At 39.4% G+C, this 144,179-nt stretch overlaps 2 protein-coding genes and 1 long non-coding RNA gene across 5 annotated transcripts; 1 reads left to right on the top strand and 2 right to left on the bottom strand.

The window, feature by feature from the left end:
• Positions 1 to 42,588: 42,588 nt before the first annotated feature.
• Positions 42,589 to 48,646, bottom strand: LOC137162612 (uncharacterized). Its single transcript, XR_010922424.1, has 2 exons — positions 48,596 to 48,646; positions 42,589 to 42,682 (listed from the first exon to the last, which is right to left on the bottom strand). It is a non-coding gene; the product is annotated as an uncharacterized lncRNA (long non-coding RNA).
• Positions 48,647 to 59,414: 10,768 nt separating this feature from the next.
• Positions 59,415 to 74,607, top strand: TARP (TCR gamma alternate reading frame protein). The gene is made up of 4 exons (XM_067562454.1): positions 59,415 to 59,440; positions 71,217 to 71,522; positions 73,039 to 73,110; positions 73,922 to 74,607. Exons 2-4 carry the CDS (start codon positions 71,294 to 71,296, stop codon positions 74,053 to 74,055), a joined length of 435 nt encoding a protein of 144 aa, XP_067418555.1. The 5' UTR covers positions 59,415 to 59,440; positions 71,217 to 71,293; the 3' UTR covers positions 74,056 to 74,607.
• A 5,688-nt stretch (positions 74,608 to 80,295) lies between these two features.
• On the bottom strand, positions 80,296 to 129,373 carry STARD3NL (STARD3 N-terminal like). 3 transcript variants are annotated; one of them, XM_067562521.1, is made up of 9 exons: positions 129,034 to 129,048; positions 127,757 to 127,926; positions 112,891 to 113,185; positions 100,219 to 100,296; positions 98,041 to 98,118; positions 95,958 to 96,011; positions 95,756 to 95,873; positions 88,152 to 88,250; positions 80,296 to 82,156 (listed from the first exon to the last, which is right to left on the bottom strand). In XM_067562521.1, the coding sequence occupies exons 3-9, from the start codon at positions 113,113 to 113,115 to the stop codon at positions 82,104 to 82,106; spliced, it is 705 nt and encodes a 234-aa protein (XP_067418622.1). In that variant the 5' UTR covers positions 113,116 to 113,185; positions 127,757 to 127,926; positions 129,034 to 129,048; the 3' UTR covers positions 80,296 to 82,103. The 3 variants fall into 3 exon arrangements, with proteins under 3 accessions (XP_067418622.1, XP_067418621.1, XP_067418623.1); XM_067562520.1 differs by lacking the exons at positions 127,757 to 127,926; positions 129,034 to 129,048 and adding an exon at positions 129,232 to 129,373; XM_067562522.1 differs by lacking the exons at positions 95,958 to 96,011; positions 127,757 to 127,926; positions 129,034 to 129,048 and adding an exon at positions 129,232 to 129,373.
• Positions 129,374 to 144,179: the final 14,806 nt, after the last annotated feature.

Below are 144,179 nucleotides of genomic sequence, written 5' to 3'. Positions count from 1 at the left end.
TAGACAAAAATTCTTTGCAGTTAGCTGGGTTGGGTACCTTATTCTCTGGGTTGTATCGCACAGTGGCAAGCAGGGGACAGAGATTAGCTGAAGTAAAGTCTTTAGAACTTGCTCACTCCTTGTGATAACCGGTAAATAGAAAATACTGTTATAAAAATTATACCACTTATTGTCAGCTGTTTATGAAACAAACAGATAGAAATGGTTTTGTCAGGGAAGTCTATTACAGCCTGGTTCAGTATTTATGATGTCATACGCTTACACACACTCAGTGATGAAATGAGAACATTTTCATCCTTTCTAGTTCATACCTTTAATAAAAATATCTTTGGTCATGTTTTATCCAACTCTCTAGCAGGCAGCAATTTTTAAAAATGTCATAAGGTGCCAAAACATTGATTATTTTTTTGCATTTAATTTGATCAACTCTATTTCTAGAATGACAAAGTTAATACTGAGGCAGAACTGATCCAGCAGAAGTTTACTAATTTGCACTTTGCTAATCCACTCCAGGATCTGGACACAAGAAGCAACCTCACTTCTAATCTCACCAAAGATTTGATAGCTGAGTTCTGTTGAAAGATCCAGTATTAGTAATGCTCCATAACCAAGATTTTCGGAAGCAGTTGACTAAAGTTAAGCTCCTAAACTTGTATTTGGGCATTTGAGTGGCCTCATTTTCAGAAGTGCTAGGTATTATGCTTAACACTGCATTACATTTGTCAAATAAATGAACAAAGTCAATTCAGGATTATCATCCTTGCTAATTTCTTAATTGATATTTGTCATTGAGTGATACATGTTAATGTATTTTCTGTATTTTCCCAAAATGGCGTTCAGCAATAGTTCCCCCAAAGCTGTACGGGCTGCGTCTGCGATAGGACATAGATCACTCCTCGTATTGCTTTAAGGTGAATCATTGATGAAAAATATTTTCACAATGGTTCGGTTTCTTAGTGTGGGCAAGGTTTAAAGATTACTTTTCTAACTCTCCTTTTAAAGGTGCTAAACAAGGTTCTGAAATAGCATATGCAGTTAGTTTGGGGCAAAATTATCTCTTGTTAAAATATTCTAGAAATTTTTTAAAAGAGGCCTTTTTAAAAGGTGTCTGGAACTTTTATATCCCTTCCATTTCAGTACATCTAGACTGCAATAAAAATCCTGTGGCTTGGGTTGCAGAGCTAAAAACTGTAGACATGCACAGTGAGTATCAGAGTCTGTGCTTCAGCTCAAGCCCGAATGTCTACACTGAAATTTTTAGCCCCACAGCACCAGCCCCGATAGCCATAGTTAGATGACCTGGGCCAGATGTGGGTCTGTTATTGCAGCGTAGACATACTCTTCCTCTCATTATCATAGTGTCTTTTATATGCAATTTTTTATTAAATGAAGGGGAGATTTTCAAAGTCACAAATGACTGTGTATGTGCTTACCTACCATCTGTGCCTTTGAAAATATCCTCTAGTTTATTATATGCTAATGCTCAGATATCTGAATTGAAAGTGGTGTGGATGTTAAGGTTGTCTTATATCTGATCTCCTTGATATTTATTGATTATGCTGTCAAGAAATGCACCATTGCTTAAATTACTGAAGTGTTTTTGTGTGAGATAACAGAGGTTAGACAGATCACTGTCAAAACTGTGATAGTATCTGTGTATTCCATATTCTTCCCGGTAGACAATGCTTAATCATCCTCGCTGGGTGCCTAATTCCTGAGTTGTATGAATGCTTCTGAAGAAAATGTTTTCTGTTGAGGGACATTTCTGATTACCCCAAACGGCAAAAGCTAGCCAAAATTATTCTCATGAATATACCCAATTTAAGGGTTATATTCTACCCTCAATCCATTGTTACCACTAGGAAGTCCATTATGGAATGATGCCCCTGTACAGGCTTAATTTTATAACCAGAGCCTGTGGACCCTAATTTTAAAACTAATTTGTTCCTTTCCATGAATTATTAGACATCCCTATTCTAAACCAGGTTGTATCAGATTAATTTTAGCGGCAGATTTTCAGTGTAACTTTGATACCCTGGAAACTCAATGGCAGTTAGACACCTAGGTGTCATTTGCCCCTTTGAAAATCTCTCCCATGTTTTTCAAACTACTTACATGTACTGTCCTTATTTACTATTTAATTGTAAGGCTGGAAAGCAATTTAAATAGTAAATCAGCTTTCTTTTTAAAGCAACAAGTACTTGTTCATCAGCATAAAGATACTAGATATTTGTATAGTTTTACAAAGTAGCTTTTTACAAGCAGTTTCCATTGGTATAAAGGACTGCGCAAACACAGGACAAAGGAAAATCAGGTCCTTACTCTCTCAGAGTCATGCTATGCATATTTATATAAATCAGCTAGAACTGTCAGACTATTTTAAACCTTAATTCACAAACAGGTTTACCTTAGAGCATTACAGCTCTCAACTAAAGGTAATTTTGTTTAATGCTGCCCATAAAAACGAATACTCTATCATAGTTAATTGTAAACATATCAGATCAGGATCAGCATGTTACTTTCTGTGACTTTTCTATGCTATTAACAATGTAGATACAAGTTAGTTAGCATTATAGTTTACAATTGACAATTTTCCTAAGTCCTCTTATCGTATAGGATCATATATTCTTTGCATAGGCAAAACTCCCATATATTCACCAGGTGTTTTGACTGTGTAAGGAATGGAGTCAAATCCATGATATGTATAGACTATTTATTAAGCATGAAGACCTGAGATTTCTCACTTGATTTATTAGTGTATTAAAACTATAGATTTTAGTAAGATAAATATCAAATATTGGCTAAATAAGCTCCTTCTAAGAAAAAAATACATTAGATCATGTTGAAATTCAGACCCTGGAATAATTCAAAGTCAAATCAATAGGAATTGTGCTTGTTAATGCCAGGGCTGAATTTGACTCCAGAATTATGAGAGTCATGGCTTTTCCCTTTTCAGAACATGAGGTGAAATCCTGACTCCAGAGAACTCAATGGCAATGACTTCAATGATGCCAGGATTTTACCCAGGTTGTATAACTATACTTCTTAGCAGGGACAATATTATTCGCAAGTATACTGAACAAGGAAAAATTGCTTTTAATATCATATATAGTTAACAGGCCTGAATTTGCTCTCACTAGTCATTCCTCTTTTTAAACTGACTTCCCTCCATTTACTTGAATGGAGTTACTCCACATTTACAGCAGTGTAAGTGAGAGCAGAGTCTGGACCTACCCAAGTCCTTCAGAGTTCTTGCTTAGTGGAACAGAGGAGTAAAAAGATGTAGATACAGAACCAACCTAACTGCTGTCAATGAGTGTGACATAGAATATTGGTGCGTGTCATATTGTACCCATTAAAGTGTATCCTGTCATCTTTAAAGACGTTTACATTTAAATGGTTTAACTGGATTCTTCTGGAATATTCTAGAAAAAATCTGACACTGATGGTAATCTTAGTGCATAAGCCAGAGATTGAATTGAATGTGGAGACTGAACTATGCCCTCTCACCTCTAGACGTTGTCTTTCACGGACAAAATTGAAATGGCTTGGTGGGATGTTGTGAAGAAGCTTCCCCTGTCTCTGACTGTGCTGTATCTATCCTGTGAAGAGAGGAATTCAGTATACACTGATATCTATCTGGCAACTTTCAGAAGCACTTTGTCATTTTGTTTTAAAATAATATGAAAAACAGTTCACCAAAACTTAATGCAAAGTTCCACAGCCAAATAAAAACAAAAATATATGGCATACTTACTAAAAGAGAGTTCCAAAGATTGTATCTCACATTATATGGCAGAAGTAACTTGTGTTTTTCTAAAACAAATATCATTAAGAACAGAGTGATCAGTGCAGATCATCAGTTAAAAAAGTATAAAAGAGCAACTACTACTGATAATTATTTTGATTACAAGATTCTCAAGTAGTCTAGGGTTAGTTTAAATAGGTTTGCTGCCTTTTAAAATAGTTCCAGGTATTATTTTTTGACATTACCGACTAAATGTAATTTAAAATTCTTTATAGAAAAATATGTAAGTATCTGATTGAAGACCCGTTGGTTCCAAATGACCAAATCCAAATTTATGGCAGAAAGTGATGTGCAGTTGTGAACAAAGATTCTTCAGAGGACAGGTATCCACCTTAAAAAATGCCTCATCATGAGAGGGAATCTTGCTGGCACTTTTAGCAGAAATACCATGGATTTAATGGGCATGAAGAATAATTTACCATCTCATCCTTTAAGGTGACCTTTGCAAACAGATTTCAAATATAGTGTTAGGATAAGGAAAGAAATCTGGCATTGAAGTAAATAGGTTCTCCAGTAATGGTCCAAAATCACCCATCACAATTTACAACATCATTGCTTTCCCACTGGAATGCTATTGTAGAATGCTGAAGTGTTTTTAATATAGGTATTTTCCAATGCCATCAATTTGGCACCTTTCACAAGCACTACATTCACTTTAAAGAAAAAAATCAAGTAATGCTATGGCATCCTAGCCCTAGAAAACTCTAAGCCTTAGGTAAGTAGAATGCATTTCATGTTTTTGCCTCATTTTGTATGTCCACTCCTAGATTACTCCAAAATTCCAGTGCAATCTATTGGAGTTTGGGGTGTGAGAGGAATATGTGATCAAACATTTGCCATTTTATAAGGAAAAGCTCTTTTAAGAACAAGTCTAGTATATTATGTGATTCTATCAACTTCCGTTCACAATTGCCAATTGAAAAATATGAAGCTACATGGGCCTGATCCTCAGTGGAGCTACTTTGGTTTCCAGCACCTCAGGATCTGGCACATGAGTTTTTGCAAAGCACAGGAACACAGTGAGAACAATGATATCAAAGTCTTTGGCTCTGGTACAAAACTCATTGTTTCAGGTAAGTTCTATAGTAGCATGGAGAAAAAGATACTTATGATAATATTAAATAGAGAATGCATAGAACAATTTCTTCAAAAAGGATAACAGACAATGGAAAAGTGATATGCAATCTTCAGTGGAAGAATGAATGTGTTTAGTATCTAAATGTGAGGTTAATGTAGAGAATTCAGGGTAAAACAGATGTGTGATCATACTGACTAATAATAAATTGCATAGAATTTCTTTTGCTCACCCTGGGCCAAATCTGGGTTGTTCTCTTGTGTAGGGCGGGAGGGTCAATGCCCCAAATCAGGAGAACATCCACAGTTCCATCCAGTACAAGGGGAAAAGCCAAAGAGGCAACACTAGGGGACCCCTGTGCACCAAAGAACAGAGGGGATTGGGTGTAAGTGAGTGGTGAGGGCATGGCATGGTCAGTGGGTCTGTGACTAATGACATCAACTGGCTAAAATCCCTACTCAGTGGGTAGGCACCTGCATGGACATTACTAAACCTCCTGGGGCGTGGTGCTCTAGCTAGGTTAGGAGGGAAATTTCATATTCCCGTCCTTCATATCCTATAGAAAACCTCTTTACTCAGCTTAGTGCAGGTGACCAGGATTCAGTCTCTTGTATCACAAGTATGTATTAGTCAGGAGATGTAAGAAGTTGGGAGTGAAATCCTGGCCCCATAAATGGGAGTTTTGGCATTGACTTGGATGAAACCAGGATTTCATGCCAGGTGGAAGATCTGGGAGAAAGGTTGTGTACTGGAGCCGAGAGAGATGATATTTGTGAATATTTTATATGTACTTTGAGATTAGTATTGTAATTTTCTATTGTATAAAATTAATTCAAATTCATATTAAAACATAAATAGCATCACACAAGGGTGGAGGAGAGCAGGAATAAAAAGGCATGATCCAGCATCTATTCAAATCAATGCCAAAAGTCCCCATAACCTTAGTAAATGTCAGATCAAGCCTGTAACATACACTGTAAGCCCACTCTTGCAAGGTTCTGATCTGCCATTGACTTACATGGATGCTAGGGCTACTGAGTAGCTCAGGATCAGAATCCTTGTCAGTTCTTGACTAGTTTAGTCACTCTGCATGGTGGAGGGAGTTCCTTCCCTGACATATTGAAATACTGATGTCATAAGGCAAGGAATTTTTCAAATTATACAACAATTTAATTTAATGACAAAAACACAAACAATATGAACAAGTTTATAATCTGAATCAAATTCTCCTCTCATTACATCAGAGCATCTATATCTCTTGTGTGACAAAAATTTGACCTAACATATTTTGTAGACTGTCCATATTAGGGAAAAAATCTATGCAACATGTGAATAGAAGACAGTGGAACTAGGATTTGGCCCTTGCTGCATAATAGTCAAAATGGCCAGCTAGATTTAGATTGCTTAAATATGCATCTCATAATCTCTCTCTCCTTTGTCATTGAGACTCCAATAGGAACATGACCAATCCCCACGTCTACTTGCCTTGTTCAATTCCTTTTAGTTGTACTGCACAGGAAGGAAAAATTGTATTAAACAATATTTTAAAAACATTCAAAGTAGTGTTTGGCATCTAGGAAGATGTCATGAAATGTTTGGAGAAAAGGGGATACATGACATGGCATACTATAAGATGAATATTTTTGTACTACTTTTATTTATATTTTATGTTATAGTTATATATTTTTTAAAATACACCTCTTAAAGCACTCTATCAGTATATGGACAAAAACACTGAGCGTCCAGCAGAATTTAACTGAAATATCCTTCTCCATCAATCCACTAGGCAAGAGAAAACATGAATCCAACATTAAGTCTCAAAGATCAAACAGATCCTCTCTCTCAGTGAAATGAAAGATTTTGTTTTAAATAGAATTTAAAAGTTACATAATTAATATTAATCTACAGTATTTGAAAATATCAATGCTAGCTCACACTGAAAAATACATTACATTTCTTCCATTTATTCAGTTGAATTAATTGGCTCTCAGGTGTGCCTATTTATGCTGTTTGTTATGAGCTGATCCCTCGAGTAGAAATGTCTTGGGCGGTTTTTGTAGTAAGTTGCAACACTGTGGGAGCTGGCAAAATCTTTGGAACTGGCACAAAACTTGTCGTAACTAGTAAGTTTTTAGAAAAACTATTTAAAATATTTCATAATAGCAAGATCCATCAAATTATGTTTAATAATTTAGCTCACAATGCAAGAAATGTCCACCGGCAAAGAGTGTATTATGAGTGTAATAATTTATTAATAACAACAACGTAATCATGTCACGGCTACAAATAGAGGAATGTAATAACAAACCTTTTCTCTTTTGGGATTAAATCAGCGGTATTCAACCTTTTTTCATTTGTGGACCCCTAAAAATTTTTGAATGCAGGTACGGACCCCTCTGGAAATCTTAGACATAGTCTGCAAACCCGTAGGGGTCAGAATACAACATGTTGAAAACCACTGGTTAAAATAATACCAGCTGCTGAGCACCCTCAATGCTCGTTGGCTTCAGTGGGAATTGAGAAGTGTTCCTGGACCAAGCACATAAAGCAAAATGAAATTTACAAACATTTACATTTTTTAATCAATTCTAATTGCATTAAGTATTTTCTTTTAAAAAAGTAAATCAGCATTGTTTAGGTCTGATAGTTTACCTATAAATGGCATTGATATTGAAACACACACAAAAATAGTTAGCGGTACTTGACTCACAACATTAAGGAAATTAAGAGTCTGATCTTCCTAAGGTGTCTTATAGAAACCCCACTGAAGCCAACAGAAAGAATCCCATTGACCTGAATGGGTTTTAGATCACTTCAAATTTTTAATAAAAATGTTTTTGGTTGTGCTTTATCCAACTCTGTAGCAAGCAGTTGACTAAAGTTAGGCTCCTAAATTCTTATTTGGGCATTTGAGTGGCTTGATTTTCAGAAGTGCCAAGCATTATGCATAACACTGAGTTACATTTTTCAAATAAGGGAACATAGTCATTTCACAATGTATCGTCCTTGCTAATTTCTTAATTGATATTTGTCGTTGAGTGATACATGTTAATGTATTTTCTGTAATTTCCCAAAGTGGCGTTCGGCTCATTTCCATCATAAGATCAGTTCTGGCTCCTCTTCCACTCTTTATATCTTTCTATAATGAAAGAAAATGTTGGCTTAGAGCCTCAGCTAATGTAAACCTAAGTTGTATCGGCTGGGTCTGCAATAGAACAGAGGTCATTCCCTATATCATTTAAAGATGAATTATTGATGAAAAATATTTTCACGGTGGTTCAGTTTGTTAGTGTGAGCAAGACATAAAGATTACTTTTCTAACTCTTTTTCTTAAAGGTTCTTAAATAGCATATGCAGTTAGTTCAGGGCAAATTTATCTCTTGATAAAATACTCTAGAATTTTTTAAGTGAGGCCTTTTTAAAAGGTGTCTGGACGTTTTATTTCTCTTCCCTTTTGGTACGTCTATACTGCAATAAAAATTCTGTGGCACTAAGTCTCAGAGCTTGGGTCAATTGATTCAGACTCGTAGGACTTGAGCTACAGATCTAACAACTGAAGTGTGGACATTCAGGGTGGTGCTGGAGGCTAGGCTTTGAAACCCCCACCTATCACTGGGTTTCAGAGTCTGAGTCCAGCTCAAGCCTCAACATCTACACTGCAGATTTAGCCCCTCAGCCTCAGACCTGCAAGCCAGAATCTGGGGACCTGGGCCAGCCGTGGTCGTGCTGTGGGTCTGTTATTGCAGTGTAGACATACCCTTTCTCTTGTCATAGTGCCTTTTATAGGCAAGTTTTGGTTAAATAAAAGAGAGATTTTCTAAGTCCCAAATGTTTCTAAATGAACCAGAACATAAAGCTGTACTTAGGATTCATTCGAAACGTATATAATACATTTTGTGTTTGGAAGCCAAGTTTGTAGACACTCACAAAAGCCTGCTGTCAGTACAAGCAAATAAACTTCTACAATTCCATCCCCATAAAGCTGCAACTCATAAATGGACAATTCACTCCCATCCTCAGAATTTAATAGGCAGTAATAATGTGTTATAGACTCAAAATAGTTAAAACACATTTAGTAGCAGAATATCTTTCTCATGCTGAACTCAGAGTTAAGGGGGTGTGCTTGAGTGCGATTTGGAGGATTAATGCACGAAATGAAGATGCCTCTCTGTTAGTCCACTTTAAAATCCTTAGATTCTTTACTTATTTTGTCAAAAGAACAGCATACTATGTATTATGTAATAATGCATTTACTTAATTACAAAAAATATTCATTTCTCTCTCCAAAATTAATCCAGATACACAAGCAAAAATAGATGACAAGAAGATCCAGGTCCTGCCTCTTTCTACTGAACAAGATGAGAAAGTAACATACATGTGCCTCATTGAAGATTTTTACCCAAATGTTATTAAAGTGACTTGGGAAGACGAGAACAACAATACAGACAGAAATGCAATAAATGGGGAAATTTGGCCCCCTGACAATAATAAAACATCATACTCAGTGAGCAGCTGGCTTACCATAGATAAACTTCGCAGCAAGAACTATAAGTGCAAATATGAACATGAAAACAATAAGCACTCTATCCCTATTGAATCCCAAGGTATATTCTATATACTATATATGTATTTAGAGGATTCACTGTTTCTTTGCAATAAAATTACGTAAGCACAATGTATTATTGTTTCTACAGGGCTTAAGCTCCCAAATCCAATGTTAGTTTCCGTCTCTCTGTAATTTGGCTATCACTGAAGCTTGCTTTTCCATCATAAACTCAGTTTTGGCACCTTCCTCTCCCCTGGTTTAAATCTTTCTATAATGAAAGCATATGTTGACTGAGTTTCTTAGTTAGTGTAAATCAGCATAGTTCCACTGAAATAAATGGAGCTCTATGGATTTATACAACCTAAGGACTTGGCCTACAGAGTTTGGTTTTGAATGACTGCTACATATTACAACAAAAGTGAAAACACACCAAGTATATAACTTGTTAAAGCAGACTAAAATGATTACACAAACTAATATCATAAAGAGAATGGAAGGGAAACAAAGAGAAGTAATTTGGTTTTGGTTCTTATCTGAGATTTGGTTTAGATCTTTAAGAGCAAAATCTTTCTCTGTCCTTTTGATATAATAGGTATTTTTCCAACTTCTATTCACATATAGCTAGATTCTAAGCTCGTGTAAACAGGCATAGTTCAAGCTAATGGAGCCAGTCCAATTGACACTGACTCAGATTCTGGCCCATAGTCCTTACATTTCAGTTCTCAAAGTGCCATCTGATAAAAGTATATTTTAAGGTTATTTATTGATTGGCAGTATGTATCTTACCCTCAGGTCTCAGGGATCATGAGGCAATCAATAACAGAAGGTACAAATGTATCTGTTTCAAATACAACAGAAAAAAAAGACTTATTGACCATCCCACTCTTGCACATCCAAAATGCCTAAGAGATAGGCTTTAGACTGGACACTCATCAGGACTATGTCCTATTGTCTCTTGTACAGTATTAAACAACAATAGCATACCCTGAACGCCAACAATCTCAAGTTCCCTCAGGCCAGAGACTAAATCAGTCACCCATGCAAATGCCAAAGACTTCAGTGAGCTCTGTAAAGGCACAGAGATCTACACTGACCGATCTGATTGCAACATCAGCACCTAAATGTGGATATCAGGAAATCAGGCAAGTACTCACTTGCCTGGGTGTATGCATTTTCCCAGTTTTATCTCTACTGAAATTTGCCCATGAACTACATGCCGCTGAGCATTTACTCTGTGGATAGCACTTAGTTGCTCATTTGTTTAAAGATATTAACTTTTCATAGTTGAGTCACTGTTATTACATAACTTTTGTCATCCGTCTCTTTGAACTTCTATCAAGAAAAGTGTGCGTTGATTTTCAACAAGAATCCCATTTGACAATTAACGTCTTCTTTGTATCTTTGTACACTTCTATCCTTTCAGATACCCATGGAAAGTTTTCAACCACAGAACCTTGTATCAACAACCCTGAGAACGGAACAACACTTTCCACAGGTAGTTGTGTCCAATTTTCATTTTCTCTACAATATAGTTAAGAATTAAGCACCATTTCACATGGTTAAGACATAAGTGAAAATAGTCTCTCTTCCTAAATAGTCCACGCATAATAAATCTAGCTGTCGAACACTGCTGTAAGTTAACCTCTGCAGTGGGTCCAGTACCTAATATCTATAGGCAGCTCCGGTTAAACACTGTAGAGGTTCTGCTCAAAAACATATTTTGGGGATATTCATTGTGCTTTATTAACATGCCACCTATGTCATTCTTCTTTAGCCCACACCTGCCACTGTTCTTTAATCGAACGTTGAACATGTTAAATTATAGAAAGCATTCAAAGCCAAAAATATCAAATGCTTCCTAAACGTGCTGAATGCTTGACAACCTATTTAACTTCAGTATAATTTGTGGGTGATCAGCATTTAGAACAAACTTAGGCACCCAGGTCTGAAAATTTTGCCCTAAAAGCATAGCAACATCCTACTATTAGCTGTCAGTGCCGGAAGCACAAGCATCCTGCTTACTCCTTAGCAGACACCCAGGACACCAGAACTGAAAGCGCCTCTTTGATCCTATCAGCTCTGCTGGATGGGAAGGTCTGTTCGGAATGTAGACCTATTTAGAGGACACGATCAGACATTGATTTATGCATAGTCTGTAGATGGCATAATTAATGTAATCAAATACCCTACATACCTGATGCTATCCTGCACATGGTTTTATATTTATTTTTTTCAGGCTGTAGAATATGTATCATTAACCTTTTTTTTTTGAAAATTTAATTTTGTGTAGATATTACAGAGAGATTAACGCACAGGACCGCATATTTAATATACATTGTCCTTCTCCTGAAAAGCACCATGTACTATGTCATCGTACTCTTCTTCATATACAGAATGAGAAGTCCAATCAAACGCCACGGAAAGAAACCTTAAACTTCTTCTTACACCTTGCAACGTCAGCAATTGTATCTGAAATTTATTATGCTTTGTAATAAGCCTGTTCACATGAAACACCTCGCTCTAAATATTAAGATATGCATTTCAATCTGATTTTGTTGGTTATTTCTCTAATAAGCACAGATGGTTTCTTTTTATTGCAAGCTAGCAGTTCTACATGTGACCATTTTTTCTATTTTATAATTTAATTCGTAATTGTGGAACTTTAAGGGCTGCGGCTTCACTCCGTGATTTCAAAGGGAGTTATGCATCACAAAGCAGTGCAGGATCAGTCTCCTAGACTCTTATCCTGAAAAAGCATTGTGCACACAAACAACTTTTCAGATGTGGATAGGCCAACTGTATTCTGTGAAGTCAATGAGAAAACTCATCCCGTAAGTATTTGCGGGGGTGGTGTTCTATTCTGTAACTAAAAATGATTTGTCTTTTCATTTCTACTAATTTTAATTATTTGCTTTATAAAACAAAAGCAGGTTTCTGAAATATAACTAATTTTTTTTTAAATTGAAAGATTAGTGTATTTTAAATAAAATTCAGCATTGCAGAATACGGTATGTTGTCCAGTTTATTCATTTAAAGGAAATCAATTTTAGGAACTGCCAGGGACGATGCGCTAGTGGCTAGCTACCCATCTGTTTCATCCCTCACATTCAACCATCCACGTTATTTATATGGCTTTTATCACCCTAGTATCTGAACTCCTCAAAACTCTAATAGTCCCTTCCATCCCACCCTGTCTCTGTCCCCCTCTCCCATATCTACCCCTCCCCTTCTACTCCTACCCTCCCCACATCCTCCAGCTTCTGCCTTATCTGCTTCCAATCTAATCCTTCCTCACCATACACACCCACATGCCTCCCCTTCCTCTCCCCCTATTCCTATCCACCACCTCCTACCTCCTGTCCATTTCCTCCTCTGCTGTTCCCCCACCCCCAAGCCCTGTTTCCTATCTCCAACTGTTTTCCACAGCTTCTGGCAACCATCCCCCCTCTCACTCTGCTTCTCCTCACACTCTGGCTCCTGCACCCCTCTTCTCTCTCTCCTTGTATTCTTTTCCCCTCCCCGCACTTCCTCTGTGTTTCCCCACTCCCCCTCCCCCCCACACACACTCTTCACCCCTCTATGTTCTAAGTCAGGCTGTTTCCTTCTCCTACCTTGGATGCCGCATGGGGGTGAGGCACTGAGCACACAGAGGAGAGTAGGTCCCTGCTCTCACATCTGGTGCTAAAGTGGCCTGCAGCAGCAACAGTGTTGCCCACCTCAAAACTCGAGGTTTTGGCAAACACATGCAAAAAAGTAGCCCCAAAATTGCTGACCTCAGCATTTCTTCACTGATTGGGCTACTTTTCAAAGTCCTGAGAAGCATAAAAAAACAACCTTTATTTGGCAGAAGGTGACTGGGTGAATGCTGGGTGATTAACATGGTCCCTGTCTCTGCTGCCATGGGTGGCCTTTGTGAATGAGTAATCACCATGCTGCATGTACAGCTGGGTGGGGTGGCAGCCAATGGAGAAACAGGACAGGGAATATTCCCAGAAGCAGCCCACGTGTGAGCAGGCAGTGGCTGTTGCCATGATGCCTCTGCGGAGTGCGCAGGAGCAACAGTTGTCAGGGCCTGTTGCATCCAGCGGGGGGTGACACCTTTCCCCCCCACCAGGAGCTATTGCCTCTGCTGCTGTGGGTGGCATGAATTCTCAGTGTGCAGAACAAGGAGCCATGGAGGTGGACTTCCCATAGCCACCATCATGATAATTGGTATGATTTAATCCTGGTGTAATTATACATAATTCGCAGCACACTCATGGTAAAAAATAGGTCATTTCACCCTATGGTCACGGTAACGTTGTGGGTCATGCGGCCCTGCCTTAATGGTTTGTTAGTTCGCTTTCATCTCGTTCTCTTTGAAGCCGGACTAGGTGAAAGCGAACTCACAAGCTGTGAGTGTGCAGCAGCTGATCAAAATGACCTAACAACATGTGACATTGTGTGGCAGCCGAGGTGATATAAGGAGCAAAGTTCATGGGTCCAGATCATGTTGACAACCGTGACTTAATTGTATCCTTAGCCATCATGCTTGTTCGCTTTCAATAAGTGGGAGGAGGTGGAGAAGGCAGGTGATGGGGGAACCAGGAAATAAAGAGCCAGGCAGGCACTGGAGAGAGGGCAGTGTGGGATGGGAATGCTGCAGCCAAAGGGACTGGGAAGAGCAGCCTGCATTTGTTCACTCCTGGAGGGTTACTGCTGGGCGGAGACCATATTACCAGATCTCTCTTAGTTTCTCCATCGACTGATCCTAGGTTCTGTGGGACTATCCTTTGACTCTTTCAGAACCCTTGTTTTCCCCAGGCCTCCCATTTGAGCAGACCCCAAACCAAGTGCCATTGTGACCGAGCTCATGGGGTCACGTAGCTGTGGTTCATCTGTCCCTCCATCTCCATAGCCCACTTTAGCCACTTGAAATGTTGGGAATTGTGTACTAGAGCTCTGGGGGTGAGGAGGGGAAGAGTATTACTGCTGGGATGCGGAGGGGGGCGGGGAAGTGTGGAAGGACTGGGCAGCAATTACAGAGAAAGCCCAGCTCAGTCCCAGCTGAAGACCCTGGTTGGAGCATGCTCAGTAGCTTTGTGGGGATGCTACATGGGCCGACTTACAACAGGCCATAGGACCTGGAAGGGCGCTGGTGTGTGCTCGTTGCAGATGAAGTTTTCAGGGACTTGAGCTGTCAAATTTCCATTGACACATTGAAACTGAGATTTTTCATAGGCTAATTACTTTGGCCAAATTGGGCCTTTTTTCACAGGAATAGTAAACAACACATTCCTGACACAAAGGCCAATGCCTAGTCAACTTTCAAGTTCCTAGTGCTAGCATGGGAATGCTAGAGATGCTCAAAGAATTATTTAATATGGGCAAAAAATATATTATTTTGTAATGTAGTTCTTGCAAATGGCTGAACCACAGTTGACTTTTTAAAAAAATAAAATTAGCCTCGGGCAGAAACTTGGTATGGAACATTTCAACCAGAACATTTAATGTTTGACAATGTTATAAGCAACTGAAAAGAGGGTCTTATAATGGGAAGTTTCAGGCAACCTTAATTTACAGGCCTCCATAACTAAAGTGTGCCCCCTATATTATCATGTTTGTCTCTATCACACACCTTGAAATCCAAGTCCTACTAGTATCGTTCTCTTAAGACTTCATCCAACTACAACAAACCCATTTTATTTAATTGTGAAAACCTATGTTAATGCATATTTAGGGTTGTACATTTAAACTAGAAAAAGTCAGCAATAAGATAAGGAGAGAGAATCATTCTTCTGTTTCCCTTCTCTTCACACTTCCAGGGTCCTAAAAGTGGGAAGATTTTCACTAGTCCTTATAAACTATCTCAGAAACCTCTGTTACCCTATAGCCTTCCATGTCTATTTTATATTGCTATCTATCACTCATCACTGTGGTGTCTGAGGGGTGATGCATTACGGTGACCCCCGATGGCATGAGCCAGACTTACCCACACTGCTACAACTGCAATGGTATTAAACAGCTTCCCTTCCTGCTGTTGCAAGTGCTTTGGAGAATAGGATTCAAGTTCAAAATGATTTGGACAAACTGGAGAAATGGTCTGAAACAAATAATATGAAATTTAATAAGGACAAATGCAAAGTATTCCATTTAGGAAGGCACAATCAGTTGCACTCATACAAAATGGTCAATGATTACCTGGGAAGGATTACTATGGAAAGGGATCTGGGGGTTATAGTGGATCACAAGCTAAATACGAGTCAACAGTGTAACTCTGTTGCAAAAGAAGTTAACATCGTTCTGGGATGTACTAGCAAGACCCAAGAAATAATTTTTCTATTCTACTCTGTGCTCACAAGATCTCAGCTGGAGTATTGTGTCCAAGTCTTGGCCATGCATTTCTGGAAAGAGGTGGACAAATCAGAGAAAGTGCAGGTATTCTCATGTGTCTGCATAATGGGAGAAGGAGAAGGGTCTTATGGCTAAAGTACAGCATTTGGCCTTAGGAGATCTGGAGTCGATGCCTGGCTCTCTTTCACACACTTCTTGCATGACCAAGTCAATTAACCTCCATTGGTTTCAGTTTCTCCTGCTGTGAATAATACCTGCCTTACATAGACATTGAAGCTTACTGTATTAAAGTACATTGAAATTCTTGGATGGAAAGTGCTACAACAGAGTAAGTTATTTTGTGTGATGACGACAGAATGGCTAAAGCTCCGTTTTCTTTTTTCCATATTGGCAAAACCAAATCATATTATAACCACTCTGTTATATAATGTACAACTGGGACTTCATATATTTGCTAGGCAGAGGGGTAAAAATGGACGTATTTTATAAAACTTTCCACTGTTGCACTAACATCAGTACAACCCCACCCATGAGAGCGACAGCGACAGTGCTAGTGCAAGGATGTGATGGTGATCACTTAACCCCTCTCAGAGCATGTCTAGAAGACACCAAGGTAAACTGCCAGTGAATGCTACTGCCCTCAGTACATAGCCCAGTGCTCACTAGTGAAGATTCACAACACTATTGCAATGATTGGAGATATTCCCCCAAAAGACTTGGGTAGACAAGCCCTTTGACAATTACCTATATCTTTTGGAGGAGTCTCTCTCTCTGTTTCTTTGCAATTTTTCATACCCGCTGTCAGTTATTTCCCAGAATTATTCTGCAGAAGGATGAGGGGCAGGTGTATCTGTGTGTGAGAGAGAGAGAGATCAAATACTCTGGTAAGTTCCCTTTACAACTGGTAGACAACTCCACACCTTCTATCTGAACTGAGGTGGGCTTTCTCAGATGTTATCTCTGTTCTGTTTTAAAACGACTGTGTAGGCAGAGGAAATATTTTTCCTCACCCCAGCAGACATATAAAAGAGGCTAGTAAATTGGTTAATACACGAACTACAACAAACCCCACATAGAGTTGGATAGCAGAAGAAATCTATCTTGGATATAGGTTCCCAACAGCAGTCCATGGAGCTCTTTCTGCTGGTCTGTAGAGAGATGGCTGATCACATAATGCTGGTTCCTCTGCATTTCCATCTGTCAAATTGCATTAAGATAGCTAAAAATGAATTAAATACTGTCCTGCTATTCCTTTTCCATGTAAGAAATTCATACAGTTTCCACAGGATTGTGATGTGATTGCAGGTGGAAGAGGAGGTGGTCAATGCTACTGGGAATGGCAAAAGGTTGTAGTCCAGGACACAATCTCTCATTAAATATAAAATAGTTGAGAACAGCCTGCTCCAAGTGTCTATTTAAACCATTGACATCAAATAGAAGCCTTCATCTCGTTTCCATTTTAAGGAGTAAGGATTAGAGAGCAGAAAAGTTGCAAGGATGTGCAAATAGCATCACTAAGAAGAGAATTTACACATCAGCTTTATGGTGGCACAAAAATGTGCAATTCATTAAATTCTCCAGTCAAGAAACCAGAAATACTTCATTAGATGCATTTTCTAATCCACTGGCTGAAGTGCTGGATAATTTGAGCAACGACACAGGAGCATAAATGAAGGTTATTGTAAAACAAATCAATGTGATACCTCAACATGGATCAAGTACTTTGGCACAGGAACAAAACTAGTTGTTTCTGGTAAGTATTTTTTTCTTGATTGTTTTACTTTTGGTAAATGGAATCAAAGGACAAAAAAAAATTGTACCAAATAAATGAAAAGGAATTTGCACATAAGCCATGTAATTCTCTTGATCTGTACACGGAACTCCCAAGGACCCCAGTAGATTGATTGAGGGCACTATATGGCCCTAATGAGTAAAATGAGTATAAGGGTTAATATCTGGAATATTTACTAAAGAGCTGTGAAGGAGCAGGAAGGAGGGAAATGGAGAGCTTTAATTTAAAATATTGGGTCAAGTCCATCTCTCGTGCAATCCCACTGAAAGAGTCCAAATGTCATCAAATGTTAAGTTTACAGGTTTCAATTTAGCCAGTGTGATATTATTTAAAAGTTTGTCATTGTTAGGATACATCAGTTTATGGTGATTAATTAAGGAAAATGAATGAGGTGAAAAGGCTTTAGGTTCTCACTAAGTGGCTTTACTGATCTCTTCCTTTTGTGTATAATATTCTTTATAATATTAAAGCCACAGAAACAGTCCAATCAATACAAGTGTGAGCTTAGAATGTTGAGTACATATAAAATATTTATAATACATTGTCTGGGAAATGTGTTGTATTTTCTAATCAATACATTCAGAGCATGTCAAAATATAAAGATAAGCCAAGTCTTTAGAAACCAGTCCAGCGCTTTAACCACAAGATCTTCCTTCCCCATCCAGGCACATATGAGATATTAGGACTAAATCCTGCTCATCCACTGAAATTAATGGAACTACCTGATGACCGGGAGTTCACCTCAATCAATTTGCCATGCAGTGATGTATGTCAAGGAGCAGAAAACATTTTTGGTAGCAAAAGAGACACAACAATTCACAAAATACATGAACTCAGTTTAATACTCACACAATAATGTGATTTATACCAAGTCTTGTTTAGATTGTGGACTTTGTATTTAAAATATGAACTTCAGAATTTTAGTTCAGTGAAATCCATACCTTGACAATTCATTAGTTTTTGTAGAGGAATGCAATGCTGTGAGTCTGGAATTAAGCACTATGGCACAGGCACCAAATTGGTGGTTTCAAGTAAGTTTCTCAGGATGTTTTCAAAGCATACATTTACTCTCTGCATTTTACTATGTTCTCTCAGGACATATATATATTCATAAATATACAGGGTGAAATCCTGATTCCATGGAATTCAATGGCAAAACTCCACATGACTCTAATGGGACTATGATTTCATGCATACTAGTCTCTCTAATTCAGAAAGAATCAGTTACATTTCTATGAGAACAATAAAAAGTGTTTGAAGATCTTGTTTAGCTTTATAACACTGTGAGATGATTATGCAAATCTATTTGAAAGTGGAACCAACTCTATTGTTGGCACTAAGTGTGAAATGTAGAACTTATGTTTTTTATACAATGCAGTGTAGTTGGTCCCGAGGTTTATGTTGAGCTTCTTCAAAGCTGATTAATTTACAGGGGAGCTGAGGATGCTCAGCTGTTCCAGGATCTGGCCCTTAGGTAACATTGATGAGTACATTGATAGTAGCAATAACAATGCTATTGTGTTTTCTTTCTTAATAAGGACTCCAGTTCATGAGGCACTTAAGCATGTTTCCATTCCTGTTCAGCAAAATATTTGAGCATGTGCTTAACTTTAAGGCCAGATCAAGGCCAAAATGCACTGAAATCTTGTTGATTCCATGAAGTAATGGGGAATAAAGAGATTTACTTATTTTTTATGTAAAGACCAGGTATGTGATAGAGTAATCCTTTTAACAAGATATGATAATGGAGCCAATAATGTGATTCTCAATTTTAATTTTAAAGATATTTTCAACTGTTCAAATGTTTTAACCATGTTTGCATATAAGGGGATTCAGAGTATTCTGTGTCTTTAAGCATATTCTTCCCTGTAGACACTGCTAAGTCATCCTCACTGGGTGCCTAATTCCTGAGTTGTACAAATATTTCTGCAGAGCAAATGTTTTCTGTGGGTAATATTGCTTAGCCTCATGAATATAGTCATTTTAAAAGCTATATTCTATTCTCAATCTATTGTTACCATTGGGAGATCCATTATGTAATGATGGCAGTGTACAAGCTTATCTTTATAACCACAACCTGGGCACCATAATTGAAAAAGTAATTTGTTCCTTGTCACAAAATATTTAACACTCTTAATCTAACCCACGTTCTATCAGGGTGAGATTTTTTCAATGGAATTTACACGCCTAATACCCATTGAAACTCAGTGATAGATGCCAAAGTGTCTTTTGTGCCTTTGAAAAGTCTCCCCCACCAGTTTCACATTATTTTACAAGTACTCGCCTTATTTACTATTTTAGTGTAATGTCTGAAAGCAATTTAAATAGGAAATCAGATTTACTTTAAAGTTACATGTACCGGTTCATCAACAAGACCTAGAGCTGTAGAGCTTTTTGCAAAGGATTTTCTTACTGTGATATTTCTAGTGGCTATACCGTCAAAGTATTTGGCTCTGATACAAAGCTCATTGTAACAAACAACTTATGTGGTAATTACAGTAATACATAGATACATACATAGATAAAGATTCTTATTGTGATCATATAAAATCTTTTTATAACAGCTCAGGTCAACAATTGTAAATTCGATTTTGTGAATTACTGTGCATTTATTGTGAGATGCTGAACCACTGTCAGTTCCTGTAGAATTCAATGGGAGTTAAGGGATGTCAGCACCTCCTAGGATCTGATCCCAGATACACCAACTTTTCAATCTGAGAGCAAACCTGGAATTTTTATTGATACATTTAAAGTAGATTTCTATTCCAGTTAAAGGATATTTCTAAAGATCAGCTGTTTAATGTCATTTTTCAGGTGATCTATTGCCATAAGCATGCTGGTCTTTGGTCCAGTTACAAAACTTAATGTTAGCTTTGATATCACTCAAATTCTTCAACTAAAATTCATAAATATGCATAAAATTAAACTGTGAAATAAGTACTAGCATCATGCATCTCATTAAAAAAAAGAAGGAACCTGTGTAGTGGTCAGCAGCGCTGTGAGTTGGTATTTTAGATCCAGGGACGAGCAAACGTATTTGTGCCCCTACCTTATTTTCCCCCCTCATTTTTCCATCTCTACAGCTTTGCCCCCATGGCTTGGAGACTTGGGAGGCTGCCTTGCTCATTCCGCTCAGGTTACGACATTGGCGGTCGGGATCGTCATAGCTAAATTCCTGCAGTAACACCGATGTAAGGGAAAGAATTTGGCCCTTGGGATTGTTCTTATGAGTGAAGTACTTTGGCACTGGGGCAAACTGGCACTGGGGGCAAACTTTGGCACTGGGGGCAAACAATATCAAACTTGGTATTGTTTAACGTTACTTAGCGCTTGAATCGTCTTCACCCTCCACTTGTGAAGCCATTTATGCTCATGCCAAGTCGATGGGAAATGCTACCCTGATTAAGTAGCATTTTACACCAGCATTTTATACCCATTTTACATCAGTGACTGAAGAAACACAGGAGAAAGGAAAATCGGGTCCTAACTCTCTCATAATCATGCTATGCAGATTTCTAAAAATCAACTAGTACTGTCAATCTATTTTAAACTTTACATCACAGCCAACTTTATCTTAGTGCACTATAGCTCTCAACCAAAAGTAAATTTTCATAATGCTACCTTATTAAAATGAATATGCTATCATAAATAATTCTTAATAGATCAGATCAGGATCAGCGTGTTTTGTTAAGTGAGTATTCTATAGTATTAAGAATGTAGATACAATTTAATTAGCATTGTTGTTTATAGTTGACAATTTTCATAAGTCCTCCTACCTGTACAGGGTCCTGCATTCTTTGCACTGGCAAAATTCCCATATATTTAACGGGTATTTTGACTGTGTAAGGAAAGGAGAAGCAAGTCCCTGATATTATAGACTATTTTGTTACAGCATGAAGACCCCGAGATTGCTCCCTAGATTTATTAGTATATTAAAACTATAGGCTGTAATAAAATGTTTTAGTAACAAAATATCCTCTCCAAGATATATATCAAAAATTGTCTTAGTAAATTCTTCCAAGAAAAAATACCAAAGACCATGGAGAAATTCAGACCTTGTAACAAGTAATTCCACACAGGAAACTATTATTTAATTGGAAATTAAGGGTCTGATCTTCCTCAAGTGTCTTATGCAAACCCTACTGAAACCAATAGAAAGAATCCCAATGACCTGAATGGGTTTTAGATCCTTTCTAAAGTGAGGCCACAAATGTAAATATGATTTTGCTCATGCATCTGCACATCCACTCCTGCAAACACACTTACTGAAAATATATGTACAAAATTCAGCATTTATATTGGATAGACACCCACCTAACCCAGCACATCTACAAAAAACTCCAATCTGTATTCTGTCTACAAAAGTCAACATATTACTGTGACTCCATTTTCTAAAAACCAGGATCTGAACATCTCAGAGAAATGCCAGAAATAATCATTAGTTTTTGCAAAGAACAGCATCACTGGGCAGGAAGCTATGTAAAGATCTTTTGAATATATACAAGACATGAGTGAGTAAATCATTTGGGAAACCTACTGTTCAGATCAATCCTGTATTCCTGGGCGTTTTTGGTGCACATGGGATGTAAGATTGAGCCCCGAATATTGAACTAAGAAGTGCTGAGTAATGAGGATCTAAATTGGAAAAAATAGAAAAATCCACCCCCTTTTCTTGATGACAATCTCCAAAATGAGGACAAAATTTTTAATGACAAGATTGTTCTTGGTTAAGAAGTCTTACATCTTGGCTGTCTTTCTTTGCTTCTAATCTCAAAGTATTTTAATTACTTTCTGACACAACTTTAAGTACAGGCTTGCAGTTGGATTAGTTCCAAATAGTTTCAGAAAACTCTAGAATAGCCGGACAGTACAAAAGGTAAACTGAAATAATTTTAGCAAAGGAACCTTCACAAGCTTCGACATCAGTGGGACTACTCACAGTGCATAAAGTTAAGCACATGTGCAAGACCTGCATGGGATCAGGGCCTTAGTATTTATTAGTATCTTTAATTTCAGTTGACTAAAGACAATGACTGAAGTTATCAAAGGAGATTGAATTTCAAAGAGATTTGGACACCTAAATCCCTTGCCGACTTAAAAATTCCAACTCATGTTTGTGTTAAATTGACTTTAATATTTCACCTGCAATTAAGTGTTGGAAAAAATAAAGAATACACAGGATACATGATGCCCATTTGGGGACCTTCAGCATTACTAAAATACCAACAACCTTACATTTCTTCTTTGTCATGCACGTTTATAACTTGAGAATATTGCCTCTTTCTGTACACAGCCATTCTTTGCAATTAGCTGGGTTGGGTACCTTATTCTCTGGGTTGTATCACACAATAATTCAGGAGATCCAGCAGAAGTTTAATAATTTGCACTTTGCTAATCTACTCCAGGATTTGGACACAAGAAGCAACCTCACCTCTATTTCTCACCAAAGATTTGATAGCTGAGTTCTGTTGAAAGATCCAGTATTAGTAATGCTTCAGAACTAAGATTTCAGAAGCGGTTGACCAAAGTTAAGCTCCTAAACTCATATTTAGGCATCTGAGTGGCTTCATTTTCAGAAGTGCTGAGCATTATAATTAACACCACATTACATTTGTCAAATAACTGAACAAAGTCGATTCAGGATTATCATCCTTGCTAATTTCTTAATTGATATTTGTCGTCGAGTGATACATGTTAATGTATTTTCCATATTTTCCCAAAATGGCATTCAGCAACAGTTCCCCCAAAGCTGTACGGGCTGTATCTGCGATAGAACATAGGTCACTCCTCATATTGTTTTAAGGTGAATCATTGATGAAAAATATTTTCACAATGGTTCGGTTTCTTAGTGTGGGCAAGGTTTAAAGATTACTTTTCTAGCTCTCTTTTTAAAGGTGCAAAACAAGCTTCTTAAATAGCATATGCAGTTAGTTTGGGGCAAAATTATCTCATGATAAAGTATTCTAGAAATTTTTTAAAAGAGGCCTTTTTAAAAGGTGTCAGGAACCTTTATTTCCCTTCCATTTCAGTACATCTACACTGCAATAAAAATCCTGTGGCATGTAGTCTCAGAGCCTGGGTCAATTGACTAGGACTCGTAGGGCTTGGGTTGTGGAGCTGAAAATGGCAGTATAGACGTTCAGGCTTGTGCTGGAGCCTGAGCCCTGAAACCCACCATGCTCGCTGGGTTTTAGAGCCTGCACTCCAGTTCAAGCCCCAATGTGTACACTGCCATTTTTAACCCTGCACCTGCGCCCCGCTAGCCACCATAAGGCCAGCTGTGGGTCTGTTATTGCAGCATAGACAGACTCCTCCTTTCATTATCATTGTGTCTTTTATATGCAAGTTTTGGTTAAATAAAGGGGGGATTTTCAAAGTCACAAATGCCTGTGTACGTGCTTACCTACCATCTGTGCCTTTGAAAATCTCCCCTTGCATTATTAAATGCTAATTGGTCAAATATCTGAACTGAGAGTGGTGTGGATACTAAGGTTGCCTTATATGTCATTTATTTGATATTTAATGATTATAGAGTCAATAAAGGCACCCTTATTTAAATTACTGAAGTGTTTTTGTGTGAGATAACATCAGAGTTTAGAGTGATCATTCTCAAGACTGTGAAAGCATCTGTGTATTCCATAAATTAAAGGTTAACATTTTTGGAAAGTTTGAGCTAAATCCATGCAACTGATTTTGACTTTTGAGTATGTGATAAAGCAAACGAGAGTATCATTCATTTTTTAGCTCTCTTAAAATGTGAAAATATTTTGTCTATACTTCATTTCTGACTATTCTAGAGGTTCCTGGAATTGACTGGAAATGAACCAGAACATAAAGCTGTACTTAGGTTTAGTTCAAAAAGCATTTAATATGTTTTGAGTTTGATTTCCTAGTTATTAGAAACACTCAGAGAATCTTCAGTTTCACAAAACTTTCAATTCAAGCACATAAACATCTGCAAGTCACATATCTAACTCCCTAAAGCTAGAACTCATAAATGGACAATTAATTCCTCCTCAATAGGCAATTTAATAGGCAGTAACATATTAGACTTAAAATAGTTAAAATACATTTGGCAGCGATATATCTTTCTCATGATGAACTCAGAGTTAGGGTCATATGCTTGAACGTTATTAGGAGGAATAGAATGTATGAAATGAAGTTGCTTCTGTGTTAGTCCACTTTGAAATCTGTCAATTCTTTACTTATTTATTCAAAAGAACAGCATATGTACATTGCAATTCTGAATGTCCTTAATTACAAAACAATATTTATTTTTCTCTCCAAAATGAATCCAGACACAGAAGCAAAACTAGATCCCAGCAAGATGCAGATCCTGCCTCTTCCTGTGGCGCGAGATGGGAAAGTAACATACATATGCCTCATTGAGGATTTTTACCCAAATGTTATTAAGGTGACGTGGGAAGCTGATGGGAAGAATGAACAGACAGATGCAATACATGGGAAAGTTTGGCCCCCTGATGACAATCAACAATCATACTCAGTGAGCACCTGGCTGACCATAGATCAACTTAGCAGCAAGAAATATAATTGCAAATATGAGCATGAAATGAAGGTACATGCTATATCCTTAAAACTAATTCTCTATATATTTAGAGGATTCACTGTTTCTTTACAATACAATTACATAAGCACAATGTATGATTGTTCCTGAAAGGGTCTGAGCTTCTTAGTCCGATGTTAGTTTTCATCTCTCCACTGACGCTTGCTTTTCCACCCAAAGCTCAGTTTTGGCTCCTGTCTCTGGTATAAATCTTTCTATAATGAAAGAAATTGTTGTCTGAGATGCTCAGCTAGTGCAAATCTGCAGTTCCACTGAAGTCAGTGGAGCACTGTAGATTTACATCACCCAAGGACCTAGCCTACAGTCTTCGGTTTCTAATGTGTGATATTTATGGCAACAAAAGTAACTACACACATAGTATCTAATTTAAGACAGATCAGAATAACTACAAACTAAAACAAAAAAGCCAATGCAAAAGAAAAAGAAAATACATTTAGAGAAGGAATTTCTGTTTGGTTCTTAGCCGAGATCTGGTTTACATCTTTAAAAACAGAATCATTCTCCATTCTTTTGATCTGATATGTATTTTTCCAACTTCTATTCACATGTAGCTAGATTATCAGCTGGTGTAAACTGGCGTAGTTCTATTCACGTTAATGGAAACAGACCAATTGATACTGGCTCAGATTCTGGCTCATAGTCCTAACATTTCAGTTCTCTAAGTGCCATCTGATAAAAGCATATTTTAAGGTTATTTTTGATTTGCAGTATGTATCTTACCCTAGGGTCTCAGTCAGCATAGAGGCAATTAAGAACAACAGATACAACTGTATCTGTTTCAAATGCAACCAAAAAAAGGCTTAATGACCATCCCTCTCTTGAACATCCAAAATGCCTAAGAGATGGGCCTTAGTAGAGAATATTCCTGATGAGCCTACAGTCTATCTCTTGAACAGCTATTAAACAATAGCATGCCCTGAATGCCAACAATCTCAGGCTCTCTCAGGCCAGTGACAAAATCAGGCGGCCAAATTTTTATCTGCCAAGTTTACATACATGTTGCAAAGGGGCAAACACAACTGAGCAATTTGATGGGAGAAAATGCAACCGGCTCTATGTGAACAGACGTTTCTGTGCACAGAAGGGCTAACACCCAGATCCTACAATCAGATCTGCTAGTACAGATAGTGGTGCCCATGCAAGTGTCAAAGACTTCAATGAGCTCCATAAAGGCACAGAAGTGTGCACTGACTCATCTGATTGTAACATCAGCACCTAAATGTGGTAGAAGGCATACAACTACTAACTTGAATGGGTATATGCATTTTTCCCAGTTTTATCTTCACTGAATTTTGCCCATGAATTACGTGCTCCTGAGCATTTATTCTGTGGATAGAATTTAGGTGCTCATTCCTTTAAAAATATTAACCTTTCATAGTTGAGTCACTGTAGTTACATAACTTTTATCATGTTCCTCTTTGAACTTTTACCAAGCAAAGTGTGTGTCAATTTTCAACAAGAATCCCATTTGACAATTAAAGCCCTCTTTGAATGTTATGCTTTTGTCTTTTCAGCCACCTCAAACTTGTATCAACAATCCTGAGAATGTCCCCACACTTTCCACAGGTAATTGTGTCCAATATTCATTTTCTCTACAATACCATTAAGAATTAAGCACCATTTCATATGGTTAAGACATAAGTGAAAATAGTCTCTCTTTCTACAAAGTCCACACATAATTAGTCTAGATGTGGAGCACTGTTGTAAATTAACCTTTGCAGTGGGTCTTAATGTCCATGGACAGCTCAGGTTAAACACGGTAGAGATTCTCCTCAAATATATGTATTTTGGGGGTATTCATTGTATTTTATTAACATGCCACCTGTGTCTTTGTTTTTTAGCCCACATGTGCCACTTGTTACCAGATTTGCTTGTCACCTTGGGATATGCTCATTTATTAGGATTACTTTCCTGGAAGGGGTGTGTGTGAGTCTACTAATGTACTGCTTGTGTTACTTGTGTGTTCATATGGCTACAAGGCCCCTCCCAATGGAGCTATCCTGCAGGACCTAAGGTTTTCAGGGTTGGGTTCCTCCAGCCCCAGATTCAAATAAACCCCCCACAGATACACACACACACATTCCAGATTAACCGAGTGCGTCTGGCAGACCGGGCTATCAGCACTGTCAGATGGTCCCTTATGTGTCCCTGAACTCAGCAGGCTGGGTGACACAGCACTTTCAGCGGCCACCCTTATATGCCCCTTTGCACCGCACCAGAATAGAGCATACTTCTGAGCAGGCTGGGTCTAAACAGCACTTTCAGCTGCCGCCCTTATATGGACTCCACAGGCTAGACAGAGCAGCACTTCTCAGTGGCCCCTCACCAATCTAAAATTGTTCTAGTAATAACCCCCTTGATGAGCAACCCTCTTGGATTTTTGGGCAGTCTAGGCGTCTTTGGCTTAGGTAAAAGAAGCATTGCTGCAGAGCAAGATAGGGAAGCCAAGAACAAAAAGAGTAAATGAAGTTTGGAGAGAGAGTCTGGCAACCAGCGTGATTATAAGAGTTAGTTTATTGCCAGGTATATAAAACTTATGATACTAATAGTAATACTATGCAAGGAAAGAAAAACAATCAAACGCTCACAATACTACACAATTCAGTTGGGGTATTGGAGAAAGCTATCCCAGCTTTGATTACAAAAGTAGAAAGTTATGCCTGGACTAAAAGAGAGACAGAGAGAGAGAGATAGCGTGTTGAGGGTAGATGGGGGTCTCACCACTCGATGCGGCTCAAAGGTTCCCAGGAGACAGGCTGTTCAGCTTAGGGTCTGGAGCACTTGAAACAGGCAAAGCCCCCAACACAATCAGTTAGGAAAAGGGGAGGTCCCAGTGGAGCTGATGCAGCATTTGGATCCAGGCCTCAGAACAGAGGTTTGAACTTGGGTAGGGGTTTTGTAGGGAAGAAACAGTGGTTCAAGAGAGAACACTAGGTTTGTTTATGGGTAAACAATGACTCAAGGTGGTATACCAGAGTGGTTTTCTTTATGCTGGACAATAGGAGCTGATCATATCTGGCTATGGGCAGTGTTCCCTGAGGGAGCTCACAATGCAATCAGGCAGATTCAATGTTTTGTATATCAATAACTAGAATGGTCTGATAACTGCGGAGCTGGTTGTGTGCAGGTGTGGGTTCATTAACATCAGGAGCAGAGATTTCCCATCGTGCAGTGTGTCCCTGCTTTGCCAATCCCAGAGTTCAGTGTGGTTCCTGCTTTGGAGCTTGGTTCTCCATTCGGTATGCTAATTCTTGTTCCATCTTCGATGTAGATGTGGTTTCTGTTCTCCATTTGATGTGCTAATCAGGATGCCTCCTTTTTACATCTTTGATGTAGATGAGGCTAGGGGAGTTGCTTTAATCCTATCACCCTTTATTGGAAGGATTTAGGTGTGTCCCCCACTGCCTTTTTATCGCTTTTGGTTTCTGGTTCAAGTAGAAGCTGGGGGGAGGGCGGGAATTCAGGTGAGCCAGAGAAAGTCGGGGTTTTGTGCCCTGATTCCCCAGGAATACAGAGCTGACAGGTAACACACTGTTCTTTAATCTAACATTTAACATGCTACATTATATATAGCATTCAAGGCCATAATTTTCAAATGGTTCCTAAAGGTGCAGAATGCTTGATGACCTAATTGATTTCAGTATAATTTGTGGGTGATCAGCATTTCTGAAAATCAGACCACTTTTATTTACTTGTTCAAATACAGATTTTAAAACAAACTTAGGCACCCAGGCCTGAAGATTTTGGCCTGAAATCATAGCAACCCCCTATTATCACCTGTCAGTGCCAGAAGCACAAACATCCTGCTTAGTCCTTAGCAGACACCAAGGACACCAGCAGTGAAAGCGCCTCTTTGCTTCTATTAGCTCTGCTGGATGGGAAGGTATGTTCGGAATGTAGACCTGTTTAGAGGACACGATCAGATACTCATTTATGCATAGTCTGTAGATGGCATAATTAATGTAATCAAATACCCTACATACCTTATGCTATCCTGCACATGGTTTTATATTTATTTTTTGTCAGGCTGTAGAATATGTATCATTAACTTTTTTTTTTTTTTTTGTATTTTAATTTTGTGTAGATATTACAGAGAGATTAATGCATAGGACCGCATATTTAATATACATTGTCCTTCTTCTGAAAAGCACCATGTACTATGTCATCGTACTCTTCTTCACGTACCGAATGAGAAGTCCAATCAAACGCCACGGAAAGAAACCTTAAACTTTTTCTTACACCTTGTAACGTCAGCATTTGTATCTGAAATTTATTATGCTTTGCCATAAGCCTGTTCACATGAAACACCTCACTCTAAATATTAAGATATGCATTTCAATTTGATTTTGTTTGTTATTTCGCTAATTAGCACAGATGGTTTCTTTTTCTTGCAAGCTAGCAGTTCTACATGTGACCATTTTTTCTATTTTATTATTTGAATTCATAACTGTGGAACTTTAAGGGCCGAGGCTTCACTCCTTGATTCCAATGGGAGTTTTGCATCACAAAGCAGTGCAGGATCAGTCTCCTACATTCTTATCCTGCAGAAGCACTGTACACAAAAACAACTTTTCAGATGTGAATAGGCCAACTGCATTCTGTGAAGTCAATGATAAAACTCATCCCGTAAGGATTTGCAGGTGTGGTGTTCTATTCTGTAACTAAAAATGATTTGTCATTTCATTTCTACTAATTTCAATTATTTGCTTTATAAAACAAAAGCAAGTTTCTGAAATATAACTAATTTTTTTTTTAAATTGAAAGATTAGTGTATTTTAAATAAAATTCAGCATTGCAGAATATGTTGTCCAGTTTATTCAGTTAAAGGAAATCATTTTTAGGAACTGCCAGAAATGATGCTCTAGTGGTAGAGACCAATCCGTTTCATCTCCCGCATTCAACCATCCAAGTTATTTATTTGACTTATTTATCACCCTAGTATCTGAACGCCTCACAGACTCTAATGCATTTATCCATACACCACTGCTGTGAGGAAAGGAAGTACTATTATCCCATATAACAGATCGGGAACAGAGATCCATAGAGACTAAGTGACTTGTCCAAGCCACATGGAAAGTCTGTTAAAGAAGAGAATTAAACCCAAGTCTCTCAAGACCAAGGCAAGCACTAAGCACTAGACCACGCGTCCTCCCTTCACCCCAACCCTGTCTCTGTCCCCCTCTCCCATATCCACTCCTCCCCTTCTGCTCCTACCTTCCCCACATCCTCCAGCTTCTGTCCTATCTGCTTCCAATCTAATCCTTCCCCACTATAGGTACCCGCATGCCTCCTCTTCCTCTCCCTCTATTCCTGTCCACCACCTGTTACCTCCTGTCCATTTCCTCCTCTGCTGTTCACCCACCCCCAAGCCCTGTTTCCTGTTCCAACGGCTTTCCACAGCTCCTGGCAACCATCCCCCCTCTCACTCTGCTTCTCCTCACACTCTGGCTCCTGCACCCCTCTTCCCTCTCTCCTTTTGTTTCCCCCCTTCCCTCCTCCCACGCCCACCCTCTTCACCCCTCTGTGTTCTAAGTCAGGCTGCTTCCTTCGCCTTCTCTTTGCCTCTGTGTGGGGAGGAATAATGAGGTGCACTGAGCACACAGAGGAGAGTAGGTCCCTGTTCTCACATCTGGTGCTGAAGTGGCCTGCAGCGGCAACAGTGTTGCCCACCTCAAAACTCGAGGTTTTGGCAAACACATGCAAAAAGTAGCCCCAAAATTGCTGACCTGGTGACACTGCTCCTTCCACACTTCCCCCCACCAGCAGTAATATCCTTCCCCTCCTCACCCCCAGAGCTCTAGTTCTCAATTCCCAACATTTCAAGTGGCTAAAGTGGGCTATGGAGATGGAGGGGCAGATGAACCACAGCTACATGACCCCATGAGCTAGGTCACAATGGCACTTGGTTTGGGGATTCTTTCCTGTGTGCCCAGCCAAACTAGGCCCTGCATCCCATCTCAGCCCCCAGACAACATGTGGAACGATAAATTATCTTCCTTTTCCCCCTCTGTGAAAGATCACCAATAAAATAGTACTGCTTTACAATTCATTACTGCTAATTTATTGATAAGAAGAAAATAAAGGGAGGTGGAGGGTGGTGGTGGGGGAACTGTATCGGTGGGGGATGGGTAGGGGATGTGAAGTGAAAGCACAGCACAGATAAGCAACACACGTTACTATTGTGTCTCGTTGCAAGAGCAGTTTTTCAATACTTCTCTGAGGCGCAGCACTCCACGGTTGGCTCTCAGCATTGCAGTGGCATCTGGCTGCTCAAAATTTGCAGCCAGCCTATCTGCCTGCATAACCCAACCCAATGGGAACTTCTCCCCCTTTGACCCACGTACATTATGGAGCACACAGCAGGCAGAGATAACTATTGGGATCTTTCTTTCACTGATGTCTAACCTAGTGAGCAACTTTGCTGGCATGCCTTTAAACATCCAAGTTCACATTCTGCCCTTGCTGAGCCTATGATTGTAACGCTCCTTCTTGCTGTCCATGTACCCGGTGTGCAGCTTGATTATCCAGGGGAGCAAGCAGTAGCTAGGATCCCCCAGGATCACTACTGGCATTTCAACATCACCAATATTTATTTTTTAGTCAGGGAAGAAAGTGCCCGCCTGCATCTTTTTGCAAAGATCTGAGTTCCTAAAGATGTGCACATCATGCACCTTTCCAGACCATACCACATTGAGGTCGATGGAGCATCCCCTGTGATCCACAAGAGCCTGCAACACCATTGAGAAGGATCCCTTTTGATTTATGTACTCTGTGGCAAGGTGGTCCGGTGCTAAGGTAGGGATGTGCGTGCCATCATTCGCCCCGCACAGTTAGGAAACCCAATTGTGGAAAAGCCTTCCACTATGTCTTCCATGTTTCCCAAAGTCACTACCCTTCTTAGCAGAAGTCTATTAATGGCCAGGCACACTTGTATTATGGTTGCTCCCATGGCGGATTTACCAACTCCAAACTGATTCCCAGCTGACCGGTAGCAGTCTGGCATTCCTAGTTTCCAGAGAGCGATGGCCACTTCTCCACTGTCAGAGCCGGTCTCAAGAGAGTATTCGTGTGTTTCAGGGCTGGGGAGAGCTCTCTGCAAAGTTCCAAGAAAGTGGCCTTTCGCATACAAAAGTTCTACAGTCACTGCTCATCATCCCACACCTTCATAACTATGCAATTCCACCAGTCACTGCTTGTTTCCCGGGACCAGAAGTGGTGCTCCACTCACTGCAGATTGTGTGTGACAGCCTGCAGCAAATGGAAATTGATTTGTTCTATGTCTTGTAGTAAGGCGGCCTCAATAACATCGCAATTGTCAACATTGCAGTTCCTGTCTCACCCCTGAAAGTACTATAGAATAAGTCATGAGGTGTTCGTGATGCTCACAATAATAGTGTCGAGCTGAACGGGCCCCATTCCTCTCAAGCAATGGCGTGCACATGGCAGAGAGTGAAGGGTTTGAAAAAATGGCACAAAAAGGCAATCATCTGTTTGGATTGGGAAAAGAAGGGAGCGGGGAGAGACGACATTGCATCATGGGAGGAAGAAAATCTTCCCAAACGTCCTGTGGGTAGCTGCACTGTGGGATAGCTACCCAAGGTGCACTGCTTTTATTGCCGATGTAGGCGCGGATGGTGGGGAGGCAATCCTCTGATACTATGATCATGGTGTGATCACGCTCCTCCGAATTCTGCAGCTCGGCTGCTGAAGGTCAATTTCAATTAAATCGAGTTCACTCTGCAGTGTAGACATACCCTCAGTCTCTTTGAAAGTTAATGTGATTGGACTCCTAATTCATTTAGGTGCTTTGGTTTATTTTGCCCTTTTTGTTGATGATAAACTGTACTAGCTATTGTGATAAAGTATGACCAAGTGGCTATGAAAGAGTCACGGAGGGCAGATATATAAGCCTCAGATTGGTCAGAGCCCTGTTCCCAGACACCTGGGAAGGGGTAATCTTAGGTTAATGAAACCACCTAGGGCTAATTAAGGGCCGGCCTAAGACCTTATTAAAAGCTCTTGCTCCAGTCAGAGGGCTGGGTGAGTTTGGAGCTGTGAGAACAAGAAGCCAGAAGCTGAAGGAAACAGAGTGAAAAACCAGAAGCAGGAGTGGACTAGGGGTAGAACCATGATAAGGAAAAGTTGCCACTACCTGGAGGGTGGCTGTTAAAGCCTGGGAAGGGCAACGTGGGGAAGCAGCCCAGGGAAAAGACTATAGCAGTGAGGCAAGCCAGCAGTGGGAGGCTGCTGCCATCAGGGTCCCTGGGCTGGTGTCTGAAGCAGAGGGCGGGCTTGGACATCCTGCACCTGCTGCAGCTGGGATGGCCAAAGCTCACCCTCCAGAGAAGGGGTGAAGGCCCCACAGGCCCCAGTCGGAGCTATAGGCTACAGTGAGGGCTGATCACTGAAAGAAGCGCTGGACCCAGGGGCGCCGGGCAGATGCCCCATCAAGTGCCACACCACAACTGGTGTCAGGGGAGGGATCTCAACGGTGCAGCGACCAGCCTGCCTGCCTTTCTACGTGGAGGACGTGGTCAAAGCCTTAATACAGGCCACAGGGGCCCAGCAAGAAGCTACCAGGGTCCAGGCGGCCGCCCAACAGGAAGCAGTGCGTGTACAGCTGGAGACGAACCAACTGCTAATCAGTCAGGTCGCTCAGGACTGAGCTATTCTATAGGAGGTAGTGGCCCATCTGAAGGCCCTGACCACAGGGGCCCAGACCCATGATAGGTCACATGCCCTGAGGACCACAAGCTACCTCCAGAAGATGACTGCGGGAGATGACATAGAGGCGTATCTCCTGGCATTTGAGCAGATGGCTGTACAAGAGGCCTGGCCCCAAGACCAGTGAGCCAGTATCCTTGCTCCTTTCTTAAGCAGAATGGCCCAGAAGGTGTATGATGACATGGCTGCTGAAGCAGCTGCTGACTCCACTCAGATGAAGGCTGAGATTTTGGCCAAATCTGGAATAACGACAGCCATGAGGGCCCAGAAATTCCATGACTGGTGGTACCAGGAAGCCAAACCCCCACGATCTCAGCTGTTCAACCTGATCAACCTCATGCAGAAGGAGCTGCAGCCAGAGACCCATAACATGGAAAAGATACTAGAACTCCTAGTAATGGACCGGTACATGAGGGGGCTGTCCCCGGACCTGCGAGCTTGGGTAGGCCAAAACGGCCCCTCATCTTATGATGAATTGGTTGTGCTGGTGGAAAGGCAACCCATGGCCAGGGAACTCTCACGACCCCCCCAGGATGAACCCTGTTGCTTCCCGAGACCAATCCCGACTCCAAGGGCCCGGCCACCTGAGAACACTAGCCAAACCTGGCAGTGTAACAAGGATGCTGAGGAGCAGCCAGACGCCACGAGGGGACTGGGGGACCTGGGCGGGGAAGGCTGAAGGAGCCGGCCAAGCATCCCAAAAGTTAGGGACCCACCTAGAGTGAGGTATAGGTGCTATACATGTGGGGAGCTAGGACCCATCGCTGCCCAATATCCTAACATGGAGGAACCCAGCTGTGTAGTCTGGGAGAGTATACAGGCCCATGTGTCCTGATCCACTTGGTGGGGGTTGCATTGACCCCCCACGGGTACACCCGACCAGTCAGGCTGAATGGGGTGGAGACAGTCACCCTGGTTGACTGGGGGAGTGTGGTCATTCTGGTCTCCGGGAAACTAGTAAAACAACACCAGCTAGCTCAGGCCCAAGCGCACCGGGATCATGTGCATGCATGGGTCCATTAGTTACTACCCAGCCATCCAGATCCAGATTGAACACTAGCAAGGTGGCAGCTGGGGTGGTCCCAAGGCTCTCCTACCCTGTCTTGATAGGCCGAGACTTCCCTGGGTTCGGAAGCCTCCTCCCACCGAAGGAAGGGAAGGACCCCAGAACCACCATAACCACTGCCACAGGTAACCAGACCCCTGTTTTTGCAGAATTTGCCCCAGAGTTGTTTTCTACCTCTGGGAAATCCCAGAAAACCAGACGACAGAGGAGGGCAGACAAGGCCTTAGGGACCAAGATCTTGGCCCAGCACCAGCGAGCCATCCTCATGGGAAGAGAGGCTAGGGCCAAGGAGAGGGAACCTGCTCAAGGTCAGGGTGAGCCAGGAGGCTGAAGGAGGCTAGTCCCAGCCTCAGCGACACCAAGCTCGGGGAAGGAGGTGAAGCGGGCCCCCTAGGCTTGGCAGGGTTGGCCCCGAGATATTCAGCAGAGACCAGTCGAACGATCCCCGATATGACAATGCCAGGAAGGCAGTCATTGAAGTGAATAGGGTATCAGTAGAAGGAAGAACCAAGGGCCCAGGTTCCTACTTCATAATAAGGGGGGACCTACTATACAGAGTAGAGCAGGTACAAGGGCAAGACAGATCCTGGTTTCTCAGAAGCACCAGAGAACATTATTAAAGCTGGTACAAAGACACCTCTTCAGGAGACCACCTAGGGGTGAAGAAAACTCTGGATCGGGTCCTACAACATTTCCTTTGGCTGGGAATACATGCTGAGGTCCGGCACTACTGCGCCTCTTGCCCATAGTGTCAATTACACAGCCCCCAACCCCACCTGAGGGCACCCCCTCATGCTGCTGCCTATCATAGAGGTCGCATTTGAGCAGATAGCTATGGACCTAGTGGGCCCCCTAGAGAAGTTAGCCAGGGGCCATCGACACACACTTGTCGTCTTGGACTATGCCACTAGATACCCAGAGGCTGTGCCCCTCTGGAGCGCAACATCCAAGGTGATAGCAAAAGAGATGCTCCCAATATTTGCGTGGGTGGGCATACCCAAGGAAATCGTAACAGACCAAGAAACCCCTTTAATGTCGAACCTGACGAAGGACTTATATACACTGCTCCACGTCCGGTCCATATGATCCTCAGTCTACCACCCCCAGAACAACGACCTGGTAGAACGCTTCAATAAAACTCTAAAGAGTATGATAAGGAAGGTGGTAAGCCAGGATGGGAAGGACTGGGATGACCTCCTCCCTACCTAATGTTTGCCTTACGGGAGGTCCCCCAGGCATCCACAGGGTTCTGCACATTTGAGCTGTTATATGACTGCCACTCCCGTGGCATACTAGACATCGCTAAAGAGGAATGGGAGGAGCAGCCCAACACGGAGAAGAATGTAGATGAGCATGTGATGCAGATGAGGGACCGGATCACTTGGGTTATTGCTATAGTACGGGAGCACCTAGAGCAAGCAAAACGGCCCAACAGTTCTATTATAACCGCCAGGTGAAGATCCAGAAATTCCAACCCGGAAACTGAGTAATGGTACTCGTGCCACGACTGAGAGAAAACTCTTGGCCAAGTGGCAAGGGTCTTATGATATCATAGAAGTCATATTAGAGGTGGATTACAAGGTACGGCAGCCAGGGTGCCAAAAGCCAGAGTGAATTTACCATATCAATCTGCTGAAGCCCTGGCAAGATAGGGAGGCTTGTGTAACCTCTTTAGAACTGCCGCCCCAGAGAGATGGCCCTTGTGAATATGTGCAAGTGTCCAACGAATTGACCGCAGAACAACAGGCTGAGGTCATCTGGCTGGTTGAATGCAACCGAGATGTGTTCTCCAGCAAACCAGGCTGAACCACAGAAGCCTACCATCATATCACCACGAACCCTGGGGCCAAGGTGACAATAAAACCCTACCTCATACCAGAGCCAAAGGGGAGGAGATCAGGGCAGAGGTCAGTAGGATGCTAGACCTGGGAGTTATTGAAGAGTCACATAGCCAATGGTCCAGCCCGACTGTGCTGGTACCCAAATCAGATAGCACCAAACCAGAGGTTTTGCAATGACTTTTGAAAGTTAAACAAGGTGTCCCAGTTCGATGCATCCATACCCTATACCGTGGATAGGACTGGCAGAAGTCAGATATCTGGGGTATGTCATGGGCAATAGGACTGGCAGAAGTCAGATATCTGGGGTATGTCATGGGGAGGGGCGTAGTGAAGTCTCAGTTAAACATGCTGGAAGCAATACAGCACCAGCATGGCCAATCCAGAAAAAACAGGTCAGAATGTTTCTGGGCATCGTGGGGTACTATAGGGGGTTCATTCCTGATTTTGCCACTAGAGCAAACCCCCTGACAGACCTGATAAAAGCCCGGGGCCCAGATATAGTGAAATGGACAGAAGCAGCTGAGGAAGCCTTTGCAGATCTCAGAACTGCCTTCTGCAGCAACCCATCCTGATAGCTCCGGAGTTCGAGAAAGAATTCATCCTGCAAACTGATGCCTCTGATGTTGGGCTGGGGGCAGTTTTATCCCAGATGGTGGGAGAGGAGGAACACCTCATCCTATACCTAAGCCGCAAGCTTCTCCCCAGGGAACAAAATATGCAGTGTTAGAAAAGGAGTGCCTTGCCATGAAATGGGCAATGGAAAGCCTCTGCTACTACTTACTGGGGCGGCAATTCACCCTCGTCACAGACCATGCCCCCCTCCAATAGATGCATCGAAATAAAGAATAGAATGCATGGGTGACCAGATGGTTCCTAGAGTTACAACCATTCCACTTTCGGATACAACACAGGGCTGGCAGCAAACACAGCAACGCAGATGGTCTATCTCGAGCACACTGTTTTGCGACCCAAGTAGCCTTACCCCGTGATTTTGAGCGGAGGGGGAGGGGGGGGAAATATGTGATAAGGTATGGCCAAGTGGCTATGAGAGAGTCACTGAGGGCAGATATGTAAGCCTCAGATTGGTCAGAGCCTTGTTCCCAACCAGCTGGGAAGAGGTAACCTTAGGTTAATGAGACCACCTGGGGCTAATGAAGGGCCGGCCTAAGACCTACTAAAAGCTCTTGCTTCAGTCAGAGTACTGGGAGAGTTTGGAGCTGTAAGAATGAAGACCCAGGAGCTGAAGGAAGCAGAGTAAAAACCAGAAGCACAAGTAGACTAGGGTTCAGAACCACGGTAGGGGAAAGTTGCCACTACCAGGAGGGTGGCTACTAAAGCCCAGGAAGGGCAACGTGGGGAAGCATCCCAGGGAAAACACTGTAGCAGTTAGGCAAGCCAGCAGTGGGAAGCTGCGGCCATCATGGTCCCTGGGCTGGTGTCCAAAGTAGAGGGTGGGCTTGGATACCCCCCACCGGCTGCAGCTGGGATGGCCAAAGCTCCCCGCCAGAGAAGGGGTGAAGACCCCACAGGCCCCAGCCAGGGCTATAGGCTACGGTGAGGGCTGACCGCTAAGAAAAGCACTGGACCCAGAGACGCCAGGCAATCGCCCCATCAAGTGCCACACCACACTATATACAGACACACTTCAGCAGATAGAATTCTCTAGGTGTCACTGGCTAAGATTTCTATATCTCACTTCAAAAGGGAGACCAGGCTGCATGAAACACAGTCCCCTCAGATTTTATCTTTCCCCCCGACCCACTTACTGAGATCAGCAACATATTCAGAGTGTCTGAAAGAGAACTGTCTTCTCCTATATCATTAGGTGTTTTTGTAAGATTAGGAACCAGATTGTGATTGAAATAATTACAGTCTAGAGAGTCTTCACCTGATTTGGGGAACTTACTACTTCCTACAGAACAAATTCTTCTTGAGAGTCTGGTTCATCCATTGTTTCTGAATCCAGTTGCTCTTTCCATTTAGGATGGTGTGTTTTTCTTGGGTATCCTCATGTGTCTGCATTATGGGAAAAGGAGGAAGGTCTTGTGATTAAAGTACAGGATTGGGCCTCAGGAGATGTGCAGTCAATGCCTGGCTCTCTTTCACACACTTCTTGCATGACCAAGTCAATTAACCTCCCTGGGTTTCAGTTTCTCCTGCTGTGATCAATACCTGCCTCACATAGGCATTCAATGTTAATGCATTAAACTACATACAAATTCTTGGATGGAAAACACTACAACAATCTAAGTTATTATGCATGATGACTACAGAATGGCTAAAACTCTGTTTTCCTTTCTCCATACTGGCAAGACCAAATCATATTACAACTTCTGTGTTATATGATGTATGAGTAGGATTTTGTATATTTACTAGGTAGAGGGGTGATAATGGACTTGTTTTCTGAAACCTCACACAGTTGCACTAACATCAGTACAACCCCACCCATGACAACAACAGCAGCAGTGCTAGTGCTGGCATTTTTATGATGGTGTCACTTAACCCTACTCAGAGCATGTTTAGAAGATATTGAGATAAAATGCTGCTGAATGAGATTGCCCTCACCACACCCGTTCTCCCAGTGCTCTCTAGAGAAGATTCACCACCACTATTGCAATGATGGAAGACAAGGCCTTCGACATAACAACCTGTATCTTTTGGAGGAGCCTCTCTATATATGTTCCTTTTCAACTATTCTTACCCACTGTCAGTTATTTCCCAGAATTATTCTGCAGAGGGGTGAGGGGCAGGTGTGTCTGTTGAGAGAGAAAGAGAGAGATCAAATACTCTGGTTAGTTCCCTGACAATTGCAAATTGTCATCTACTCCTTTTGTCTGAACTGAGGTGGGCTTCCTCAGATGTTATCTCTGTTCTGCTTTAAAACGACTGCATATGCAGAGGAAAATATTTTTCTCCTCCCCAGCAGCCATATAAAAAGAGGCCAGTAAATTGGTTAACACACAAACTACAACAATCCCAACATACAGTTGGTTAGCAAAAGAAATCTATCTCGGATATAGGTTCCCAACAGCAGTCCAGGGAGCTCTTTGTGCTGGTCTGTAGAGAGCTGGTTGATCACATAATGCTGGTTCTTCTACATTTCCATCTATCAAATTGCGTTAAGATAGCTAAAAATGAATTAAATACTGTCCTGCTATTACTTTTCCATGTAAGGAATTCCTAGAGCTTACACAGGAATGTGATGTGATTGCAGGTGAAAGAGGAGGTGGTCAATGCTACTGAGACTGGGAGGAGGTTGTAGTCCAGGACACAATCTCTCATTAAGTATAAAATAGTTGACAACAGCCTGATCCAAGGGTCTATTTAAACCATTGACATCAAATAGAAGCCTTCATACAATTTTAAGGAGTAAGGATTAGAGAACAGAAAAGCTGCAAGGATGTGCAAATAGCATCACTGAGAAGAGAATTTACACATCAGCTTTACGTTGTCACAAAAATGTGCAATTTATTAAATTCTCCAGTCAAGAAACAAGAAATACTTCATTAGATGCATTTTCTCATCCACTGGTTGAAGTGCTTGATAATTTGAGCAACGACACAGCAGCATAAATAAAGGTTATTGTAAAACGACAAGTCAGCGTGATACGTCAGGATGGATCAAGTACTTTGGCACAGGAACACAACTAGTTGTTTCTGGTAAGTATTTTTTTCTTGATTCTTTTCCTTTTGGTAAATGGAATCAAAGGACAAAAATAAATGAATATAAGAAAAGGAATTTGCACATAAGCCATGTAATTCTCTTGATCTGTACATGGAACTCCCAAGGACCCCAGTGGATTGATTGAGGACATTATATGGTCCTAATGAGTAAAATGAGTACAAGAGTTAATATCTGGAATATTTACTGAAGAGCTGTGAAGGAGCAAGAAAGAGGGAAATGGAGAGCTTTAAATTTAAAATATTGGGTCAAGTCCATCTCTCGTGCAATCCCACTGAAAGACTCCAAATGCCAGCAAATGTTAAGTTTACAAGTTTCAATTTAGCAGGTGTGAGATTACTAAAAAGTTTGTCATTGTTAGGCGTACATCAGTTGATGGTGATTAACGAAGGAAAATTGCCTGAGGTGAAACAGGCTTCAGGTTCTCATTAAGTGGCTTTACTGATCTTTTCCTTTTTTGTTTAATATTCTTTATAGTATTAAAGCCACAGAAACAGTGCAATCAATACAAGTGTGAGCTAACATTCTTGAGTACATATAAAATAATAATAATACATTGCCTAGAAAATGTGTTGTATTTTCTAATCAATACATTAAGAGCATGTTAAAATGTAAAGTGAAGCCAATTACCTAGAAACCAGTCCAGTGCTTTAACCACAAGATCATCCTTCCCCATCCTGGCATATTTGAGACTAAATTGACATTGAGGACTAAATCCTGCTCATCCACTGAAATTAATGGAACTACCTGATGATCGAGAATTCACCCCAATCAATTTGCCATGCAGTGATGTATGTCAAGGAGCAGAAAACATTTTTGGTAGCAAAAGAGACACAACAATTCAAAAAATGAATGAACTCAGTTTAATACTCACACAATAACGTGACTTATACCAAGTCTTGTTTAGATTGTGGATTTTGCATTTAAAATATGAACTTCAGAATTTTAGTTCAGTGAAATCCATACCTTGACAATTCATTAGTTTTTGTAGAGGAATACAATGGTGTGAGTCTGGAATTAAGTACTTTGGCACAGGCACTAAATTGGTGGTTTCAAGTAAGTGTCTCCGGATGTTTTCAAAGCATACATTTACTCTCTGCATTTTACTATGTTCTCTCAGGACATATCTATATTCATAAATATACAGGGTGAAATCCTGATTCCACGGAAGTCAATGGCAAAACTCCACATGACTCCAATGGGACTATGATTTCACGCATACTAGTCTCTCTAATTCAGAAAGAATCAGTTACATTTCTATGAGAACAATGTAAAGTGTCTTGTTTAGTCTTATTTAGCTTTATAACACTGTGAGATGATTATGCAAATCTATTTGAAAGTGGAAGTAACTCTATTGTTGGCACTAAGTGTGAAATGTTTCTTAAACAATTCAGTGTACTTGGTCCCGAGGTTTATGCTGAGCTTCTTCAAAGCTAATTAATTTACAGGGGATTTGAGGATGCTTAGCACTTGCAGGATCTGGCCCATAGTTAGCATTGATGAGTACGTTGATAGTAACAATAACAATGCTATTGTGTTTTCTTTCTTAATAAAGAAGAGCAAATGTTTTCTGTGGGTAATAATGCTTAGCCTCATGAATATACCCATTTTAAAACCTATATTCCACCCTCAATCTATTGTTACTATTGGGAGATCCATTATATAATGATGGCAGTGTACAAGCTTATCTTCATAACCACAACCTGTGCACCACAATCTAAAAAGTAATTTGTTCCTTGCCACAAAATATTTAACACTCTTATTCGTACCCACGTTACATCCAGGTGAGATTTTTTCCAATGGCATTTACATGCCTAATACCCATTGAAACTCAGTGATAGATGCATAAGCAATTTAAATAGCAAAACAGATTTATTTTAAAGTAACATATACCAGTTCATCAACAAAAATATCTAGATCTGTAGAGCTTTTTGCAAAGGATTTGCTCACTGTGATACTTCTAGTGGCTATTACATCAAAGTATTTGGCTCTGGTACAATGCTCATTGTAACAAGTAAGTTATGTGGTAATTACAGTAATACAAAGATAAAGATGCTTCTTTGTCATGCACGTTTATAACCTGAGAATGTTGCTTTTTCTATAGACAAGAATTCTTTGCTGTTAACTGAGTTGGGTACCTTATTCTCTGGGTTGTATCCCACAGTGACGAGCTGGGGACAGACATTAGCTGCAGTAAAAGAGTTCAGAACCTGCTTACTCCTTGTGATAACCTGTAAATAGAATATACTGTTTTAAAAATTATACCACTTATTGTCAGCAGTATGAAACAAATGATTTTGTCAGATAAGTCTATTATGGCCTGGTTCAGTGTTTATGATGTCATATGCTTACACACACTCAGTGATGAAATGAGGATATTTTCATCCTTTCTAGTTCAAACTTTTCATAAAAATATAATTGGTCATGTTTTATCCAACTCTCTAGCAGGAGGCAATTTAAAAAACTTTCATAAAGTGCCAAATCATTGACTATTTTTTGGCAATTATTTTGATCAGCTCTATTTCTAGAATGACAAAATTAATACTCAGGAGAATTATTTGAAAATAATTCAGAAGATCCAGCAAAAGCCTACTAATTTGCACTTTGCTGATCTACTGCAGGATTTGGACACGAGCAGCAACCTCACCTCTATTTCTCACCAAAGATTTGATAGCTGAGTTCTGTTGAGAAAGCCAGTATTAGTAATGCTTCAGAACCAAGATTTTCAGAAGCAGTTGACCAAAGTTAAGCTCCTAAACTCGTATTTAGGCATTTGAGTGGCTTGATTTCAAGAAGTGCTAGGTATTATGCTTAACACCGCATTACATTTATCAAATAAAGGAACAAAGTCAATTCGGGATTATCATCCTTGCTATTTTCTTAATTGATATTTGTCGTTGAGTGATACATGTTAATGTATTTTATATATCTTCCCAAAATGGCGCTCAGCAATAGTTCCCCCAAAGCTGCGTCTTTGATAGAACATAGGTCACTGCACGTATTGCTTTAAGGTGAATCATCGATGAAAAATATTTTCAAAATGGTTCAGTTTCTTAGTGTGGGCAAGGTTTAAAGATTACTTTTTTAACTCTCTTTTAAAGGTGCTAAACAAGGATCTTAAATAGCATATGCAGTTAGTTTGGGGCAAAACGATCTCCTGCTAAAGAGGCCTTTTTAAAAGGTGTCTGGAACTTTTATTTCCCTTCCATTTCAGTACGTCTACGCTGCAATAAAAATCCTGTGGCATGTAGTCTCAGAGCCTCGTCAATTGACTAGAACTCGTAGGGCTTGGGTTGCGGAGCTAAAAACTGCTTGGGTTGCAGAGCTGAGAACTGGGTTTCAGAGCCTATGCTCCAGCTCAAGCCCAAATGTCTACACTGCAATGTTTAGCCCTGCAGCCCCAGCCCTGCTAGCCATCATTAGGTGACCAGGGCCAGCTGTGGGTCTGATATTGCAGCATAGACAGACTCTTTCTTTCATTATCATAGTGTCTTTTATATGCAAGTTTTGGTTAAATGAAGGGCAGATTTTCAAAGTCACATATGGCTGTGTATGTGCTTACCTACCATCTGTGCCTTTGAAAATCTCCCCTGGTTTATTATATGCTAACTGGTCAGGTATCTGAATTGCGAGTGGTGTGGATGTTAAGGTTGCCTTATATGTGATCTCCTTGGCATTTCTTGATTATATTGTCAAGAAATGCACCCTTACCTAAATTACTGAAGTGCTTTTGTGTGAGATAATGTCAGAGTTCAGACAGATCATTCTCAAGACTGTGAAAGCATCTGTGTATTCCATATTCTCCCTGGTAGACACTGCTTAATCATCCTCATTGGGTGCCTAATCCCTGAGTTGTACAAATAATGGTGGTTCTCATATCGTACCCATTAGAGTGCATTCTGTCATCTTTAAAGACATTTACATTAAAATAGTATAACTGAATTCTTCTGGAATATTCTAGAAAAAACCTGATCCTGATGGCAATCAATGCAGAAGCCAAGGATTGAATTGAATGTGGAGTCTGAGCTATGCCCTCTGACCTCTAGACGTTGTCCTTCATGGACAGAATTGAAGTGGTTTGGTGGGATGTTGTGAAGAAGCTTCCCCTGTCTCTAACCGTGTTGTATCTATTCTGTGATGAGAGGAATTCAGTATACATTGATATCTAACTGGCAATTTTCACAAGCACTTGGTCATTTTATTTTAAAATAATATGAAAAATAATTCACCAAAATTTAATCCAAAGTTTCATAGCAAAATTAAAAACAAAAAAATTTGGCATCCTTATTAAAAGAGAGTTCCAAAGATTGTATCTCACATTATATGGCAGAAGTAACTTATGTTTTTCTAATACAAATTGCATTAAGAACAGAGTGATCAGTGCAGATCATTAGTTATATAGTATAAAAGAACAATTACTACCGATAATTATTTTGATTACAAGATTCTCAAGTAGTCTAGGGTTAGTTTAAATTGGTTTGCTGCCTTTTGAAATAGTTCCAGGTATTATTTTTTGACATAACCGACCATATATAATTTAAAATTCTTTATAGAAAAATATGTAAGTATCTGATCCAAGATCCGTTGGCCCTAAATGACCAAATTCAAATTTATGGCAGAAAGTGATGTGCAGTTGTGAACAAAGATTCTTTAGAGGACAGGTATCCACCTTAAAAAAACCTCATCATGAGAGGGAATCTTGCTGGCAGTTTTAGCAGACGTACCATGGATTTAATGGGCATGAAGAATAATTTACCATCTCATCCTTTAAGGTGACCTTTGCAAACAGGGTTCAAATATACTGTTAAGATAAGGAAAGAAATCTGGCATTGAAGAAAATAGATTCCCCAGAAATGATTACCCATCACAATTTACAACAGCATTGCTAAGCACTGGACCACTACTGTAGAATGCTGAAGTATTTTTAATATAGGTATTTTCTAGTTCTGTCAATGTGGCACCTTTCACAAGCACTAATACACTTTTAAACCGAATTGTGTGCATTTTTTAAAGAAAAAGAGAAATGTCAAGTGATGCTGTGGCATCCTAGCCCTAGAAAACTCTAAGCCTTAAGTATGTAGAATGCATTTCATGTTTTTGCCTTATTTTTTATGTCCACTCCTAGAGTACTCCAAACATCTAGTGCAATCTATTAGAGTTTGGAGTGTGAGAGGAATATGCGATCAAGCATTTGCTATTTTGTAAGGAAAAGTCATTTTAAGAACAAGGATCTGACCCATAAGTTTTTGCAAAGCACAGGAACACAGTGAGAACATTTATATCAAAGTCTTTGGCTCTGGTACAAAACTCATTGTTTCAGGTAAGTTCCATAGTAGCATGGAGAAAAAGTTACTTATGATAATATTAAACAGAGAAAGCAGAGCACAATTTCTTCAACAGACAGTGGAAAAGTGATATGCAATCTTCAGTGGAAGAATGAATGTGTTTAGTATCTAAATGTGAGGTTAATGTAGAGAATTCAGGGTTAAACAGATGTGTGATTATACTGATTAATAATTAATGACATAATGACATGCATCTGACAAAGTGGGTTGCAGCCCACAAAAGCTTATACCCGCAGAAATATGTTATTCTTTAAGGTGCTACAGGACTCTTGGTTTTTTTGGTTTTTTTTAAATTAATGAAATAGAATTTCTTTTGCTCACCCTGGGCCAAATCTGGGTTGTTCTCTTATGTGGGGGGGAGTGATCAATGTCCCAAATCAGGAGAACATCCACAGTTCCATCCAGTGCAAGGGGACAAGCCAAAGGGGCAACACTAGAGGACCCCTGGTGCACCAAAGAACAGAGGGGGTTGGGTGTAGGTGTGTGGTGAAGGGATGGCATGGCCAGCAGGTCTGTGACTAGTGACATAAACTGGCTAAAATCCCTACTCAGTGGGTAGGCAACTGCATGGGCATTACTAAACCTCCTGGGGTGTGGTACTCTAGCTAGGTTAGGGCAGAAATTTCATATTCCCATCCTTCGTATCCTATAGAAAACCTCTTTACCCAGCTTAGTGCAGGTGACCAGGATTCAGTCTCTTGTATCACAAGTATGTATTAGTCAGGAGATGTAAGAACATGGGCGTGAAATCTTGGCCCCATCAACGGGAGTTTTGGCATTGACTTGGGTGAAGCCAGGATTTCATGCCAGGTGTACGATCTGGGAGAAAGGTTGTGCATGGGAACCAAGAGAGACGATATTTGTGAATATTGTATATGTACTTTGAGATTAGTATTGTAATTTTCTATTATATAAAATCAATTCAAATTCATATTGAAACATAAATACCATGACACAAGGGTGGAGAAGAGCAGGAATAAAAAGGCATGATCCAGCATCCATTCAAATCAATCCCAAAAGCCCCCATAACTTTAGTAAACATCAGATCAAGCCCATAACATACACCGTAACCCAATCTTTCAAGGTTCTGATCTGCCATTGACTTACATGAAGGCTGGGGCTACTCAGTAGCTCAGGATCAGATTCCTTGTCAATTCTTGACTAGTTTAGTCACTCTGCATGGTGGAGGGGGTTCCTTCCCTGACAGATTGAAATACTGTTGCCATAAGGCAAGGAATTTTTCAAATTATACAATGATTTAATGAGTGATTGTTCTTAATGACAATAACACAAGCAATATGAACAAGTTTATAACCTGAATCAAATTCTTCTCTCATTACATCAGAGCATCTATATCTCTTGCATGACAAAAATTTGACCTAACATATTTTGTAGACTGTCCATATTAGCGAGAGAATCTATGCAACACATGAATAAAAAGCGGAACTAGGATTTGGCCCTTGCTGCATAATAGTCCAAAGGGCCAGCTAGATTTAGGTTGCTAAAATATGCATCTCAAAATCACTCTGTCCTTTGTGATTGAGACTTCAATAGGAACATGACCAATCCCCACATCTACTTGCCTTGTTCGAGTCCTTTTAGTTGTACTGCACAGGAAAGAAAAATTGTATTAAACAATATTATATTTTTAAAAACACTCAAAATAGTGTTTGTCATCTAGGAAAATGTCATGAAATGTTTGGAGAAAAGGGGATAGGTGACATGGAGTGCCATAGAATGCGTATTTTTTGTAATACTGTTATATATATTGTATATTATAGTTATATATTTTGGAAATGCATCCGTTAAACCACTCTGTCAGTATATGGACAAAAAAAAACTAAGCGTCCAACAGTATTTAACTGAAATATCCTTCTCCATCAATGCAGTAGGCAAGAGAAAACAGGAGTCCAACATTATGTCTCAAAGATCAAACAGATCCTCTCTGTCAGTGAAATGAAAGATTTTGTTTTAAACAGAATTTAAAAGTTACATAATTAATATTAATCCACAGTATTTGAAAATATCAATGTTAGCTCACACTGAAAAATACATTGAAATTTCCTCCATTTATTTGGTTGAATTAATTGGCTCCCAGTTGTGCTTATTGAAGCTATTTGAGAGCTAATCCCTCTTGAGTAGAAATGTCTCGGGAAGTTTTTGTAGTAAGTTGCAGCACTGTGGGAGCTGGGAAAATCTTTGGAACTGGCACAAAACTTGTCGTAACTAGTAAGTTTTTAGAAAAACTATTTAAAATGTTTTATAATAGCAAGATCCAATATAATAGCAAGAAAAGTTCACTGGCAAAGAGTGTATTACGAGTATAATAATTTATTAATAACAACAATGTAATAATAAGTCAGGGCTATGAACAGAGGAATGTAGTAACAATCCTTTTCTCTTTTGGGTCTAAATGAGTGGTATTCAACCTTTTTTCATTTGTGGATCCCCTAAAAAATTTTGAATGCAGATGCGAATCCCTTTGGAAATCTTAGACATACTCTGCATTCCCCTAGGCGTCCAAAGACGACAGGTTGAAAACCACTGGTTTAAATAATTCCGGGAGCTGAGCAGCCTCAATGTCGTCGGCTTCAATGGGAATTGAGAAGTGTTGCTGTGCCAAGCACATAAAGCAAAATGAAATTTACAAACATAACATTTATATTTTTAATCAATTCTAATTGCATTAAGTATTTTGTTTTCAAATAGTGAATCAGCATTGTTTAGGTCTGATAGTTTACTTATAAATGGCATGCATATTGAAACATACACAAAAATAGTTAGCGGTACATGACTTACAACATTATGCTGCAATCTTGGCTCTCGAAAACCTCCCATTGAACTTAACAGGATTTTCATTTGAACAAGGAATGCAGTCAAAAGGCCCAGAGTCAATGACCTTCTTAAAAAAAAGAGAAATGATAGATAAAATAAAAATATATTTATCATTAAGAATATTCTTTTAAAACGTATCTTAATTGTTAGAAAATTCCATTTAAATCAATTAGACAAGCAAGGTGTTTTGAAAGGATAGGTTGGACCAAACTAACAAGTTCTTCCAAACCGGAAAGGATTATTGAGTTGTAAATTAAGAGTTTGATCTTCCTAAGGTGTCTTGTACAAACCCCATTGAAGCTAACAGAAAGAATTCCATTGCCCTGAATGGGTTTTAAATCACTTCAAATTTTTAATAAAAATGTTTTTGGTCGTGCTTTATCCAACTCTGTACCAAGCAGTTGACTAAAGCTAGACTCCTAAATTCTTATTTCGGCATTTGAGTGGCTTGATTTTCAGAAGTGTCAAGCATTATGCATAACACTGAGTTACATTTGTCAAATAAAGGAATGTAGTCATTTCACAATGTATCATCCTTGCTAATTTCTTAATTGATATTTGTCATTGAGTGATACATGTTAATGTGTTTTCTGTAATTTCCCAAAATGGTGTTTGGCTCGTTTCCATCACAAGATCAATTTTGGCTCCTCTCCCCCTGTTTATATATATCTATAATGAAAAAAAATATTGCTTTAGAGTCTCAGCTAATGTAAACCTAGGTTGTATCAGCTGGATCTGCAATAGAACAGGGGTTGTTTCCTATATCATTTATAGATCAATCCTTGATGAAAAATATTTTCACAATGGTTCAGTTTCTTAGTGTGGGCAAGACATAAAGATTACTTTTCTAACTCTCCCTTTCAATGTTACTAACCAAGGTTCTTAAATAGCATATGCAGTTAGTTCGGGGCAAATTTATCTCCTGATAAAATAGTCTAGAATTTTTTAAGTAAGGCCTTTTTAAAAGGTGTCTGGACGTTTTATTTTCCTTCCCTTTTGGTATATCTACAGTGCAATAAAAATCCTGTGGCACTAAGTCTCAGAGCCTGGGTCAATTGATTCAGACTCATAGGACTTGAGCTACAGAGCTAACAACTGAACTGTGGACATTCAGGGTTGTGCTGGAGGCTAGGCTTTGAAACCCCCACTTCTCACTGGGTTTCAGAGCCTGAGTCCAGCTCAAGCCTGAACATCTACACCGCAGTTTTTAGCCCCACAGCCTCAAACCTGCAAGCCAGAATCAGGGGACCTGGGCCACCCGTGGTCGTGCTGTGGGTCTGTTATTGCAGTGTAGTCATACCCTGCCTCTTGTTATCATAGTGCCTTTTATAGGCAAGTTTTGGTTAAATAAAAGAGATATTTTCTAAGTCCCAAATGTTTTTAAATGAACCAGAACATAAAGCTGTACTTAGGATTCATTCAAAAAGTATATAATACATTTTGTGTTTGGAAACCAAGTTAGTAGACACTCACAAAAGCCTGCTGTCAGTCAGTAAACAATATGTCCCTAAAGCTAGAACTCAAAACAGTTAACTCAAAATAGTTAAAACACATTTGGTAGCAGAATATCTTTCTCATGCTGAACTCAGAGTTGAGGGGGTGTCCTTGAGAGCGATTTGGAGGATTAATGCACGATTAATGAAGATGCATCTCTGTTAGTCCACTTTAAAATCCTTAGATTCTTTACTTATTTTGTCAAAAGAACAGCATACTATGTATTATGTAATAATGCATTTACTTAATTACAAAAAATATTTATTTCTCTCCCCAAAATTAATCCAGATACACCAGCAAAACTAGATCCCAAGAAGATCCAGGTCCTGCCTCCTTCTACTGAAAAAGATGGGAAAGTAACATACATATGCCTTATTGAGGATTTTTACCCAAATGTTATTAAGGTGACTTGGAAAGATGACAAGAACAATATAGAGAAAAATGCAATAAATGGAGAAATTTGGCCCTCTGACGATAAAACAACATCATACTCAGTGAGCAGCTGGCTTACCATAGATAAACTTCGCAGCAAGAACTATAAGTGCACATATCAACATGAAAGCAAAGAGGACTTTGTCTCTATCGAATCCCAAGGTATATTCTATATATTATATATGTATTTAGAGGATTCACTGTTTCTTTGCAATAAAATTACTTAAGCACAATGCATTATTGTTTCTACAGGGCTTAAGCTCCCAAATCCAATGTTAGCCTAATTACAGAGAGACGGAAACTATCACTGAAGCTTGCTTTTCCATTGCAAGCTCAGTTTTGGCTCCTTCCTCTCCCCCGGTTTAAATCTTTCTATAATGAAAGCATATGTTGACTGAGTTTCTTAGTTAGTGTAAATCAGCATAGGTCCACTGAAGTCAATGGAGCTCTATGGATTTATACAACTCAAGGACTTGTCCTACAGAGTTTGGTTTTGAATGAGTTCTATATATTACAACAAAAGTGAAAACACACCAAGTATCTAACTTGTTAAAGCAGACTAAAATGATTACACAAACTAATATCATAAAGAGAATGGAAGGGAAAGAAAGAGAAGTAATTTATTTTTGGTTCTTATCTGAGATCTAGTTTAGATCTTTAAGAACAAAATCTTTCTCTGTCCTTTTGATATAATAGGTATTTTTCCAACTTCTATTCACATATAGCTACATTCTAAACTCGTGTAAATGGGCATAGTTCAAGTTAATGGAGCCAGTCCAGTTGACACTGGCTCAGATTTTGGCCCATAGTCCTTACATTTCAGTTCTCAAAGTGCCATCTGATAAAAGCATATTTTAAGGTTATTATTGATTTGCAGTATGTATCTTACCCTCAGGTCTCAGGGAGCATGAGGCAATCAATAAGAGAAGGTACAAATGTATCTGTTTCAAATACAACAGAAAAAAAAGACTTATTGACCATCCCTCTCTTGCACATCCAAAATGCCTAAGAGATGGGCTTTAGACTGGACACTCATCAGGACTATGTCCTATTGTCCCTTGTACAGTATTAAACAACAATAGCATGCCCTGAACACCAATAATCTCAAGTTCCCTCAGGCCAGAGACTAAATCAGACAGCCAGGTTTTTATCTGCCGACTATACACACACATTGCAAAGAAGAAAAACACAACTGAGAACTTTGATGGGACAAAATACATCTGGTTGTACGTGAATAAAAGTTGGCATGCACAGAAGGGCTAATGCCCAGATCCTGCAATCAGATCTGCTAGTATAGACACTGATATGCAGGCAAATTCCAAAGACTTCAGTGAGCTCTGTAAAGGCACAGAGATCTACACTGACCGATCTGATTGCAACAATAGCACCTAAATGTGGTTATCAGGCAATCAGGCAAGTACTCATTGCCTGGGTGTATGCATTTTCCCAGTTTTATCTCTACTGAAATTTGCCCATGAACTACATGCCGCTGAGCATTTACTCTGTAGATACAACTTAGGTGCTCATTTGTTTAAAGATACTAACTTTTCATAGTTGAGTCACTGTTATTACATAACATTTATCATCCGTCTTTTTGAACTTCTATCAAGAAAAGTGTGCGTTAATTTTCAACCAGAATCCCATTTGACAATTAAAGTCTTCTTTGCATGTTACACTTCTATGCTTTCAGATACCCCTGAAGGTCCAACATTCAGGACCCTCAAGGACCCTGAAGGTCCAACCCCAGAACCTTGTATCAACAACCCTGAAAACAGAACAACACTTACCACAGGTGATTGTGTCCAATTTTCATTTTCTCTACAATATAGTTAAGAATTAAGCACCTTTTCACATGGTTAAGACATAAGTGAAAATAGTCTCTCTTTCTAGCATAGTAAATCTAGCTGTGGAACGCTGCTGTAAGTTAACCTCTGCAGTGGGTCCAGTACCTAATACCTATAGGCAACTCCGGTTAAACACTGTAGAGGTTCTGCTCAAATACATGTTTTGGGGGTATTCATTGTGCTTTATTAACATGTCACCTGTGTCATTGTTCTTTAGCCCACACCTGCCACTCTTCTTTAATCTAATACTGAACATGTTAAATTACAGAAAGCATTCAAGGCCAAAATTTTCAAATAGTCCCTAAAGGTGTTGAATGCTTGACGACCCAATTAACTTCAGTATAATTTGTTGGTGATCAGCAGTTCTGAAAATCAGACTTTTATTTAGCTACTCCAATACAGATTTTAGAACAAATGTAGGCACCCAAGACAGAAAATTTTGGCCTAAAATCATAGCAATACCTATTATTAGCTGTCAGTGCCAGAAGCACAAGCATCCTGCTTACTCCTTAGCAGACACCAAGGACACCAGCACTGAAAGGGCCTCTTTGCTTCTATCAGCTCTGCTGGATGGGAAGGTCTGTTCGGAATGTAGACCTGTTTAGAGGACACAATCAGACACTGATTTATACATAGTCTGTAGATGGCATAATTAATGTAATCAAATACCCTATATACCTTATGCTATCCTGCACATGGTTTTATATTTATTTTTTGTCAGGCTGTAGAATATGTACCATTAACCTTTTTTTTTTTTTTTTGTATTTTAATTTTGTGTAGATATTACAGAGAGATTAATGCATAGGACCGCATATTTAATATACATTGTCCTTCTCCTAAAAAGCACCATGTACTATGTCATCGTACTCTTCTTCACGTACCGAATGAGAAGTCCAATCAAACGCCACGGAAAGAAACCTTAAACTTCTTCTTACACTTTGTAATGTCAGCATTTGTATCTGAAATTTATTATGCTTTGCCATAAGCCTGTTCACATGAAACACCTCGCTCTAAATATTAAAATATGCATTTCAATTTGATTTTGTTTGTTATTTTTCTAATTAGCACATATGGTTTCTTTTTCTTGCAAGCTAGCAGTTCTACATCTGACCATTTTTTCTATTTTATTATTTGAATTCGTAATTGTGGAACTTTAAAGGCTGAGGCTTCACTCTTTTATTTCAATGGGATTTTGCATCACAAAGCAATGTAAGATCAGTCTCCTAGTCTTATCCTGCAAAAGCACTGTGCACAAAAACAATTTTTCAGATGTGAATAGGCCAACTGCATTCTGTGAAGTCAGTAAGAAAACTCACCCAGTAAGTATTTGCAGGGGTGGTCTATTCTGTAACTAAAAATGATTTGTCATTTCATTTCTACTAATTTCAATTATTTGCTTTATAAAACAAAAGCAAGTTTCTGAAATATAACTAATTTTTTTTTTTAAATTGAAAGATTAGTGTATTTTAAATAAAATTCAGCATTGCAGAAAATGTTGTCCAGTTTATTCATTTAAAGGAAATCAATTTTAGGAACTGCCAAGGAAGATGCTCTAGTGGTAGAGACCAATCCGTTTCATCCCCTGCATTCAACCATCCAAGTTATTTATTTGACTTATTTATCACCCTAATATCTGAATGTCTCACAAACCCTAATGCATTTATCCATACACCACTGCTGTGAGGAAAGGAAGTGCTATTATCCCATACAACAGATCGGGAACAGAGGTCCATAGAGACTAAGTGACTTGTCCAAGCCACATGGAAAGTCTGTTGAAGAAGAGAATTAAACTCAGGTCTCTCAAGTCCAAGGTGAGCACTAAGCACTAGACCATGAGTCCTCCCTTCACCCCAACCCTGTCTCTGTCCCCCTCTCCCATATCCACCCCTCCCCTTATGCTCCTATCCTCCCCACATCCTCCAGCTTCTGTCCTATCCGCTTCCAATCTAATCCTTCCCCACTATAGGTACCCGCATGCCTCCTCTTCCTCTCCCTCTATTCCTGTCCACCACCTCTTACCTCCTGTCCATTTCCTCCTCTGCTGTTCCCCCACCTGTAAGCCCTGTTTCTTGTCTCCAACAGCTTTCCACAGATCCTGGCAACCATCCCCCCTCTCACTCTGCTTCTCCTCACACTCTGGCTCCTGCACCCCTCTTCCCTCTCTCCTTGTGTTCTTCCCTCCCTCCCTCCTCCCCCAACACACTCTTCACCCCTCTGCATTAAAACTCAGGCTGCTTCCTTCTCCTTCTCCTACCCTGGATGCTGCATGGGGATGAGGCACTGAGCACATAGAGGAGAGTAGGTCCCTGCTCTCACATCTGGTGCTAAAGTGGCCTGCAGCAGCAACAGTGTTGTCCACCTCAAAACTCGAGGTTTTGGCAAACACATGCAAAAAAGTAGTTCCGAAATTGCTGACCTCAGCATTTCTTCACTGATTGGGCTACTTTTCAAAGTCCTGAGAAGCATAAAAAAACAACCTTTATTTGGCAGCAGGTGACTCTTTGGGTGAACGCTGGGTGATTAAGATGGTCTCTGTCTCTGCTGCCATGGGTGGCCTTTGTGAATGAGTAATCACCATGCTGCATGTACAGCTGGGTGGGGTGGCAGCCAATGGAGAAACAGGGCAGGGAATATTCCCAGAAGTAGCCCACATATGAGCAAGCAGTGGCTGTTGCTATGATGCCTCTGCGGAGTGCACAGGAGCAACAGTTGTCAGGGCCAGTTGCATCCTGCAAGTGGTGGCACCTTTCCCAGTCTCTCACCAGGAGCTATTGCCTCTGCTGCTGTGGGTGGCATGAAGTCTCAGTGGGCAGAGCAAGGAGCCGTGGAGGTGGACTTCCCATAGCCACCATAATTGGTATGATTTAATCCTGGTGTAATTATGCATAATTCACAGCACACTCATGGTAAAAAATAGGTCATTTCACCCTGTGGTCATGGCAACTTTGTGGAACATGTGGCCCTGCCTTAATGGTTTGTTAGTTTGCTTTGATCTCATTCTCTTTGAAGCTGGACTAGGTGAAAGTGAACTCATGAGCAAATTAGTCTGAGGCAGAAAATTGGCATGGAACATTTCAACCAGAACATTTTAAGATTGGCAATGTTATAAGCAACTGAAAAGAGGGTCTTTTAATGGGAAGTTTCAGGCAACCTTAATTTATAGGCATCCATAACTAAAGTGTGCCCCTTATAATTATCATGTTTGTCTCTATCACACACCTTGAATGCAAGTCCTACTCCTATCTCTCTCTTCAGACTTCACCCAACTACAACAAACCCATTTTTATTAAATGTGAAAACCTATGTTAATGTAAATTTAGGGTTGTACATTTAAACTAGAAAAAGTCAGAAATAAGAGAAGGAGAGAGGATCATTCTTCTGTTTCCCTTCTATTCCCTCTTCCTGGGTCCTAGAAGTGGAAAGATTTTGGCTTGTCCTTATAAATTATCTCAGAAACCTCTGAGTACCCTATAGCCTTCCATGTCTATTTTGTATTGCTATTTATCACTCATTACTGTAGTGTCTAAGGGGTGATGTATAAGAGTGACCCCAGATGGTATGAGTCAGACTTGTTACCAGATTTGCCCGTCACCATGGGGTGTGCTCATTTATTAGGATTACCTTTCTGGAAGGGGGTGTGATTCTAGGGGTGTGATTCTACTAATGTACTGCTTGTGTTATTGTGTGTTCATATGGCTACAAGGCCCCTCCCAATGGAGCTATCCTGCAGGACCTAAGGTTTTCAGGGCTGGGTTCCTCCAGCACTAGATTCAGATAAACACCCACACACACACACACTCTCTCTCTCTCTCCAGATTAATGGAGTGCGTCTGAGTGGACTGGGCTATCAGCACTGTCAGCTGAGCCCTTTTGTGTCCCTGAACTCGGCAGGCTGGGTGACACCACACTTTCAGTGGCCATCCTTATATGCCCCTTTGCAACACACCAGAATAGAGCACACTTCTTGAGCAGGCTGGGTCTAAACAGCACTTTTTGGCTGCCTCCTCTTATTTGCCCCTGGACTCAATCAGGCTGAGTCAAACAGCACTTTCAGCCACCACCCTTTTTTGCCCCTGGACTCCGTTGGCTAGGCAGAGCAGCACTTCTCAGCTGTCCCCTTCATATGCCCCTTTACACCACAATTGTTCTAGCAGTAACCCCCTTGATGAGCAAACCCCATAGGATTTTTGGGCACTCCAGAGATCTTTGGCTTAGGTAAAAGAAGCATTGCTGCAGAGCAAGATAGGGACCAAGAACACAAAGGAGTGGAATAAAGTTTGGAGAGAGAGAGAGTGGCAACCAGCTTGATTATAAGAGTTAGTTTATTGCCAGGTATATAAAACTTATGATACTAATAGTGATACCATGCAAGGAGAGAAAAACAATCAAACACTCACAATACTACATAATTACAGTTGGGTTATTGAAGAAAGCTATCCCAGGTTTGCTTACAAAAGTAGAAAGTTATACCTGGACTAGGAGAGAGAGAGAGAGAGAGAGAGTTGGGGGAAGGGGAACTGGGGGGGGGGGTCTCACCACTCCATGCAGCTCAGAGGTTCCTAGGAGACAGGCTGGTGAGCTTAGAGTCTGGAGTGCTTGAGTCAGGCAGAGTCCCCAGCACGATCAGTCAGGACGAGAGGAAGTTCCAGTGGAACTGATGCAGCATTTTGGATCCAAGCATGAGAACAGGGGTTTGAACTTTGATAGGGGTTTTTGTAGACACCAGGCTTGTTTATGGATAAACAATGTCTGGACAAAAAGAGCTGATCATTCCTGGCTATGGACAATGTTCCTTGAGAGAGCTCACAATGCAACCAGGATACGGTGTTTTGCATATCAATAACTAGAATGGTCTGATAACTGAGGAGCTGGGTGTGCACAGGTGAGAGTTTATTTACATCAAGAGCAGTGCGTCCCTGCTTTGGCAATCCCAGAGTTCAGTGTGGTCCCTGCTTTACCAAGCCCAGACTTCAGTGCATGTTCCATCTTCGATGTAGATGAGGCTTCTGTTCTCCAGTGATGTGCTAATTGAGATGCCTCTGTTTTACATCTTTGATGTAGATGAGGCATGGGGAGTTATATCACTCTTGATGGGAGGCTTTTAGTTGTGTCCACTGCCTTTTCATATTGAGATGTCTTTGGTTTCTGGTTCAAGCAGGGGCTCCGGGGGGGGGGGGGGGGGGGGGGGGGGGGGATTCAGGTGAGCCAGAGAGAGAGTAGGGGTTTTGCGCCCTGGTTCCCCAAGAACACAGAACTGCTAGGTAACAGACTTAATAAGCTAAATATGAGACAACAGTGTAACTCTGTTGCAAAAGAAGTGAACATCATTCTGGGATGTATTAGCAAGAACCAAGAAATAATTCTTCTGTTCTACTCCGTGCTCACAAGACCTCAGCGGGAGTATTGTGTCCAGGCCTAGGCCACGCATTTCCTGAAAGATGTGGAAAAATCAGAGAAAATGCAGGTATTCTCATGTGTCTGCATAATGGGAGAAGGAGGTGGGTCTTATGGCTAAAGTACAACATTGGGTCTCAGGAGATTTGGTGTCCATGCCTGGCTCTCTTTCACACACTTCTTGCATTACCAAGTCAATTAACCTCCATTGGTTTCAGTTTCTCCTGCTGTGAATAATACTTGCCTCACATAGGCATTGAAGCTTAATGCATTAAAGGACATTGAAATTCTTGGATGGAAAGTGCTACAACAGTGTAAGTTATTATGCGTGATGACGACAGAATGGCTACAGTATGGCTAAAACTTCATTTTCCTTTCTCAATACAGGCAACCCCATCCATGAGAGCAACAGCAACAGTGCTAATGCAAGAATTTTTGTGATGGTGTCACTTAACCCTGCTCAAAGCATGTCTAGAAGACATTGAGGTAAAAATACCGGTGAATACTATAGCCCTCGCTGCATCGCCCAGTACTCACTAGTGAAGATTCATCAACACTATTGCAATGATGGGAGATATTCCACAAAACGTCTTGGGTAGACAAGCCCTTTGACAACTACCTGTATCTTTTGGAGGAGCCTCTCTCTCTCTGTTTCTTTGCAATTTTTCATACCCACTGTCAGTTATTTCCCAGAATTATTCTGCAGAAGGGTGAGGGGCAGGTGTATGTGTGTGTGAGAGAGAAAGAGATCAGATACTCGGGTTAGTTCCCTTACAATTGGTAGATTGTCAGCCACACCTTCTGACTGAACTGAGGTGGGCTTCCTCAGATGTTATCTCTGTTCTGTTTTAAAATGACTGTGTATGCAGAGGAAAACATTATTCCTCGCCCTAGCAGCCATATAAAAAGAAGCCAGTAAATTGGTTAATACACAAACAAAAACAATCCCCACATACAAATGGGTAGCAAAAAAATCTATCTAGGATATAGGTTCCCAACAGCAGTCCAGGGAGCTCTTTGTGCTGGTCTGTAGAGAGATGGCTGATCACATAATGCTGGTTCCTCCCCATATCCATCTATGAAATTGCATTAAGACAGCTAAAAATGAATTAAATACTGTCCTGCTATTACTTTGCCATGTAAGGAATTCCTAGAGCTCGCACAGGAATGTGATGTGATTGCAGGTGGAGAAGTAGGAGGTGGTCAACGCTACTGGGAATGGGAGGAGGTTGTAGCCCATGACACAATCTCATTTAATATGAAAATACTTGAGAGCAGCCTGATCCAAGGGTCTATTTAAACCACTGACATCAAATAGAAGCCTTCATCTAGTTTGCATTTTAAGGAGAAAGGATTAGGTAACAGAAAAGTTGCAAGGATGTGCAAATAGTATCACTGGGAAGAGAATTTACGTATCAGCTTTATGGTGGCACAAAAATGTGCAATTCATTGAATTCTCCAGTCAAGAAACCAGAAATACTTCATTAGAAGCTTTTTCTCATCCACTGGTTGAAGTGCTTGATAATTTGAGCAACGACACAGCAGCATAAGTGAAGTACCACAGATTATTATAAAACGACAAGTCAACGTGATACGTCAGCACTGATCAAGTACTTTGGCACAGGAACAAAACTAGTTGTTTCTGGTAAGTATTTTTTTCTTGATTTTCTTTTGGTAAATGGAATCAAAGGACAAAAATATTGTACCGAATAAATGAATATAAGAAAAGGAATTTGCACATATGCCATGTAATTCTCTTGATCTGTACACGGAACTCCCAAGGACACTAGTGGATTGATTGAGGGCACTATATGGCCCTAATGAGTAAAATGAGTACAAGAGTTAATATCTGGAATATTTACTGAAGAGCTGTGAAGGAGCAGGAAGGAGGGAAATAGAGAGCTTTAAATTTAAAATATTGGGTCAAGTCCATCTCTCGTGCAATCCCACTGAAAGAGTCCAAATGCCAGCAAATGTTAAGTTTACAGGTTTCAATTTAGCAGGTGTGAGATTATTTAAAAGATTGTCATTGTTAGGAATACATCAGTTGATGGTGATTAATGAAAGAAAGGTGCCTGAGGTGAAACAGTCTTTAGGCTCTCACTATGTGGCTTTATTGATCTTTTCCTTTTTTGTTTAATATTCTTTATAGTATTAAAGCCACAGAAACAGTCCAATCAATACAAGTGTGAGCTAACATTGTTGAGTACATATAAAATAATAATAATACATTGCCTAGAAAATGTGTTGTATTTTCTAATCAATACATTAAGAGCATGTTAAAATGTAAAGTGAAGCCAATTACCTAGAAACCAGTCCAGTGCTTTAACCACAAGACCATCTTTCCCCATCCAGCACATTTGAGATCATAGGACTATATCCTGCTCATCCACTGAAATTAATGGAACTACTTGATGACTGGGAATTCACCCCAGTCACTTTGCCATGCAGTGATGTATGTCAAGGAGCAGAAAACATTTTTTATAGGAAAAAAGGCACAAGAATACATAAAATGCATGAACTCAGTTTTATACTCTCACAATAACATGGCCTACAGTAAATTTTGTGTAGATTGTGGATTTTGTATTTAAAACATGAACGTCAGAATTTTAGTCTGATGAAATCCATACCTTGACAATTCATTCATTTTTGTAGAGGATTACAATGCTGTGTGTCCGATATAAAGTACTTTGGCACAGGCACCAAACTGGTGGTTTCAGGTAAGTTTGTCAAGATATTTTCAAAGCATATATTTACAATCTGCATTTTACTATGTTTGTTATCCAAATCAAAAACAAGCTATTCATAAGTATGTAGGATGAAATCTTGATTTCATTTAAGTCAATGGCAAAATTCCAACTGACTTCAGTGGGGCCAGGATTTCAACCATTCTAGTCTCTCTAGTTCAGAAAGAACACTTTATATTTCAATTAGAACAATGTAAAGTATTTGGAGATCTTGTTTAGCATTGTAACACTATGTGATGATAATGCAATAATATTCAGAAGTGGAACCAAGCTATTTGTTAGCAACATGTGTAACATGTAGACCTTATGTTTTTTTTAAACAATACAGTGTATTTGGCCCTGAGGTCTATGATGTTCTGAGCTTCTTCAAAGCTGATTAATTTACAGGGGAGTTGAGGATGCTCAGCAGTTGCAGGATCTGGCCCTTAGGTAGCATTAAGGAGTACGTTGATAGTAACAATAACAATGCTATTGTGTTTTCTTTCCTTATAAAGACTCCAGTTCCGGAGGCACTTAAGCAAGTTTCCATTCCAGTTCAGCAAAATATTTGAGTATGTACTTAACTTTAAGGACAAATCAAGGCCAAAATGCACTGAAATCTTGTTGATTCCATAAAGTAATGGAGAATAAAGAGATTTAATTATTTTCTACGTAAAGATCAGGTATATGATAGAGTGATCCTTTTAACAAAATATGATAATGGAGCCAATAATGTGATTCTCAAATTAAATTTTTAAGATATTTTCAATTATTCAAATGTTTTAGCCATGTTTGCATATAAGGGGATTCAGAGTATTCTGTGTCTTTAATCATATTCTTCCCTGTAGACACTGCTAAGTCATCCTCACTGGGTGCCTAATCCCTGAGTTGTACAAATATTTCTGAAGAGCAAATATTGTCTGTGGGTAATATTCCTTAGCCTCATGTATATACCCATTTTAAAGGCTATAGACTACTCTCAATCTGTTGTCACCATTTGGAGATCCATTATGTAATGATGGCAGTATACACGCTTATCTTTATAATCACAACCTGTGCACCATAATTTAAAAAGTAATTTGTTCCTTGCCACAAAATATTTAACACTCTTAATCTTACCCACGTTCTATCAGGGTGAGATTTTTTCAATGGAATTTACATGCCTAATACCTACTGAAACTCAGCAACAGATGTCAAAGGGTCTTTTGTGCCTTTGAAAAATCTCCCCCACCAGTTTCACATTATTTTACAAGTACTCTCCTTATCTATTCTTACTGAAAGCAATTTAAATAGCAAATCAGATTTATTTTAAAGTGATATGTACCAGTTCATCAACAAAAAGATCTAGATCTGTAGAGCTTTTCGCAAAGGATTTACTCACTGTGATATTTCTAGTGGCTATAGCATCAAAATATTTGGATCTGGAACAAAGCTCATTGTAACAAGTAAGTAATGTGTTAATTACAGTAATACAAAGATAAAGATGCTTCTTTGTCATGCACATTTATAACTTGAGAATGTTGCCTATTTCTATAGACAATAATTATGTACAGTTAGTTGGGTTGGGTACATTATTCTCTGGGTTGTATCCCACAGTGACAAGCGGGGGACAGAGATCAGCTGCAGTAAAAGTGTTTAGAATCTACTCACTCCTTGTGATAACCAGTAAATGGAAAATACTGTTATAAAAATTATACCACTTATTGTCAGCTATTTATGAAACAAACAGATAGAATTGATTTTGTCAGGGAAGTCTATTATGGTCTGGTTCAGTGTTTATGATGTCATATGCTTACACACACTCAGTGATGAAATGAGAATATTTTCATCCTTTCTAGTTCAAACTTTTAATAAAAATATCATTGGTCATGTTTTATCCAACTCTCTAGCAGGCAGCAATTTTTAAAAATGTCATAAAGTGCCAAAACATTGATTATATTTTTGCAATTAATTTGATCAGCTCTCTTTCTAGAATGACAAAATTAATACTGAGGCAGAATTATTTACAAATAATTCAGGAGATCCAGCAGAAGCCTACTAATTTGCACTTTGCTAATCCACTCCAGAATTTGGACACGAGCAGCAACCTCACCTCTATTTCTCACCAAAGATTTGATAGCAGAGTTCTGTTGAGAGAGCCAGTATTAGTAATGCTTCAGAAGTAAGATTTTCAGAAGCAGTTGACCAAAGCTAAGCTCCTAAACTTGTATTTGGGCATTTGAGTGGCCTCATTTTCAGAAGTGCTAGGTATTATGCTTAACACTGCATTACATTTGTCAAATAAATGAACAAAGTCAATTCAGGATTATCATCCTTGCTAATTTCTTAATTGATATTTGTCATTGAGTGATACATGTTAATGTATTTTCCATATTTTCCCAAAATGGCATTCATCAACAGTTCCCCCAAAGCTGTACGGGCTGCGTCTGCGATAGAACATAGGTCACTGCACGTATTGCTTTAAGGTGAATCATTGATGAAAAATATTTTCACAATGGTTCAGTTTCTTAGTGTGAGCAAGGTTTAAAGATTACTTTTCTAACTCTCCTTTTAAAGGAGCTAAACAAGGTTCTTAAATAGCATATGCAGTTACACTGGGGAAAAATTATTTGTTAAAGTATTCAAGAAATTTTTTAAAAGAGGCCTTTTAAAAAGGTGTCTGGAACTTTTATATCCCTTCCATTTCAGTACGTCTACACTGCAATAAAAATCCTGTGGCACTAAGTCTCAGAGCCTGGGTCAATTGACTAGGACTCGTAGGGCTTGGGTTGCAGAGCTAAGAACTGTAGACATGCACAGTGAGTTTCAGAGCCTGTGCTTCAGGTCAAGTCTGAATGTCTACTCAGAAACTTTTAGGCCCGCAGCAGAAGCCCTGATAGCCACAGTTAGATGACCGGGACCAGCTGTGGGTTTGTTATTGCAGCATAGACATACTCTTCCTCTCATTATCATAATGTCTTTTATATGCAATTTTTGGTTAAATGAAGGGGAGATTACCAAAGTCACATATGGCTGTGTACATGCTTACCTACCATCTGTGCCTTTGAAAATCTCCCCTGGTTTATTAAATACTAACTGCTCAGATATCTGAATTGAGAGTGGTGTGGATGTTAAGGTTGATTTATACATGATCTCCTTGATATTTATTGATCAGAGTTTAGACAGATCATTCTCAAAACTGTGAAAGTATCTCTGTATTCCATATTCTTCCCAGTAGACAATGCTTATTCATCCTCGATGGGTGCACAATCCCTGAGTTGTATACATATTTCTGAAGAAAATGTTTTCTGTTGAGGGACATTTCTGATTACCCCAAATGGCAAAAGCTAGCCAAAATTATTCTCATGAATATAACCAATTTAAGGGTTATATTCTACCCTCCATCCATTGTTACCACTAGGAAGTCCATTATGGAATGATGCCCCTGTACAGGCTTAATTTTATAACCAGAGCCTGTGGACACTAATTTTAAAACTAATTTGTTCCTTTCTATGAATTATTAGACATCCCTATTCTAAACCATGTTGTATCAGATTAATTTTAGCGGCAGATATCCAGTGTAACTTTGATACCCTGGAAACTCAATGGCAGTTAGACACCTAAGTGTCATTTGCCCCTTTGAAAATCTCTCCCATGTTTTTCAAACTCTGTTACATGTACTGTCCTTATTTACTATTTAATTGTAAGGCTGGAAAGCAATTTAAATAGTAAATCAGGTTTGTTTTTTTTAAAGCAACAAGTACTTGTTCATCAGCATAAAGATACTAGATATTTGTATAGTTTTACAAAGTAGCTTTTTACAAGCAGTTTCCATTGGTATAAAGGACTGTGCAAACACAGGGCAAAGGAAAATCAGGTCCTTACTCTCTCAGAGTCATGCTATGCATATTTATATAAATCAGCTAGAACTGTCAGACTATTTTAAACCTTAATTCACAAACAGGTTTACCTTAGGGCATTACAGCTCTAAACTAAAGGTAAATTGGTGTAATGCTAATTAATTGTAAATATATCAGATCAGGATCAGTATGTTACTTTCTGTGACTATTCTATATGGCAATGTAGATACCCTATAAAAATGAATACTCTATCATAGTTAATTGTAAACATATCAGATCAAGATCAGCATGTTGCTTTCTGTGACTATTCTATGGTATTAACAATGTAGATACAAGTTAGTTAGTACTAACACTAAATTCACAAGCACTAAATTCACTTTAAAGAAAAAATTCAAGTAATGCTATGGCATCCTGGCCCTAGAAAACTCTAAGCCTTAAGTAAGTAAAATGCATTTCATGTTTTTGCCTCATTTTGTATGTCCACTCCTAGATTACTCCAAACTTCCAGTGCAATCTATTGGAGTTTGGGGTGTGAGAGGAATACATGATCAAGCATTTGCCATTTTGTAAGGAAAAGCTCTTTTAAGAACAAGTCTAGTATATTATGTAATTCTATCAACTTCTGTTCACAATTGCCCATCAAAAAATGTGAAGCTACATGGGCCCGATCCACAGTGGAGCTACATTGATTTCCAGCACCTCGGTATCTGGCCCATGAGTTTTTGCAAAGCACAGGAACACAGTGAGAACAATTATATCAAAGTCTTTGGGTCTGGTACAAAACTCATTGTTTCAGGTAAGTTCTATAGTAGCATGGAGAAAAAGTTACTTATGATAATATTAAACAGAGAAAGCAGAGCACAATTTTTTCAACAGACAGTGGAAAAGTGATATGCAATCTTCAGTGGAAGAATGAATGTGTTTAGTATCTAAATGTGAGGTTAATGTAGAGAATTCAGGGTAACACAGATGTGTGATTATACTGACTAATAATTAATGACATAATGGACATGCATCTGACGAAGTGGGTTGCAGTCCACGAAAGCTTATGCCCGCAGAAATTTGTTATTTTTAACATGCTACAGGACTCTTTTTTTTAAATTAATAAAATATAATTTCTTTTGCTCACCCTGGGCCAAATCTGGGTTGTTCTCTTATGTGGGGGGGGGAGTATTCAATGTCCCAAATCAGGAGAACATCCACAGTTCCATACAAAGCAAGGGGACAAGCCAAAGAGGCAACACTAGAGGACCCTGGTGCACCAAAGAACAGAGGGGATTGGGTGTGGATGAGTGATGAAGGGATGGTATGGCCAGCGGGTCTGTGACTAGTGACATCAACTGGCTAAAATCCCTACTCAGTGGGTAGGCAACTGCATGGACATTATTAAACCTCCTGGGGTGTGGTGCTCTAGGTAGGTTAGGGGGGAAATTTCATATTCCCGTCCTTCATATTCTATAGAAAACCTCTTTACTCAGCTTAGTGCAGGTGACCAGGATTCAGTCTCTTGTATCACAAGTATGTATTAATCAGGAGATGTAAGAAGTTGGGAGTAAAATCCTGGCCCCATCAATGGGAGTTTTGGCATTGACTTGGATGAAGCCAGGATTTCATGCCAGGTGGACAATATGGGAGAAAGGTTGTGTGCTGGAACCAAGAGACGATATTTGTGAATATCTTATATGTACTTTGAGATTAGTATTGTAATTTTCTATTATATAAAATCAATTCAAATTCATATTACAACACAAAGAGCATCGCACAAGAGTGGAGAGGAGTAGGAATAAAAAGGCACGATCCAGCATCTATGTTAACGAGATAATCTATGTAACACATTAATAGAAAGTGGTACTAGGATTTGGTCCCTGAAGCACAAAAGTCAAAAGGGCCAGCTAGATTTAGGTTGATAAAATATGCATCTCAAAATCTCTTTCTCCTTTGTCATTGAGACAATAGGAACATGCCCAATACGCAAGTCTAGCTGACTTTTTCGATTCTTTTTAGTTGTACTGCACAGGAAAGCAAAATTGTATTAAATAATATTACATTTCAAAAAATTCAGGAAACCATTCAAAATAGTGTTTGGCATATAGGAAGATGTCATGAAATGTTTGGAGAGAAAGGGATAGGTGACATGACATACTATAAGATGAGTATTTTTTGTAATACTTTTGTTTATATTATAATTATATATTTTAAAAACACACCTGTTAAACTATTTTATCTGTATATGGACAAAAACACTGAGCGTCCAGCAGAATTTAACTGAAATATCCTTCTCTACCAATGCAGTAGGCAAGAGAAAACAGGAGTCCAACATTATGTCTCAAAGATCAAACAGATCCTTTCTGTCAGTGAAATGAAAGATTTTGTTTTAAACATAATTTAAAAGTTAATTAATATTCTCCAGTACTGTGGATTAATATCAATGTTAGTTCACACTGAAAAATACAGTGAATTTTCCTCCATTTATTTGGTTGAATTAATTGGCTCTCAGTTGTGCTTATTTAAGCTATTTGTTAAGAGCTGATCCTCTTGAGTAGAAATGTCTTGGGAAGTTTTTGTAGTAGGTTCCAACACTGTGGGAGCTGGCAAAATCTTTGGAACTGGCACAAAACTTGTCGTAACTAGTAAGTTTTTAGAAAAACTATTTAAAATGTTTTGTAATGGCAAAATCCATCAAATTCAGTTTAATAATTTATATCACAATGCATGAAATGTTCACTTGCAAAGAGTATATTACGAGTGTAATAATTTATTAACAACAACAATGTAATCATAAGTCACGGCTACAAATAGAGGAATGTAGTAGCAAGCCTTTTCTCTTTTGGGTCTAAATCAGTGGTATTCAACCATTTTTCATTTGCGGACCCCTACAAAATTTTGAATGCAGGTGCGAATCCCTTTGGAAAACAGACATACTCTGCAGACCCCTAGGGGTCCAAAGACAATAGGTTGAAAACCACTGGTTTAAATAATTCCGGGTACTGAGCACCCTCAATGCTCATTGGCTTCAATGGGAATTGAGAAGTATGGCTGGACCAAGCACATAGAGCAAAATGAAATTTACAAACATAACATTCACATTTTTTTAATCAACTCCAATTGCATAAAGAATTTTGTTTTCAAAATCAGCATTAGTAAATCAGCATTATTTAGATCTGATAGTTTACTTGTAAATGGCATGCATATTGAAACTGACACAAAAATAGTTAGCAATACATGACGTACAACATTATGCTGCAATCCATACTATAGAAAACCTCTCATTGATGTTAACAGGAATTTCATTTGAGCAAGGAATGCAGCCAAAAGGCCCAGAGTCAACTACTTTCTTTAAAAAAAAAGAGAAGCGATAGATAAAATAAAAAATATCTATCATCAAGAATATTCTTTTATAACATTCCTTAATTGTTCAAAAATTCCACTTAAATAAATTAGACAAGCAAGGTATTTTGAAAAGATAAGTTGGACCTAAATAACAAGTTCTTCCAAACTGGAAACTATTATTGACTTGGAAATTGAGAGTATGATCTTCCTAAAGTTTCTTATCCAAACCTCATTAAAGCCAATAGAAAGAATTCCATTGACTTGAATAGGTTTTAGATCCATTCTAAAGTGAGGCCACAAATTTAAATATGAGTTTGCTCATGCATCTGCACATTAACTTCGCCAAACACGCTGCATATATATGTACAAAATTCAGAATTTATATTGAATAGACACCCATATAACCATGTGCAAATACAGAAATCCCCAATCTGTACAAATGCTTGCAAAAGTCATCATGGAAATATAACTCCACTTTTTAAAACATCTAAGAGAAATGCCAGAAATAATTATTAGTTTTTGCAAAGCACAATATCACTGGGCAGGAAGCTATGTAAACATTTTTTAAATATGTACAAGACTTGAGTGAGTAAATCATTTGGGAAACCTACTGTTCAGATCAATCCTGTACTTCTGGGTGTTTTTAGTGCACATGGAATAGAAGATTGAGCCCCAAATGTTCAACTAAAGTGGTGGAGAATGAGGATCTAAATTGGAAAGAATAGAAAAATCAACCCCCTTTTCTTGATGACAATCTTCAAAATGAGGGAAAATTCCTTAATGAAGGGATTGTTCTTCGTTAAGAAGTCTTACATTTCGGCTGTTTTTATTTGCTTCTGAACTCAAAATATTTTAAATACTTTTGGACACAACTTTAAGTACAGACTTGCAGTTTGATTCAGTTCCAAATAGTTTCAGAAAACTCTACAATAGCCAGAGAATACAAAAGTAAACTGAAATCATTTTAGCAAAGGAACCTTCACGAGCTTTGACATCAGTGGGACTATTCACAGTACATAATATCAAGCACACATGCAAGACTGCATGGGATCAGGTCCTTGGTATTTATGAATCTATTTAGTCTCAGTTAACTAAAGATAATGGCTGACATTATCAAAGGAGTCTGAATTTCAAAGGGAACTGAGCACCTAAATTTAAAAATTCCAACCAATATGTGCAATATAGGCCAACTATTTAGTTAAATTACTCTAATTTTTCATCTGCAAAATTACATGATGGAACAAATAAAGAATACACAGGACACATGGTGCTCATTTGGGGACCTTCGACATTACTGAAATATCAACAACCTTCCGTTTCTTCTTTGTCCTGCACATTTATAACATGAGAATGTTGCCTCTTTCTGTAGAAAATAATTATTTGGCAACTAGCTGGAATGGGAACCTTATTCTCAGGGTTGTACCTCACAGTGACAAACAGGAGACAGAGATTAGTTGCAGCAACCGTTTGGAAATTACTCACTTCTTATAACAACTAGTACATAGAATATACCCTTTTAAAAATTGTATCACTTATTGTCACCAGCATGAAAGAAACAGATAGATAATGGTTTTAGTAGAGAAATCTCTTTTGGCCTGATTCAGTTTTTATTATTTCATATACTTACACAAAGTCAGTGATGAAACAAGGATATTTTTATCCTTTCTAGTTCAAATTTTTAATGAAAAATATTTTTGGTTGTGTTTTATGCAACTCTGTATGTAGCAAGCAGCAATTTTAAAAAAATTAATGAAGTGACAAAAATTCATTTATTTTTTTGGCAATTATTTTCATCAACTCTATTTCTAGAGTGACAAAATTAATACCGAGACAGAATTATTTTAAAATAATTCAGGAGATGCAGCAAAAGTTCACTAATTTGCACTTTGCTAATCCACTCCAAGATTTGGACACAAGCAGCAACCTCACCTCTATTTCTCACCAAAGATTTGATAGCTGAGTTCTGTTGAGAGCGCCAGTATCAGTAATGCTTCAGAACCAAGATTTTCAGAAGTGGTTGACTAAAGTTAGGCCCCTAAATTCTTATTTGGACATTTGTGTGGCTTGATTTTCAGAATTGCCAAGCATTATGAATAACACTGAGTTACATTTGTCAACTAAATGAATATAGTCATTTCACAATGTTTCATGCTTGCTAATTTCTTAATTGATATTTGTCATTGAGTGATACATGTTAATGTGTTTTCTGTAATTTCCCAAAATGGTGTTCAACTCATTTCCATCACAAGATGAGTTTTGGCTCCTCTCCTCCAGTTTACATCTTTCTATAATGAAAGAAAACGTTGGCTTAGAGCCTCAGCTTGTGTAAACCAAAAAGTTGTGTCAGCTGGCTCTGCAGTAGAACAAAGGTCATTCCCTGTATTGTTTAAAGCTGAATCTATGATGAAAAATATTTTCACAATAGTTCAGTTTCTTAATGTGGACAAGATTTAAAGATTCCTTTCCCAACTCTCTTTTTTAAAGGTACTAACCAAGGTTCTTAAATAGCATATGCAGTTAGTTCAGGGCAAATTTATCTCCTAATAAAATAGTCTAGAAATTTTGTGAGTGCTTTTTAAAAGATGTCTGGAACATTTCCCTTTCAGGAATGTCTATACTGGAACGTAGTATGGAACAGAACTTCAGGTACAAACGGAAGTACGGAAACCTTCCCTTTTGGAATGTCTACACTGGAATAAAAATCCTGTGGCACTAGGTCTCAGAGCCTGCGTCTATTGACTAGGACTCATAGGGCTTGTGTTGCAGAACTAAAAACGGCAGTGTAGACGTTCAGGCGCCTGCTGAAGGGTGGGCTTTGAGACCCCCACACCCTCCACTGGGTTTCAGAGTCTGAGTCCACCTGAAGCCTGAACATCTACACTACCGTTTTCAGCCCTGCAGCCTCAGCCCTGCAAGCCTGAATCAGGGGACCTGGGCCAGCCGTGGTCGTGCTGTGGGGCTTTAATTGCAGTGTAGACATACCCTGCCTCTTGTTACCACAGTGCCTTTTATAGGCAAGTTTTGGTTAAATAAAGGGGAGATTTTCTATGTCCCAAATGCTTTTAAATGAACCAGAAAGTAAATGGGTACTTAGGATTCATTCAAAAAGTATATAATACATTTTGTGTTTGGAAGTCAAGTTTGTAGACACTCACAAAAGCCTGCTGTCAGTACAAGCAAATAAACTTCTACAGTTCCAATGCCCTAAACCTGCAACTCATAAATGGACAATTCACTCCCATTCTCAGAATTTAATAGGCAGTAATAATATGTTATAGACTCAAAATAGTTAAAATAGATATTCTGCTGTCAAATGTTTCTCATGCTGAACTCAGAGTTAAGGGGGTGTCCTTGAGTGCACTTTGGAGGATTAATGCACGAAATGAAGATGCCTCTCTGTTAGTCCACTTTAAAATCCTTGGATTCTTTATGTATTTTGTCAAAAGAACAGCATACTATGTATTATGTAATAATGCATTTACTTAATTACAAAAAATATTCATTTCTCTCTCCAAAATTAATCCAGATACACAAGCAAAATTAGATCCCAAGAAGATCCAGGTCCTGCCTCTTTCTACTGAACAAGATGGGAAAGTAACATACATGTGCCTCATTGAAGATTTTTACCCAAATGTTATTAAGGTGACTTGGGAAGACGACAAGAACAAAATAGAGAAAAATGCAATAAATGGGGAAATTTGGCCCTCTGATGATAAAACAACATCATACTCAGTGAGCAGCTGGCTTACCATAGATAAACTTCGCAGCAAGAACTATAAGTGCAAATATCAACATGAAATCAATGAGAGCTCTGTCCCTATCGAATCCCAAGGTATATTCTACATACTATATACTATATATGTATTTAGAGGATTCACTGTTTCTTTGCAATATAATTACGTAAGCACAGTGTATTATTGTTTCTACAGGGCTTAAGCTCCCAAATCCAATGTTAGCCAAATTACAGAGAGACAGAAACTATCACTGAAGCTTGCGTTTCCATCGTAAGCTCAGTTTTGGCTCCTTCCTCTCCCCCGGTTTAAATCTTTCTATAATGAAAGCATATGTTGGCTGAGTTCCTCAGTTAGTGTAAATCAGCATAGTTCCACTGAAGTCAATGGAGCTCAATGGATTTATACAACCCAAGGACTTGGCCTACAGAGTTTGGTTTTGAATGACTGCTACATATTACAACAAAAGTGAAAACACACCAAGTATCTAACTTGTTAAAGCAGACTAAAATGATTACACAAACTAATATCATAAAGAGAATGGAAGGGAAAGAAAGAAGTAATTTCTGTTTGGTTCTTATCTGAGATCTGGTTTAGATCTTTAAGTACAAAATCTCTCTCTGTCCTTTTGATCTAATAGGTATTTTTCCAACTTCTATTCACATATAGCTAGATTCTAAGCTCGTGTAAACAGGCATAGTTCAAGTTAATGGAGCCAGTCCAGTTGACACTGACTCAGATTCTGGCCCATAGTCCTTACATTTCAGTTCTCAAAGTGCCATCTGATAAAAGCATATTTTAAAGTTATTTATTGATTTGCAGTATGTATCTTACCCCAGATCTCAGTGAGCATGGAGGCAATCAATAAAAGAAGGTACATATACAACATGTTTCATATACAACAGAAAAAAAAGGGGCTTATTGACCATCCCTCTCTTGAACATCCAAAATGCTTAAGAGGTGGGCCTTGGACTGGGCGCTCATCAGGAGTATTTTCTACTGTCTCTTGTACAGTATTAAACAACAATATCATGCCCTGAACGCCAACAATCTCAAGCGCTCTCAGACCAGTGACTAAATCAGGCAGCCAGGTTTTCATCTGCCGACTATACATACACATTGCAGAGGCAAAAGACAACTGAGAACTTTGATGGGACAAAATACATATGGTTGTACGTTAATAGAAGTTTGCATGCACAGAAGGGCTAATGCGTAGATCCTGCAATCAGATCTGCTAATACAGACACTGAGTTCTGTGTCAGTGAGCTCTGTAAAGGCACAGAGGTCTATAACTGACTGATCTGATTGCAACATCAGCACCTAAATGTGTTTATCAGGCAATCAAGTACTCACTTGCCTGGGTACATGCATTTTTCCCAGTCTTATCTCTTCTGGATTTTTACCATGAATTTTGTACTACTGAGCATTTATTCTGTGGATAAAATTGAGGTGCTCATTTTAAAACAATATTAACTTTTCATAGTTGAGCCACTGTAGTTATAGCTTTCATTATCTTTCTCTTTGAACTTCTATCAAGCAAAGTGTGTGTTAATTTTCAACAAGAATCCCATTTGACAATTAAAGCCCTCTTTGTATGTTACACTTCTATCTTTTCAGACACCTCTGTAGAATCTCAAATCACAGGAGGGTCTATCAACAACCCTGAGAATTGCGTGACACTTTTCACAGGTAATTGTGTCCAATTTTCATTTTCTCTAAAATATCGTTAAGAATTAAGCACCATTTCATATGGTTAAGACATAAGTAAAAAATATTCTCTCTTTCTAAATAGTCCACACAATTATTCTAGGTGTGGAATGCTGCTGTAAATTAACCTCTGCAGTGAGTCCACTACCTAATACCCATAGGCAGCTCCAGTTAAACATTGTAGAGGTTCTGCTTAAATACATATTTTGGGGATATTCATTGTGCTTTATTAACATGCCACCTGGGTCATTGCTCTTTAGCCTACACCTGCCACTCTTCTTTAATTGAACGATGAACATGTAAAATTATAAAAAGCATTCAAGGCCAAAATATTCAAAAGGTTCCTAAAGATGATGAATTCTTGAAGACCCAATTAACTTCAGTATAATTTGTTGATAACCAGCATTTCTGAAAATCAGACTTTTATCTCCAATACAGATTTTAGAACAAACGTAGGCACCCAAGTCTGAAAATTTTGGCCTAAAATCATAGCAATACCTATTATTAGCTGTCAGTGCCAGAAGCACAAGCATCCTGTTTACTCCTTAGCAGACACCAGGGACACCAGCACTTTGCTTCTATAAGCTCTGTTGCTCAGACACAGCTCTGTTGTGTGCTTAGAGGACACAATCAGACACTGATTTATGCATAGTCCGATTAGGTGGTGTAATTACTGCAATAAAATACCATATAGACCTCATGCTATCGAACACATGGTTTTATATTTGAGATTGTAGAACATGCACCATTAACCAAATTTTTGTTTTGTTTTGTTATTGTTTATATATTACAGAGAGATTCGTGCACAGGACTGCATATTTAATATACATTGTCCTTCTCCTGAAAAGCACCATGTACTATGTCATCGTACTCTTCTTCATGTACAGAATGAAAAGTCCAATCAAGTGCCGTGGAAAGAAACCTTAAACTTCTTCTTACACCTTGAAACGTCAGCATTTGTGTCTGAAATTTAATGTGCTTTGCCATAATCCTGTTTACATGAAACACCTCACTTTAAATATTAAGATATGCATTTCAATTTGATTGTGTTGGTTATTTCTCTAATTAGCACAGATGGCTTATTTTTCTTGCGAGCTAACAGTTCTACATATGACCATTTTTTCTATTTTATTATTTGAATTTGTAACTGTGGAACTTTAAGGGCTGAGGCTTCACTCCTTGATTTCAATGGGAATTTTGCATCACAAAACAGTGCAGGATTAGTGTTCTAGATTCTTATCCTGCAAAAGAACTTATGCACACAAATAACTTTTTGGACGTGCACAGGCCCACTGCATTAAGTAAGGTCACTGGGAAAATTCATCCCGTAAATATTTTTAGGAGTGGAATCCTAATCTATAATCATAAATGATTTGTAATTTAATTTATATAAATTTCATTTATTTGCTTTATAAACCAAGAAAAGTCTTCTGAAATATGACAATTTTTTAAAAAATTGAAGGATAAATGTATTTTGAATAAAAATTTAGCATTATAAAATATTCTGTCCAGTTTATTTATTTAAAAGCAATCTAAACGGAGACTAAGTTTTTCAAGGCAGACATACAACCCACACAATTCTGAAAGAGAATAGTAATGCTAAACACCTAGAGCTGCCTCACACATTGCAAACTTCCATGTTATGTCTTTTAACAACATACAAGTTATAAAGAATGAAACACAATCTTAACTGGATACCCTCTTCAATATATGCCTACAGAATTTCAAAATTCTCTTTAATGCCTACTGTAAACTCAAATCGTTCATTTTAACCAATAAATAAAAGCAAGAGTTCTCAGGCATCACTCTGAATTCTTCCACATCTTCAGTCTCTGCAAGTCCTTATTTTGGGTATTCTATATAAAATCAAATATTAATGTTCTAAAAACTTTGTCTAAACCTTGATAAATTATTAGCAAAAGTATAAGCAAATTGGGCCCTGAAGGCTTGCAATATCTATATAAGAAAAATCTACTCATATTAGTTTATTTTACACATGTACACAATTAAGCAGCATATCTCTTACTTTAATCACTTGTGCAGCTATGTTCTTAGTATTCCCACATCCTGTATAAAGATTAATTTATAAACTAGATATGGTCTGCCTACTTACATTTACTTCTCAGGAGATTAAAACATTTTAAAGCAAACTTAACCAACAAAAACAGATTTAATAAAAAATGTTTTCTACTGAATAGGGAAGCTGGAAAAACACTGTCACTAAAATAAATTCTGCTGTCAAAGGATTACACATTTGCAGGAAAACAAAGTACTTTGCACCAGATGCTGCCATTCTCACTCATTTTGGAGTAATTTATCCAATTAAAACAACAGGATTGTTCCTAGATTAGGATATAATGTACTGTTAAACATAAGGGTGGAGAGTCTGGTCCTTATTTAGTAGGCAGTGTGTTAGCCTTGAGATTTTTAAACAATACTGGCATATAAATTGGCTAGCTTGGTCTGCTTAAGTGAAAATAAATACTATGAAGCTATCTTTGGACCAAATACTTTATATAACATTACAATGGATTCTAGTACACATTTATATTTTGGAGAAAAACAAAATGAAACTCCCTTACTGTTGCAGGCCAGAACACAAGAAAAAAGACAAAGCACAATCCACTAACGTTAATAAGCCAAGTTTGCTCTGCTGAGGCTAGATCCTCAGCTGACGTAAATTAACATAGCATAAATTATCAGCTGAGATTCTGGCCAAAGTTTGAAAGAAAAATATTTGTTCAATGTTGTATTAAAGCACTCTACTACTTACTGTTCAGACTTATTTTGTACTATGATTTGATTTTGTTTGCACAACACCCTGAACACAATAGCAAAAAAAGGAGACACTTTTAAAAATGAATTAGCTTGCAATAATTAGATTTGTAGTGCTGATTCGGCCCCCATCCCCCATTTGTTTCTATGAGAGCTGTGTGCATAGCCATGAGCAGATATGGCTTTATGTATTTAAGCTTCTTGTGCAAAGGCCTTTGGCTACACCAAGGCCTGAATGCAATCATCATTTAGAAACTACTGAGGTTTATCGAGTTTGTAGTAGTAAATTTCACAGCTGCAATGGCTCATGAGCACCTAAGGTGCTGTTGCATTTTACATGCTGAACATGGGAGCTAGGGGTTGTTTTAAGTATTATTTTGGAGGCTTGAGTTATTTTGTTTGCCGGAAGATGTGGTTATTTAGTGGAAAAATTCTATAAACTAAGCCAGTCACCAATTTTTCAGAGAACGTAGGTTGTGATTGGCGTGTGAGATAAAATGAGGACAGTTAAACCACAGCCAGTCCTGTGTCCCACCACATATGCATTTACAAGACACAGCTAATGTAAATACAAAGTAATACAAAGACATGCCTGAGTCACATGTAGAAAGTGCACTGAAACCTCATTGTTTACCACCATGGTATTTACAGAAATAGTGCAGTTAATTCTACAGTGTATTAGATTTACATAGAATCATAGGGCAGGAAGGGACCTCAGAAGGTCATCAAGTCCAGTCCCTTGCACTTATGGCAGGACCAAGTATTCTCTAAACCATCCCTGACAGGTCTTTGTCTAACTTGCTCTTAAAAATCTCCAATGATGGAGATTCTACAACCTCCCTAGCCAATTTATTCCAGTGCTTAACTACCATGACAGCTAGGAAGTTTTTCCAAATGTCCGATCTAAACCACGTTTGCTGCATTTTAAGCCCATTGCTTCTTATCCTCAGAGGTTAACTAGAACAATTTTTCACCCTCCTCCTTTTAACAACCTTTTATATACTTGAAAATGTTTGTCTCCCCCCCCCCCCCCCCTTTCAGTCTTCTCTTCTCTACTCCACACTAAACAAACCCAATTTTTTCAATCTTCCCTCATAGGTCACATTTTCTAGACATTTAATCATTTTTGTTGCTCTTCTCCGCACTTCCTCTGATTTGTCCACATCTTTCCTGAAGTGTGGAGCCCAGAAATGGATACACTCCAACTGAGGCCTAATCGGCATGGAGTAGAGCAGAAGCATTACATCTCATGTCTTGCTTACAACACTCCTGCTAATACATCCCAGAATGATGTTTGCTTTTTTTGCAACAGTGTTACACTGTTGACTCATATTTAGCTTGTGATCCACTGTGACCTGCAGATCATTTTCTGCAGTACTCTTTCCTAGGAAGTCATTTCCCATTTTGTATGTGTGCAACTGATTGTTCCTTCTTAAGTGGAGTACTTTGCATTTGTCCATACGGAATTTCATCATATTGACTTCAGACCATTTCTCCAGTTTGTCCAGATTATTTTAAATTTTAATCCTATCCTCCAAAGCACTTGCAAGCCCTCCCATCTTGGTATTCTCTGTTAACTTTATAAGTGTACTCTCTATGCCATTATCTAAATCATTGACAGGAGATATTGAACAGAACTGGACCCAGAACTGATCCCTGTGGGATCCCACTTGATATGCCCTTCCAACTTGACTGTGAACCACTGATAACTACTCTCTCGGAATAGCTTTTGAACAGTTATGCACCTACCTTATAGTGGCTCCATCTTGGTTGAATTTCCCTATTTTGTTTACAAGGTCATGCGAGACAGTATCAAAAGCCTTACTAAAGTCAAGATACATATTTACCACTTCCCCTCTACCCACAAGCCTTATTACCCTGTCAAAGAAAGCTATCCGGTTGGTTTGGCATGATTTGTTCTTGACAAATCCATGCTGTTACTTATCACCTTATTATCTTCTAGGTGTTTGCAAATTGATTGCTTAATTATTTGCTCCATTATCTTTCCATGTACTTAAGTTAAGTTGACTGATCTGTAATTCCCTGGGTTGTCTTTATTTCCCTTTTTATAGATTGGCACCATATTTGCCCTTTTTCAGTCCTCTGGAATTTCTCCCATCTTCCACGACTTTTCAAAGACAATCCCTAATGGTTCAGACATCTCCTCAAGTATTCTAGGATGTATTTAATCAGGTCCTGGTGACTTGAAAATAACTTGTCTAAGTAATTTTAATTTTTAACTTTAACACAGGATATCACTGCAAGACTAGAGGGACTTCAGGAAAGCTACATGCACTGATGTTCCTCCTTCCTACCATGAAGGTATACATGAAGTTAACTTTTGTCTAGTGAGGTTAATACAGGAGTTAGCCATCTTCTCAATTGTGCAGGCAAGCGTCCTATTAGTTGGCCATACTCGGTTTCCCCCATCCCCACGACTGAATACGTATTTTCTACCAGTTATGATCTCATAGGTCATACAGTGCTAGAATGACAATCCACATTCAAGAAGGCCAACAGTTACTAAGAAATATGAATAATGTACATGTTCCACCTACTGCACATTGATTACAGAACAGCAACTGTTGATAAAAATGATAGAAAAATGACAAGGCAGCCAATCTCAAGGAAGCATGTGGTGCTTCTAGAGATAAACACCAGTCACTTCTGCCATCAAAGCACAAGTAAGAGTCTTGCACAGAAAGCCTGAATAATGTAATGTTCACTACCAAAATATCCTGATACATATTATGGCAACTACCATGGATTTTTTCCCCTCAAGTAAATGCCTATGCAACTCTGGATGAAAGATAATCTGCTAATGCCTGTCATAGAGCTCTGAAAAATGCTACTGTTCTGCTTTGTTTTCTAGTTGGTAATGTGGTCTAGATTTTGAAGCTCTTTCTATCATATCACAGGTTGCCGGCTACTCATTAATCCCTGAGTAAAGCATGGGCATCCACATAATATGGTATAGGAGCATGGCTATTATGCACCTGTGTGTTAAAATTAAAGAAATGGTACAAGATTTTGAACTAACTAGTAATTTGGGGGTATCCAGTTTGTGACATCTTAAGTGCAAGTGCTCAGTAAATTCTGAAAATTAGGGCCCCTTTACGGTATCCCCAGTTGAGCACCCAAAAAACAGACTCCCAAAATTACAGCCGTATGTTTAAAGTTTCTTGTTTTCTGTGGCTAACGCTATTTAAAAAGGAGACTATCAAAACTGAATCAATTTTCTGTCATGGCTAAAGTGAAGTACAATATCATTTAGGATTTTTTTAAACGTTTCTTTAGAATTCTTGGCTTATTCTAGTAGCCAAAGAACAAATACTTGAGTATCTTCTTTGCAGCAGGTACAGTCAAAAACAATGTGGTCTATAATGCTTTGGTATTAATGTTAACATTTCCACCAGCGGGTTTAGATTTATGCTTTAGTGTGAAAACCACCTTCTCAGTTATTTTCTTACTGTAACCATTTGCAGCGGGAAGGCAGCATTAACAAAGACTTCTGCATTGTTATTCAGCTTTACAGACGAAATGAAGGAAAATGGACTTCTGAAAATATGCAAAAAAAAACATAGTAAATTCCTTTCTAATATTCTCAGTTCTTTATACTATATGGAAAACATTACTTGTGAAGCAGATTGTCAGCAGTATTTAACGACTGGCTTGTAATTTGACCACCATGAAGGATGGTTCAGAACTGTGAATACTTCTGATACGTTAGGCCTTACTTTCATTTTAAAGTAGATTATAATTTCCTCCCACAATACACACCATTATTATAGAAGCTCATTTCCTTTTCCTGAAACTTCTCACCAAAACAGAGTTGTTTACTGTTTGCATTGAAAACTTTGTCCAAAACATTTATTAGAATAAATTCCATATTCATCTCCTGCTTGAACAAACAGGATTCTATTGTAGCATAGGCTATATTTATAAATTACACTGTACTTACACTTAGGGTTTGTCTACATTGAGCAGCTCAGTCAGTGCAGCAGTCATCAATGCAGTGGCATCAATTGAGCGGATCTGGTGAAGGCACACTCAATCAATTGCCAACCGCTTCTCCCGTCGACTCCAGGACGCCACCAGAACAAGAAGCTATGTTGACAAGAGAGCGTTGACAGTGCAGCTCTGTCAATGCAAGGTAAGTTGAATTCAGTTATGTTACTTGCATAAAATAACTTGCGTACCCTGCATCAATGGAGCCGCACAGTGCAGTCCAGGCCCTAGTCTGTCATAATAGGCAGGAATAAATTATTTTTTCATGTCTGTCCCATAAATACAAAAATGAAAGTCAACATAGCTCATTTGTTGCCCAGTGAGAGACAAGGAGGTTGGAAAGGCAGGTCTTCATACAATGTGAAGGGACAAACAAACATGTAATGATATTTCACATTGTTTTTATTTACATTTTTCTTTATTTTACAAAGAGTGCATAAGTCCATTAAAAAAATGCATGGAGTTTAAAAAAAAAGAAAATGTAAAAATTAACTGGACAATTTTTTAACAAAGTAAAATAATTTTATCTGGTGAATTCAAACAATCATTAAATATACTTCCATCTTACAGAAATGTTACTTAAATATATTACCGGGCCTACTGATTAGTTACACAAGCACAACACTTTCCAGCAGCTACTTAGGTGTTAGAAGATCAACTTCAAGAATCATTGAATACATTATGGATGAGTAATTTTTCATAATAGCCATAAGGCAATCTAATATATATATATATGTGTGTGTGTGTGTGTGAGCAGAACAAGTTTGTGAGGTATTACAGTACATGGGAATCACTCTCCTTGCTCTCTAATAAATAAATTCTTTTGTTAGCAGTTCCACTAGTAAGTCAACTGCAGACATTGTCATTACAGTTTCAATATAAGCGATTCTCTAGTGGCCTTTGATTCAGATTTTCTCTCTGTAAGAGATAAAACAAGTCAAGATGAATAAATACAGTTTGATCCAAGACAATGGACATTAACACAGAGAGGCTCAAAAATAGAGAGCAATATCCTTTTACTATTCATATAAAAATCAGAAATGGGCTATGAAAAAAAAAAAAGATACAGTTGAGAACTTAAGCCTCTTAACAGGATTAATTCCCCACCAATTTTAATAATATAATCAGTTCTAGTACAGTGAACACATCTGAGGGCAAGACTACTATGAAATAATATAAACAACTTTGTTTTTTCAATGGTTAATAAAATTGTTATGTAAGAAAATAATTTGCACTAAGTATTAAGAAAGCAGAACATACAAATCAGAAGGAATACACCAAGTAGCCAAAGAGAACCCTTTCCTGACACTGATATTTTCTCCTGTCCTTCTTCATTCTGTTGTTTAAAGCACAATATTTAACCTGCTGAATCCTCCAAGGTTCTACACTTAGATCATGTCTACACTACGGATGCTACAATAGTACGGATACAGCACCACAGTTATGCCAATGTAGCACCAGAGCAAGATACTAACTACAGCAATGGAAGGGGTTTCTCCTGTTTCTGTAGGAACAACTTCCCCAAGTCATAGTAGCATTCTTTTATTGACCTAGATGTATCTACATTGGAGGGAGTAGGAGATGGAGGCAGGGGCTGTGTGAGATGCCATAGCTAGTGCTCAAGGGTGTGGACTTTTTCACAGCAACTATGTTGACCCAACTTTTAAGTGTAGGCCAAACCTAAGAGAAAGGTCCCAAGTAACTTCTGCTCCTTTTTCTCATCTTCCTCTCTCCACAGAAAACTCTCCTCTCTTCCAAACAAGATCCTCTAACCACTTGTCCTCCCCCATCCTCTAAAGTGAGAAACAGGAAGAATGTCAGGAGGCCGACAGTGGCATGCACATTGCTGGCTCATTTCCTTTCACGGAGCACAATCTCAGACCCCTACCTGAGTACCCAATGTGCCTTGACCTCATCTGTTGCTGGTTCCAGGAAGAGAAAAATTGGGATAGTCAGAACTCATTGTAGGTGGGTCCTAATTCTCCCTTTCAGTAGCCAGATATTTTTGCCTGACTGTGCTCCCTAGCAGCCAGCTCAGTCATTAGAAACAGGCTAGTTCCAATGGTGTTAACTGTTTGGATTGTGGCTAATTCCTAGGTGTTTAATCAGAAGGAAATAAATATTTCTTTTACACTTTCTATGCAAGAGACATTTTCCCTAAAGGAGGACTTGCCTGTTATCTCTCATCTTTGCTATATAATTGGTTTTTCACTATCCTGTTTTTCTTCAGATTCTTCATCAGATCCTAAACGGGAAAAGAGTAAAATTATTAGTTTGGTAAGAAAAGCTCAGGGGTCCTTATTAAAAATCAGTTCAAATTGTGAAGATAATTTCTCCTAAAATGTCTTATTTTAGATTATTTAGCCCTTTACCAGCCTTTTTCTCTCTAAAAGCATTTTATAAACATCAGTTCATTAATAATCCAAACACCACAATGGTACTGCAGTCAATACTGAAATAATGGTATTCATTTATAAGACATGCTAAGACTTGAACTAATTAGCATCATCATAGCACAGTTGTGACCACCACTGGTAAATTATTAACCCCATTTTACAGATAGAAACACAAACAGGTTAAATCACATACTCAAGACCACAGAAGGCATTAGTATAAGAATTAGAATTCTGGAGATCTTCGCATCTAGGTCATGAGCTCAAACCATTGCACTACATACGTCTATAATTAGTAAACTGTTTACAGTGGTGGTGAGTCCTTTCTACATTCCCACCTACAAACTCAACCTATTGTGCCGTATTGGAGAGACTGTCCCTTCAGAATCTAGTGCCCACTCAACAGGGCAAGTCCATTTGACTGAACCTTATTCTGTCTCATGGTGCCATAACACATACACTTAGGGTGAATGAGCCTATAGAAGATTTTTCCAGAGGCTAAGAATTTGTTCTGTAATCCATGCCCAGCTAAGTGATAAGCTACAATTCTAAATTCATTCATTAATAAGGAGATTTTCTGACTTTAAATTACTTATCCCAGTCCTCTAGAAGACATTTATTTAACTTTAAGGTTATTTCTAGACTAGTAACCAGAAAATAAAATGTTGCTATCTAGATTAATTTTAGCAGCCAGTGTTGGAATTCAGAGGCCCAATTAAATTTATATCTAACATCTGCAACACGTAAGCTACTGTGAGGAGGAATCTAATCTAGAATGCAAACCAGATTTTTTGTTACATAAGGGCCTTGTTTGGACAAGTGAGAAAAGAGGAATCAAGACCAATGTAAGATGCTAAAATTCACTGGAAGTTTGGAGGCCACCCTCTCTGTCTATCCATCTCATCTCAAATATGTCCCGCTACCGGTCTCCCATGAGCAACCTTCTCCCGCCTCTTCATCTGGACCTCATCTCTTTGCCTTTACTGCAAATATACTGGCATGTCCCAGATGAAATAGCTCACTCAGCTGGACCCAACTCTGTGCCTTCCACACAGCACTTCCTCTCACTAATTGACAGATTAGTTACTCTGAACAGCTCAGTCACTTCACTAAGGCACAATACCATATTAGCAGAACAGGTGGATCTACCAGTGCTGTGTGGGTACTAAACAAGCCAGACAAGGACTACAAAAAGAAGTTCTGTAGCTATGTTTCACATTATGTATTCCTTTGTCCTCACCACAACTGGCACTGAACACTGCCTGTGGCTAGTGAGAAAGTTCTCTCAGTCCCTGAACCACTCCATCTTTGAATATGTATCTTGGACAGTTATTTTTCTTGTGAGAATCTCATTTGACTGTAACTGTTTATGATGAAAAATGCCTGGGAAACTTACTCTGGATCTGTGCCACAATCTTAAAGCCAAATTGTGGACCTGAGACAACAGTAATGTTGTATTTTTCACATGAAATCTGTGGTAAAAAGTAAAAGCCGCAGAGCTTGGAAGGGTATTTTTTTAAAAAACCAAACTACTGTAAATCATAAAAATTCTTTGTCGTGGCTTAACTGTCTCTATTATTTTGAGGCTATAATTTAAAAGTAACTGTAAAAATCTAACTGCTGCCTAGGTCAGATAGCACCTGCTCTCACCACAATGGTGACTCAGCAAGCATTAACTGCTTACTGAAGATAAAGGAGCTGCAAATACAATAAACTGAAACTGAGCTGTTCCTCTTAAAGGGATACAGTTTTACATTTCCAAAAGGACTAATTTAAAAATATTCCATGTTCCAATAGAGCACCCTCTAAGGGCTTGTCTACACAGTGCAGCAGAGGGGTGTAAACTGCAGAGTGCTCCAAAGTGTTGCACTCTAACTGCCCCGTGTAGACCCTGCTGACTCGCTCTAAAAAGTTCCTAATGCATGTTGACATAGTCCCATACAAAACAGTACTACATTAACATGCATTAGGAATCTTTTAGAGCGAGTCAGCAGGGTCTACATGGGGCAGTTAAAGTGCAACACCTTGGAGCACTCCTCAGTTTATATCTATCCGCTGCACATGGCTGTACATCCTGAAATTTAAAAAAAAGTGTAAAGGGTTTTTCTGCTCTCCTGTCGGCGTATGAGTCTTTTTAGCACAGAAGAAATTGATGAGCAAGGGGAACATTGAAAGTAACTATATGTAAAGCTATCAGACATACAAAGGAAATTAAGCGATAGAGAAAATTTTTACCAACTTTTAGTTACAATAATTACTGGTTTTACTTTTATCAGTGGCAGGAATTTTCAAACGTGTGATCTGCAAGTTAAAGAGTGTCCCTTAAACATCTATGCTATGTTTATTGCACAGCTTCCCCAAAGGGCTGTAAACTATTTTGTGACATTCTAGACCACCACCTAGACGGGTGGTTCTCAAACCTTTTGGCTCGAGGGCCACAAATATAATACTTACAACCCTGAAGGGCCACCTGTCTCCGCCACTGCAGCCAAACGGAAGGAGTTCAGCAAAGAGGATCTCCCATTCCCCTGGATGCACCAGGGAAACCATGCGCTCCACCTGGGTTCCTATGCAGCGGCTGCCTTCTGCAGCCAGGGGGGGATGGGAGATCAGTGCTCCCCTCCCTCTGCTCCAGCAGGGACCCCAGCATGTAGATCCACGAGGAGTGCTTTGCCATGCTGCCTACTACAGTCAAGGGGAAGGGAGCACTGATCTCCCATTCCCTTGGCTGCAGCAAGGAGCCTGCACCAGCAACGTGCTCTACCTGGGTACTTAGGCAGCAGCTCCCTTCTGCAGCCTCTCTGAAAGATCCAACAGGCCATGGGTTGGGAACCGCTGACCTAGACACATACTGAAAAGTTCTGAGTTACCTTTCATTCACTGTATCCAAATGTTGCCCTTCATTCTCTTTTTAGTCTCTCTCCTCGTGGACAATGAAAAATATGGTGATCAATTTATATATCCATTGATACTGCCTATATTATTCCTGACTTTAAATTTATTAGCTGAGCTTGCAAAGACCTTACACTCAACTTGATGGCATTTCTCCGTTCATAACTCAGTATCTTTCATTTCTAAAATTTCAAGGAATGTTCTAGGCATCAATGGCCAGACCCCTATTGATTTGGGGGAAAATTGGAAAACCATAATGGGGAAAATGAGGGACCTCTACAATAGTCTACAGATCAAACAACTGGTTGCTGGCATCCAACAATGTCTTCCAGCATGACAATACCGTATCTAATCTCTGCTTGTCTTTCCAATACAGTAACATATTGACACCCTGAATGGTATATCTTCCACAAAAATAATAATGGTATGGAGGGGAATGGGATGCATGCAGGTGTATACACTGCCCCTTGTATGAAGGGGACAATGGAGGTTCACACAAAGCCCATGAAGGAACCTAGCATAGAAGAGGGGAAGAATGGTGGGCACACAATTTTGGAAGAGGGAAATTGGAGGGACCATGGTATAGGATGCACACAGAACTGTGGGAGGAATGGAAGAATGCAAGGATCCCCTGGTGTGGGCAATAAACTTGATCAATACAACGTAAAGAAGCAGTAAGGATCATTTCTAGAATGAGCAGAGTCTTCACCAGACCTTTTAAAATCCCCGTCTCAAAGGTTGGTATCAAACCCCAATTCTCTTCTTGGCTGCAGTAGACTGGACAGCACATCACTAATTTTTTTTTAAAAATAAAAACTCTGTTTTTGTACCACTAATTTGGATTAGATCTAGCTGCTTACTTCTGCAAATATTCCTCAAAAATCTACTGGAAACCAGATTAGACCAGTGGATATTTATTATAATTTTCTAAAATATTTCCTGATTTAAAGTTACCTGTAAGATTTATTTTTACTCTGTGCATCTTTCAATGACTCTACCATTGCACAGAGTCTACAGATTCATGCAAGAAATAATTATAGGTTTCAAAATAAGGTTACAAGGATAACAATGCAATACTTCAGATACTCAACCTTATACCTCAGCATTATAACCTATTAGATAGCTATCGTCATCTCTCAGATACAACAACAGGTGACTCAGTACATGAGTACAGGAGCAATGAACTGTTTTATTCTGTGCTCTACATTGTCCTAATACCGATCATCACCACTAGATGGAACTATATGACCGCTATCTTTATTATACTATGATGCCAACAGTTTAGTGTTATAATGTACTAACTTCAGCAGTTAATACCCCTTCTTGATAAAGTTTTTCATTATAACAAGATCATCCTTGATTATCTTGCACTCTTGCTCCTGTGTGATACTTCTACATTAACCGGCACATAATATGACAAGATCATCCTTGATTATCTTGCACTCTTGCTCCTGTGTGATACTTCTACATTAACCGGCACATAATATGCAAAACAACTCTCTGCCAATAGTAGCTTCATGGACATAAAATACTGTACTTATCACAAATACAAAGTTATTAAAAATGGATATTTCATCTACCCGTGTTTCTCCTTTGTACAGAGATTGCCAGTGTGTCCTATAGGTTGTTGCTCATTATTACAAGCACCTCTACCCCTCAGCTGATTATTAAGCTTTTGTTGCTGTCTAACCCCTGTACAATCCTCTCTTAGCCCAGTGGAAGATTACCTAACTGATAACACTTCCCCAAAGCACCTGAGACCTGAAGCATTCTATGTAGCTTTCCTTAGTACAGGAACACAGCTATCAACAACTGCAAAGCTTTTCTTCTCTTTATTGCTCTTTGAACAGCACAAACCAAAGTTTGATTTGCAAAATTTCTGGATTTAATTTTAATGGCTTGGAATAGATCCAAAGAACATCATAGGTCCCATGGAATAAGCATGGAAGAGGCCTGCCACCGAAAGGACCTGGCTCACTCCAGTCACTGCAGGTGACCACTGCAATGCTCTGATCCTGCTGCAGCAGCAAACAGCAGCAGAAGGGGTGAGATGGGATTGCTTCCAGAAAGTGTTTTGCTAGGTGCCAAAAGCCTTTCAGCCAGCTACGTGAAATAGTTAACAAGACCAGCAGTCCAGATTCCTGACGGATAAGCTCCTCACATAAAGTTAAGTGTGATGATTGTTTGTTTTACCCGCAACCGTGACAGGACAGAAAACTGTGAAGAGTCCCTAATGGAACTGTAAGGGTAGGAATTCAACCTGTGAAAACTGATGCCACAGTGTGTCCTCATAAAAACACACCTCACAAGATCTCAGGAAGATATTTATAATATTTTGCAGATGTTAATATTTGATTTGATTTCAGATTTTAAGATGTATGAACAGATAGCACGACTGCGTGAAGTTCTTGTCTGAAAAATGGCATTGTGGGGTTCCATGTTTGTTTCGCAAAGAATTCAGCTGTAGTTCATTCTACAAGTAAACAGATGACATTCTATCTGCACTCCCTGCCAACTCATCCATGGATTGGATAGTAAAGCTGTTTCTTTCTGGTTTGTGTCTAGTCACCGCTTACACTGACCCAACTGAGGTGCATTGTAGGTGTAGTTAACGTGCAACTGAAGTTTGCCTCAACAGAACTCAGCATGCTTACATTTTATACATCTATAACACTTAGTTCTGTTTAGATTTTCTGATGACATGAGAGCAAGAAACGCCTTGATCTCAAGTTCTGATCTGTTTTAAATATGTTGGCTTTTCCATTTAATTGACTGTCATCTTGTTTTTGCATTATGTATAATACGACTCAGACCTTCCTGTTTTCTGGTACTAAAACTATAAAATTACTGTGTCACTGCCCTTTAGATTAGATATACTCTCCATGGGAAAAATCTGCAGGAAAACTAACACCAACAGAAAATTATTCTCTGCATACACATTCTGAACAAAATTACCTGCTGCAGATTCAGGAGGAGAATAAAACTGCCCATCAGAGAGGAGTCCAGGCTGAAGAAGAGCCGCTCGCTCAGACGCACCTTGGACCAGCAAGAGCCCTAAAAAAAGCAATAATTAGAAATGTGCATCACTGTCACCTCTATCAGTCGGAATGTAAGGTACTATATTATAAAAAGTTTGTTTCCCCGGGGTCTGTGTAAGTTGTGTTACTGCAAGACACTATTTCAATACAAAGGAGCTCATAAAAGACGGTTACTTACCTTGTAACTGTTGTTCTTCGAGATGTGTTGCTCATGTCCATTCCATTGTAGGTGCACGGTTACCGGAAAACTTTTCCCCTTAGCAAATCTCATAGGACTGGCTACGACACTCCCTGGAGTCCTGCACACATGGCGTGGTATATGAGGGGCTGCTAGCCCTACGCCCCCCCAGTTCCTTCTTGCTGTCAACTCCGACAGTGGGCGGCTCAGCCTTTCAGCTTCCATGCTGTCAGGTGGACGGACTCCAGGTCCGGGTGCAGAAGGTGCCCCTGGTCCTGAGAAAGTAGATCGTACCACCTTGGTGGCTCCAGAGGAGGGGCAACCGATGTGGAGGCCCTGGTCTTCTTCTGACCAAGTCCCTTGGGTACTGTGACCGGAGCTGATGTGTGCCCCCTCCCATCCCAGGTCCGAAGCATCTGACACTAGTCTCATTGTGGGGCCCCTGTCCGTAAAGGGCATTCCTGCCATCACCATTCAGGGGTTCTAACCACCACTCTAGGAAGGCCAGGACCCGTGGGGGCACCATGACAATCCTGTCCACTGGGTGCCTGCTCAGGGCGTAAGCCAAGGCCAGCCATAGCTGAAGCAGTCTGAGCTTCAGGCAGGAGTGGCGGAGCACATAGGTGCGCACTGCCATATGGCATAGTAGCTGTAGGCAGACTCGTACAGTTGTAAGGGGGAAGGTCCGGAGATTCCTGATCAGGCCAGACATGGTCTCGAACCAGGCCTGTGGCACGAATACTCTGGCTTGCATCAAGTCAAGAACGGCCTAGTAAACTCTATCTTTTGCACAGGCATCAGAGTAAACTTCTGCTCATTTACTAGCAGGCTCAGCTGGTGATAGGTGGCTCACACAAGGTCCAGACTGGCTTGGGCCTGAGCCCTCCACCTGCCTCTGATTAATCAGTCGTCCAGATATGGGTAGATCTATACCCCTCAACGCCGGAGATATGCAGCCACCATTGCCATGCACTTTGTGAACACCATCAGGACTGATGATAGGCCAAACAGGAGGGCTGTAAACTGGTAGTGGGAACCCCCCACCATGAACCTGAGGAGCTTTCTGTGACCTGGAAAGACTGATATGTGAAAATATGCATCCTTCAAATTGAGGGCAGCATACCTGTCTCCTGGATCCAGGGAGGGGATAATAGAGACCATCCGGAATTTTTGCCTTCTGCCTCGCAGGTCCAGGATGGGTCTGAGTCCTCCTTTGGCCTTCGGGATGAGGAAATATCGGGAGTAGAAACCTCATCCTCTCATATCAAGCAAGACCTCATATCAAGGAGTTGCTTGTGAGAGGGGTCCCTGAAGAGGGACGGTGATGGGAAGGTGCAGGAAGGAGAGGAAAATTGGAGGGTATAGCCCGTTCCAATGGTGCCCAGGACCCAGCGGTCTGATGTTATATGGGCCAGGATGGGAGGAAAGGAGCGAGATAGTTTAGGAAAGGTGGGGATGCAGGATCCAGGTGCGAGGCTGGAATGCTGTCCTCGTGTGCACCAAATTGAGTGCCACTGACTGCCTGAGCATCAGGAAGTAGGCGGCTGAGCAGTTGAGGAAGAAAGCGGGCCCTGCCTATGCCACCTAACGTTCCCCTCTCTCTCTCCTCTTGTAGGTCCCAAAGTGCTGTGCTGGGAACCTGGGCTGCTGCTGGCTCTGCTGGGGCTGAAACTGCCTCCTGGAAGCTTGCGGCATGTAAAGACCTAATTAGTGCAGAGTTGCCCGTGAGTCTTTAAGCTCATGGAGCTTTGCATCCGTCTGCTCTGAGAAGAGTGCAGCCCTGTCGAACGGTAGGTCCTGGATGGACTGCTGCACCTCCTGGGAAAGACCGGATGACTGGAGCCACGAGCAACGGCACATGAACATCCCCGAGGCCATTGCTCTTGCCCCTGAGGCGGCAGCGTCTCAGGCGGCCGCTCTGGCCCTCCTCCAAAACCATGGAGAAGCTTTGCGCCTAATCCAGAGGTATGGCCTCCCCAAAATGCTTGAGGGAGTCCCATGAGTTATAATTATACCTCCCTAACAACACCTGTTGGTTGGTGATGTGGAACTGGAGGCTGGCAATAGAATAAATTTTTCTCCCAAACAAGTCCAGTTTCTTGCTGTCCTTGTTTTTGGGAATTGAGCCAGGCTGACCCTGTCTGTCCCTTTCATTTACCACCTCCACCATTGGGTAGCTTGGTGCACGGTGAGTGAACAAGTATTTGAACCCTTTTTCTCCACCCTCTTTGAGGTTGGGGGCAGGGAGGATGGAGTTTGCCAGACGCCCTGGGCCAACTTTTAGGACCCCTTCATGCACAGGTCATTTGTCTGCTCCTGCATCTTTTCTGCCTCTAGTCCAAGGTTGGAGGCCACCCCTTTTAGGAGCTCCTGACTCGCCCGGAAGTCGTACAGGGGAGCCAATGGGCCTGCCACCAGTGCCTCATCCAGGGAGAAAGAGGAGGACTAATCCGGTGCTGGAGGGGCGGCACTTCTGCTGAGTGTGCAGGGAGCCTCCACAGATGTACCTTCCATAGGGTCCGACTCCTCCCCTGACTGAGCTGGCGGTGCTGGGGCCCCCGATTGCTTCCCTGACGAGACAAGGAAGTAGGGTCCTGAGGTCACCTCTACCCCCTAGGAGCTCCAGTACTGCCCCTGGGGTGGTCATTGGTCCTGAGGCCACCCTAGAGGGGCTGGGCAGAGACCTCGCTCTTGCCCCTCAGGTTGGGGAGGTTGGGTGCGGGGAGCCACTGGGTCCTTCTCCTCCTCCACACCCTCCCCACCCCGGTGACCAGCATCGCCTGGAGCTCGACCGACTCTCCATCTCATGGTACCGAGGGGAGGAGGATGGTGAGGGTATCTGTGCCTCCTATCCCAGCGCTCCCTTGACCGACGTCTCGGGGATGGGGAGTATGATTCCAGTGACTGGTGGCATTGCTGCGTGGACCAACTCGGTGAGGAAGACCGCCCGCGGTAAGATGAGGAAAGGAGCAGCGTCTGGACGACCAGGAGCCTCTCGATACCAAAGTCCACGAGGTTCTTCCCTGGGTGAGTGCCACGATGCCAGTGACCGAGTTCTGCGCCGCCCATGCGTGGGCAAACTCATCGGTGCCGGTGACCGAGAATGGTGCCAGGCTCCAGACAGGGAGCGTCTGCTCAATACAGAGCAGGACCTGTGTCGACTCACTGATGCCGCTGCCTTTGGAGCCGGTGATCATGAGTGACGCTTTGGGCTGTCTGGGCTCCTCCGGTACTGGTGCTCCATCCCCAGAGACCGCGTCGGTGCCGGGGCATGCACCCCAGGGGATCAGCCTCTCAGTGGGAACCGATCTCCTCCATGGCAACCCATTTTGTGGAGAGGTGTGTTGCAGGTCTGGTGAGGTGTGCAGCTACTGGGTGGGACCCACTGGAGGCTTTTTCCTTGATGTGGGCGCCCTACCCCTTGCCCTTTCCATCCAGGCCAAGGTGCGTGGGACGAGCAGGGCCAAAAGGTCAGCCACCGCCTGAAGCACTTCCAGCACTGACAGCACCACAAAGTGAAGTGGTCCCCTTCCGCACTCCAGAGTCGGGGGGAGCTCTGCGGAGGGGCTCACTGCCCCGGGTGAAACCTGCCAATGCGGGGGGTTGCTCGGCCCACTGGCTCTGAGCTATCCCAGTGCTCGCGTCCTTAGCCTTCTTTTGCGCGGGGGAGTGGTCAGCTGCCAGACACTGTTTTCTGTGCTTCTTCCTTTGCGGTGAAGAGAAAGCCTGGTGCCATGATGGAGTCGGTGCCAGCAGAGCACTCTGCACCAACCTGGTGCTCAGTGCTGAAAGAGAGCAGGACGGCTCTGACGCCAGTCTCAGGGCCGCCTCCATTAACAAGGTCTTCAGACGGATATCTCAGTCCTCTTGAGTCCTCGGTCTGAGCGCTTTACAGATGCGGCACTTGTCCTTCCAATGAGACTCCCCCAAAGCACTTTAAACAGCCTTCATGGGGGTCACTAATTGGGAAGGCCTTCCCACAGGATTTACAAGGCTTAAAGCCCGGTAGTCGGGGCATACCCCGATGCCAGGAGGAGGTCCCTAATGGGACTACCTCATCTACTACAACAACTGTAACTAACAACTATCTAAACAGCTACTTAACAAGTACTTATAAAACAAAAGGCTACAGCTAAGAGGCACTCGCCGAAGCAAGTAAGAACGCAGTTCCAGTAAACATCAATGGCGGAAAGAAGTAACTGAAGGGGCGTAGGGCCAGCAGCACCTCATATACTGCGCCATACGTGCCGGACTCCAGGGGGGTGCCAAAGCCGGCCCTACAGAATCTGTTAAGGAGAAATGTTTTCCGGTAACCATGCATGGGGCACGCATGCACCTACAATGGAATGGACATGAGCAAGTACTCAAAAAAGAAAAATGGACTTACCCTTTGGTGGGTGGGACTGGGAAGGAGGTACTAAGCCTCATAAAGAAGCAAAGAGTGCTGCAGAAAAATGCCTGAAAATCAGACAGTCATATTTGTTTTGATGAGGAAGATGCACAATTCTGAGTGAAGCTGAAGGGAGGATATGAATACCATCACAAATAGGAAACACCTTCTAGTTATCTAAATAATCTTGTTATTAATTTGTGCTAATTATACCACATTGTCTAAATTAAAGTGGTTTCTTTTTCTAAAGTATGAACTGTTCACTCCACCAGCCAATACAATATATCCTTGCTAACTAAAGTTCTATTTATGGGAATGAATTCAAGTGTTGGGGTAGCGAAGAAAGAAAAATCAAACATAAGGCATATGCATGGACTGGTACTGCCATTTCTACCATTTACATTCAGCCAGTCTCAGAATCGCAGGTGTTGGATATGGAAGACATACTAGAGCTTTTAATGCATTCCCATGCCAATATAGGAATACTCCCAACTTTTGGGGAGGAGAGTGGGGGAAGGTACTTTTACAGATTCAAATTCCCCATCCTTTATTCACTGTCTGATGGAAACTGCCGTTTTTTTAAAATGTTACCATCAATGATGCTGTACTAAACACTGAAATAGCTAATGACAAATAATGTGTGATAGTAGATGATTTTGTAATCAGAGCTGAACCTAGTTTTCTATCTTAGCCAACCAGTTCCTTAGGAGGCAACAATCTAAAGAAACCAAATATTAGTAGCGAGTGGGAAAATGGAGACCAAAATGGCTATTACAAGTGATGAGTCAATAAACAGGTGAGTAAAAACAAAGGGTCATACAATTTAAAATTTCACCTGATGGATAAACCTCAAAATTAGGCAACTCAGTGCAGGGAAGCACCAAACACTTGGATGCTTACCTGCACTTCTTGGCCTACAAGACTGATCTGAAAGTCTTTCAAGAAGCAGCTCCCATGAGGCTTCCACAGTGCTTTTACTTCTAGCATGTCTGGAAATTCTCTCCATATTTTAACAGAAACCACAAAATGCAGAAATATGTGAGAATGAAATATAATACAAAGAGAGTTAATCTCATTTTTTCAAATCTCAAAATAAGTGTGGGTTCCATTCAAATAGATCAAGGTAGTTTTATCCAGGTGATTAGCCCATGTCTAATTACAATAAATACATGTATATGCCTGTTCCTACTTATGAAAATAATGAACTAGAATCCTAATATCCCACATTCCATTCTTTTTAAAATACAGAAAAGAAAACAACTGTACTTTCCATAATTTTTGCTTTAACTTAGAACACTTGACTACAGTATTTTTCTATGCAGCAAAAAAATTTACAAAAAAAAATCACATTTTTCTTCCTTTCTTCACATTTTTCTTGCTTCGTGTAATTATAGAAATTGATCTTGACAACTGAAAACAGTTCCTACTGTAGTAAGACTTCATATTGTATATTATACATAAAATACTGAACATCTATAACCACAGACTTGGGGAGAAATCCCAAGACATACTAAACACCTGCAATTCTCAAGTACAAGGAAGGAGTCCTATGGACTGTCTAAAGTAGCTGCACAACAATGCTATACAACAGGAAACAGCATTTTCTTTAAAAATATTAGTAGCTCAAACAAGAGCACACTTACTTCAAAACAGAAGACTCTTAGAACAGGACTATAACTATCCCCTTTAACTCACCAAAAATGGAATAAACCATTTAGTTTTTCAACAATTTCTACGAACTTAACCGCAAAAAGATGTAGGTTGCATATGTCAAATATTTTCTTGATTTATAAAAGACATGCTTAAAAACTGGACTGCTAATTTAAAAAAAAAAAAAAAAAAGATTTTCAATTCACAAAGCTGCTTAGCTACTGCTGGGATCCTGTGCCATGTAAGTGACAGAATAAAAATAACTGACTAATTAGCAAGACAAAAGTGATGCATTAAATGTTTCTATTTAGTTTTTATTTTTTAAAATAAACAAACCCCTCCCCTCTAATTTAATTATATTCTTTTAGATGAGAAGGGATACTGAGAGGGTGAAAAGATTTGGTGCTCCAATGTGCTGGATTAATTGTAATGTGCTTTGGAGAGGGGAAATTGAGCTCCACTGTTGATGCCACTATCAAGATTTATGGACCTAAGAGGCAAACATTCACTTGTTTTAGACCAGCTTTAAACTGGTTATGTAAATATGAAGGTTCAATATACTATTACCAAGTCTGAACCTTCCAGTGATTGAAACTAGAGAATGTTTCTTATAGAAAAACATGTACTTTTTCAAGATCCTGCCAATTAATGTTATTCTCACAAATAAAATACACAACAAATCAATTAATGCAAATCCCTCTACTTTTGCTCCCACAAGCCTATATGAGGTCTTTAGCCTCCAAGCTCCTCCTTTGCCCCTCACTTGCCTTTTCTTGAGGCAGCAGCAGCAGTTTATAGGTTGTTCTGGTACATTACTGTGAGAGTCACCCAGCTAAAATTTTTATTTACCCCAGCTATATGCAGTGTTTTTATTAAAAGATGGAAAGATATATGAAAATAGGACGTGCTATTGGGTTTAGGCAAGTTTCCAACGTAGTTCTCCCATAATGCGTAATGTTGGCATTCCTGAGCCAGATAAAACACATGATCTTCTAGTCACAAATTCCTCCTCCATTTCAAGATGGGAGAAAATAAAAGGATAAGGATAAGACAGGGAGTGTTAATGCAGCTGTGTTGGCCCCAGGATATTATAAACACAAGCTGATTGAGGTAACATCTTTTATTGGACCAATAAAATATATTATCTGACCCATTTTGTCTCAAGAATTGGATACACTGCTAGTTTTCTGTACTTCACCATTAGCAGTTTTTGGTGTGCAAGGGAAAAGTACTCATCATAAAAGGTAGAAAAAAGTATGAGGTAGACTGCAATAACTGAGGTGACTATAAGAAGTAAACTTACTGTTTTCTTCTTCTGCTTCTTGTGGTAACACTTTAAAATCCAGGAACCAGGTTTCTATCCAGGCAAGTATGAAGGATATAATGGGTAGCACATAGCCAAAAGCACCTTGGGAAAACAACTTGAAAAAACAAAACACCACATTTTTCCTCATGGAAAACCATGATTTTAAATAAATAAATTAAAATTTGATCTGAATATATACCTTTGAGAGAATTACTTTTGCTAATAAAAAGGCACTGGTCACTGCTGTTGTAAACTGAAAAAGACAGTGTTAAAATAGTTAAAACTGTGCTTATAATTGTGGATTTACTTTCTCAGCACAATACAACAATGTATTAATCACTGAGACCTGAAATCCAAAGTCACAGCAATCTCATTAAAAGTTATGCAACAATTAACGAGGTCATAATTTAGTAAGATTGAGGTGACAACATGTTGAAAAGTCAACTCAAATTAGGTTGTCGAGGAAGGTATTAAAGTAACCATTTTAATTTGGATGCCCCAAAACACAGGGGTACTCACCTACCTCCACACAGCAGAGATGGTAACTTTTAATTGTGCAGATACTGAGTAATAAATTGTGACTTAACTACCTATTGATAATACCTTATTTTGTAAAGTGTCACCCATTTAAAGATATACCTACTTCAGGGAGAGAAAAAACAGCTATTATTCCAAATAGCTACCCAGCTACCCTGCTATTCATTTCGCAAGCCATTTTAAAGAACCAAACACTCATATAGGTTCTATATTTGGGTAAACAACCTAGAAAAATGTTTCAAGTAGTATGAATAGTGAAGGGTTTTGGGGGGAGATTGGGAGTGGGGGGATTGCTAAATGCAACAGGAGAGAGGGGAAATGAGATTTTAAAAAAATAAATTTGTTTATGAAATTTGTGATCATGAAAGCAAGGAGCTAATGGTATTCACTTGACCTAGGCATACTGTGAACAAACGCTCTGCATCCTTCCCTACATGGCTCTGCTAATGTACAGTGGTCCAGCATCTCTCCAATACCAATTTGCAGCAAACTGTGTGGTTCTTTTCAGATGAGAACAAGGGAGATTTAAAATCAGATTTTTATATCTCCTCTAATGCGTTACCACTTGTGATGGGTTTGGCTTGCGGTCTCACAGCCCCTTTTGTAAAGCTGGAAGATGCCAAGCTGATTAAATATTTCTAACTCTACAAGTCAAATTATAGGCAAGGGGATTTTGAGATAAACACACTTTAGAATAAAAGAATCGCTCCCGAATTCAGCAGCTAGATGTACACCTGTGGCAATTCGGTGATGTATTTTTACTGAATTAAGAGACTCAGGTTCAGATCCAGCTGAGTGCAAGACATATTGTATATTGCTCCTTTGAAAATGTTTGACATAGAAATGCAAACACAATTAAACAAACATAGCAGCACAATGTGGAAAAAAAAATGCTTTCTTGGGTCTACAATATAGTGAGCCAGCAGTATGTGCTTTATTATATTACAGTCCGCAGCATTCACTGTAAACCACCATATGGGTGGAAGCATCAGTCAGAGCCATTAAATGTGTTAAATTCCCACTCCTCTTCATATCAGTTACAGAAATAGCTGTGTTAATGAATTTTACTCCAATCCACTCAAAAATCCTTCAGAATTTCCCATTTTACAGGTGGTCTATGGGCAGCATTTTGAACCACAGTACACAGCAAGATGAGCACAGTGGCACATGCCTAAAATCTCAGGAATGTGGAGGTGAGTGCAACATATGAACTCAGGAGTTTGGGGAGGTAGTATGCGTTTGAATGTCTGCACACTAACTTTGGTATCAATATGGCATTCTCCTTCCTCACAACCCTCCCTGGATAAAGCTGCCTAGTTTCCAGTGGTTAACTGGATTTTTCAAACTCTGGTCTAAAGAAATCAAGTCAGATGGAACAAGGGGTTGTGAAGTGGGCATGGCAAATAGAGCAACATATGCTAACTACAGCTTACAGCACTATATTAAAGTGTAAGAAAAAAGGTCTATCCATCCCCTCCCAAAAAGGAATTTATAGCTGAAATTCTTCAAAGAACAGAAATGAGTCTTCAGGAGTCACTACTTTATTCAATTTGTGTACCAAATAAGGACCAAAAAAGTTTTCCAGACCAGGACTCATTTGTTTGGCATGCTACCTGTTGCCCATTGCTACATTTATTTTCTTATATATAGATGTGTCTCAATATACAAATGTTTGGAGGCATCTAAACTTTTTCAAAGTTTGACCCATTTCTAAGTTAACTCTGTTGTGCTTGGTTACTACTCACAGCTATTGCCCACCAATGGCGCAGTCTACACATTGCATATGCAAGTATTAACACGTTAAATCGAAAGACTGCCAGCAGCTGTAGAGAAAAGAAAATAAATGTTAGTTAATTCAGCATATATTAAAAAACAACAAGATTCTCAGCTGACTGTAAATACCGATTGCTTGTAATGTAAATGAACAGGACACCACAAAGAAAAGAATTTGGTTATTAGGAAAATGTTTTGAAAATGGAGTTGCTGATTAAGTATAAACTAAACAGTTTGGCTTCTCATTTATAAAACTGCAGTCAATGAGACTACTCATGTGCCTAAAACTAAGCACATGCATAAATGTTTGCAAGATGAGGGACTCCAAGCATGCACCTGTGAGACACCAGCTAAAGTAAATTAAATCAGTGGGGCTCTGCATAGGTACACGGTACACTTGTGTACAGCTCAGAACCTGAACATTTAAGCTTTTGAGGTAACTAATCTGCCAAATATCTAATGCATTACCGTGTAAGTATATTTTAAATATTTAACCTTGCAAATGAAGGGAGAGGAAGGAACATATTTATACAATGATTTCTATAATTAAAAAGTTGAAATGAAGATTTTACAACTACTCATGTATTGCAGTCATCATTATTTGTTTCCCTTTAGGGAATGCCATGTAATTTTTTATTTGTTTTACACTTCTGTTTTCTCTGTCTAAAATAGCCTTGAGCATTTGAAGTTTTCAAAGATCTATGTAAATAATTCTTCCAGTACCCCAGGAAGACAGAGTTATCCACATTTTACAACGGAATAATTTGATCCAGAGAGCTTATGAAACCTGCCCAAGGCCAAAGAATAAATCAGTGGCAGAGGTGTGATTAGAATTCTGAATTAGAGTGCCCAATCCTCCATTCCTGTGCTGATTCCTTGACACCATACTACCTGTAAAGCATCATCTGTTCAAGCGAGTTTACGAAACAAAGTTCACAAAACTTAAATTTAAGTGTTTGCCTGTTTCAAGAGAATTGTCTTTCCCTTGGCAACCAATATATCAAAGATGAGAATAGCTCCGGAAGTACAACCAAAGCTAACCTAGTTTTAAGAATAAATCTGAATGAGATTAATTACATTTGTGATAGAGGCAGAAGAAGTTCTAATTGTAAGCTGTAAATCATTTATGGATTTCAATGTTTCCTATGGACATCAAGAGTTTTCCATTCCAAGTTATATATTTTTTCTACACAAGCAGCTCTAACTATAGACTGGATTTATTTGCAGGATTATCAAAATGAACAAACAGATAGCTTTTTTAGCTTCGTGAGGATGGGAGATACTCTGGGGGCATTGCTGAGGGTGGCATCGTGGGAGGCACCAGAGGGGACAACTCTTGGCTGATGGAGCAGATGAACGTAATAGCCATCTCATCCGAAGTGATATGAGGCAGCAATGTAGAAATGAGAGCAAAATTTTACACTAATTCCAGTTTTGATGCACCATTCAGTGGTGCAACAACTGGTATATAACAATTGAGCTATCTAGGGTAGACAAGGCCTAACGTTACCTAATAGGAAGGAGGATCGTGGAACAGAAAGGGGGCACAGCCTACAAATCCTGCTGATCCAAAGAAAAGAAACAGCATTTATACGCATGAGAGTATCTGCAGGAGAATGCTGCTCCTTGTCTTTGCCCCCTTTGAAATTGCCACAAAGCTGCAGCCTCAAAAACAGAGTGCAGAGGGCTTCTGTCAACCCATATGGAGGGTGAATAAGCAATGGAGGTGCTGCTCCCTCCACCTCCTTGTTCCAAGTGCCTGTGTGTAAAGGGAAGCAGCCAGGTCACTATGTTTACAGTAATCCATATTTAAAACAGAATCTAAACTTAGATTTTTTAAAAATAATCTATTTCATAATACAGAAATCTCCACCATTCTGAGATACACAGCTTTCAGCTATTGTCCTGTGATCAATTCTCCCCTCACTACTGCTGAATCTATTTCTGGCATACTGCCCCAACATAAAATTATACATCCTAATTTAAAGAGATGTGATTTAGAGTACACGTTCCGCTTGTACCTGAAAATCTAACCCTTACCCAGGACTCAGATTACAAGATAATAAAAGGTAAAGTGTCTCTGGATAAAAAAAAAATCCCAATTCTTGCATTAAACATTTTTAAAAGAAATTCTAAAACAAAACACTTACAAATATATCAAAATATGAAGAACGGTAGTCATACTGCAGGACTTCCTTCTCTAAGGTAGTCTCAATGCCCCCATTTACCTACAAAAAAAACAACAAAACAAAACAGCCTTAGCATTTATAGCTTTAGAAATGGGAAATTACTTAAATCAAAACACTTACCATTTTCAATTGTACAAGTAACTGTTTCAAAGCATTTCTCTGCCTAACTTAAGACAGTAAGTGTAGAGGCCAGAGACATGACTATCTTAGAAACATCATTAGGGGAATGACATTGTTACAGATGTGCTTTTTTCTGCCACAATACATTTGGTGTTTTCAAAAAGTCTAGTGTGTTTAAAATTATCACTATTTTTAATGACTGTATGGCCTGCTAAGGCTGCACTCCCGATTCTCATCTGAGGTAACAGTGAAGAAATTATTGAGAGTGGGGAAAGTAGTAGTCAGCCTATGTATTTTTGCCATCTTTTCCTGGGCAGGAAACCAAAATTCCTTGCATGTCTATGAATCAGAACAAGTTACTTAAATCTATCTAGTAACATAAAACAAGGGACCACAAAATATTACCATCTGAATCTGGCTGTATCTGTGTTGGGACAATGAGTTCTTTCAAGCTTCCTACTCTCAAGATGTATCTTTTTTCACTAAGCCTTTGTGTTCAGATTATTTTCTCTTCTACTCTTGTATAGCCTGCTGTTGTTTCACTGTCCCCATTTTCCTTCCCTTTGTTCAGCCTCTTTTTAATCATCACCTAACTCAACATCCCCCTGTCAATCAAAGTTGACTAGCCCAAAGAACAACCTTCCTTCTCATGTTTAAAATAAATAAATAAATAAATAATTACATTTTCTCACAAAGAGCATCAGGACACAGTAACCTGAAAAAAATAAATTATATTCCTCCTTCTCTTTTACTGTAGTGCTTCCTGTTGTCTACTACCAGGATATTATAGTGCTTCCTCAGAATGGTGCAGTGACAGCAAATCCTCAGCAATTTGCACTACTTCCTGTTCTATACAAGGAAGCACGAACATAGTTCACAAACGCCAGTTTTAAATGATTGTTTCAGTGGATAGTGAAAGGTTTCAGTTTCTCAAAAACACGGGGTCAACACCCTTGACTTCCCCCATTTTGCAATGATTATGATGGAGCTACAAAAACAAGCTTCTCCATTTATGGCCCCATTAAAATTTTGTTAATTTCTAAAAATGTACCTCAATTTTTTTTAAAACTTGGGAATTTCTGTTAACTGGAGATCAAGTATTAATATTTACTTCTTGGGCAAGTCGCTTAATATCTACATGTTTCCCTATCTATAAATGGGGATAATACTTATCTTCTTACTTAACAGGGTGTTGAGAGACTAAATGCATTAATGTTATTGAATGGCTTGGTTTTGTCACTTTAAAATACAGCATCAATATTTTAGCATACTTATTTAGTATTTAGCTTTTCAGTTGACAGCACATCAGAATTCAACGATTTTATGTCAACTCTGTAAAAGAATTCACATCATACTAGAAGCAGTGAAGACACAGGAGTCTCTGTCACTAGCATTTGGGACCAATGAGTGTACTTTTTCCATTGCTGTTGTGCTTTTTAATCATGAAAAGCTTTGAGGTTGATAAATGGTAGATAAAGCATCATTTTAAAGTTGAGGGATTCAGGAAACAAACCCAGACTTCTATAGTCCTATCCCAGTGCACTATCTGGACTATGCTATGGAAATAGAGACAAAAAATTAATTTATAATGAAACTGAAATGTTTGCTGTTTTAATATTCATGTCAGCAAAAGCAACAACTGCTTTTCAAATAAGTAGTGGAATATTTTCTTAAATGAAAAAAAATAAAAACCAATCACAGCCCTTAAGGAGAACAAAAATGCCTGTTCCATTTATCTTTCCCAAATTAGCACTGTATTTTTACATTAAATAAATTGTTAATTCACCTATTGCAAGCTACAAGCATTTGGCTTCCTCACACAGTTCCTAGTACAGTCCATTCAAAATCAAATCAGGTCTTCTCCCTAGGCTTGGTTTCCCCCAGAGTTCCTATCCCAGGAATGCTCTGACCTAACTCTAGGTCCTCTTCTCTCTAGAGAGCCACTCCTACATGCCTTATATTTGTGTGGTAAATACAAGTGACTTGCAAAAGACTTCTCAAACAAAATGACTACCTGGTAACAGAGTCAGGGATTTTCAAACAAATTTTCCCAGTCTTTTACAGATGCTCTACTAAAATACTTTAGCTGTTTCAGAACATACATTGGTGAAATGTATACGCTACGAGGAAGAAACAAGGGGAACACTGCCTGCAAGATATACAGCAGTCTGATAGGTGATTTTATTTCTAAGATTAAATATACATCCTTAAAGAATTTTTTAAAAACAAATGAGGATTTATTTTTGCTATGTGTCAACACATATTTATAGCCTTACGCTGCATTCTGCTGAGAAAGAGAAAAACAACTCTATTCAGAAAACAAGACTGATCATATGATCACTACTGGAATTAAACTGGGATGTAGTCCAATTAAAAAACCCACGCAGCTAGAATGTTGATGTACATGCAACATAAGCGTCTCCAGCCTCAAACTTTCTGTTCCTGTTAGATCTGCAACAAAACAAACCACTTTTTTTGGAAGATGGGAGTGAAAAAAAATTAAGAACCCAAATTAAGAACCCAAGAACCTTGTTAAAATAGACTACTATTAGTTATGTAATACAAATACTGACTTTAATGAGATTTGTGTGAGTTAATTGCTACTATGCATCTGAGATGTGCAAGTTACATGGCTAGTCACTACACTGTTCATAGTGTAAAAAAATTAGTGCAGATAAACATGAAATAATTCAGAGTGGGTTCTAAATCCAAGACCTGGAAAACCTGAAGCCTGCACTCCAGAGAGTTATATGTTCTAATGCCAAAACAGCCCAGTATGATCATTTGGTCTGACCTCCTGATGGGCTTTTGGGGAACAAGGCTTCTTCATGCCAGCTGCATCACATGCCTGCCAAATCTAGACTCATGAGAGTTTGGTTGTTAGACTGCTGGAACAGGATGTTTGGATTCTCACCTGAACCATTCAAGTGCAACAGTATGTTGTCACAAAGCCAAAGAAAAGTCCAAAGAAAAGGCAATTATGTTAACCCCTTAATTCCTAAAGTAGCACAATCTAAAATCACAGAGTTGGTGGCAGACTAACAGGAAGAGTACAGTTAACTCTTCACACAGGGACAGGACCAGATACTACAGACAAAGGAGGCTGAAGAGCAGGAAACAGAGAAGGGAGATTACATGCTTCCCAATACTATCATCAACACCCATCCCCTCCCATCCCTCACACAAGCCAATGAAGCCCCAAACACTCCATTCCTTTCTCTCAATTTGAGCTCCAAAATACTCTCCCAATTCTTACAGACAACCTCCCCAAAATCCTTGTGCATGCTGTCCTCTTCTTGTATCTAACCGCCTTTATGATAATTAATAATGATGCCCTAGTTATAGTATTAGAAGACTTGGGGAATGCTACCCAGTCTGAACAAAAAGCTTTGGAAAATAGAACTGTGTAAGAGAGAAAAAAATAGTAAGAAAAATCAAGAGGTATCTAATATTTCATTTTATCACTTGACTTAACTATAGCACCCAAAGTTTAAAAATATCCTGATGTGTAAGCATTTCAGCCTCAGGAATGGAACATGGTAATCAGGTCAGGCGAAAACCATTTTTAGTGTCATACACCAATAAGTAAAAAAACTCAAACATTTCCTCATCACTCCTTCCTCCCCCACTTCCACACAGCACTCCTGTTAAGCCATTCACTCGGACTTTTGCTGCTACTTATATTAAACTTCCGAGAATTCTGAGTAACGCTAAGGGTCCAAAAGTGGCAGTCATGTCCGAGAAATATTTTCTGGTTTATGAAAAGCCTGATGCCTTCGCTAAACCTCACTGGTTGTCCACCTGAGAGGAAGCCAGAACACAGCAGATTCTGCATCAATTGCACCAACACCCAGTGATTAAATATCAAGAGTTTGGAAACTCCCCTTCCCCGCAAACCATGAGATTAGCTTAAAAATCACGATACTTCAAAACTTAAAAAATAAAAAATTAAAAAAAAAAATCTCTCTTTTTAACTCCTTACTGATGTTTGAAGGTTTTGGGTTCATGGATTTTTGGGCTTTTTACTGTTTATTAGAGGCAAAATTACGATCAAAATATTAACATACTATTATACATCACTTATTCAGAATCAGGTTAATATTCAAAGAACAAGGCTAAAGATTCTCCCTTGCTGGCTGGGGAACCCTCTTCCAAGTACACTAGAAAGCATGACAACATTTCTAAATACCTATCTTCTTTTTGGTGCTTCTCTTGTGTGCGCTCTTGGTGCGCAAGCTTATCCATTACAAGGATAGTCCATATTTTATTATACCACAATTCCATTGGAGGAGGGCTCACATATTCCCAGTTATGTGCAATACAAACACTGGCTGCTAATAATAAACAAAAAATAATTTGTCGTTCTGTTTAAAATGTAGGTCCTTTACTGGGGCATTAAGAAAACAGGACAGGGGATCTCTAGGAAGCTGGCATTTTATCGTGAGATGACGCTCTTTAATATTTCCTCCTCTAACAATCTAATTCCTGGAGACAACCACCACATGTGCAAGTATGTTCTCCTTTCCCTGCAATACCTCCAACAGAGTGTCTTCTTAGTCGCAAAAATATGATAGAACTTAACTGGTCAAATGCCATCTATACAATAATTAATAAAAAAAGTATTCATGAGCTACACAAATTGAAGATTGTACATCCTCTTTCCCACAGAGACCCACTCATCTAGATCAATCTGCATTTTTCATCTGGGTTGCTTTCTTACTGACTTCTCTTTTAATCAAAATTGTTTCTCTCTTAGGATATATAATCTTTTGTTCCAGCTTGCTCCTGGGTCAATGTGGTTAAAAATCTAGCTCGAGCCACCTCATATCCAGATTTCACAATAAAATGTTTGATTTGTAAATACTGTAAATAAAGGATATCTATATTATTTACATACTTCTTGGTATGATTTCAAATCCAAGTTTTAAGAACAGCTGTTTGAATTGAGTAATCTCAGTGTTTATCCACAATGAAAAGTCACTCTGATGTTTTCTAGAGATACATTCCAGATTATTAATGAAAACAGTTAGAGGAAGGGACCTCGGTGACAGGAATTTAAAAAGAATTATCCAAAGTTGCTATGGTGGTCTGGCTGAATAGGCAACTTTTTATTTTTGATTACCTAAATTCCTTTCCAGCCCAAAAATTACTATCAACAGCTGTATTTGGGCTCCAGTCCTATTCAGTCCCAGTGTTTGGATGGTCTATTGTTCACCGAACTGATCACATCTTAATTGCGATGCGTAGTAATAAGTGAAGTTAGGGAAAGCTAGTCCATCTCAGTCTGTAGCTTTATATAGAACTTTGGAACTCACCTTATGTCTTATATGAATTTTAATAGCACACCCTGCCATGTTTTTCACATTATGTAAGGGATATCAATGCACTGAAACAGAAATAACTTTGGGAGGACATTCACCTTTTTACCAAGGTTACCCTACCTAGCCAAGAATTTCACATTTGTTCTATTCTTCTAAGTCTCATTATTTTACTCTATACTGAAGGATAACTTGACTTTAAAGGATTTTTATGTTTCTCCATAATAGTCAATCCTAAATATTTTCAAGATTCTCTTTACCCATTTAAATGTACGTAACTCGCAACAGTTTCTTTTTACCTTTTAGGGAATATTAATGACCAAAAATTCATATTTATGGCAGTTTAACTGAAACCTGCCCAAATTTGATTGTTCTATAATTTTTTAAATGAGGCTTCTGGCTCCTGCAAATGTAACAAGACATCGTTAGCATAGAGAGCTATTTTGTGTTCCAATCCAGAAGGCATTCTGATGCCCTTAACTAAGAGTACTTCTCACATTTATTGCAAATGGCTCCACTGCCAAAGTCAACAACAAAGAGGATAAAAGGAAACCCTGTCTCATACCACAGACGAATTACAAGGAGGGGACTGATGACCATTAATCAAAGCAGATACTAGAAGATGAGTATACAGAGCCAATATACCACTATAAAATGGATTTCCAAAACCAAATCTTACCAACATCTGTCTGAGATACATCCATAACCGCCAGTCAAAGGTTTTTCAGCATTAAAGAAAGCAGTGCACAGGAACAATTGCTAGAATTAACATGATAGATCAAATTTGGAGTTCTCATATCATTACATGGATGCCTGTGAGCAACAAATTGGTCTGAGTGACCAATTTGGGCAAGATGATCTCATCTGTTTGCTAGTGCCCTGGGATAATTTAAATTAATTTAAGAAATAGGTCTATATGATGTACGATAGATATGATCTTTTCCTTCTTTAGGAATAACCATAGTTTTTGCCTCTTTCCATTACTGTGGAATCTTGTTCCTCTGCAATACACCATTAAACAGTTCACTTAAAACAACACTTGCTTTAGACTCTACATAATTCCCCAGAAAAATCATCATAACCTGGAGCTTTACTGGATTTTGAAGATGTAATTAAGAATTTAACATCCTCTGTAGCAATTTGCCTATCAAGAGCCACCATATCATCCTCTATGAGCTGAGGTAGTTTCACATTTATAAACAAGATATTTGAGAAGTTCAGGATTTTGATGTTCTGAAGCATACAAACTACGCAAAAAATTGGCAAACATTTCAGAGATCTGTCAGATGTCAGCTAGTAAATCTCCTTTTTAAAATCACCCCCTAAAACGAAAAAACCTTCCCTAAAGTTTCCCAATTCCTTAAAAAAATGATAAAAATGAACCTTGCCCTTGACTGGGAGCATATACATTGGCTAAGGTGAGTTTACTTTTCTAGGACCTGTTAATTAAAATACATCTGCCCTTGGTATCTGGTTGTGCTGAGACAATAAAAGCATAGGAAGTATTGCCACCCCTCTTTTACTAGATTACCCTGGAGAGATATATGGTAGCTCTGTCCGAGAAGTATTCAGGTCTTTATCATCATTTTTCTTCAAATGTGTTTCCTTTACATAAATTATGCTAGGAAAATCCTTTTTTTACAGAGCAGAATACCCTCTTCCTTTTTGTTCGTTGTTCATCCACTTAATAATAAGATCACTCATGACTGCTAAGTTTGCTCTTGCCCAGCATATTACCCTTTGTAAAAAGCAGTGAGACACCCTGTGGGATGCCAGATCTCCATTACATTTGCACCTCTTCTTTAAATAAGGCATTTTAGATAGAATTCCCAACCCCCACAATAATTTTAATACTACCATATATATATATATTGCCTTTTTAGCAGCTATACTGTTGTATCACAATCCTTAGTCTGACTTGCCATATTTTTTTAAATTCTGAGCCCTAACTTTTTGTTTATTAAGATAATATTTTCTATTAAAACATATAATAATATTTAATATGTTTCTGTTCTCTTATCCTGTTTCCCTTCCTCCTTATGCTTTCCCCCAACCATTGTCACCCGGCCCCTTCTAATTGTGGGAGCCCTGGCTCTCCTTATTTCCTCCATGGGCATGTTAGTTTCCTGCTAGAGGGTTATTTTTAATATTCTTAAGAAGAACTAAGTCTTATCTAATCTTATCAAACATCTATATAACATTGGACATTATGAGATTATTATACAATCTTTGAGTTCGCTAATTCTTACATTTTTTCCATGATAGGTGAGACTCTTCTCCAATGAATACTACAAACATTCCAAAATTTACAATTCTAAAATCAAACATACTTCAATAGGGGAGATCTGGGTCTCCTGCTATTTCATTATTAACCTAGTTTATAATATAAACCATAACATTAAACTAACCACAATTTTATACCCATTAAATACACAGTATCCACAGAGTAAAGAATCCTTGGTGCTACACCATCCATTTTCCATTTAACTTAACATATTCCTTAACACATGGATATAACTGCTATAATATCTTAATCTATATTCTAATCTTGTTCTGGATCTGTACTTTCTTCTGCTCTCACACCAGTCCTGTTGTCTCGATGATGCACCTTGTGGAGTTGTTCTGGGTCTCTCAGCTCTCACTGATTCCCAATGATTTCTAGTGGTAAATCTACATAGCCCACAGAAATAAGCCTGCCAGCCCAGGTTGACACACACAAGCTAGTAGAGCTCATGCTGGAGCTCAAAAAATAGCTGTATAGACAGTGCTTTGAAGTTGTGCATCTGCCTGGAGCTGGTGTTCTGAATCACCTCCTGTAGGCTTCAGTATCCCAGCTCCAGCCCAAGCTTCACTTTGAAAGCACTGTCTGCACACCTATATTTATAGCACTAGTACAAGCCCCACTGCCCCAAGACTGTCTACCTGGGCTGGGAGGCTCAATTTCGTAGGCTGTGTAGACATACTATTGCTGACTTGTAAGACCAATGCCTTTGATCCCACTCAGATTATTCTTGAGCTCATTCACCTATTCCCATATCCGTAAGTATCTGTTTTCTTTATTTTGGGTCTGATATAGACATACATCTGTCTTTCCATTTAAAGGACAGTAAATGGGAACCCCCAGTTGCATCTTATATTGTTCTTTCAAAAATTGTGGTTAGCTAGTGCAGTTCTCTTCACTTTCTAAAGTGTTGAAGTTCCCAGATCTGGGAAAATTTGTAGTGCTGGCTGAAAAGTCAACAGTGCTTCATATCTCTCCCTTTTTGCACTCAGAATTTTATCCTTGTCTTGATAGTAAGGTATATGGACAAACATCTTTCTTGGTCTGGCACTTGGTGAAAAAGGATCTGAGAGTCCTCTCAATATAAATGCGATCTTTATTGTCCAGTTTCAATATCATGGAAAATACTGAACAATGCACCCAGAAGATTTCTCACTTAGTCGCTTCTGGAACACCTTTAATCCTAACATTATTCACGTCTTCCAACTTCAATTCTATTTCTTTTTCCTCTGTTTTCAACTACTTGAATTCTTTCATCCAGATTAGTAATGCTGTCTGATTGTTCATTTAACTGTTTCCACGTGATATTTTCAAATTAAGATAATTGAAAATATAAAAAATGAAATTAATGTAAGCCTGGAACTGTTCCAGCACGGTCTTTAAGTCAGCCTTAGTGACTTCTGCTTCTCCAACCACCTCCCCAGTTTATTTACTGTAGGGAGAGTTACTCTCTTCCCTGTCCATGTCTGTTTTAGGGAGTACAAATCTTTATATTGGAGGATTTCTTTCCTTTCCCAGACATCTAGATATTCTGGTCTTTACTCTTTGCTTGATGAGTCTCTCAAAATGGCTGCTAACTAACTTCTCCTTTGTTGTCTGAGCTTTCAAAAATGACTCCGTCATATTTTTTCCCCCAGCCATAACAGTACAATTAAATTTTTTTTAATCTTGTTGCACTCACCCATTGTCTCTTTACAGATAACAAAGGCCCAGTGCAAAATCTCTGAGCTCGCAGAGTCATTTTTAATATTTGCTGTAGGCTGATAACACTGGATTCTGTTGCTGTATTTTTTCACCCAGATGTTGCTTACTGGGAATGGGATCTGCCTGCTCTCTACAACCTTTCCCACTCTGACCCCCACTTCCTAAAGCTAACTCCCCTGGTGGTTATGCCTATTTAGGGGACAGATCTGTGGATTCAGTTCTTTTTATCTTAAATTGTTTTAATTTATTCCCCCTTTAAAAAAGAGCTGGATTAAACCAACAACTTGTTTATACCTTAGCTACGCCTAGGGTTCATGTTTTCAAGTTTTTCTACACAACCAGGAGGACTAGAACTTACTTTTTTTTTAAAAATGAAAGCTGAGATTCAGAAAATAATTGATTCCAGCATCTGGGGCTTGGAGAAAGGTTCCAAATGCCATAGGACTTGCAATAAAAATCACAAGAGTTGGCAACACTACACTCTCATGAGAAAATATTATGAGGGACTGGCATGGGAACCTCTAATGCTGGCTCTGCACCCACTGGGAACTCCCTCCTGACAAGTGAATCCCTAGCAAGGGATATGCAGTGTTTCTGCTACCTTTAGCCACAGAGAGGCTAGAGGGATAGAAATGGGCATTAAATTGGCAGAGCATGCTGTGCTCTATCGTATGCCAAGTATACTTTATCCATAGACTACAAAAGTCATCACTCCATACTGAAAGTTAGCCAACTGCAATTTATTCCCATACTATAATTAGTCATATTAGTCACACCAAAGGAAACTGGTTTAGCACCAATGAACTGGTGCACAATTAATATTTCAGATTAACAGCTGATACTGCAAAATCTCAAGAAGCTGACCTAAAAAAAGGCAGCTGTCACAAATTAAAAAAAAAAAAAAAAAAGGTATTTAATATGAGCGAGGAGTTTCCCCCATTTCTTTCTTTGTGCTATTTTCCTAAATATTATCCCTTTTTACTGCACTCCACAGACCGCAGTTTAAGATCAAGCTTAATGAAAATGGACACATTCCAAGTTAGCCAAACATCAATTAAAACATCACACTGCTTTTATTTATTTTTTCTTTTGATTTCTGAATAGTCTCGTTTTCACAAATTAAAATTAATCCAAATGCCAGACCCCAGTGCATGTCCCTATGTAACTTTATTAACTCCCAGATGTTTCTTCATGCACTCTACCATTTTATTTATTTATATATTTTATATTTTAAAAACCCAGAGTAAATTTGGCACAAGGAAAATATCTTATGTGAAAAATCAAAACAACTTTAGCCGAGAGGGGAGTCTCTCTCAGCATAAGAACGGCCATACTGGGTCAGACTAATGGTCCATCTAGCCCAGTATCCTGTTGTCCAACGCCAGGTGCTTCAGAGGGAATGGACAGAATATGTGATCATCAAATGATCCATCCTGTTGGCCATTCCCAGCCTCTGGCAAACAGCAATCCCTGCCTATCCTGGGTAATAGTCATTGATGGACCTTCATTCATGAATTTATCGAGTTCTTTTTTTAACCCTGTTATAGTCTTGGCCTTCATAACATCCTCTGGCAGGAGTTCCGTAGGCTGACTATGCACTGTGTGAATACTTCCTTTTATTCATTTTAAGCCTGATGGCTATTACAAGAACTTCACCAAGTGAAATTGTTATGAGTAGTAAATAACACTTCCTTATTTACTTTCTCCACACCAGTCATGGTTTTATAGACCTCTATTGCGTCCCCCCCTTAACTGTTTCTTTTCCAAGCTGAAAAGTCCCAGTCTGATTAATCTCTCCTCATACTGAAACTGTTTCATACCCCTAATCATTTTAGTTGCCCTTTCTGTACCTTTTCCAATTCCAATACATCTTTTTTGAGATGCGGTGACCAGAACTCCATGCAGTATTCAAGATGTGGGCATACATGAATTTATAAAGGGGCAATATGGTATTTTCTGTCTTATCTACCCCTTTCCTAATGATTCCCAATAGTGTTAGCTTTTTTGACTACCGCTGCACACTGAGTGGATGTTCTCAGAGAACTATCCACGATGACTCCAAGTTCTCTTTCTTGAGTGGGAACAGCTAATTTAGACCCCATCATTTTATATATATAGTGGGATTATTTTCCAATGTGCATTACTTTGCATTTATCAACATTGAATTTCATCTGATATCTTGTTGCCCAGGCACCCAGTTTTATGTGATCCGTTGTAACTCTTCACAATCTGCTCTGGACTTAACTATATTGAGTAGTTTTGTATCATCTGCAAATTTTGCCACCTCACTTTTTACCCCTTTTTCCAGGTCATTTATGAATATGTTGAACTGGTCCCAGTACAGACTCCTGGGGGACACCATTTACCTCTCTCCATTCTGAAAACTGACCACTTATTCCTACCCTTCGTTTCATCTTTTAACCAGTTACTGATCCAGGAGAGACCTTCCCTCTTATCCCATGACTGGTTTCTTTGCTAAAGAACCTTTGGTGAGGGACCTTGTCAAAGGCCTTCTGAAAATCTAAGTACACTGTATCTACTGGATCACCCTTGTCCACCTGCTTGTTGATCCCCTCAAAGAATTCTAGTAGATTGGTGAGGCTCCCTTTACAAAAAACCACATTGACTCTTCTCCAACAAATTGTATTCATCGATGTGTCTGATAATTCTGTTCTTTATTATAGTTTCAACCGATCTGCCTACTACTGAAGTTAGGCTTACCAGCCTGTAATTGCTTGGGATCACCTCTGGAGGTGGAGATAAGCAATGTAAGAAAATATGATTTTCACTGAGTCACTTGGTAATGTTAGAATGAAATTCATACTTACGAGCCACATTCATAGAAGCTTGATATCTTTTTGATTGTTTGCTCTCTGTTAAGTACTTCGCACTTTCCTTGTTCTAGTTTGCCATGGTTAATAATTCTAATTAAGACTGAAATGTTGTCAGAAAAGATTTAACAATACAAATGTATAATAATCAAGTGTAAACCTCAGTGATTAAAACACTGTTGCCACTGCTAAACTAAATGGGTATGTCTTCACTGACGTTAGACAGCAAGACATATGTTATTTAAAATGTAAAACTGGGTTGATAGTACACACTTTGAGCTGGAGGGGAATGTTGGCAATTAGCCATTTCTGAGCCCACCATCCCCCAACGGAAAAAAAAATCTAAAGAAAGTGTGAGGGAAAAAAAAAAAAGACTCACATTTAACTCTATTATCCACAGCAAGGTTACGAATAAGAGGTCAAAGGTAACAAACAAACAGAAAGTCCTTCTGACATCTGATATGCCTTTCTTCTCTCTTCCTTCATACGACTCAATCCTTGCCATCAGCTCTGCTGGGTTGATGGAATGGACATCCTGCAATGAAGGACAGGAGCCCCGACTGCTGCTCTGAGCATTTTCTGCATCACCTGGCAGCCGATTCATCCTGGCTGTGGTTAGAGTAGCCTTTTCCCAGCTTCACCATCACTAGGTTGATCCATATAGGAGGAGATGTCTTTAGAAAGAACAAATTCAAAATGTTAGTGATAGCAAACTGACTGCTACTAAGCAAATTTAATTTAATCATACCTGAACTGTTTTTTTATAATCCAACAGTTGAGTATCTTTGGCAACAGCATGCTGAAAAATGCTTTTACCACGTTTCCTAAGACCGCCTATACACCCCTTTTTGAGACAGAATATTAATATTTAAATATACAGTAATGTGGGCCATATCTCAGGAAATGTAGTCTAGAGTTGGAAGTTTCCAAACTCTAATCTCAATTTTGCTACTGATTGATTGGGTGGGTGGCCTTGGACAGTTGCTTCAGCTTGTCTTGCTGTTTCCAGCTGCAAAACTGCAGTTAACATTTATCTCACAGGATGTTGTGTGGACTGGTTAGTTAATGCTTCCATGGTAGTTCAAACTTAGAAAGTACTCTATAAATGATTAGTAAAAGTAGATTCTCTAGCATTTCTTAAAAGCCACCCAATTGTAGGGCAATTTGGGAGATAACATTACCATGTGAATATTTAAATGTAGGGAGATGAGGGTAGAAAAAAAAAGGGGCTTCCACCTGAAGTAGGCACTTCAGAGCTCAGAAAAGACAACTAGGATTTAACTTCATTTAAGGAGATATTGGAAAGCATGAGTGAAAAAGGAGGCAAAACAGAGTCTGGGGACAGATAGGAGCCTAATCAGCCAGTTCCATCTCTAGAGAAACTATGACATGACAGTTTATACTCCACTGCTCTCTTCTCATTCATTTTTCTGGAGATAGTATAGTTTTTCTGTGACAGTATATTCACCACCTCCCCCACTCACCTCACCAGAAATCATATACCACTGCACTTACACTTAAGTGCAATTCTGTCAGTGCCATATTAACTGCTTATATCACTTCCTACCCCAATTCATGTGCAAACTGCAGAGTTTATAAACTCTTCAAGCCCAACTGGTCAGGTTCATGGGGTGACCCATCTGTGCCTAGGATAGCCACATGAAAATGGCAGTGTCAGGGCAGGCTGCAAAAGGAGAGCAGATTCTCCGAAACTGGTGGCTACCACTGCAGTAAATTCACCAACCAGTCACAAACAGTATTTCTGATCCCCCACACAGGTTATCAAGAAGCTAAAATCAAGACATACACAGCATCATTTATAAGCAGGCTTACTCCTGCTGCCAGCCTGTCTTGGGTGTCACCCAGAAACATAGCACAGGACGAAATACCAATGTATCACATATATTTAGAACTTATAATACAACATTGATACACATATATAAATGTGCTTATCAATTTTAGCAGGTTATAGCATTTCCAAGAGTACCTGACATAGCATATCCCATACGAATTATTGAAATATTGGCATTAAATAATATTCTAAAAGGTCCCCCTAATCCAGAGGATGTCACACATGGACTTTAAATTTATAAAGAAAATTTACATGAGGCTTATATATCATTTTAAAGTACTTTTTAAAAAGCAATGAAGTTTCCTGATATTCTTTACTGAAAAAGAGTTAGGGTTGTAAAAACATTTAATGTAAGCGTATTAGGCCCTCACAACTTCGCAGTTATTGAAAGCTAGGAAGTTTCACATCAAGATTCTGAAAAGAACCTTCATATTGGGTATATCAATGCCCTTCCTCTAGCTACATAGCAAAAACTCCCTTACTCCAAGCTACCATATCTTGCCTCCATTCCTAATACCAACCACATAACCTCACTTTCATACACCATGCATTCAGATGTAAGTACCATTTCCTTCTTTCTTCATTCTGAGCACCACCCAGATTCTCCAGGACACTTGACTTCTCAGAACAAAAATACAACATTTTATTTCTTAATCATTATACAAAAAGTATTTCAGTGCAAGATATGGTTCAGAAGGAATATGTTTATTATTTTCCAATAAATTTAGTAGTAAGAGATTACTTTCTAACAAATAGCCCTTTTTCAGTCTTTAAGATGGAAATCACAAAATTATTCTATAAAACATAGTTTTAAAGTTAAATAAGCCATCAGTGAATATACTCATACAATAGTCAATAGACAGTGGGGAGTGGGAGGGTAAATAAATGCTGAAAATATAATACAAAACTCCCTTCTGTCATCACCAGTAGTTTCAATCCTTATAGTCTAGACATTTGTATGAATATTTGTTTTCTAGTATGTGAACTAAGAATTCTTTAGCTATGAACAATAAACATTATTTTGCTGAAAAATGTTAAATGCTCCAGTACTATTTCACTTCACTAAAATATACATGATAATTAAGAATATTTAAAATTATGGCTATTTTTACTCATTTTTAAAAATGAAATGGGATATTAAAGCTCATCCTAGAGTGATAAAATAACTGCTCTTAGAAAAAAACTACTATAACTGAACATTCTTAAGAGAAAATCTAATGCTTTTGTGATCTTCAAATACTGTATTCAAGAATCACAGCAAAATGAAAAATAATGGAACTAATTAAAGTTAGTTGAGTCAGGGTTGCAATTTTTTTTTCAATGTCAGATACATAGTTGTTAAATTGCATATTATATAAACTCTAACTGGGAACTTCATAAACCTCCTAAAACTCACTTAAAATAAAGAAAAATGTTCTCAACTGCTGCCTAATGACTACAAATTAACTTTTGCTTCTGCTCAGAAAAGTCACATCTGGTAAAATCCATATGACAATTAACACTGAAGAAAATAATCACAAAAACAAAAGCCAATTAATAGATAAATCATGTCTGGAAAATAATGCTCAGGTCACATTTCTATATATACACCTGTTCTCCTACCAATTTACCACCCCCCCAGCTTTCACTCGTACTGTATGCAAGTGATGCCTCAAATTGGGACCGATAGTACAACTTCTTATGGTACTAATACTTTTATCTTCTGCCATTCTGTCTCTTACACAAAATAAAGGACAAAATATTAAAGTAAATTAAAAACAACCAGGAAAATATTCTTAATTGTTTTCCATCAAATGATAAAAGTATTAATACTTTTAGAGAAAGAAGAAGTCAAAGGACATACCACTAATTTTGAAAAGTAAAACGAAAATAAATTAAGTAACTATTCTAGGAGAAGAAGGAAGTGATATTTAAGTATTACATTGAGATTTACACTAAAAATATATAAGTAACAACATTGCACAGAAATGGTGTATATATAAATATCTTGCACTTTGTAGATGTGCTCACATAACTCAGAATGCTGTAGAAAAACTCTCATATACAATGTGAGAGCTTCAAACTTCTGAGTACTAGCAGAGCGCAATATGTGGGAAAGAATTAGTAGGAGGAACAATGTGCTTGAGAAGGCTTCTAGGGGCTCTTTGTTTAAAGTACCACCACCAAAATGAAGGAAGGATGGAGTGATTTATGTGACTCTCATGAGAGCTCACCTCCTTTCCAAATACTGCCTTTCCTCCCTGCCAGAAATCTTTGTATTTTGGGGCTCAAAAAATTCTGGGAGGCTAATTTTGTCTTTTCAATGCATAAATTGCATCAGCTGTCCAGTACCTAAAAATATGTAATGAGGAAAACATCACCTGCCTACAAGATTTTCAAAGCCAACCCCTTCCTCTTTTCAAAAAAGAAAAAAGTTTAATGTTGTGGTATAGTAGCAATAGACTGTTATTCTCTCACCCCACCCCACATCGCCAAGTTAATTTACTGTAACATTAAGTTTGTTTGCCAAGAGATACTCTCCTTGTTATGGGAATATTTTTTTTCTATTTAAACAAAGACTCTACAATCCTTCAACCCTTCTCCAAGCACACAGATTCTAGCACATACATTTTATGGCAGATAAAGGGGGGAAATGCCTGGGTATCTTGATAAACATTAGGAGCACATCACTGGATATATGGCAACCAATATAAAAACAAATTTAGATACAAAAGTTTAAATGAGTTACTAGGCTACATTTAGACCGATTTACAATTGCTTTTGGTGATAAAACTGAAGAGGGGAGTAACTTGAATATCCATTCATAACATTCAGATAGTTCTTTGGCCTCTTGAATTGAAGAATGTGATAAATAATAGGAAGCACTATGGTTTTCAAATGTAAAATACCACTCACATCTGTATAACAAAAGATGACTTTGTTCAGTGATTCTCAACCAGGAGTACGCCTACCCCTGGAGGTACGCAGGAGTCTTCCAGGGGGTACATTAACTCATCTAGATATTTGCCTAGTTTTACAACAAGCTACTTAAAAAGCACTAGCAAAGTCAGTAGAAACTAAAATTTCACACAATGACTTGTTTATACTGCTCTATATACTAAACACTGAAATATAAGTATAATATTTATATTCCAATTGATTTATAATTATATGGTAAAAATGATAAAGTAAACAACCTTTCAGTATTAGTGTTGTGTGACAATTGTATTTTTGTCTGATTTTGTAAACAAGTTTTTGTAAAACCTGGGGTACGCAAGACAAATCGGATTCCTGAAAGGGGTACAGTAGTCTGGAAAGGTTGAGAGCCACTGACCTAATTAATCTAAAGAAATTAAACATTACACTAATGTCTTAAACAATCAGCTATTATCTTTACTGAGTAAATTGACAATGGTTTTTAAAAATAAATAAATAAATAAATAAAAAAAATAAAGCATATACACCATGATAAATTGGCAGAAAGCTAACTCAAAATTCACTGAGTTTCCAAAATGCTGCTACCAGAATTCATAGGTCGTTTCAGTAATACACGTGAAATTCTAAACTAGACATAGAATTTGCAGAATCATTTATGCAAAATTATGTCCATTATATAGCTGTTGCTAGTCCGTTTCTCCCAAAACCACTTACCGGTTTGGGATGGTTGGGTGGTATTTGGGAGGGTAGAAGTGTCAAGCTGCTTTGGAGTGCACATCTGGGGTAGCTGGACCACCTACTCTTGCAGCCAAACAAACAGGCTATCGGCTCATTTAATAAGAAATGAGGGCATGCTAAGTAGATGGGTTTGTTTTGTATTAAAGGCAAGAAGGAGAAAATGAAGCTTTTCCCTTCATGATGGGGAAAAACATTACCCACATAGGACATGACCGCAAAAGATGAAAGGACTGAGACTTTCAATGCAGGCCCTTCTGCCTGTTTGAGGCAGAACAAATCTCTGACCTGTCACCAGGTAGCAATTTGTTTAGTACTGGGGAAATCTGAGGGCATATAGTTCATTTCTTTTTTAATGCTAAAGTAGACTTAAGGCATTAAATCCCAGTCACTTGTATGCCTTACGTCTCTGGAAATTTTTCTATTAAATATTGTGGAACTCTCAGCCACTCACTGGTAGTAGCTCAATTTCCTTTATTAAGAGAGCTGCTCAATTTTTCATGCAAAATCAAATGTTTGACAAAAATGGGGTTTCACTGAAGAATTCCCACAGGGAAGTAACTAACAAAATTGATTTCTCAATGGGAAATTTCTGAACTAAGTAAGTTTTCATTTTGTTTCAAACTGAAGTTTTCATTGTTTGTTTTAAATAAACAAAGCACTTTCAAAATTTAGAGGACTGTTTTTGCCCCTTCTGCCTTTTTTGCCACTGAATGTAACAGAATATAAGTCCTTCCCCACGACCCCCTCCCACTCCCCCATTTCAACTTTTTAATATTTTCCCAACTTTCAAAAAGACAGAGTGATAAAAGGAAAAGTCAAACATCATAACTAAGGCTATGTGTTGGTCACGGATTCCATGATATTACATGACCTCCTCAACTTCAGCCCCGAGCATCGGGAAGCAGGGCTTCAGCTCCAGCCCCACACTGCAGGGCTTGGAATTCCATTACTTATTGTTTATCGCCCATGTCCCTTCTGTTACTTTTACTAAATATACCTGTGACAAAATCTTAGCCTTAATCATAACTTTGCTATTCTAACTTCTCAAAAACTTGAGAAAATTGTTCCATGTCAAACCCCGCAAAACAAGATTTTAAGGAGATCTATGTCTTTTTTTTTTTTTTTTTTTTTTTTTTTTTTTGGGGGGGGGAAGAGGGCAGAAGTTGTTCTTCCATTCTCCCCCTCCCCCCCATATATCACCTCTACAGAATATTTTTTCCATCACAACCATCTTACAACAGGATATGAATCAGCTAAGAAATTAGGAGCTGGAAAAGACTTGGTTGTGTCTAGTGTTCCTCCTGCCAGTGCAGAAGTATTTCCTACAGTCGGTTTTGCAGTGTTTTGTTTAGTTTACATTCATGTGTCCAAAATAAGGTGGATTTCACCATTTGCCTTGAATATTTCATGGTCTAACAATATAGGTCTCACGATCAGCAAAAATCTTCTTTTTGATTCTGGTTTTTTTTTTTTTTCTAATCTCATCCCACTACTTAATTTCTCCATCCTTGGTATTTTCAAACTTCAACTACAGTACTGCAATATTCTTAGTTATTCCTCAAAAACCCTAAACCCCCATAAACCAAACCCTGATAATTTCTCTGAGCACTTCTGTGTCATTTTGGTACTAAACTGCCTAGAAATGACATTATTATGCGTTATTACACCATTTATTCTGGAAATATCTATATCTACCTCTTTTGTGTTTAGACTAAGTGCTTCAAGAGAATTCTGGGATGGGTACACTGAGGAACACTGTAAAATGACATACAGTCATGGCAAAGTAAAAATGCAATCTCTCAAATAAAATAAAAAGAAACTACTACTTCCCTTCCCCATAACATGCTTATAACAATACCACACAGTCACACTAGTCTATTTTGCCGTCATACTGCATTAAATAATTACCATAGAGCCTCTCTTTTATGAGCTAATTGGGGATGGTGTTCATAAAATCAAAAAGCTGAATCAAAGTTATGATTGTGTTCATAAGATCAAAACTGAAAATCTCAAAATTACAGTATGTACAGTGAACAATTTCACTTAATTATTCAATGACAATGTACATAACAAACAGTAACAAATGTATAGTGTGCCTGATTTCTTTCTTTGAGAGAACTACATCTCTTCTTTGCCACCAAATCTCAGTCTTTTCAAACCTGTACAGTTGCCTGAATGTTGGCTGAAGGACTGAAGTTATCTTCAGCAGCAAAAAAAAAAAAAAAAAAACAGCTTATAACTGGTCATTCATAAGATCTACATTCAGAAAATTGGAATTTTACTCTACTTTACTGTTCATTATCACTCCAAGATCTCGAAGTATTACTGCTTTCCACTTTTCAGCTTGCCAATGAATCTGTATTCCAGCATATTATCTCCTATACCTATTACTTGATGTTGCTTTAATTTGAATTTCATTTTCATTGTTTCATGCACATATTTCTCACCTCTAACTTGTTCTGTATCTTGGTTTATCTTCACTGCTGTTCGCAGCACCTCCCAATGTAGCATCAGTAGTATTAATATTAATTGGGTGCTCTTTACCCCCTTCCAAATTTCAATGAAGATGCTGAGATTAAGCTCTCACCAAGCCTTGCGGAATCCCACTGGACAAATTCCTCTACAGTTCTATTCACTATCAATCAATCAATCAGCCATTCTGTTGATAATATTTTTAGGATGAGTTAAGAACTCACTTTCAAAAAAATCAGCTTATAGGGAATGATAGCTGCTAGTAATATTACACTAGTCACCTCTGCCCATTCCAAACTGCATCTAAAATCACAAATATCCTTTTCAAGACTCTCACCCCTTCCCCACTCAATACAGACTACTTTCCTAAGCTAGTCTTCATTTGTAAGGAAGATTTTAAAACAGCGCTATTTATGTGCTAAGTATCTTTCTCTCTTCCCCAATAACTGTGTTACTTCCTCAAAATACTCTTTTAAATTTGCTAGGCAAAACAATTTTTAGAAACATCCTTCCTAAATTTATCAAAAACACAGAATTTAGAGATGGGAATAACCAGATAATATATTCTACTCTGCAAATTCAGGTATTAGTCTACATATGGAGGATATAATAAATATTCAAGTACGAACAGATATTACACAGCACTTGTACTGATTTACCGGGAAAGCTCCATGAAAGAGCAAAAGAAAAACCACTAGTAGCACACAAAATTAAGATGACTAATAATAGCCTAAATAGGAGAGGGAAAGAAAGGTCAAACCATGCCAACTCTTAACAGCATGAACAGAAGTAAATATGAAACAATTACAGAAAATGGAGAGAATCACCCTTTGATCTCTTGTCCAGCCACTGATTTTTAGCAGAATAAAACCCTACTGGATTAAACTTCCCAAAATATGTTAACTTTGAGTTAATAAGTATCTCTTGTTTTCAAAATAGTCTTAAATGTATTGGTTAAAATTGCATTCTTCTTTTAGAATTTCCTTATTTCATCCAAAACCTCTGTCCACATTACTAAAAATATTACAAACCTTAAGTGGTTTAAGATTGACCATATCTCATAGCACTTGCCAGCAAAACTGTTATAGCATTAGCAAACAGGGGCAAAACATACAAAATTGTTGAGAACCATGATTTCCATGACAACCATTTTAATATGTTTCATCCTGTCCACACAGGCCAGCACCTAATGATAAATCCACATTACTTAATTTTTTTTCTAGAAAGAAACTTGAAAAACATTTTAGGCTCACACATGTTCTGAAGTGTGGATAGGGCCCAAAGGATATAAGAATGACCCTCAACCTTGGAAATTCTGAAATCTTTCCAACTTCTTGATCGCTTATTTTTAAAATCTTGATTTTTCATTGGGAATTTATGATGAAATTGAGTAGTAAAGAAAAATGTATTGGCTAAACAGAGAAGAAACGTATTCCAAGTAAAGTATATAATTTCTGACTAACACTTCAAATGGTGGTCTGCATTCAAAGTACTGATTGCAATGTACTCTGACAGACTGCCAAACACTTACCAGAGGTATTCAGGCAGCTATCAAAGTTTATAATGTGGTAGGTCTAGATGCGGACGCAGGTTCCAAGTAATATTAGAAAAAACTGGATCATTAAGATAAAAACATATTCCTCCGATACTAGAAATAGGAGAGCATTTATGTTTTTCCAAATTCTGAATGTGCGCTTACGGATCTGCCCTGGTGGATCAAGAGACCAAGCAGGCTAGCTGGCTTCACTTGCTATAGAAACAGATTTAATTAATGACTGGCCAGTCTCTGTATGCTGTAAGTGATTTTGCTGCTCTCTCTCTCTCACTCTAAATTACATATATTTGAAGATGTGCTATAGAGATTTCAAATACAAGTTTCAAATGGCCACATAAGTCATAACTGGTAAAAAGTCAAGCAACTGTCAATAAAACCTTTAAACCACACCATCTTTAATTCTGTATATTCTATATTGGATACACGTTAGTTGGCTTTTTTCCCTAATTACTGACCTTTTTAAGTTACCTGGAGTCTAGGTGTATAAGGCCCAGAGGAATCTATAAACTGACCTAAAATAGCTTTCCATACACAAAACCATCTTAAGATCTTATCTCACACCATTCCCGATTTCCAGGAAGTGTTCGGTACCATCTAAAAGTTGGGAATCTTCCTTCTCCTGATTAAGTTCCTACTACTTGGCCTGCTGGTCCATGAGATAATGAAGTGTAATTCAGCTGTTTGAAGGTGCTTAGGGTTGGAATGCTGGAAAAAGTTGTGGGGAGATGGATTAGTGGATACAGGTCAGGTGAGGCTGTCAAAGATGCACAATGAAGAGTTTATCATGTGGGTCCACACAGTTGCACAGGGTTATTTCCTATATATGTGATACAACAGATCTGTCCATCATCTGAATTTCCACATGCAGAAAAGTGGAGATAATATGCAAAATATTCATATACTATGATGTTGCTAGAATTTTTTATTTTAAAATTCAAATTTGACCTATAGCAAAGCAAAGCAGAATTAAGTTCTTAACATCTATTTTATAATATCTCTGAAAATATAAGATTACTCTCCTGCCAGCCTTAATCAGTTTTTTTTTCAGGGTTGAAGCAGTAAATTAATACAACTACCAACACTCCTCAAACTAAGAAGTAAAGAGAGTCAAAATAACTTCCAATACAAACTAGTACCATCCTGAGTTCTGGAATAGACCCATTAGTATGGTATTAACTAGATATAGTTACGTGTCTTGGCTTTTAACTAAAAACTACCATATACAATGAGTCAAGAAAGACCTCAATCAACAAAGTGCATGCTGCACAGATGCTGGTTATGTTTGCAAAGGAGGTAAGAACTAGGCAGAAGTGTTAATTCCCTACTTGATCAGACCATACTGTATCATCAAAAGATGGCAGGAAACATGCAAATAACTTCATAAAGTTAAAAACAAAAATGGTTTCAAATCAGAATCCTCTGGGATGCACTAGTGGTGGAAGATAGAGGTGTAAGAATCACCATAAATTTTCAAGAGATAAGATCTAGTACTCAAGATTTGTATACAGTAGATGTCACTTCTGACAAACACTTCAGTCTAAATAGATATTTTTCCCCTCAAAACAAAAAGCAAACATTTTCTATATCTTAGTAGTCATTTAGTGCAGACAATGTTGGACTGCCCAGAATTTTCTGTACATTTCCCTCTTCCTTTGTGACATCCGTACCACAAATTACTAGAGTTTCCCTTCCTACTCTGGCTACTTTAAGGGACAAATGCCAGATTCTACGCCATTTCAAGAACACTACTGTGGCAACTTCCAGGCTATCCCCATTGCCACAGAGCTTTTGGTCAATGAAGACCCGCTCAACTGACCTGGAAGTCGACTTGTTAAACCCACCCCTTCAAGTGGCGCAATGCAGCGAAGAAGCCCGTGCACAACGGAAGTTAAGAAGTCGACAGGAGTGACACAAGCTACGCAGAGTAGCTTGCGTAACTCCCGTCAACTGCCGCTGAATTTTACAGTAAAGTAAGTGTAGACCAGGCCTCTCATGTGGAAAAGAGTATTTTTTTAAAACTGCTGGTTTAAATGGGACTTTTCCAACTTGATGCACGAACGATGACCTATTTTAAAATGAACTGAACAGCATGGCTCCAAGGTAGGCCTCACACTTGATTTGTCTGAAGACCTTGGAGGAAAGAGTTGCAAGGTGAAGCAAGCAAAATCTGTGAACCATAAGCATCAGTGGTAAGACTAATTTTAGAATTAATAAGACATCTGAAACAAGATTGATATTCCAGAATCAACAAGGCTGATCATCTTGGGGAAAAAAAGTCACGACATCAACAAAAAGCCCACTCCAGCCTTTGACAGACTCTCTCCACATCCAAAGGAAGCCCACTAACGATAAACACTGTGCGAGCATAACATTGCTATCTGGCTCCTTGTCTGCAGTTTCAGCTCCTATTCCATAAGAATCCAGAAGGATGTGAGTGGTAGAGAGCTCAAACTCTTATCTTAAAGTATCTTTTTAATTTTTTTAGTTTTTTTTTTTTTTTTTTTATTAAGTGGGAGTTATCCCAGCCTTTTAATTTTTTTGCGTGTGAGTGTGGCTGTGTGTCTGCATGTGTGAGAGTGCACCCATAAAGTCCATATGGAGAAAGAAGTTCCCCAGGTTTAAACAGACCTTAATACCGTTTCACATATATGCATTAAAGTATGTTCACTGTTTATACGTCCTGAGAGACTTGAAACTGTCATCTGTAATTTCTGGTAAAGAAGAGAGTTGTTAAACTTCTGTTTATCAGGAATGTTCTGTTAAAGTCTGTATTAGAATATTTCTTTTGGGCATGGGGGGCTGGGGAGGGAGGGGAGGATAGCTACCACAAAAAAAACTTAAGTCTCAGAAGGAAGTTTTATCATTGACTTTAAGGCTGAGGTTCAACCATTAACTTGTTTTCACTATTACAATATTTAACTCTCTTCAAACAATAGATTTGACTGACTTCGGTAAAATTCTTTAGCTGGGATTGATAACCAAGTGGACAGCCACTTTATTTATGGTATTTATTTGATAATTTAACTCCAATCCAATATTATTGTGTTTGATTTGATCTTGATTTGATTCTGATCTGATAGGGTTTTATTTTTTTAGATTTGGTGATATGTTTGCTCGATTTTATTTTATTATTTTAATAAAATGTATAAAAGAGATATTGAGTCATATTTCTTTTGATAAGGAGCATGGGTCCAGAATCACTGAAGGCCTAAGGCAGATATCTGGCCAGCTCCCCGTTATAAGCCCATGGTTCTCAAAATATGCAGACAATAAAAGGCAATAACTAACCATGAACCTTATAACAAGCAGCAAACAGTTCTCACCAAACAAAACAATCTATGCAGAAAAATGCCACAGATTTCATCTAATGAATAAGAAGAAATCCCAAAATCCTGTGTCTGCTGAAGGACCTCTCTCTCCTGCTCTTTCCAAAACTTTCCTTATAGATTGATTGTCATTTTCATCCGATCTCAGCTGAAACAGCAGTTGGTCCTTTTAGGAAGAAAGATCCATTAACGCTTTAAATGTTAAATATTAACTAGTAAAATCTTGAAGTGCACTTAATGAATTAGCAGAAGTTAAAATAGTTGTAGCTTTCCTCTCTATAATTAAAGCAATTTTTCTTTGCTATCGGTACCACATTCTGACCAGAGAGGCTATATTCCTCAGAATGTAGGTAACGCAATGTTATTTTCCCCCTCCAGTGAACCAAATTAGTGTATTCCTCCTTTCAAGAAATTCATTAGACTGCATTCATGAGCTAATTCAAACAACAAACTTAAGACCCCCAGGCTACCATCCAGATACTGTGTGGGCTTAAGAGGCTTTTATTGTTTTTCCTAACAGAATTAAGGGAATCTTCATTACAGCAACTTTTACATTCATTAGGTATTACATTTTAGGGGCATGGGGAATCTCTCTGGCCTCTGTCATCCACTCAACCACTTTGCAAAAAGGTGCATTTCTGGATTCTTCTCCAGGAAACAAAAGAATCTCTGAAGATTCTTTAGAACCTTTGAAGAAATATTTGGTTTTAGGAATTCTGAGGCATTTTAAAGCTTTTGCAAGCATTTTCACACTTAAAATAATAGTTTATAGCTATATAAGAAGAGACCCCCTAACAATAACATGGTTGTAAGATATGACTTTTTATTTTTTTGTCAACTTTAGATAACAGACTATTTGCCATGCCAGATCAAACTAATGGTTCAAATTCAATACACTGCGCCTGGCAGAGGCGCATACCTGATCTTTAGAGTAAGAAATTACCATCCCTACCACATCCCAAATAATATGTACCTGGCTGTCCTTGCAATGTTGCACACAGGGAAAAATCCATCCTGCCCCCGTGGAGATCAGCTGATGTACTGAGGCATAATGTTTGATTACGTGGTTTTACAAATTTTACAAATTTATTTATCATAAGATCTTTAAACCCTGCTAAAGTATCTCTTACATATTTAAATTCAATTTTCAAAATTAATTTAATTGTTCTTATTCCCAAGTCTGAATTTAACATACTGACTGACACAGATCTGATTACAAAGATCATTTCAATAAATAAAGTTGTTATATTGAACATCAAACTTCAAGGCAGACTACCAGAATTTAACTGGGAAAGTCAAGTCTAAAAAGATATTAGTTTTCAAATTAGTCGATGGCCCTAGGTAATGGTATAGAATGGACTTCAGAAGTTGGGGCAAGAACTTCTGTGAGATTCAATAAAGTTAGAGCACATGACCAAGTTAAGGAGTCAACATTTAATTCCAATGCACTGATAAATGAATTCCAAGTCCACGTAAGACTAGTTTAAAGCTACAGAAGTGACACAGTTCAGTTGTAAGAATTCCTAAAAAAAAAAAAAAAAGTCAAGAGGCTTATTTTTCAAACACTAACCTATCAGCTGGCTAAGGAACAGTAATGCCAGAACAAACTATTGGTCCATCTAGGGGAGCATTCTATTTCCAGTACTACCAATACATGGTATTTCATCATGCATCTGGCTCACTTCACAATGCAGTTGCAGAGGCTGTGGGAAAGCTGAAGACTAACCTTTGCTGTAAAGAATGAGGATCAATAGCCTTAAACTAGAGATTGATGTAAAATACATAATTTTCCTCCTACATGTTCAATCAGCTAGTAGTCTAGAAAATGCTAGTGTTTCAAAGATTGCATTCACTATTGACTAAATCTTGGCATCATCTCTACTCCCCACTTTCAAAGTGAAATAGTTAAATACAGAGAAGTTTATGATGGAAAATGAAAGCAGAGTTTTTATACATATATATACGTGTATATATACATATATATATAAATATATATATATATATATACACACACACACACACACACATATATGAATAAAATTATATAACAATGTATATAATAAATTAATATATATAAAATATAAAATAATATTTTATATATATATATTATATATAAATAAAATGGATGGCAACTTGAATACTTAATGACCACTCAATCATAGATACACTGTACTAATCCAGGCTTCTGGCTCACTAATATGAATCCTTTATTTTAATCTTTCTTTAAGGATAAAGTTTACCAGCCATCCACATTAAAGTCAATCAGTGATTCACTTAAGCACGGCTAGCACGAAGTAGAAAGTGACTAAACACTGTTGGTAGAAAAAACCCAGCCATATAGACCCTCTTCTTTTTTCCATTTACTGTTATAAGTTTTGCTTCTTACATTATGCTCTTGCATATACTTTGGATAATGATCCATTTCATCTTGAGTGAATGACAAGATTTCAATCTACTATAAAGCTTCACTAGTCATCCTGCTAGAGAAAGTCCGTAAGAGTTTGGCAGAAATCTCATTAACTGCCAATCTACTTCTGAATCAATTTTGAATTTTCCCTGTTGAGATAAGAAAGCATCTTTTAGCAATTCATATAACTATTAAATGGGTGTAATTTGACATTACAATTATTTGCTTTATAAGACCACACTGGAGTGGAAAATCCAAGACGCCCATACTAATTTTTTTGGGCTGTTATCAGAGACAATACACTGAGGCCTGGTCTACACTTACCTGACGATTCAATGGCAGTCGTTGGGAGTTACGCAAGCTACACAGAGTAGCTTGCATAACTCCCGTCGACTGCTATGCTTCCTTTCTGCACGCCATCTTCACTGCACTGCACCGATGGGAACCACGTTCCCGTTGACGCAGCGCTACGCCACTTGTGGGGATAGATTAACAGCGTTGACTTCTGGATCAATTGAGCGAGTCTTCACTGACCGCTCAATCGGTCCAGATAGGTCGATCTGACGGCGGCGACTTTGCCGCGGTCAGTATAGACGTACCCTGAGATACAGAATTGTATATGCCAGTGTATGTGTTACACTGACATCCCCTGGGGGGGAAAAACCCAAACCCTTAAGCTTTGGACTTACAATACCAAGATCAACTGTGACTAATCTACATGTGTAATGGATGGCAGGGATAATGCACCAGGAGGCTTCTGGAGGAATCTCTGTCTTGATGAGCCCTTGACTGGGCCCTCCTATACTCAAGGCCGATTCAAACCGCAGAGCAGCTGCTTCTCCCACAGAAACAGCCTGATGCCCTACAGCTCAGGGCCCGACTTGTCACTGCCAGGTTCTGAAAAGCTGTTTGCACCTCAACCACCCCCTTGCCTGTGAACGGGCACAAACACAGAGCAGCAGCCCCCGAGCCCCCGGCTTCGTGCCCCGGGAGCGGCGGGCGCCTCTGGGTGGGAGAAGACCCCACGCCGCCGTCCACTCGTGTCTCCGCTCCCCCAGCAGCCGGGCGGAGCCGGACAACCAAGGCCCCCGCGAGGCCCCCACTCAGAGCGGCCCGCTGGGCCTTAACCCGGCCCCACCGCGGACAGCTGGGCCCTGGGGGCGGGGAGGGTCCCACCTCCTCGGCAGGACCTGGCGCGACCCCGGGGCTCGGCGAGGGAGACATGCGGAGACCCCCCCCCACACACACACACACACACGGAGCGGATCCCGGCGCCCCCGGGGGAGGAGGCGGGAAGCAGGGCCGGGAGCGCGCCGCTCATCACTGCGGCGGTCACCCCGCACCGGCCGGGTGGACCAGTGAGGGACGCGGAGGGATCTCGTCACCCAGGAGGTAAGTGACGGAAGCAGGCGGAGGGATCTAGTCCCCCACGGCGGGGAGCGCGCGTCTCTTACCCTGGCCGCGCCGCTGCGGCAGAGAGGCCGGGGTGGCTCCTAGGGATGCCCCGGATTCGGCGGCGGGGGGAGGGAGGCGGGCGGCGGCTGCTAGGCCGCGCGCGCAGCCACAGACACCGCCGCGGGGCCTGGCAACCGCCACCGAACCACACACAGCGTGACTGGAGCGAGACGGGGCGGGGCTCGCGTCGCGGCAGCGCGAGGGGGCGGGGCCGAGCAGAGGGGGGGGGTAGGGGCGGGGCTACCGCCTGGTGGGGCCGCCCCTTCCCTTGGCAGCGCGCGCGCGTGGGCAGGACAGTGCGGGGGTTGTAGGGCAGGTGTTGCTACTGGCGCAAAGGGATTTGGGAGGGGCGAGGTGGGTCATGGAGGCAAGCAGCCTGGCCGCAAAATAACCCCACTCCCACAGTGACCAAGCTCCTTTTTTAAAGGAGATGGGTTATTAGCCCCAGCACCCCCACCCCGCCTGCTCTTGAAGCTGGTGGTATGCGTCCTGCATCTAATTGTCACGGTGTGGGCTCCTGCTCTGCTACCCACTAGTGCAATGGGTTACACATTTCGGTTTCTACCCATTTCCCGCCCCATCCCTCCCAAATTTGCCAGGCTTTTGAAAGAATAAGTTTTCAGATTTTTACCCAAATTTTGCAAATGCAGGAATGCCCGGGAACTAGGGCTGCCAACCTTCCAGGATTGTCCTGGACTCTCCAGGAATTAAAGATTAATCTTTAATTAAAGATTATATCGTGTCATGAAACCTTCATCCAAAACTAACAACCCCAGCTCACCCTCCCATGGGCCCTGCCCTGCAGAACCGCATGTCTGAGAGGTAGGTCACTGCTGGTTGGCAGCAGCTGGCGTGGGGGAATGAGACTGGCAGAGAGTCAGATGATAGCTGCCATCCACTCTCCCTGCATAAGGGATGCTTCACGATGGCCCTGTCAGCTTCCCCCAATGCAGTGGGGGAGGGAGATGGGTCCCAGCAGCCAAGATGGCCTGACCACTGCAGCAGAAGGCCTGCAGGCAATGGAAGCTCCCCTCATGTTGCCTCCTTTGAGTAGTGAGCATCCCTAACACACTGGGCCTTCATTTTCAGTTTTTACTGTTTCCCCCCTGTTTTTAACACTAACATTCCCGGGAAACAAATGAAAACAAAATGAAAACCAAAAACAAAGGGCCTTAAATTATTTATGACCTAAGACACAAATGTGCCCCCTGGGTTGCTAATACACCACCCCATTTTTACTCCTCAGGCTGCCAAAATGACCCCTTTCAATCTGCCACATACAGTGCCAAGACATCACCTTACACATCTTCAGAAACCAGTGAGAAGACCATGCCATACCTCTCCACTAACTTGCATTGTACAAATTCCTGTTAATTTGAATGGGAACTAAGATTTGAGTATATGTACACAAAGTAGTTCTCAGGTGATTCCAAGTATAGTGGCCACTCATCCTTTATTATATTAGTTAACATCTCTTATTAGTATCTATTATTCTGAGACTTGTCTGATAAAAAGTATTTGCTCAGATAATTTTGTTGTCAGGAACTGGTCAGGCAAAATGATACAGACATACTGTAGTTCAAATGTATGATTTTTGCAACATAAATAAAATATTGTAAAGTGGAATTCCTTTTAAAAAAAAAAGGTCAGCCTAGCCTAGTAAAGCACTTTAAGAACTACTGATAAGCACGATATAGCTATTATTATATATATATGCAATCCTTAGACAGCTAAATCCTAGCATACAATGATAATGTGTCAACTCTATCAATAAACTGTAGTATATATGTATTCTAAAGCTTATTCACTCTACCTTCGTCCAACAGACCTACAGTTATACATCACAACCCAGCCCAGTGAATTCTAATCTCAAATGGGGACTTTAGATGCTACCATGTGTGATGCTGACAAGCCAGGTGCCAGCTCATGCCAAAGGCCAGACCTCACTGAACATTTACAGATGCATAGCTGGAAATCAGGCTGATTCATTTGTGTATTAATATAGATCAAAATGATTGATAAATTTATAAGACTGTATTTGGTGTTTAAACTTCATGAAAACTAATGGGATATTACATGGGTTGTTTTCGCTTATTTGTATCCTGTCATAATGTAGTAACAAACATTTACATTGTAATTAAATAACCCATCAAAGGAGAAAGAGGCCTTGCGTAACGCAGATGAAGAACTTTAACAGGAAAGTATTAATTCTTGCGCATTTGAAGACAAATGATCATTGGGTGTGATGATCAAAGACTCTAAATGCACTCCTTTCACTCTGCCAATCAAATAAAGAGCCCATGTGGGTGGTGATCCCATCAGCTTGTTTTCTGTGAGAAGAAGCTAAAAGTTTAGACTCAGGGAAATAGCCTGTATCTCTGATAACTGAATAACTGAATGAGAAGACGAAGATATCCAGTATTATTCTGGGTAGCCCTGAGAGACTTTTGGAAAACTAGCAGATTACTACATCTCTGCTACCATTTGTCATTATAGACTCTGACTCACCTGCACATATATTTTTACCTGCTTTAACCTCTCAATAACTCTCATTCCTTTTTCTTAGCTAATGAACCTTTACTTAGTTTACTATAGAATTGGCTACCAGCATCATCTTTGGTGCAAGATCTGGGATGCAAATCGACCTGGGTGAGTGACTGGTCTCTTGGGAGTGGGAGTAACCTGGAATACTTGTGATTTTTGGTGTAAATGACCATTTATTACATAGTCCAGCTTGCCTGGGTGGCAAGATTGGGGCGTGTCTAAAGGGATTGCCTGTGACTCCATTATAAGACTATTATAATACTTTACAAGTTCACATTTGTTATTGGTTTGATGAAATCTAATTATAGAACATACCACCAGTCTGGGGGGTGTGCCCTGCTTTTGACTGAATGCCCGCAGGTAGGACATCTCAGTAATGAGTCACTTCAGACAGCATGACACCATAATATAAATATTTACTACTACTGTCAAATTCAATTACACTCAACATAGTTCTGTTTGTACTATAGGCAGGACCTTTGTCACAGCTCTTCTTTTAATTTTTGCATATACATATATCTGTAACTTGAGCCATACACATAGTTACAAAAGTATCAATAGGAGAACATTAAACTCTGCTCCGGCCTTGGCCTGTCTGTAACTCAGTACTACCATAAAACCTAACAGAATTTACTAAGAACAATAACGTGTTCATTAAACACATCTAAACATATTTACCCCCCACCAATAAAACAAATTATTTTCTGCAAATTTTCATTTGAAAACACCAAATCCAACCTAAATAATGTAGCTGGTAACATACAACATCTTAAATATTGTTTTTAATCTTTTACAAATAAAAGTGTATTCTAATGGAGAAAAATGGTTCCAAGAACCTCTGCCGGTTAAGATTGTTTTATTGTTGATTGAAGAATAACAGATTTATTGGCTGCAGGCTTCTCAATGCAGCTACAATAAGGGAAGAAACAAGTTCTCACTAACCAGCCTTCAATACATTTGTTAATGTTTATATACCTGAAAAATGAAAATAGTAACAAAGTAAACTGGTATTCTTGCTCTAGGAGTAAATTCCAAGACAACCTCTTGTATTATTACAATAACCCCACTGTCCTCTCCTTTTTTATTCTAAGATGCTATTACAGAAAATAAGCCCACTTTCATTGTAATCATGCTTATAGAAACATGCAAAACTATTTCCAGCAATGCAGATGAATCCAACAACTTCATACCTGTACAGGACCTTTAAAAAAAAAAGGTATGACAATATACAAATATTTTGAATGTCCTCCAGTGAACTAATCAGTATTAGTACAGAGATTATTTGGGGAGGAAGCAAAACTCTAAATTAACTGGGCACCATCAATATATAATTTTTCAGATTAATTTATTTCAAATTATGATTTATTCTATCAGAGCACCCTTGAAATAGTATGTCCTGATTTTTCGAGTACTGTTTAAAGGGCATTTGGGTAGGACCAAGAACAAACATGTTTGGGTCCACTCCTCCAGCCTTCTCCCTTTCAGTCTAGGCACTCACCTGCCTGCTGACTCTTCTGTTTCAGGTTTACTACTACTATTACTGGTAAGCATTCTCTTGCAGGGCCCAGGCTAAAAGGTTCATGAGAACTTTACTCCTGCTCAGAGCAATGCATAAGATGGAAAGTCAGCTTTCCATCAACAAAACAGTGAAACTAACTAAACACAAAATGTAAAATCCATGCCCTATTGAAGACAATGGGAGGTTTGTCAATAAGCTCAGTAGGGCCAATATTCACCCAAAGTGTTGTCAAGTGCGGAAAGTAAGCAAACTGGAAAAACAGATTAGGTACAATATTAGGTACAAAACAATATTAGGTACAAAATTTTGAAATGGAAATATGATTTTCAAAGTGATGGTTTGGAACTAGTAGGAACAGTTGAAAGGTTTTTTGAGAAGTTGGGGTTGAGGGTGGGGAAAGAGTTTCATTCACTGTCCAGAGGCTAAGTTGTTTGAAAGGAAATTTTTTCTGAAAAATAAGCATTTTGAAATAGAAAGTACATTTTTGTTACTTCTTTGGTTATTCATGTAAATCTATGGTAAAATTGCCAATAGGTCAACTATCCCATGGTCAGACTTAATTGCAAATGTAATTAGTATGATTCATGGGTTGCCACTAATACAACATACTTATCAACAAAATCCATTGTACTTATTCATTTTGACTCTGAAACAGCAAAACAAACACAAAAGACTGAAATTCTGAGGTGAATGTAAATTAATTCAGAAGAAGTCTTTCAGTGTTTGTCATGTTACAACCTCTAGCCATTATATCAATTTTCATTCCCTCATGTTCGAAACTACCAAAGCACACCTTCTGAAAACTCAGTGTCGGACTGCACCATGGTTAACTGAGAAGATGTTTGAGCTGGCTCAAAAACAATGCAGGGTGAAACAAAATGGCATGGAGATGGAAGAATGTAGGAGAGAATATAAAGAAATTAGTATACAACTTAACATGTGAAGATAGTTCTGCAGCTGAACATAAGGATGATGTCTGCATTCCTGCACATGATTGGTTCTCAAACTGCATACTGAAAGACTTTGGTGTACATATAGGTTACATTACTGCAGTAGGCACGATTGATGATTCCAACTAGCGCAAAATGTCATATTAGCCTACAGATGCCTGCATGCCACAAGTTATCACTGGCTGGCTGTTCAGTGAGCGCGATTCAAGATCTTAGAGTTAGTATAAAAAGCCTTAAAAGCTGTTGGGCTAGTCCACTGGCAGGGCTATCTGCTTCTTTTCCTCTCACCATGGCACTTGAGATCACCAGGGAATCCTACCTACGAGCAGGAAGTAGAATCAGGTGAGAAGGGAAGCCTGGAGATCCTTTATCCAAGAAAAGGAGTGGAGGGAAGAGGGAGCTCAGGACCGCCTCCTTCTCCCCACTCTTTTCCTGTCCTACAAATGGTCCCTCACTGTCACTAGGAGGGGGAAGAGGGAACTGGTAGGTAGGTGGCAGCTGGTGGTCAGAAGTGGCACTGCTAGTTGTACTATTTCTGAGGCTCTCAGCTGCCAAGCTCTGTAATGCTTAAGGCCTCAGAGAAGTACCCCCCGTATCTCCAGCTTTGCTCTTATTCTTATCCACTTCCGGCTGTGGGACAAAACAGGGGCAGAGCTGGAGCAGCAGAGGCCCAAGCTGTGGAGCAGAGAACTGTATTAGTGTCCACAAAGGGGCAGCCAGCCTGACAAAGCTGAGGCACTCCAGTGCTCAGGGAGCCAGCTGCTGGGAGTATGTCGCCAGCACCACCCATGGTCCCACTTATTCTCCCATGCTCCCCTCTCGTACACATACACCACGGAGAAGGTGAGGGGGTCAGGCAGGCCTTCCAATACTGGCCCCAGCAGCCTGTTCTGAGTACTGTGCGCTGGATCTCAATGGAAGCATTCCAGTGATGTTTCCCTCCGCACATCCCCATCTATGAGCAAAACACATTAGAAGACTTTATGGATTTTAAGAACAGTTCATAGGAGGGGGGCTGTCTTATGAGAACTTATTGATCAAATGAGCTGATATTTGCACCTCATTCCCTGCCTGTGCCCCTGCCTGGCATACCAGTATTCAAGCTGCTCCAACCTTACATAGAGATTTTACAGAGGTTTGAAGATTCAGCTTTAAACAGAAACCGTATTGCAACCTTATTGATGGAGTAGTGAGTACATTCTCTTAAAATGGGCAAGGTAGTGTTGTACAGTGGATGGAATCCAGGGCTTAGTGAGGGGACTTGGGTTATATTCTAAACTCTGGCACTGATCTGCTGAGTGACTTGCACCACTGTCTGTTTCCCCAGCTGTAAAATGAAAAACACTGATGCTTTTTCTCTTTTGCAAAGTGCAATGATATTGATGGATGAACAATGCTATTGAAGAGCTAAAGAATGTGTATAACAAACGTATTCACACAGCAAGTGGTGAGAGAGTTAGAAAATGGAACTACAATGTAATACTCTAATAATCCATTGAGGATTTAGATAAAAATAATGCTCACTGTCATCCTGAGGAAACATTCAGAGGGATCACAGCAAACAATTATAGCTACTTAATATTCAGTGCTACATCTAAGTAGAACTGCTCAGCATGTCTTACAGAAGTGCATTGTTTAAACAGTTAACTACCATGCCATTTTTTTGCAATGCAATATGATTCACCCAGATTCCAGGAAATCAGAGACTTTCTACATAAAGTAACAGAGATGTTGAAAGCTAGAGGATATCTCTGCCCCTGCACCATCTAGTGGTTGGTGTTATTTGAACAACAGAAAATGAAAGTAGTAATTGTTTCACTTCTAAAAGCGAATGAGAGAAACAGGACCGATACAGGATTTTTGAAGAATTCATTGTCATTAGTTCTTTGAATGTTTGCACATGTCCATTCCACTGTAGGAGCATGCACACCTTGTGCACAACTGGAGAATTTTTTCCCTCAGCAGTATCTGTGGACCTGTTTGCAGCAAAGACCAACAGAAAATGCCATCAGTTTTGTTCCTGGAGAGGTCTCAGCCAGGCTCACTGACAGATGCTTTTTTCTTATCCTGGAAGAATCCCCTCCTGTAGGCCTTTCCTCCATTTCCTTTGCTACCCACGGTCTTGTTCAAAGTCAAACAAGACCATGCTCACCTTACCCTTGTAGCACTGGTGTGGCCTCATCATCACCGGTACTCAACCTAACTAACCTTAGCAATCGAGCCTCTGCTGTCTCTCTTGTTGTATCCAGATATCATTTCCCAGGGGCACAGTCACCTGCTCCATCCCAACCACAGAACCCCATCTGACAGCATAGATGCCTCATGCAACACCATTTGAGAGATCCTGTTCAAAGGACATTCAGAAAGTGCTTCTGAATAGCAGAAAACCCTCAATGAGGAGTACTTACCTGACTAAGTGAAAGCACTTCTCACTTTAGTCCCATCAGAAAGGCATATCTCCAGAGTGGGCAATCCTGGACCTCAGACTGGTCTATTTTCTATATTTTAAAAAAGGGGTTTGACTATTAGTAGTATGAGAATGCCTCTGGCAGCTATTTTGGCCTTCCACATTTCAGTGGATAGTAGATCCCTTTTCTCCAACCCCATTGTCACCAGATTTCTAAAGGGTTTGTTCAGATCGCACATGCACAATCCCATCTCTCCTTGGGATCAGAACTAGGTCTTAGCAAAACTGACGGGACCACCTTTTGAATCCCTTGCAACTTACCTTCTGCTGCACCTCTCTATAAAGGTAGCATTTCTAGTGGCCACTACGTCAGCCAGAAGGGTGGGAGAGTTAAAAGCCCTAGTATCAGACCCTCCCTATACAGTTTTCCATAGGGATAAGGTTTATCTTTGCACTCATGCAAAATTTCTTACTAAAGTAGTCTCTATTTTTCACATTAATGAGGCAATCTATTTGCCAACTCTTTTTCTGAAACCTCACGCTCATAGAGATGAGGAGAGACAGCATTCACAAGATGTGAGCTCTAGCTTTCCTTCTAGAGTGTATTAAGTCCTTTAGGACCTCTACTCCTTTGTTTGTTGCAATCGCAAATAGGTGTCTATTCAGAGGATTTCATCTTATATGTCTTTGTGCATTTGTTTATGCTGCCTGTTGGCTAATATAACCCCACCAGCTAAAGCACTGGTGCATTCTACTAGGATGCAGGCACATCACCAGCTTTCTTGGTGCAAATACCTATCATAGACATTTTTAAAGCAGCGACTTGGTCCTCTGTCCATAATTTTGCTTCACACTATGCCATTTCCCTTCAATCCAGGAACGATGCCAGTTTTTGATGGGTTGTCTTACAATCACTGTTCAGGTAGACTCTGAGCCTACCTTCATGTTTGTCTGTTTGTGAGTCACCTACAGTGGAATTTATAAGCACAAGCAAGAAGAAAAAAGTTACCTACCTTCCTGTTAGTGCCATTCTTTGAGATGTGTTGCACATGTCCATTCCACAAGTCATCCCCCTTTTTTCTCTCTATTGGAGCCTATCCAGTATAAAGGAATTGAGAGGGGTGGAGGCTGAGAGTGGTACCCTTTTATACCAGCATACAGTGGCGCGCAGCACCAGAGGGCACTTGAACCACCAAGATGGGTACCGCTGAGGGTAAAAATATTCTCTGACATCTGTGCATGAGGCACACATACATCTACAGTAGAATGGACTTGTGCAACTCATCTTAAAGAACGCCACTTACAGAAAGGTAGGTAATTGGTTTTTGTTGTTGTTCTCACTTTGAAACACTAAATATTGCAGAGTTAGGATGACAGTGAGTATCTAGAAGTCTCAGGGAACATGAGAAAACTTCAGGAAAGTCAAGTGGCTGAGAAATTGTAGAGAGCTCCCTTAAGTTTAAATTAAGAATGGCCGTTCTGGGTCAGACCAATGGTCCATCTAGCCCAATATCCAGTCTTCCAACAATGGCCAATGCCAGATGCTTCACTAGGAATGAACAGAACAGGCAATCATCAAGTGATCCATCCCCTGTCATCTGGACCCAGCATCTGTCAGTCAGCGGCTCAGGGTCACCCAGAGCATGGGGTTGCATCCTTGACTATCTTGCCTAGTAGCCATTGATTGAACCTATCTTCCATGAACTTATCTAATTCTTTTTTAAATCCAGTTATAATTTTAGCCTTCACAACATGTCCTGGCAATGAGTTCCACAGGTTGACTGTGCATTGTGTGAAGAAGTACTTCCTTTTATTTGTTTTAAACCTGCTGCCTATTAATATCATAGGGTTACCCCTAGTTCTTGGTTATGTGAAGGGGTAATAACACTTCCTTATTTACCTTCTCCACACCAGTCATAATTTTATAGACCTCTATCATATCCCCCCCTTAATCATCTCTTTTTTGAAGCTGAATAGTTCCAGTCTTTTTAATCTCTCCTCATATGAAAGCTGTTCCATACCTCTAATCATTTTCGTTGCCCTTCTCTATACCTTTTTCATTTCTCATATATCTTTTTTGAGATGGGATGATCAGAAATGCACGTAGTTTGCAAGGTGTGGACATACCATGGATTTATATGGTGGCATTATGATATTTACTGTCTTATTATCTATTCTTTTTCTAATGGTTCCTAATTTTCTATTAGCTTTTTTGACTTCCCCCCTTCCCATTGAGTGGATGTTTTCAGAGAATTGCCAGCATGATTGGAAAAGGAGGATCACCACCCGTTGGCAAAGCCCCTGCATCAGGAAACATAGGAGAAAAGCAACAAAGCTTGCCACATAGTTGTTCTGTCTAAGCTAGCAAATCTCCCATGCAATGAAAGAGTAATTTCCAATGGTGAGGGATATCCAGGGACTTTATCAATGCTACCAATATCACCATCATGTGCCCATCTGCAAAGGTAAACAACAAAGTGATAGGATTTGGCAGTGCAGTCGTGGTTAAATTCCAGGTAGCACATGGACACCACAAGGACCAGCTGTGGCCTTCCAGACCCTTTGCAACTGTCAGCTATAGAAGAAAGAGTAGCCTCAATGATCAGGCCAGAGAGTGTGCTGGGGATTCCTGGTCTGACCAGGTAGAGGGTGGCATATGGTGATTGTTTTACAGGGGGTCTTGATAAGCCTGTGCTGTGGTCTCTATTGCATACAATGTGGGGCTCAATCAGGCTACCCAGTAAAGGAGCTGCCTAGAGGATGACCAACATAGAGCTTGCAGCCAGCAGATGAAAAGTCACAATCTAAGAAGCTGAGCAGCACTACCTGCTATGTTGTGCAGGTATATGTGTGTCCCCCTCCATACTGGGCACAACTGGGGATTTGCATTGGTCAGGGATCTTCCATATATTTGCATTACCTCTTGTGTGCCTGGCAGGATCAAGACATTAAAGAGATTATTCATCAGTTAGCCCCTCTTAGGTTGGTTGGTCTACAGAAGCAGACTGACATGCTTATCACTGTGCTTAGGGAACTGTCTGTTGCCTCCCCAAGCCTCTCTGGCATCCTCTTCACTACACCCTGGATTTGGGGAATGTGGAAAACAACACAGCCCCAAGAAACAACAGTTTTTGCTAATGGCAACATAGAATCCCGATGGAATGTTTCAGTGGAAACAAACAAATGTCTGGGTGCAGTCTGCACAAGATGTGTCCTCAACAGATTAAAAATTACAGGCGTGATCCAAAGCCCAGTCAAGTCAGGAGTCTTTCCATTTACTTCAGTGGTTTTTGGATCAGGCCCAATTACCATAAATTAAAATAAATTAACATAAACAGCAGAGTAAAAGGAGACTCCTTCAGCCTGGGATCTACCCTAACTTTTGACCCAGGGTATGGTGGAATCCTGCCTTCCCACATGTTTCTCTTGCCTCCTGCCCCCAGTCACTCTCCTCCTCTTGAGCATCCATGCAAGGGGAAGGGGAAGCTGTCCCCTGCCACGTGCGGTTTGATTAGGAGGAGATGTTCAAAGGCATAAATGGCTGTTAGTATTCTCAAAGTACAACATTCACAGGCATTTTTCACCAAATGAGCATCAAAACCCTTATAAGTAGAAAAATGAGTTACACTGTTGTAAGACTGTTGAAAACTTCTCTTTCAAATTATAAATTCAATTTAATCTTTTTCTATAATCTGCTAACATTTACTTAAAATGTTAACTCAGAATAACCTGGTGTGTGTGGCAAAAGCATCTACATTTCTTGCAACTGAAAGTGGATCTAGACAGGGTTGATGAATCACTCATATTAAAAAAAGATAATTTAACATCACTTATATCACTGAAACTGAGACATCTCAGTATGTCTGGTGGCATTTTCAGCTACATCTGCTTGGTCTATATTTCCCTGATTTGCTTTCCATATAATGGGCCTAGGATGCCAGTTCACTCCACCCACACATCCAGTCACAAAACTTCTGGGAACGCAGTTATTTCAATCAATGGACCTTTTCTTGAAACTCAGTTATAATGTAAAGGGTCATTGCCTTGGATACTTTTGATTTCACTTGGAACAAATATCACCCACTTTCAGTTAAAAGCTGATGACAAATGTACGGTGTCAGAACAGAGAGGGCAATGAGAAGGTTATTCACCATGAAGAAGAATAGAAAGCTAGGATTCATTTTTTTTTCCTTTGAAGGGCATCTTTCAATTTTTCCCTCTAGAGTGGCAAAACCAATTAACTATATAATTGTTTGCTGCACTTGTGGGTGGATGAATGTTTGACAAAGTGACAAGATCTGGAGTAGCAGATTGTTACTACTAAATGATGTTAATATTCTCGACTCTTTGCTGAGCTGTAGCAGATTTTTGGAGCCTTGTAAATCAGCTTCCCATTTGGAGCAGACTGCAAGTTCTGCACTGGTGGCCTGGCCATTGAACCTCCTTTTGTGCAGCTGCTTTACAATACAACGGAAGCTCAGAAACAGTCTATTGGCCCAGACAAGGAGTACTTTAACCTGCACAGTGTTCTTCACAACTCTGGATAGATTACTGCATGATATCTTTAACTCTTTTTATCATGGGAGTTTGTACATCTCTCTCCTGATGTGCAAGCCATTATCACCTTTTGGCATATCATTTCTAAAAAAATAGGTTTTATGGACACTGCTAAGTGGGAAATATATCAGATGGCAGAAGTGAAATTCTTTCAGCCAGGACAATGCCCATCCTGGCAAATGTAGTGTAGAATCCATAAGTTACACCAATAAAGAAGCCTGATGATGACTTTGTGAATTTAGAGCTCATTACGATATGGAAAAGAAATAAAAGCACCAGTCTGATACTTTTTGGGCCAGAGCAATGAAAAAAAAACTAATCTGAGGACATAAGAATTAGTAAATTTTGTGAAATTACTGCCATTGCCATAATGGATGTATTGACCACAGAAGTCATTCAACCTTCAGGTGCATAAAATAGGAGGGAGCTCTAGCTGAAAAATCTCCATTAGGTGGAAATAGATATAGTCCTTAACTTCATGTCCTTTTTACAGCTCTTTATTGCCTGAAGATGAGACCATTACATACTTCCAACTTTAAACAAACTACCCTATCCCAAGAGCACAAAGAGACATTACAGCATGGTGCATATGTACATCATTATCTGTATTACCGTAGGACCTAGGAGCTCTAGTCATGAACCAGGTCCCCACTGTGATAGGAGCTGTATGTAGCATTCTAGCATGCACATACTAAACCTGACTAGATTCGGTGGCAGTGGGGTGTGGAAATACTAGTTAGGCATTATATAAATCCATCCCTCATTAGATTTCAAGCTAAGGACTTTCAGATAGATCAAGCATGAAAGCTTATGTTTAGGATCCAAAGGAAACCCCTATTAGTTTATATAGTATAAAATAATATTAGCTCTAAAAATAAGTATGACTTGTGTTCCATTTGCTGGGTTCCCTACTGGAGGATGAGGTCATTACAACCTCTGAAGCAACAGTTCCCAACAGGGGGTGCAGGACTCCTTTGGGGGGACGCCAAAGATTGTAGGGGTTCCATGAGGCTTCAGTGATATTGAGGTCATTTAGTCCCCTGAGCTCTGCACTGAGCGCAGCCCCCCCGAGTTCCATGCCAGCCAGAGTGGAGGAGCAGCCCCTCCAAGGGAACAGCAGCCTCAAGCTTCACTTCAGCTGGAGTGGAGGAGCAGCATCTCCCAAGCCTGCACCGGCTGGGCGCCCTCTATTACCATCCTGCCAGGGCCCACCTCCATTACCCTCAGTCCATGAGGGACGGGAAGAGGCGGGCCACATGGGGCATGCGATGGTGGCTGCGCCAGGAAGGCTTAGCTTCTTATGCAGGTAAGAGTAATTTATTATTATGAAGTATTATTATTAATGTAATTTAGTGTTGTTATTATTATTATATGTGTTTATATGTGTTTATGGCTGGTGAGGGGGCGGTTTGGGGGGGCATGTGTTTTATCCACTGTTAACTAGTAGGGCTTTTATTCGAAAAGGTTGAGAATCACTGCTCTGAAGCACTTGGACAGATACAGTATCTGGGGTAAAAACCATGGAGCAGGCCCTGATTCTTAGATAACTAATATTGTTAATAGGCTATTGTTTTCTTTAACATCTAGTTATGTATTCAAAATATCTTTCTGCTGTAGGATACACTTAAAACTAAAAGATAGATGCTCCAAGGGATTCCAACTCCACGTAATGGGCCAAATTCTGCAGTCCATTATTGAACAAAACTGCCTTTGAAGTCAATGGGAGATGTGTTTGACTAAAGTCCACAGAATTTGAACACATATGAATTGCTCAGCAATAGAAGTTTAACTCCCTGGATGCACTTGCCCCTCACCAAAGTGAGGTAAATACTGCCATAAAGAGTTGATTCAGTGGGGTGAAGAGGAGGAAAAGCTTTTATATTTAAACAATAGACCAGTCTGAATTGCTGTTGACTTTTCATTACACCACCAATGCATTAGAGTTAGCATGGAGCAGATTTATCTTTACAGGATGATTTCACCGTGCATTTTTCATTTTCTGCCACTTTCTCCCTTGTTCTGCTTTTGTGCAAATTCTGTTCCCTTCTTCACCTCCCTTATCCTGTTCTTTTCACGCATGTTATGCACCTTCCTATTAACTTTCCCTCACTGACTGTTCTCTCTGACCTTTCTTCAGAGTGGTTCTGTTGCTGTCACTATACTTTCTTCAGATCTGTGCTTCTCCAACGGGTTAATTCCAATCCTTATGAATATTTATGGTTTCAACATTCTTCCCCTTGTGTTGTTAAAACAAATATCTCCCAAAGTTAAAGCTGGTTGGAAAATTTTGACCAAAACAAATTTTACAGAAAATAAGAATTTTCAAACACTTTATTAAATTTTTGACCCAAGAGCTAGAATCAGAAATCTGATGAAAAATACAACAAATTTCAATTTTCCTGATTTTCTTACCATCTCTACCCAAAAATTTCTACCCATTGTCTGAAAAAATTATTTCATGTATGCACTCATTATGCTTACAATACACAATTTTTAGCTAGATTCACATCTTCTTTTAACCAGTTCATATTTGTCTGCATGGTTGGCTATAAATATTCTATTCTGGGTATAGAATTTTTTTTCTGGTGTTAATTTTGTGAATTAGCTGCTTGCAAGCATGTGACTGATCAGCATACCCCTGGGATGGCTGAGCATGGTATCACAGACTGCACAGGCTGCATTTTAACTTTCATCATTACTCACCCCTCGAAAAGTGTCAGTAAAACTTCTGCTTACTCATTATCAGAATTTCTGTCATTCCTAATAAGACCTGAGATGTGATTACTCAGTCAGAATTCCATTCGTTCTTTTAATTTGTCTGTTTATTTCTGCTAACTTGGCATTTTTATCTGCTGGCTGTACTTCCTCCAACTGTTAGGTTTTTTATAATTCTTTGTGCTACTGCCTTACTTCTTCTCTACTTCATTAGATCTTTACTATTAATTGTTTTTGGGGGCTTTTTTGTTTTTG

Source organism: Emydura macquarii, unplaced genomic scaffold (assembly GCF_026122565.2).
Source record: "Emydura macquarii macquarii isolate MOO-44397 ecotype Brisbane River unplaced genomic scaffold, CSIRO-AGI_Emac_v2 contig_2432, whole genome shotgun sequence".
Lineage (NCBI taxonomy): Eukaryota > Metazoa > Chordata > Testudines > Chelidae > Emydura > Emydura macquarii.
The sequence above is the reverse complement of the archived record's forward strand: the minus strand, read 5'-3'. Positions and strand labels throughout refer to the sequence as shown.

Coding starts and splice junctions, on each gene's coding strand:
- TARP (XM_067562454.1), top strand. CDS start 71,294: ATGTGCCTCATTGAAGATTTTTACCCAAATGTTATTAAGGTGACTTGG. Junction 71,523..73,038: donor TGTCCCTATCGAATCCCAAG/GTATATTCTACA, acceptor CTATCTTTTCAG/ACACCTCTGTAGAATCTCAA. Junction 73,111..73,921: donor TTGCGTGACACTTTTCACAG/GTAATTGTGTCC, acceptor TATATATTACAG/AGAGATTCGTGCACAGGACT.
- STARD3NL (XM_067562520.1), bottom strand. CDS start 113,115: ATGAATCGGCTGCCAGGTGATGCAGAAAATGCTCAGAGCAGCAGTCGG. Junction 96,012..98,040: donor GCCATTGGTGGGCAATAGCT/GTGAGTAGTAAC, acceptor TGTCTTTTTCAG/TTTACAACAGCAGTGACCAG. Junction 88,251..95,755: donor AGAAGCAGAAGAAGAAAACA/GTAAGTTTACTT, acceptor TGCTTTTTTTAG/GGCTCTTGCTGGTCCAAGGT.